Consider the following 127,171-nt stretch of genomic DNA (forward strand, 5'->3'; position numbering starts at 1 on the left):
ACTAAAAGCATCGTGTAGGGAAGACCGGTACTTTGACAGTGGATGCTCTAGACACATGACTGGAGTTAACAAATTTCTAAACACTGAAATCTTACACTAACAGCCATGTGACTTTTGGTAATGGGACAGAAGGAAGGATCCTTGGCATAGGAAACTTGACCAATGATGAATTACCAAAGCTTGACAATGTGCTATGGCTAAGAGATTTAACCTCTAACTTAATTAGTATATGTCAGTTGTGTGAACAAGGGATGGATGCGAACTTCAACAAATTAGAATGTCTGAAAACTAATGAGAAAGGAGAAGTTCTAATGAAAGGTATTAAAACTAAGGAAAATTGCTACTTATGGTTACCACAAAGAAAAAGTCAGACTGGTGAACAAACTGGAATGTTACACACAATGTTGGAACATCAAGTAACTCCTAAGGAACTTGATCTCCTACACGTTGGTAGTGTAGATAATGAGAAAAGTATCTCTGATAGTTGGTTATGTAAGAAAAATAGTCAAGTCTCTTGGTTTTATGAGAAACAATCAAGTGATATTATTGTCAGAATCTTGGAATCCAAGCAACTTGATGAATTAAGGGGTAAATTTGGAATTTGTCCGCATTAGAAGTTGGAGCAGTTAAATAGGTCAGGGCGCGTGGTTCCACATTCATTATTGAATGATACTTAAGGTTTTTTGTCCCAAACCCACCTGAAACCGCCAACAACACGCAATAACTCCTTCCCTATCATTGCTTTCTCTTTCGCTTCTCCCATGTTCAAAAACATACACTTTTTTCCCTCTCACTCATCTCAACTATCCCATTTCTTCATCTTCATCAACCATCACCAACATCACCAAATCATCATGTCTAGCAAAACCTCCTCTCCTGCTCTCAAACAAACCATGGACTCTAAACTTCAAGAAACCAGCGCTTCTGTCCCATGGTTTAAAGGAAGAGATAGATTCTACCTTGGGTCTGTCATGATTCCCCTATTTATAGAGGTGGAGGGCTGCAAAGCCGTTGTAATAGCACACCTGGCGCTGGATGTTACGAAATCGTGGGAAGTGTAACCGCCAGAGAGTTTATTGCGGGAACGTGCAGAGAGACATTGTGGTTCGTTTGAACCGGTCTCGCTCGCTCCGTGCACCCCCCCCTCCTGTGGGGAAGGGGTGTGTTGCAAGTAAGTTTGCCAAGCGTGGTGTTTAAGCTTTGAATTGTATTGGGCCTGAGTAAATGGGCCAAAGATCCTTTTGACCGGTCCAAAACAATTATCACTCTCAAAAGCTAATTAATAAGATGAAATTGTCCAGCCACATAAATACATTTAAGAGTCCGTAAATCTTAGCAATGCAAGACTCTAGTACAATTCAATATCCACCTTCATGTCTAGCATGGTCCTGGGAAATCTTGACAATGTGAGACTCCAATATAACATTAATATTTTGAGAATAAACATTCTTCATTCAAGTGCTAAAGTCTGGAAGATTACAAGCAATAAAACAGTAACGTGGCACCATAATAATGTAATTTTTTTTCTTCTTATAATAAGCTAAAATGCAACTTTTTCCCGTAAAAGGTGCAATATTTATCGATTTTAATGATTTTCTTTCTATGCAGAAAATCTTCATCCACCGTCAAATCTTGGTCCTTTGGTCATCCCCATTTTATGGTTTTAACTTCTTCTATGCCTCCTCCGATGTTAGCGAGTGTCCCCGGGGCACTCTTTAAGACCTTTTAAAATGTAACTTATTTTTTAAAATTAATGTAATCAATGCATTGGAAATTGAAATTTTTGACTCTTTTTATGAAATAATTTCTTCTTTTAAAATGCTTAAAGAGTGCCCGGAGACACTCATTAACAAGACCTTTTCACAAATTATAAAGACGTCAATTTTGGCTCAACATGACAAGCCAACCCAATGAGCCCATTTGTTAGGTTGGGTTGGACTTCTTAGTTATATGATCTAAAACAACTAGGTTATTTTGACTTGGTTAACTAGTTATGACTCTGTATTTGTGTTTTGGGTTATGCTGATAAGTGTCCTTGAGTCACTTATTATGGAATCAAAATATGGTGGTCTTGAATTGAAAGTTGTGTGGTGAATTACTCAAAAGCCTAAAAAAATGTCATTTTTAACATAAAACTTCCTTCTTCGTTTTTTCTCCTTAACAAGTGTCCTAAAAACATTTGATCATGACACTTGTTAGCTTTTTTTCTTGTTTTTTTTAATCAATCTCATCAGTATGGAAAATCAATCATATTTGATATTAGATAGTTGATTAGCTAGTTGATTGAATATAACTTATATATATATATATATATATATATATATATATATATATATATATATATATATATATAGGTTTTGTTAGAAGACACCATTTAGTTTTTATGAAGGTGTCTTTTAACAATTCACACCTCAATGTGTGATTATCCACTTTTTAGTTATAATTTGTTAAAAGACACCTTCATAAAGAGTGTCTTTTAGCAAAATCATATATATATATATATATATATGCAAATTGAGAGAGAAAAAGATAAGATATACGCTTTAAGCTATTAGCGATTTAACTAAATTTATAAAAATGTTATAAGTTGGTCAAAATAAGTTATCTACTTTTGAGAAAATGACGGTTCTCAACCATGTCTTTTTTATTCATGTGAGTTTATAAACTACAAAATATTAACCAACCAATTGAGTTCAATTGTTTAATGAGCTATACCAAAGGACAAATTGTTCAGGACAAATTGTTCAAGAGAGCCTGAATTCGATTTTGGGGTGAAACAATTCTTGGTCAGACATTATCTGAACTCATGATTACAAGAGCCTCTTTTTCTTGGGAATCGAAGGATCAACACCAAAAAAATAAACTACAAACTGTGCATCCATAAATCATAGTTCAACTGGAAAAATGTAAAAAAAAAATAAAAAAAATACTAGGTCGGCCGAATACCATGATTGGGATTAAAACCCTCATTCATTCACTTGTGTGTAAATTTTAATGGTTATTTACTATTCATATGTCTACAAATAAAAATAGCTTATTGTGTTTGTCAAACATATTCTTAAATTTTTTATTTGTTTTAGTCTTTGGACTAAAAATTACTCTCACTTTCCATTCCCTTTTAATTAATGATTTTTTTTTTTTTACAATGATTTAGATTTAACTTAAATTAAAGATTCTTTTTACAAGATAATCCAATCTTTGAAATTATTTATACTAAAAACAACAAAAAAGTTATGGATAGATTATTTTCCTATAAACAACTAAATATATCCATATAAACAAGTTTCATGTTTGACTAAAACTTCTTATATAATTTATTCTTTATTCTAAATATGGATTATGTTAACTTTTAGATTTGCATTGCAAGACCATCATCATGACCAATAACTATTTTCCTTCATACACAACTAAAGAGGAAATTTAGAAAGAATAAAAACAGACCCAACACAAAAGGCATAAAATTAATTTAATTTTTGACCAAAAAAATGACATTAAAATATTAAGACTCTCACACTCATTACAAATACTATTTAGTATAACTTCAACATTTCTCTTCCCTCCTTATAAACCACTTCCCCTTCTTAGCTCATTCACAACTCAAACACCCTTTTTCTTTCTTTCCCAATTCCAAAATCCCAATTCCTCTCTCAAAATTAAAAGTTAAAACCCATCTCTCAAAATCAAATCCCAAATTTCATTCATCATGTTCTAAATTTTAAAATTACAAAATAAAATTTTAAAAAAATAATAATCCCATTTTTCTTTCTTCCCAATTTCTATCCATTTTTTTCACTTCAATATTCCCAATTTCTTTCTCTTTCAATACTTCAATCATTAATCTCTTCGGTTCAATTTCGCAAAATTCTCATCAATGCGACACCGTTTTGTTCTATCACAAAAACCTAGTTTCTAGGGTTCCGAGCAAGAATTAGGGTTCGAGAATTCTCCAATTTCTTCCACGAAGTTTGAATCTTTCTTCAAAACCCATTAAATTGTTTCGACTTTGAATCGATTTGGCATGGTGGGTAACGACGATGCTCGAGCTCCATGCCACCTTTCAAATTCCCGGAAAATGTTTTGGCGTTCAGCTTCATGGTCTTCCGCCCGTTCCGCCGCCACATCAAATCCCTCCGGTGAACCGGAATCGAATTTCACCGATCCGAATTCCGGCGGTGGTGGTGGAGATAATACTAACCGGAGATTTCCTCCACCGCCTTTGACGCCAAGGTCACAGCAGAATTGTAAGGCAAGATCATCATGTCTGCCGCCCCTTCAGCCACTTTCGATTGCTCGCCGAAGTTTGGATGAGTGGCCGAAAGCGAGCTCCGATGATATCGGGGAGTGGCCACAACCACCTATTACTCCTGGTGGGAGAGGTAATGGTAATGGTAATAGCAGTAGTAATAGTAATAGTAGTAATAATAATGGTGAAAGGTTGAAACTTGATTTGTCTACAATTCAGCAGAATAATAATCCTGATAGTAGAAATAACGGTGGACTTGTGAAGAGAGATAAAATTGCTTTTTTTGATAAAGAATGTTCTAAAGTTGCTGAACATGTTTATCTTGGTGGTGATGCTGTTGCTAAAGATAGGGAAATTTTGAAAAGGAATGGGATTACTCATGTTTTGAATTGTGTTGGTTTTGTGTGTCCTGAGTATTTTAAAGGTGATTTTGTGTATAGGACTTTGTGGTTACAAGACAGTCCTAGTGAGGATATTACTAGTATATTGTATGATGTGTTTGATTACTTTGAGGATGTTAGGGAAAAGAATGGGAGGGTGTTTGTTCATTGTTGTCAAGGGGTGTCGAGGTCGACGTCTCTTGTTATTGCTTATCTTATGTGGAGGGAAGGACAGAGTTTTGATGATGCTTTTCAGTTTGTGAAGGCGGCGAGGGGTATTGCTGATCCGAATATGGGTTTCGCTTGTCAGTTGTTACAGTGTCAGAAAAGGGTTCATGCAGTTCCTCTTAGTCCGAGCTCGTTGTTGAGAATGTATAGGATTGCTCCTCACTCGCCGTATGATCCTTTGCATCTTGTTCCGAAGATGTTGACGGATCCGTCTTTGTCTGCTTTGGATTCTAGGGGTGCGTTTATTGTGCACATTCCTTCGGCATTATATGTTTGGATTGGTAAGTATTGTGCGGCTATCATGGAAAGGGATGCTAGAGGGGCTGCGGATCAGATTGTCCGGTATGAGAGAGTGCAAGGATCGATTATCATGATTAAGGAAGGTGAGGAACCACCTTCATTTTGGGATGCTTTTTCGAAGTTTTTGCCTTTGATGGACATGCCTGGGAATAGAGTAGAAAGTTACAAATCAAGTGTTAGAATTTTTCCTGGTGAGAGGAAAGTGGATGCGTTCGATGTTGATTTTGAAGTTTTCAGAAAAGCCATCGTGGGAGGTTTTGTGCCTCCGTTTGCATCATCGGAGAATGATCATGAAACCCATCTTCCTGCACGAGAGAGTAGTTGGAGTGTTTTAAGGCGGAAAAATTCCTGTCCTGATGTGAAGGAGTTTCTCTCAGCCCCTAAGTTATCATTGCCGCGAGTTTATTCAGATTCCATGTTGTGCATTCATGCATCTGCAAATTCATTTCCATCACCGTCAATGTTGTCAACTGACTCATCTTTATCATCTTCCTCTTCACCTCCTTTTGTTTCTCCAGATTCCATTTCTTCTGATTCTAGCAATCACTCAAAGTTGTTGTTAGAATTATCCCCAGATTCTTCTTCTCTCGTTTTTACTCCCGTCCCAGTATCTTCATCTTTGTCTAGCTTCTCTAATTTGTCCCTCTTGTCAAATTATAGTTCTCAACCAGTGTCTAACTGTACAGATATCCATGGTGTCAAGTTATCGCCACATCTATGTTCTCGATCTGCCTCTTTACCATTGAAAAAACCATCAACTTCCATTGCTGAACGCAGAGGTAGTTTATCGAAGTCTTTGAAGTTGCCTCTCATGAATGATAACACAAAAGTAATAGATAAACCATCAACTATTCCTTCCAGTCGGGAACATGGTGTTCTTGCCAGCAGCAAATTTAGCTGTATGCAAGATTCAGACAGTATAGAGTATTTGTTCGAGTCCACTGCTAATGTCAAAAATGGAGGTATGAATTCAATTCAACAGTGTGAACCAGCATCGTGTCCAGACATTGCTGATTGCGTGGGCTGCAATGAATTATCGGTTCTCAGGAACTGTGTTGAACCTTCAGTAGATAGTTTATCTGGAGAAGATTTGAAGTCTGCATCATCAAAGGGAAATTACGAGAGTGGCTCGTCGCAATGTAGTAAGATACAAAGTTTAGTATATCGCTGGCCAAGTTTAGAAAAGATCGAGGCATTTGGTGCAAATCATTTGGGTTCAGAGGCTGCTTTTGCTGTATTCTCTCCAAGCATACACATGCATGCAAGAAACATTTTGTATATTTGGGTAGGGAGTTCTTTCAAACTGGATGCTTCGCAGGTTCGGTTAGATAGTGATAGACGGTCTGATTTGATTGGGGCAGTTGACTGGAACAAAATTGGTTGTGATCTTCTTGCTCAGTTTAATTTGCCGCACAATACAGTCACTAAGGTATGTGATCTGATCTCTCTTTTATCACCTCACACTTTATAACTCCGCACTATAATCAATTTGCATGCCTTTCATATATAATATAAATGGACTGTTCTGATGTTGTATAAATGCACGAAATGGAATTGACTTCATGCTTGTTTTTACCAAAAACGTTGCAGTATTTTCTTTGGCTCCCAAAACAGGAAGTATCTTTTTCCATTTCAGAGTTGGATTGATAATTTAATATAAGACACAGTGAATTCTCAAACTGAACCCTATTTAGCATTAATACTTCGTATTGACGTTGTGTCGACACATGTATCCATTATTTTATATTTTATTTCTCAACTTATCTGTGTTGTGTCAGTGTCGTGAATGGTGTTTTTGTCTGGCTCAGTGCTTCATAGACTAAACCTAATGAAAGTTTGGGTTGAGGTTTACTCAATTTTCATTCACCTTTTAAGATTTTTGGTTGGCCTTCTTTTGGAATGTATTTATCCACAAACCACATTCATTTTTTTACTTTTTAAAGAAAAAACTCAAAAAAAGGTGAAATTGATGATCAGCTTAAATGGTTTTAAAGGTGCTAATTGTAATTCACAATCAGTCTTATTTATTGTTGTAAAGGTTTAGTAAACAAAAGCCCTTCAGCAACCTTTTCTTGTGTTGGCCTTTGTTGATTTATGTTATAATCTTCATTTCATTTTTTCTATTTTCACGGAAGATTGAATTAAGCTTCATGCACTGTGGATTGTTGTGATGTTTTCAATTCTCATACTGATGTTTATTCTCTTCCAAAATAGATTGTTAAAGAGAATGAAGAACCACAAGAGTTCCTTGCTCTGCTGAGTTCATTGTAGCACAAGAGTTACGAGGAGAAACCTGAGTTCAAGTAAATTTCCGTAACCTTTCCTTCATCTGCAGCTGTTTCTATGTATGTCAATTTTGAAGGCTCTAATTTGATTTCCCCTGGGAAAAGAAATCCAGCAAGGTAATGAATCGCATCCTCCTAGGAGTTGCATTATTATTTCTGAGCATTTAATTTATTTATATTGCTTTATTCTGACTAATTTATCATGATAAATTCCTACAGTTTGTATCAACTGTTAATAGCATTTTTACTCATTTAACGTCGTGGTTCATATGTTAAACAATTTAAGACTATTCTTTTTAATGTTTTTCTTTTGTCTTCAAGCCTTTGCTTTAGTGAGTGTTGCATTCTTTTAACTTCATGATTGTGTCTTTTGATACCATGAAAACCATAACAAAGTCTTGGGAGCAAGATTATGCATTTTGCACTTGCAGATGACTCGTGTCCGATAGACTATCAGAACTAACCATTCTGAATACAGTTGCATTAATCTCACCGTTGTTTTTTGTTTTAGATACTCAAATTGGTTTTTAAGTTTGGTATAATACATTAAATCTCTATGGTAAAGGAAAACTTTTTAAAATGTTAAATATTGTTATGATATCTACTCACTTCATCTCATATTTAAGTAGAGTATTAACTGCATTTTTCCTACAACGTCTTCATTTACTATATTTCAGCTATACCAACTATAATTATTCTTTCCACCTACCGGTAAGAATAACTCTTACCGCAATAAAGAGACTTGGTTCAAAAAGTTATGGTTACTTTGTAAATAAAGTAATTAATGATTTTCTTTAGACGTGTGTAAAACTTTTAGGACAAATACTTACCATTTAATGTTTTTATTTTACTAGAATTTCATGTTTCAAGGATCAAAAGATTGTTGCCTATTAAAAAAGGCTTTGTCTAACATGCACAAGTAAAATGGTTTTGCACCATGCACAAATGTCTTTTTCACTATTGGATCAATAATCACATCATATCTCATTTAATTCAAGGGGAATTTATTGATCCAGTTGTGGAAACTAACTTGTGCACAATAGAATTGACCATTACAAAATGTTCATGAAGGATTGAATGTGAATCCTTTTGGATAGTGTTGGAAACTAAGTTTTGTGGGTGTGACCCTTCACTTCACCTCATCTGTTTTGTGTGTATGCATTCAATTGTTTTGTGTGTATGCATTCAATTTTATGCCACTTATGACTTACTATTTTGTATATGTTGGTTGCAGGAGGTTGCCATTTAATGAGTCCATTGTAGCTTGGCTGATGATTCCACAATGCTTTAACATTTTCAACCTAAACATGTATTTTCAACATACTGATTTTTTTAAATATTCTCACGTTATTTATGGAGGAAGAAAAATCTCAGGTCCTTCATTAAAATTTATCGCTTATTTAGAATTTCTGAATTGATAGAATAGCTCGATGTTGTACACGTCCTTCATTTATAAAAATCACATAGCTTTAGTTGTGTACATTGTAAATTACTGAAACATGCTTGTATGATAGACAACTATGCCAATTATTATTTTAGAAATCCCTTGCAATGTTATTTATGTGCAGACTAATAATCTTGGACTGATCCAAAGCCAAAACTGATTTGGTTAAGCTGATGTTTTTTTTTATTCGATGGCTTTTGATGCGTGCTCTCCATTTTCATAATGAAATAGTATATATATATATATATATATATATATATGGGTTTTGCTAGAAGACAGAAGGTGTCCTTTAGCAAGTTATATGGTTGGTACCATTAGGTTATGTGCCAATTATAAGAGTAATTTTTTAGGGTTTAGTCCATTAGGTTTTATAGATGTTTTTTTAAGTAGCCGAACTAGCTCACTATAATTGGTATTGGGGGGAATCAAACTTGAAAGTAACACATTTTAAGGTCTCAAGTCAACACCCAAACAACTTAATTAAGTTAGAATTTAGTCATTAGTATTAAATGTGAGAAATGTATATTAAATGGCATTTCGAGTTTGGATTATGATTGGATTTTGATATGGTTGGTAGTTCTTTAGGATTCATTACATTTTTTGAACAAAGGAAAATTACACTAACCTCCCTTGAGGAATGTTTAAATACAACATACATTAAATAGAGTCACATAAAAGATAAAAAGAAGAAATTGAGTTGTTAAAAGGTAGAGAATTTGATGGTTATGCTCTATATAATTTTATTTTTCAAAGTGATTTCGAACATTTTAGGACTTTGATTAAACATCGGGGTTGGGTTTGTCTGTTGATGAGTCTGACTAGCTTTTTTTTTAGGGGAATTCGTTATGAAGTTGGATACGTAAAATAATTTTCATCTTATGTTACAACTTCAAAAAAAAAAAATGAAATGTGAAAATAATTAAAAACACTTTTTCATAACAAGTAGTTTGAAATAATTTTTCATGAATATTACTTTTGAGAAATAGTTTTTTTTTTAATTAAAAAAAAAATCAATCTTCATTATGATAATAAACTCGAAACAGTTTCTAATTTTTTTTAATATATATTAGACTTCAGATTTACCTTCACAATTAACTTTTTTTGAGGGTTTTGAACAATGTTAATTCAACATTCTTTTTCTTTCAATATATAGGTCAAATTGTACCGATGAGTTTTAAGATAAACACAATTTTCGAAAAATAAAAAATAAAAAGAAACTATATAGTGAAGGCCAATCATTTTACACAAATTCAATGATTTTATTCAGTTATTTTTTTTTAATAAGTTTGATTACATTTTTTGCAGCAGTTTCAGAGAACTATCTGAATTTTTCAGGGAATTTAAATGGCATAATGATGTTGCGTTTGGCAGAATGATGTTGTTGTAGCGATAATATATGCCTATTGTATTGTTGTTAACAGAGGTTGTGGGGACTTGAATTTGATCGTGTTGGCAGTCGATTTATTCACCGTAGTAAGAAACTCATCTCAGGTCTGATGTTTGTCGACTGATATGGTCTTAAATATTCGGTTAATGAATCGTTGGGGTACGGATTGTTTTGGACTCGAAAGAGTTGTTAATGCTTGCTGCTGATGGTGCAAGGGGTTAATGATACATGATTTGTTCTGTGTTGACAGTTGGTTCATTCGTCAAATTATAGACCTAGTTGGTGCTTGCAAACATCGTTTGTTAGTCTTAACTAAGGCTGAATCAAGTGTACTGTTGTTCTTTCTTAGTTCTAATTATGTTAGGGTTGATTCACTTGAATTCACTGGGTCAGGTTTTATGTCATCCCAATTTTATGTACTTTTTTCCTTTTTTTTTTTTTTTTTTTCTTTTTTAACATATATGAGCATTTGACATACGTAAGCTTAGAGTGAAGTGTGAACTTTGTTGGAACGCTCTATATTTTTTACATGTTATTTTGTTCTTGCCTTAAAAAAAATTGAAGTGTGAACCTTAATGTCATTCATAAGGGAGTCGCACAATTTGGATGAGATAAGACACCAATATGTTCAGTAATTCATATAGTATGCATAAAAATTTTATAGAGGATTAAACTTTTAATAATAATATATATTAATAGTTCCCTAAAAAAATATATATTAATAGTTAAATGGGTAGTAATCTTTGGTATTCGTAGGTGCACAATATTTTTTTTTAATTCACAAAAATGTTTTATTTTTAAACATGTATGCAATAATAAAATAAAAAGAAGAAAAATACAAAAGAATATAATAGGATAGATGTATTCCTTAGTATGAATTCATTGTGTTCAGCAGCTTGCACGTATTGTCAGTTGACAACGTTCTAGTATGAATTAAGTACCTCTTAATGTTGATGGTAGTGTATTTCTTGATTCCAACTTGAGAGGTTTTGGTGGTCTTATTTGGGATCATACAGGTTCATCACAAATATGGAAATTTAATCATGGCTGTTAAACAGCTTCTTTGTAGAGATTGGGTGGTTAGTTTACAACATACATTGTGTGAGGGTAACGTTGCAGCTGATTTTCTAGCTAAAAAGGGTAGCTTGTTATTTTGAATGAAGCTCCTCCAGATATAGTCTCTGTCCTCTTAACAGATGCAATAGGTGTTGAGTTTGTTCGACCCTAATATGGATCTTTTTTACCTTCTCTGTTTTTTTTCCTTTTTTTTTTCCTTCCCTTTTGTTACAAAAAAAGAATAGATGTAATTTTTCTCATCTAGCTTACTGTTGATAATTTGTCAGTAAATTAATAATTTAAAAAATTATTTATTTGATATATAATAGATGTATAATACGTCTATACTATATGTAAAGGAAATACATGATTTTGAGTTAGTTTTTTCACTTTCAATTATACTCTTAAGTATATTTGACTATTAGAATGTTATTTTTTTGTGAAGAAATTTGAATGTTATTTTGTTGATGTCATTCAAAAAGATAAAAATTTATATTATATTAGTTAAATTGTTGGTATCATTGAAAAGATAAGTATTGTTTGTTACAATATGAAAGTGAAAAATATGTATTACCTATATCTTTAACTTTAATAAAAAAAAAAACAGAATAATTTTAATCAAAAATTCATAAAATCTATTGGTCACAATTTATACGCATTAGTGAAATAAAAAGAGCGAACATATATGAAGGAGTGCCCGTCCGAACACTACTAAATATAATATGAGTTATATAGTTTACACTCACTTTGTATTTTTAACATATATAATATTTATTCTCATATGACATGCATGACTATAAGAGTCATATTTAATACATAAAATTGTTGGATTGAAATGAATGACTATAAGATTCATATTTCATTCATTAGAATGAAAAAAAAATCAATTGTGTATGAGTTATCTAATATTCAATATTTATTTTTAATTGATAATAATAATCATGTTTTTATTTTTTCTTTAATTAATATTCATAACACTCGGATTTATAAATTAAAAGTAAAACTCTCAATTTAAATTATAAATCAAATTATTGATTATGAGTGTGTAAGTTTGATCCCTAATTTAAATAATATTTGATATATTTTTCTTGCTTGCTAACTTACTTTAGATTATGAGAATCACTTTCCCTAAAGGATTAGAGGGATAAGTTTTTTTATTTCAAATGATTGACAATCCTCATGATTTCATTGGTGGTTTCTAGTTTGGAGTTTGCTATGGGTTTTCTTGTCAAGGGATTGGTATTTGTGTTTTTGGAGCGGTAACTTAAGTTGTTTGTTTGATCTTCAAATTTAGGGTTACCTTGAACATAGGTTCTACTAAGAAAATTGTAGCAGGGATAACTTAACATATTAGTGTATTATTGGTTTGAACATATAAGGAATTTAGTTTATTTTATGGTTTCATGTATTATTTGATGAAAGTAATCTACCTCATTTTTTTCATGTATATCAATTCGAGTATAAGAAATATATTATAATTACTAAATTTGAGATGATTAAGAGTATCCTGGAGGCACTCGTTAACAAGACCCTATTAAATATTGTAATTATTAGTATTTTATTACTACCTCCGTCCCTAATTATAGGGTCCTTTTAAAAAAATAATGGGAATTAAGATAATGAATATTTGTATTAAATATGTTTGTAATTACTATTGTTTTTACAATTTTATCATTTAAGAGAGAGTGTTGGTTTATGTTTTCAACATATTATTTATTGCTGATTGAAGAAAAAGATGTATAATAAATAGGGGCATGTATGTAAAGAAATAATTCATGCAGTTGGAAATAGCAAAGAGGTCTCATAAAAAGGGACGAAAAATTATCAAAAGGGTCTTATATTTAGGGACGGAGGTAGTATGATTTAAGCAGTTTATTGTTTAGGTCATTTTATATAAAAAAAAAAAAATAGTTATTTGAAGAAAAAAAATAGTTGGCAGTGTTATCTTCTGTTGTTTAGATTTATATGTCTACTACTCTTTTTTTTTTTTTTTTAACTTGTTTCTCCGGTTGTTTATGTAGTTCTTAGTGTTGTTATACATTATTAATTAATTTGCCATTTGTTATTTTTTTAAATTTAACTTAATGTTTTTTAACTTCACTTTGATACCCTAAATTCTTTACTCAAGCTTTTTCCTTGTGCATAGACTAATGGCGTGTTTGGACTAGCGGTTAAAACGCCACTGCACGTTTAGTAAGAAGCTTACCTTGAAATATTTTATTATTTAATTATATTCCAATATCATTATTATTATATGGGCAAATATCATAATAATAATTATATCAGTTATTTATCAATTGTGAGTTAATGATCAAATTAAGTAATAAAGCTATTAGATAATTAATTAAATATTTTAATTAGTTGATATGGGGTTAATGAGTGGATGTCCGGATGACCCATTAATGAAATAATGAAAAACCCTAATGACCATCCAATATAAAAGATGTTATGGTCCCCAATACACCGGACAAGACAAGAGAACTTGAGTCATAAAGTCTCTTCTCCCCCATCGGAAGAGAACTTGAGTCATAAAGGTACCGATTTAGGAAGTACCAAATCAGTCGCCGCTAATCCGCTTATGTGTGTTTCAGATCATCTCATCTCTTTGGTTATCATTGTTGATGAGATGACTGTCATCAAAGCTTTATTCAGATATTTCTAATACATACCCTAGTTAATATCCTTGATAAATCAAATAGACATGTTTGATTTATTGGGATAGCTATGTTTAACTATTTTTCCCTTCTATAAATCGTAAATTTTTTGTTGATTGGGGAATTCATCGAGATTGCTTCGATTTGTTCTTTATATACGTGAACCGTTGTTTTAAATTTATGATGTCTTTTGTTTTATATACATCGGCACACACCTTAATTTTTAATGGGATCTGTTTTTTTTTTGTCAAGTAGTTTAGTGATTAGAGAAGATGAATAAATGAAGTGTATGTGGTTCGAACCCCGGCCCCTGCATATATTGTGCATTATACCCCGGCAATTATTTTTACTTTCTTTGATTATTTAATTTGTTATAGCAAATCCAGTTGGTTACCTGCTAATAAAGTTTGAACTAATTAAGAACTTGGATATGGACTGAATATAAATTTTATTCGAGTGTTTTTCAAATTTGCAAATCAAATATATAAGTTTAACTTATTTATAAAGGTTGTTGCACATTGCTATATTTCCTTACTGATAGCATATATAAATGTGTGTCTAACAAATAAGTATTCAGATTTGATTTGTTTTGAAATTGAAATTGATTCAAAAAAATTTGTACTTCAATATTATTTTGAGAAATAGACAAACAAAAACTTAATATATATTGGTTATCATATATTATTTGTAAAATTTGTTGTCTCTTTTGAACGGTGTTTCACAACACATCTCAAAATATTATAAAAGAATTTTGTAGTGCATGATTTAAAAATTTGATTCTTCTAATTTAGGAAAATAATAATTCTAGTTTTGTTTGTTTATAAACATATAAAGTTTGTTTCCTTTATTTAGGAAACATTTATGCTAGAGTCATGTTTTATTTTGTTTAAAGAATCATTAATATATGTGAATCAATTGTAGCATGAATATTTTTGGTGTATATAAGATTCAATTTTCTTTTGATTTGAAATTGAATATTTTGATATATAGCATGATTGTGATGTTTGAGTTTATTGTTATTAAGTTTCTACTATAACTTTTATTTTCTTTTCCTCCAATCATGCATTTTAGACATATTTCATGCTAGTTGCTTTTGTGTAATATTTATAAATGTATTGTCATACACACATTGGTGTGATTTGTGACTTGCATCTTCTTTCAAATTCATGTGAATTTGTCTTCACACTCAAGGATTGCCGAGTGACCTTTTGTTACTTAGTGACATAATGAACTAATTTGGCCTACTTGGTAGTGCCTTGTAAATTTAAGACATTTCCTATTTGACTTGTAAAATTAAGACCATTCCCACTTAAAGGAATGCACAGTTTGTTGCAAAAGTAACATTTGTTGCGTAGATTTGATTCAGTTGGAATTACAAAAGATGTAGTATGTAATTGTTCATGCGAGCTGTTTTAATCAGCTAAAAGGAATGCACAGTTTGGTCGGATAATTACATACCTGCGATTGTAAATATGCGGTAATTATTAAGTTTTTTCATGTGGATAATGAGGATGTCAAAAGACACCAATTATCTGACTAGACTTCTTAAATTTTATCCATGTGGATAATGAGGATGTCAAAAGACACCAATTATCTGACAAGACTTATTACCATATTTGATCATTGCATTGAGATTACCGTTTGCAGTTAATTCTTAGCGGTCAAAAGATTGTGTTTTAATGGTGCTTTAGTATCTTATTTTTTGGTCTTTTAATTTACAACTTGTGATGATAAATATGTGGTAATTCTTAAATTTTTCATGTGAGTAATGAGGATGTCAAAAGGCACCCATTATCTGACAAAACTTATTAAGTTTTTTCATGTGGGTAGGATGTCAAAAGGCAACCATAATCTTACAGGACTTATTACAAATATTTGATCATTGCATTGAGAGTACCGCTTGCAATAAATTTTTAGCAGTCAAAAGATTGTGTTTTAATGGTGCGCTTGATATCTTGTTTTTGTCTTTTAATTTACAAATAAAGATAAATCGTGCATGTCTTATAATTAATTAATTTTGACATGTCGACTAATGTTGAGCGGGTGTAAACTCATTTAAGTATTTAAGAGTTTACATTCATACCTATGATTGTGAACATTTGACAATTATAAGAATTTCTTCTTTGTCAAAGTAAATTGTCATTGTTTGATCAATGTTGTAAAATACCGCTAACAATGGATATTATTATTTAAAGACTTGATATTGATAGTGTACTAGATATTTTTGTAAGTACATTTGACTACTCTTGTTCTCTTTAAGCTAATACAGTTTGTATATATGCTAATTTGAGTTAAATTTTTTAACTCTTACAATTCCAATTTTTAGGATTTAATAATAATAATAATAATAATTTTTATACATCGTAAATGTCACTATTATTTATTTATTTTTGAGCAAGCCACTAATATTTTCTTGACTTATTATTTAACTAACCATTTATTTCATGAGATATTATTTTATTTTATTTTTTGATAAATTATTTCATGAGTTATTGTTTTCCAGCTTATTCCTATGATCCTTCAAGCTTTATCAAATTTCTTCCATTCTTTTTCGTAAAAAAATCCTTGTAGAATAACTTGGCTTTAACTTCTCTTAATAATCCATTTATTTCCTCTATATATGCACGTTGACATGGATGAAATCAAGAGAATTAATTTTGATTGATGTCATTCAATTGTTGAATTAATTCTGATTATTGTAAAAAAATAAAATCAATTATGACTTTAATAAGTACAATAAACATCATTGATCGAAAAAGAATTCACGAAACATTCACATATAACTACAATAAACATTATTTTAATATTAAAAAAAATCAAAGACGTTTTTGGCGGAAAAAACGGCAAGTCTAGTGTTTTTCTTGTTTTTCGTTGTAGCACTGTTCGTGGTAAAGAGCATTTTTCTAGTAAATAATATTAATATAAATTTTTAATATGGTCAAATATGATTCATGTTTTTATTTGTATGTGATTTAATTGTTTTTTAATTAATGATTTAAATCAGCAAAGATATACAGCCTTGATTGATAAAATCGAGTATTATTTGTTTGAATGAAATTTTGATTTCATTACACAATTAAAGTGCTTTTGTTGTTGCTTCTTTTTAAAAAAGAAAATGAAAATCATAACTTTCTTAATTCTTTAATGTAATCCAAAACATTAAAAGAGTGTTGATTATGTTTTCCCATAAAATCACAATGAATTAAATAGTAGTATTAGAATCAATAAATATTAATAATGACAATATAAAGTTTTTGTAAAATAAAAATAAAAATTAAGGTTTGAAGTTTCCTCGACAGTTAACTACCAAAGTTTTCCTTGATAAATGATATTTTAGTATTTTACTAGTGTTTCTCAGCCTTATCAAATGTGTATTCAACAATTCTCAATTCCCTTTGCTTTCAAAAGGTTATTCCCGTAATTCCGGGTTCCCTATAAATCATCAGCTACCTTCCTGCTCCATTCCGAACCCTAGTTACTGCAGCTGCACCACCCCATTCTTCCATTTTCAAGGTTTCTCAATTTCTACATCATTCCATTACTTCAATTTCCTTTTCCTCGCATCAATTTCTAGTTACCAATTCGAAATCCTATTTCTAATGCATTTTATTTTTCTTAACAGGAACTTGTAAGATTTTCAATGGCTCCTCCAAAGGGTGAGTTTTCAGTTTTCGCTACATAATCATTGTTATCATTTATCATTTAGTTGCTAATTTTTTGATGCTGGTAGTTAATTTTTTTTTGTTCTAAAGGTTTTTTTTTTTTTTTTTTTTTTTGTTGCTAATGTTGGGTATTTGGCTCACATGGTTAATGCATAATAGCTTTTGGGATTTAATTGTTTAAATAAATTGATATTGATATATGACTAAGGTCCTGTTTCAATAAACAACTTAATTTGCAGCTTATAGCATAAGCACTTATCATGATAAGCTCATATGTATAAGCTATTTTAATTAAAAAAAGATATAATTAAGTTAAACTGTTTTTCTATAATTTGTTTACACAAGCTATCTTAGAGAAAATTATGATAAGCTGAAATTAGCTTTGAATATGTCATAAGCTGTTTTATTGTTCTTGTTTATTTTTGTAGATAAACTCAAATAAGTCAATCCAAATAGACCCTAATTTATAGAAAATATGACTGTAGTTGTGCCTTTTTTTTTCCTACAATTTCTTCACGAGTTGTGTTTGAATTTTTTCAGCTCTTATCGGTTTATTTTGAGTGCTTTGCTGAGACATTGATTAAACCATAATGGTTGCTTTTTGAGAATTCTGTAGAATTGTATTGGATTGTATAAGTAATGCATTTTTGTATTGTGTTATACACTGTCATGAGTATTGTGTTGCCTTTTAACCATTCATTTATAAGACATTTCTGCACTTAACAAATTTCCGATAAGAATGCATCACCCAATTTCTGCTAGTTTGATTTTCTGGTCTCTAATTGTTTGATTTTGCCCTCTTTGGTTTTGTTTGTAGTTATAACACTAAAGATCTTAAATTATTATGTGATTAATTTAAAGAAAATGGATGTGCCGCTGTGCCCTTTTTGTATAATTTGTGAATGTGAATGAATGAGGAGTGTTACATTTTTTGCTCTGATCAGTTTGTTTGGGGTGTTTTGCTTAGACATTAGCTATAAGCCAAAATGGTTGATTTTCGTGAATTCTGTATAATTGGACTGGATTGTAATCATTGTATAAGTACTGTATTTTGTGTACTGTGTTATACACATTGTGTTGTGTCTCCTCTTAACCACTCATTTATAAGACAGTACTGCACTTAGTCAATGTTCGATAAGAATGTAACACCCAATTTCTGCTAGTTTGATTTTCTGGTCTCAAATTGTATATATTTGATAGATAGGTTAAATTTTGAAAGCTTCGAAGACAATGTTTGATTAGTTGAAATGAGAACCTTTTCTATAATTTTTGTATGAATTAATCGGGTTGCGTTTTATTCCGACCTGTGTTTGGACTTTGGAGTGTTTGCCAAGATACTTGCAATAGTGTGTTGAACTGTGTACTCTAGTACTGGACTATATTGCATAAGTGCTGGCATTATCTTTGTTATATACTACATTGCTAACTGCTAATGGTGTTGTGTCTTGTATTGCACTTTTTAACCAATTTCCGCTTAAAACGTATAACAGACGTGGCTAGTTGTTTTGTTTGGTCTCTAATTTTCTGTACTAGATGACAGTTTTTGATTCATTGAAATGATTTTTTCTTATATAATTATTGTACAGGGGAAAATGCAAAAAAAGCTGATCCCAAAGCTAAGGCCTTGAAGACTGCCAAGGCTGTGAAATCTGGTCAAGTGATTAAGAAGAAAACTAAGAAGATCAGAACAACTGTCACATTCCACCGGCCAAAGACATTGTCGAGGGAAAGGAACCCTAAGTATCCTCGCATTAGTGCAACACCAAGAAACAAGTTGGACCATTATCAAATTCTTAAATTTCCTCTAACTACCGAGTCTGCAATGAAGAAAATCGAAGATAACAACACACTTGTTTTTATTGTCGACCTTCGTGCTGACAAAAAGAAAATTAAAGATGCTGTGAAGAAAATGTATGATATTCAGGCCAAGAAAGTTAACACTTTGATCAGGTAATGGACATGACAATATGTCTAGGTCTGCAAAATATAAATTTTAATTGTTGAACATGTTTCTTGATACATATCCCAACTAAATTTAGAGCAAGAACACTAGTTGCTTTACCTGTTGGTTTTGTTTAGTAGTTACCATATCTATTTACTTGAACCCATAAAGGCAAATCTGTTAAACTATGAAAAGAAGCTAAAAATTGTGTTTTATTGCTTTTCAATTATAATGCTTTAGAAGATCAGTGTTGCATACAGTATAATATTGAACAGATTACCTTTGTATTTGATATACTAACCTCCTTTGTCCTTTCTTCCTCTTTTGCAGGCCTGATGGTACTAAGAAAGCCTATGTTCGGTTGACTCCAGATTATGATGCATTGGATGTTGCCAACAAAATTGGTATCATCTAAGTTGTATTGCTTATTTGAGCAGTGGGAATCCATCACTTTTAAGATAGTTGATAGATATCCTGTGTTAGGACTCCTTTCTCATCCTTATATATTTGCTCAGGTGTATTCAATTTTGGGAATATTTTCATGATATCAGTTTATATTTTGAAATTTATATTTCTCATTGCATTTGCTTTATAATTTAATCACCAATTTAGTATCCAATAAGCTCCAAGTGTTTTTACTAATATATGTTAGTTATTGAACTTGTTTAATAGGAAAATGTTTTATGAGGATAGTAAATAAGAAAGGAAAACAGATCCTATGCCATTTAAATCTTGACTCAATGCACGCTTTTTTATTCTTTTAGTTTGAAAAGCCAGACATAGTCAGGTGCCTACCGTGTTCGCATATTTGGTAGGCACCGTTACATGTCTGGGACATAATACTTGGGAGATGGAGTCTGATGAATATGGGTTTCCATATTGTCTGATTACATCTGTTGAAAAGGTGTTCATCGTTGCCCAGTAATGCTTCATTATTATTTGAGCTACATCTGGACTCCACATTTTTCACAAACACATAGTCACTGATCCCTCTTTTTAACAATAAAAACTGCAAAAGGAGAGGGTATATGTTGGAAACACTCTACTCTATTTGTGTATTTAGGATTTATGGCTAAACTCTTATATGCACACAAACAATATTTAGTTATTACAGGCTGGTATAATGGTGGCTAAATATTTTATCCCAGGGTGATGATGTGATTCATCATGTGATAATAGTAACATTCACCAAGCCAAACTTGTTCTTGGTTTATTTAGAGGGCTAGTCAGGACCACCATTTGGTGGTTAAGGAACGAGTTAACAACCATAATTGAATTGGGTGAAAATTTTATTGATGCTTTTCCTCTCAATGGTTTTTTAGTTCATGTTTGGGTTGTTGCAGTTTTCAGTTCAATTTATTATGGTGTGCCATTGTAATTTTTGCAATAATTGTGTTCGAGCTTCAACAAAATCATACTGTCGCTGTGATTTAGCCAAAACTCATTTTGATTTCAAACACGCATTTAGTTTGGTTTATACCGCGAGGTAATTACAGACTTGGTACATGACTGATGGAACTCTAGTTAGGCTTCTCAGCTCATGGAAAATTTGTTATTTAATAGGATAGCAATAAGAAAGGTAAACACTTGATAAGCCATTCAGCCATGACTCAATGATTGATTTGTTTTCTCTTTTTTTTGGTATAGTTTGAAAAACCAGGCATAGTCAGGTGCCTACCGCGTTTGCAATTTTGGTAGGGACCGTTACATGTTTGGGACATAATACTCGAGAGATGGGGTCTGTTGAATATGGGTTTCCCATTTTGTCTGATAACATCTCTCTTGAAAAGGTGTTCATCGTTGCCCATTAATATACTTCATTATTATTTGAGCTACATCTGGACTCCACATCTTTCACGAATACCTGTCTGTAATGACCCTTCTTTTTAACCTTAAAATTGCTAAAGTAGTGGTTTATGTTTGTTGGAATTTAGCATTTATGAACGTATTCATATATGCAAACACAATATCCAAATGTTTTGTACCCAGGCTATGTGATTCATCACGTAGTAATAACATTCACCAATCCAAGCTTGTTCTATGTCTATTTAGGATATTTATTTGGTGGTTGTTGAAAGAGTTAGCAATCCTTAAGTAGATAGGATGGCAGTTTTCTTAGTGCTTTTCTTATCAACTGTAACTTTAGGCAGGATGTGGTATAATTTTAGTATCAAGTTTTTAGCTTTTGGTTTAGGTTGTCTCGTTTACAGTAATGTTATTTTTTATACCTGCCATTAGTGTATCACTGTAACTAGGCTCGTTCGCAATAATGTTATTTTTTTAAACCTCCCATTAGTATATCACTGCGACTAGGAAATCCTTTATTAGAATAGCAAATATAAAGGGAAAACAGGTCATAAGCCATTCAGTAATGACTGAATGCCTGTTTTTATTCTTAGTTTGAAAAACCAGACATAGTCAGGTGCCTACCGCATATGCAATTTTGGTAGGGACCGTTACATGTCTGGGACATAATACTTGGGAGATGGAGTCTTATGAATATGGGTTTCCCATGTTTGTCTGACAACTTCTCTCGAAAAGGTGTTCATCGTTGCCCGATAATATACTTCATTATTATTTGAGCTACATCTGGACTCCACATCACAAATCCTCTTTCTGTCACCAACCCGTCTTCCTTTTAATCTCATAAATTGCAAAAGTTGAGTTATATTTTTGTTGGACTTGGAAACCATTCTTCACTAGTTGATATTTTTTTTGCCCCCAGGCGATGATATGATTCATGTGATAATTACATTGACCAATACAAGCCCGTTCTGGGTCTATTTAGATAGATGTCTATTCAGGACCTTTATTTAGTGGTCAATGAAAAGTTAACAACAATTAAATTAGTTAGAATGTCATTTATCTTAACTATTTTATGCTCAATTTATATTTAGCTAGGTTTCTACTTTCTTGTCTTTCATGGTTTAAGTCAAATTTTTGTGAGATATTTTACTTTCTTGTCTAGGTTGTGTTCACAGAAATTTTGTTTTGAACATGCCATTCATTTATTATCACTGTGTTGGCTTTTTTACTTAGTGGCGTTTGAACTCCTGCACAAAATGAATGATGCCCTTGAATTTAATAGATAACATGAAAAATAGCATGACTAAGTTTGAATAAGTCACATGAGGAGTGCTAGCAACACGGTCTAATTCTCACTCTCTTATTCGATGAAATCTGTGTCCTGCCATTTTATGTGGGGATCATTTCTAAATTATGTATCCAACATATTTCAATCAATAAAAGAGTATGCGTTAGATAGATTGTCGAAAAGAGTGTAATGAGCACTCCTCTTGGTCACATTAGTTGCATGTTAGTATATATCGTAGTTTTTATAATCAGAAATTTTATAAATCGTAGTTTTTAGAATCAGAAAATTTCTACTAAAGAGGAAGATAGCTCAATATTATCTTTGAGCATTTGTCGTATTCATTCTGAATACATAAATAAATTGTGTCTCTAAAAATGATTAGATACATAAATTATTTGAAATCTAATGACGTAAGAATACCTAATAAGTTGGATTCTTTTTATTGGGTTGAACAATTTTCCTTAAAGATACTTTAAATAGACTTTTGGTCAAAAGTTGTTTTGTAATTTAGTATTTAGAATAAAATATTCATTTTAGTTCCTCACAATTTTCTTTCCTGTCGATTCAATTTTTGATAAAAATAATACTAAATTAGTTCATATATGTGGTGGGAAAGTTAATCCTTCGATGTACTGTGAGTTCTTAGTGTAATATTTAATTAAAAAAACTAGATTCTTGACTCGTGCTGTTGCGCGGATCTCTGGATCAATTCATTATGATTACAATTAACTCAAGCATGAGGAAAAAAAATTATCATTCTAGAATAGTATGGCTCATCTATGAATGCAACAAACATAAATTAAAGTACATTTTGGAAAATTTCCTTGTAAACGACATTAGATGTCACACATCTATCTTTCCCTTCATCAATAACCAATATCTTTAAACGACATCAGATTTCGAGGAAAGACAGGAATTCAAAATGTCTTTTTGGAATATCAGAAGAATCCTTGAGCTCGAAAACAATGGTTCCTCCCATGAGATTAAGCTTGTAGTGGTCTGGTCTGGAAAATATAATCATTTTGTGCAACCATAAACTTTTCAATCACGTATATTGACACCTCCTCAAACTGATCCTTAAACAGAGGCACCAAATTCTTTCTTACATTTGCATGGACTTTTACACCCTAACACAAAACAAATCCAACTCAGTTTGCAATACATCAACCATTTCTTTTCATATAAGCATATATTGCAATTAAAGTCAAAATAATAATTAATAAAGTATATAACAGAACCAAAATTATTTAATATTAAACCTGAATTGGAGTTATTACTAATGTAGTTTCAACACAACAACCCATGGGAAACATTCCAAAGAACCACATGCAATGCCTTAACATGTAAATGTCGTACCCAAAACTACAATCAATCTAATTCTATAGAGGAATCAACAACCTAATATGAATGAACATGTCTAAACACCTAACATGGAATATAAAGTTTCTACCCTGACATTTTACCTTCTAAGTTTTAATATATTACGACTCATTTTTTGTGTTTGGCTTTACATACTCAAAGGAAGAATTAGTTCAAGCAAACATAATTTTCACATGTGTGTTACAGTAGATTAGAGTCAAGACATTACCTGATCATCAAGCAAGATCATATGCATACGACCAACTTCATTAGGATTGAAACGGTCAGGAGTAATCCAAAGATTAATCACCCTAATTTGGATCTGGAAGTCAATCTTTCCACCAACAATGTCTGCAAATTTTGTGTTTTTTGAAGCTTTTCCTACCCATCAAAGAACATGTACGAAGAATTGAAACAATCCATGGAGACAAAAAAGTAGAGAATACAAAAACAAACCTTTGCCTGCCATGGTTAGATTCAACCAACTTTTCTTATGAATTCTAATATGAATTTAAGCTTTTCTGTGATAATGTCCAAACAAAACAATGGTAACATGAATTTATAGTAGTGGCTCAGAGAAAAGTTTCAACACAGAATTACAACGTAATAAATGATGTCTGAAAATTGTAGGTCTCCAGGGTATCTCATAAATTTGGAGGTCAAGTTCAGGGTAAGACAAAATCACATCGACCTCACAACCTGATTCAACAAGTCTACTCATTAATTTGTTAGTTGTGCCTGTCATCCTATCAATGAGCCTATCACTTTGAGCGCACAAAACAGTAACTAATGAGTATAGACATGGCAATGTTGATATCAACCCCTCTTATCACCTTGAGCACAACAAAACTAATTAATGACACAAAGTGTTTGGACAATATGTGTTTGCATTGGTTAAACACAAAAGAACGGCTGCATTTGTTCCTAAGCATTACATGGCTGCTGTAATAGTTAATGAACCATGGGGCTTGCAAATACTTCGTGGGGGCCAGCACAAGATCATTTAATACATGCAGTTGGGTGATTAGGGAAAAATTGCAAGGCGCCAAAACAGGGTTTAGGCAAAAGAGATTAAGCATAATGTGGGCCCTTGCTGCAGTTAGGGTTAAGGATTAACTCATATCAGACTACCTTTGATTTTAAGTAAGTAAGATGAGTCCATATTCTGAATTGGTTCGCAAACAAATTGCGAGTGACAAAAATGAGTCCTTAGTGTAATATTTAATTAAAAAAATCAAATTCAGGTCGTTCCACTGAAGCAGTTGAGTTGAAACTCACTTTCTTGCACCCAAGTCATTCAGACACATTTGGGACCTCCATATGCAGGCGTTGTGACTAATGTTAAGTTGCATATGAAATTGAAATGCTTGTACAACAACCTACATAATATAATCCAACATACTTGAAATTCTGGCACGTTATACTTACGATGTTCTATACGATGTTTCAACACAAGTTATACATAAACAGATGTTGAATGAGATGTTTCGAACACTAAGCTAACATAGGACAAGAAAAATGCAAAGCATAAAGTAAAAGGCACAGTGAGTTTGTTAACCCAGTTCGGTGCAACGTCACCTACTTTGGAGGCTACCAAGTCAGGAAGGAAATCCACTAGTGTAGTCCTTATTCAATAGCTCTCAGCAAAATCCTCGTTTGCACTAATGACCTAGGACTTACCCGTACTAACTTCAACCTAGGAACTCCTAGATCTGAGATCCCATCTCACTCCCTTACAACTGATCACAACCCCTATGATTCTTAAATTACAAACACAATAAAATGAAGTTACCTTCAAACACAAAACAACTAAACACCGTACTTCACAACTTTGGTGCAGTTTTTAAACTACCTAACTCTTTGCTTAAAAACTTCAGAGTAGTGCACAATTTACAACTCAAACTCAGTCCTAAACATGCATCAAGATGATACACGAAAGGGTCACATAAACAGACTCAAAACCCTAGATGATCTATTCTTCAAATGACGACTTGAATACTTCTCTAGGTCTTCCAGTCTTGTTTAAATACTAAAGCAATACGAGTCATTAATCTTGTTGGGCTTCAGAACAATCCTGTGATCCATTTCACGTACAACAAAATCATAAAAGGAAACTCCTAATATGTAGGTACATTATTAGGAACATCCTGATCACCTCCTAACTTTCCTAAGTAGATAACACAATCTTAGGAAATCACAAACCGATCCGATCCTGTGCTAAAAACACGCAGTTTGACCAACAAGAATAAAAGCGTTGATACCTTAAATAAAATAGCGCGTGCGTAAAACAAGGCAGGATGCATGTCAACCGAACCTTGCCAGGATGTTGACACATCGTGTTTAACATCTCACATGAATATTTATTTTAGGCAAAAATGAAGCCAATATACAAATATTCAAGAATGCTAATGAAACAAATCAAAACAGGTGAAAGGTAAAGTGTGTTGAATATAAAATGGATTTGAAAGTTACAAGGTTCAACTTCCATATAGAGAACTATCAAACACGAATTTCATTCGATAAACAAATCACAAAATTAAAAAGCAAAAGAGTTAAACTCCATCCTATAAGTCAGTCTCGGATTTTATGGCAATCTAGTGAAGTAGACGATGATTGTCATTTAGATGCAATTTAACGACCATATAGTTCTTTTTAATTTAAGAACCAATTTGAAAAGAAAAAAAAAAGATACATGTATAATCTAACACATTAAAGGACTGCATAAATAATTCTGATTTTCATTTTCATCTTTTGGAAAGAGTTCTATTTACCTAGGCAGAAGGGTTTGCCATATTATATTCAACCATAACATTGATGAATGGAATCTATGTTAAAGATTGACCAGAATTGCTATTTAGATGCAATTAACTGTTATATATGCAGTATGATTATGTCTTCTAAATAGCAATTCCGAAGTAACAACCATAACTGCAAAGACTCCATTGATGAATAGCTATTAAAACAGATATAAACTCGAAAATGAACATTCTTGCCGATGAAGAGTTTATTATATTTAGTAGTACAAAATAATTGATTGCAATCAAACTTTGAAAAGTTGGAAGGATTCTACTATGGTGTTCAATCTGTCTTTCATCTTTCCCCATCTTCTCTCATTTGCTCCTGTAGTCAAGGTGTAAAACTTACCTGCAACAAAAAAAATTATTTAGAATTTAATCACTTAATGCACTTGAAAGATTAAGAATAAGAATCCAAAACCATACCATTGCCAATGGAGACTGCGCTGAGAGCATGTCGAGTGTAGTTTGGAGCCTGAGCAACGAATTCGAATTGATAATATGCTTTTCCGTCAATCTCACGCTGGCGACACAGAAGTTATGATCAATGTTTGTTATATTCATATATACACAATGCATGTATTATTGTTTTGTCTTATCCCTCAGGTTTTTAAAAGGGGCCTGGATTACCAGAGTTTGGCCAGAAAATAAGTAAAACATGACCAATGACTGTTTTAGCCAAGGTATAAACTCGGGTACTTCAAATCAATTCAACCTTAACTGAAGATCATTAATCACTTGAGCTTAACAACTTGGTAGCAAGATGCACATATTCATTAATTATTACAGGCTATCATCAATTTTTTTGCGGACAAGAGGTGTTAATAACAATGCACATATTCAATAATGTGATTAGGTATCTCAAACTTAGAAAATAAACAACAAAATCAAAGACAATTCTTCAAAAAAAAAATAAAAATACCAAAGACAAGAAGATTAAGCTTTTGGAATGTACTTGCAGTGTGTACGATTTATCAGACTAGGGTTAATCTATTTAGGTCATGCCCTCAGAATGCTCTCAAGGTGGGTATTTATAGCAGTAATTGGGCCTGTTTATTCGCTAACTTAGGCATAAAGTTTCTTGGGCCGAGATAAGCATTGAGGCTTCTAGAAGGTTTTTATGGCGGTGCCTTCATGATGGCCGCCTAAGACTACTTCGGCCCTTATGAAGGGCGCTCATGTTTATTCTGGTCTTTAGGAAGGGCTTTGTGCCCTTTATCCGGGTTTTCCCGGTCCACAAGCCCCCCAAGCACGAGCCTTGGGACAAGGCGAAGTGTTTTACTTTTTGATAGGAGATATGGCTTGCTGTGTATCCTTCCTTGTGAGTATATCTAGGTTGAATCGTCCTTTATAGAGGGCACTACGTCCCCCATCCGGGTTTTCCAGGACCAAGGAACTTCAGTATTTGCTACTTGACAACAGTAAGCAAATTAACAGTTTAACAAAATTCAAAGACTTGTTATTGATATAATACTTTAATCAGATATTGACTACCCTTTCTTTTTGACAATATTTCTAAATTGGAAATATATTCACAAGAAGTTTCTAAATGGTAAATCTCCCTATGAATTTTGGAAGACCAATATGATGACTATCCCCCTCTTACTAAATATCCTCAAGAAGCTAAACAAAATCTGATGTTTTAACCAAAAAATTGAAGTGGATACTCTTCATTATAAACCATATTTCCTACCACTAATTTGTGTATAATATTGCAAACCACTAAGATCCTGTTTGGATAAACACTTACCACATTAATGCTATGTATAAGTTATTTTTATAACAAAAGGTAAAATAAAGTCCAACTCTTTTTATATAAGCTGTAAGCTATTTTCATAAACTATCTTGAAGAGTTTACGAAAATAAGCCAAAAACAACTTATGGACATGCTAGTAGATAAACTCAAACAAAAAAAATCCAAATAGGCCCACCAGTATTCATCTAAACTTTGGTTTTTAAACAAAAATAGCTGTTCGAAGAAGATGAAAATGTTCAAAACCTTGCCAAAATAAGATTGGAATGCAAGACTACATGCCACTCTTGACATTGGTGAAATCCTATCCTTAGTATACTATTTCATTCTTCCAGGACAAAGCCACATATATGGCTGCTGAACAAATAAAAACCAAACCGGCCGGTTCAACAAGTTGAATCATGAATTGGCGCTGTCTACTGTTTGGTTTTTTGAACAGTTCTACTGTGGTTTCGTCTCAGTTCGAGCAGTTTAAAGTAGTTGAACCAAGAACAAACATTCTCACCAATTCGCTGTCTAGTTCGGTTTTTAAATGTTATAATGACATCAAAAACAAGGAGAATCGATATAAGACAACAAACCTCAGTTGCTTGAATTATCTTTGTTTTCTGGTTTGGAGGTGCCAAAACTTTTTTTATCAGAGTTGCAGCAACCTGCAAACAAATTTAAAATAAGATGAAAAACACAACTCTTATTCTCTTTCTAGAATCAATGCAACTCACACTGCTATAAGCCTCTAACCTGTTCAGGGGACCCAAATTCTTTAATATCCTGTTTGCTTGTTGGGATCATTGTTACGCTGACGTTTTCGAGTGGTTCGATAACATCTTTGAACACCTTATCTTGACCTTCAATCACTACTTCCTGCCCACTCCCCATGACAAAAGAAAAACAAAGAGCTAACCTTAACTTCCATTTTAACCTTTTACTGATAAATGATTTAATTATTTATTTATTCCCTACAGATATAACGAACTTTGATTTTAGTCCCTGTGATTTTCTTTTTTTATGCTTTTTACCCCTGCAGTATCAGCAACCATAATTTTTGGTGTCAGTTTTTAGTTCTCTGTTGAAAAAAGCTGATGCGGCCGACGTTGGTCAACACGGCACCTATGACATTGGTTTTCTTAATGACGTGTCATTCACTTGTACTTCTGAATCACCACCACCACCACCCGAGTCACATCTTGCCACGTCACCAAACGTTTACCAACATCGGCTTTTTTTAACATAGAACCAAACATCAGAGACCAAAAATGACGGTTTATGATATTGTACGGGTAAAAATAATACAGGGACTAAAATCAAAGTTTGCTATATTTGTAGAAGAACCTCTTCAACAAGCAATAGATATAAAATTCATACTGAAGCAGACAGTATATAACAATGCTCACCTGCCATCCAAAAGGGTAGACAAACTGATATCCATCTTTCCTATCCACAACTGGCTGAAATCCTGACTTATTATCGGCGGCAACTGAGCCATATCAAGGGAATACTCTCAGGATGTCAGGAATCAGTATTTAGGAAAGACAGCAGGTGGTAAATAACTGCTTAAAATGCAATCTTACAAGAAATTGAGGATTGGTTGAACAGAAAAACTAATGGGGCAGTAGCTGCAATGGCAATCGCTTGGCGCCTTCCTGATATATCTGAAAAGTATCGCAATCAATTCAAAGCAAAATAGATAAATAGATCATTCTCTAATGAAGTTGTTAAAACATGTATGAATTGATAGGTAAACTTATTTATAATTCACAGCGAGTAACATGTAATTCATAGTATCGTTTCTCCAAAAACACAAACAAGGCGTTAGCCGAGATTGTTCATGTGTGGTTTATATGATATTTGCGAGGTGTTAACCGAGATTGTTCGTTATACAGTCAAGTACGAAACGACTATTTGAGTGTATCTGATGACAAAAACACGGAGAAGTGTTTGGAAGAAGTTTTAAAAATAACATATGATATACTCAAGCTATTTTTAGTTTGTTTTAATAAACTCCTTATGGTAGCTTCAAGAAGCTGTTTATGCAATGCTGAAATCCATTTTCCAATTCCTGTCCACCCAAAATTCTATTGAAAACAATTGTTGAGAATACAAATAGTTTTTCAATTTGTACATCTAAACACAAATAATATAATGAATTTGAACATTCATTTTTTTATCAGCAAATGTTTGTGATTAATTTGTTGGGTTGTGATCGAACTTTGGACCTCCTACAAAGAATTCCTTCAGTGTCGAACCTATACCACTGAGCCACTCCTCCGGGGACTGTGAACTTAGAAGAAATGCACTTATTGAACTAATTATCCAAACACCCTAACAACCAACAAAATGAACCATTGCACAATGCATCTTCATAAGGAGTTAATCTGCCTACATTAATGACCATTGATGCAAGCATCTTCAATGCCAAATGCTTATCTTTTGAAAACTCAAGAATCAAAGAACAACAAAAGGAGTCCAATTCTACTTGTAGTACAAGTAAAGTCCCAAAAGATAGCACAGACATGAACACCAGATACGATATTGACACAGATACAAAGACACCGATAATAATTTTAGAAAATGAAAGTTATTGAATATAATATTATAAATTATAATTCACACAAAAATGTAATTGCATGCGTCACTGTCATATATACCAAGTTTTATGTATAGAAGTGCCATATATACTAAGTTTTATGTGTCAATGTCATACACTGACACGTATCAGACACCAGAGACACATTCAATCTAAAGTGACCATGCTGCATAATAATATACTATAACAATAGCTGTAATTCAAGCTCAATAGATAAAATAAAAGAAACCTTGAGAAAGCAACCTGTTGAAGAAGATGAAAGTTCTTGTTCAGCTTTGACAATGAAGGAAATGCCTTCTCTTCTACGAAAAGTACTACTACTACTACTACTACTACCATGCTTCTGCAACACAATCACTATCAGAGGCAGAAAAGAATGAATAAAACAATATATATACAACAAGTTAATGCATGAGAGTACCTGAGGGAAAGAGTTTTGAAAGAGAGTTCTGTGAAGTGTAGGTGAAGTCTGAAGGGATGCCATTGTTGGCTTGGATTTTGCAAAGAAAATGAAACTTGATAGTTATTGTGTTATATTGTTCTATCTATGTGGTTGGAGGACACTCTTCTGAATTTGACTTATCCATTGTGCTAAAAGTGTAACCACAACCTATCCTCTCATGTCCCAATAATATACTCTCTCATTTCTTTCTATACATAGACATCACATTGCAACACTTTTATAAGGTTAAATAAATTTTTGTTTTATATAATTATAGTCAATTTCGTTTTTAATCTTTATAAAAAAATGATATGTTTTAGTCCTTATAATAAATTTTAATAGATAGTATTAGTCTTTAATTTGTTAAATTAAAAAAATAATAATTATGCTTAAATTTTTGAAAGATTTTTTACAGGCTTGTTTAAAATATTATAAAAAGTTTATCCAAAAAAAATTAGCTCAAAATTTAATTTTTAGATCCAAATTTTCATTAATTTTATTTTAAAAATTTCATATTTAATTCAATACATGTTAAAACATTCTAAATTTTTTATAATAGAGTTTCTAATACTATTCTTAAAATGTTTGTAAAAAATCATTGAAAAATTTAAAATTTTAAGCATAATTAAAAAAAAGTGTAAATTAACACCGACCATCCTTAGAAAAAAAACACCGACTAAAATTATGTGCTGATTAATTATATAGAGACCAAAACCTGTCGCTTTTTATTACGAGGACTAGTTTAAATTTTCTATATTTTTTTTAGGCTAATAGAAATATATAAAAGAAAGGAAACAAGAACAAAAAGAGAAGGGGGACATAGACCAAATCCTTCTCAAGCTAAAAAGTTAAGGGCAAAATGCCACACCCAACAAAGAGTAGAAATGAAGAGATAAAAAACAAGAAACCCAAAAGGAAAAGAAAAAGAGCAAGAAAAAAAAACAAACACAAAGCAAGTTCATGAGTCAATCCGGTAACCTACCCTTAGAGCGGGTGTTATGAACATGAAAAACCTTCTTCAAATTCTTTTTGGTGGTTTTAGACACCACTTTGGTGAAAGGCTCTTCTGTAGCAGTAGAGCGGTTCTTCAAATAATTGATATCAGCCTCTATCTCTTCTTCATCAGTATAAACGCGAGGCCCCATATTTGCAACATCATTACCTTTGCAAGCATACTTCCTCAAAATCTCAATGTCATGAGCGACAATGGGATTTAAATTATCATCAACAACAACATTCAATTTTTCCATTGCATCATTCCATGAACCAAACGCATATCAGGATAATCCTCTCTCTGTGGTTCACAATTAGCTGAATTAGAAGATCCAGATCCAAAGACATCATGAATGGCCTTTTTAGAGCGCTCTTCGATAGAAACACTCAATTTCTCATTATTTGAGCACTCATGTCTTCTTGATGCATGATATCAATAGTACTCACAACCTCTCCATCAACAGTTGTTTTCAAAACCTTAGCAGATTCCAAATGTGGATTATTGTCGACACATGTTTCAGTGACATTATTTGTCACACAATTCGTTGGTTCCTCACCCAAATCATCCTTCTAAACAAGAACATATTTTTTCCCAAGCACTTATGCTTCTCATGAGTTATCACTTTCTCTTGGTTTACTTTAACAAGTTTACAATTAGAAAAACTATGACCAGTGTTTCGACAATGCGAACAAAAAAGTGGAAGATTTTCATAATAAACATTAACAAGTAAAACATAACCTTCTCTTTCAACCCACAATTTATGTCGTATTTTAGCAGATAAATCAATGTCAATTAAAACTCTTGGAAAATGACCAAAAGATCTCTCTAGAGGACACTTACTTGTTGCATCATCCAAACACATAGGCGTTCCGAGACAACTAGCAATTGCAGAGAGAATATTAGGACTTCAATATTCTTGAGGCAATTCCAGAAAACGAACCCAGCATTGCGCTGTTGTTGTTTATGATTGTTCGAATTAAAGTCGGGAGACCAAGCAAAAAGTTTGAGAAAACCAGGTTTTAGGCTCCAAATAAGCACTGCACGAACATGATTAACATCCTCAACAAAAGATAAAACAAATTCATAAAAACCTTTTCCTAAAGAAACAATTCCCCATTTACTCAAAGGCTTCTAGAGAGTATTCAACTTAGCATGCAGGTCTTGAATTTTGAGAGGAGGATCTCCTTTAGATAAAATCTTAGCTAACCCTATATTATATATACTGGAAAAAAAATCCAGTTTATTATAAGTGTATTTTGTGTATAATTATTACTAAGCTTTGTTATAGAAGTGTATTCAATATTAACCTTTTATATTAGAATACAAATTAGTAATATGAAAATAATTCATTTCAGTTCTTTTGGATTGACTTTTTCTCTTTTTAAAAATGTCTTCAATTTTCAATACAAATAACACATGTAACAAATAGATAAGAATACGTTTAAATATTAAAAAAATGTAACAAACACGATATATATATTATATATATATATATATATATATATATTAGTTTTGATTTATTTTTTCTTTATCATTTAAAAAATGTAACAAACAGGATAAATATATTTAACTTACTTTTACATTATCCTAATTATATCATTAAACAACTTTTTCTATAATAAAGATTGTTGTTGATGTCGTTAAAAAAAAGAATATAGAATTTTTTTTGTTATATTGTTAAATAATCATGGTTAGTTTGGTTTGTTATAACTAGGAAGCAACAACTCTTAAAAAAATAAAAAATAAAAAACTAGGAAGCAACAAACATTTATATTTTTAGTATTAATCAAAATCAAAATTTCATAAAAAGAAAAACACTGTTCATAATTTTCAAAGCTTGTTAAATAATCATGGTTAGTTTGGTTTGAAATTTATGAACGGTGTTTTTTTTATGAAATTTTTATTTTGATTAAAAGTAAAAATATAAATGTTTTTTGCTTTCAAATTATAACAAATCAAACTAATCATGATTATCTATTTCAATGGTAGTAACAATATAACAAAAAAATAATCTAAATTCTTATTTATTTTAATAATACCAACAACAATCTTTATTATAGAAAAAAGTTGTTTGAGGATATAATTGAGATAATGAAAAAGTAATGATAGATATATTTATCTAGTTTGTTACACTTTTTAAAAGATAAGTGAAAAAACTGAACGTATATATACTCATATCGTGTTTGTTACCTCTCATAAAAATAAAAAATAACTAGTGACTATAATTTTACCTTATGAACTCCCTTAATTTTCGACAATTTTTTCACATCCTTTTGTACTTTGGTGATTTTTTTCAAACTTAAAGAGATTGCTCATTGTTCCTCTATCAATGTGGTTTAATTTTGAAACTCTAACTTAATAAAATGAATATATCAAATTTTTTTTTTCATCGGTCAACCACAATGTCCATCCATCAAAACCCTTCCCATTTCTATATTCTCTTTTACTATCCTCTGTTATTGTCGGTGTTTGATTCTATTTGGTGGTAAAATCAATTGTTGTTGTTTCTCCATTGCGGGAAAAAACTTAATTCAAAGTTGCCAAAACAGAAACAGATACAAGATATATGAAACCAAAATGACTGAAATTAAATTGTATATTTGCAATTGAAAACCTAAACAGACAACCTCTTAGTTTTTTTTTATACATTTATATAAAAGTGATTTTCAGTACAAAACTACCTCCATCTTTTGATACTTATTTTTCCAGCTCTCTAAAAAAAATCAATTTTTTTTAAAAGCTACTCTTAACAACTTTTCATTTGAAGTTGTATTTAGATTTTTTTTTAGATTATAATTTTTTTTTTAAATTGTAACAAACATATGAAATATTCTTTAAAGTTACTTTTTTTTTTTTAAAAAAAAAAATTAATAAAAAACTGTCTCATTAGACCCGCTTGTTATGGATTAAAATATAAATGACTTTTACATTGAAGATTTTATTGATTATCTTTTTTAGAAAATTTATAAAGAAAATCAGAATCTATTTTATGTTATTTATCATAATAAAAATTATCTAAAAAATAATAATTTTGTTTGTTTGGATACAACTATATAAAAGAGATCATTTGTTACGAAAACACCTAAATCTTTTGACAGCTACATTCACTCTAATCTAATAACAATTATTTTTTGTTACAAAAAACAAAAAAGAGTTAATAAAAATACATAGGTATAAATTAATGAGGTATAATTGGTTTTTTTTTTTCTTTCTGATTTGATTTAATTCAAATTTAAATTTAAATTTCGAATAAAATTTAATATCTAATATAACAGAATTTCCCTATTCCTTCTCGGTATTTCTTGCTTTAAATATATATATTTTTTTCTGCCACACTCTATATAAATAGTTCCGACTAATATCAGACAGGTTCTTAAGCTGTGATCAAACTTGCATCAGTGATAGTTCTTCAATATCTTCTTAGGTATGATTTATGAATCTGTTAACCCTACATTCTTTCGTTATAATTTTTTCTTATGTATCAAGTCGATGTTCTATATTTGTTTGAAATTAGTATTTTCAACGTATCCAGTGTTCGTGTTAGAGACCGTGCTTAATAGGTTGTTTTTGTTTAATTTACGTTATGACTATCTAGGTATTCCATTCGGATCTCAAACTCATAGAAAATTGAAATTAGCAAAAGCTTGAGACTTTGAGTTTTGCTTTACAATGCTATTTGTCAGAAATAGTAGTGACATAATTTTATATTTAATTTTTTTTTAATAGTTTTTATCTCTGTAAGATTCATTCTTCTGTTTGAATTTGTAGAATAACAATGACATTAAGTTTATAATGACTGAGTTGGTTGTATGTAAAAATGCTAATGATGTCTTCGATAATAACATATTTAGAATATTGATTATGTGAAGAAAACAATGTTGACTTAGAATATTGATTATGTGAAGAAAACTATGTTGACTTAGGAAAGGAGAAAATGTCGGATATATAAGAGATGAGACCCATGTACCTGATGCCTTAAGGTTTCTGGGGAGCGCCGGAAGTAGCAATGGACTAAAACGTCCATGACACTAATAAGAGGCTTAGACACCACAGCAGCCTGATCCAGGCTAGGATCCCACTCTCGCTCCCCCTACCGAGCTTAACCAGGGCTCTAATACCAGTTTGTTGGGGAGTCCAGAGAGCGTCGGGAGCGGCAATGTGCCAAACGTCCACCCAAAAGCTTAAGCCATTAGGTATATGGGGTCTCCTCTCTTATATATCCAACATTTTCTCCATTTTCAGTCGATGTGGGACTTAACTACTCACACTTGAAACCCAACAAAAGTTACAATTTTCCGGACCAAATCAAGTATTTATGAAAATTTCCTCTTTTTCTCGGCACGTTGGTGTATGATGAAAGTGAGAATTAAATTTTTTAAAATAATTTGTCACCGGTCTGTTTGTGTTGTTGATTTCACCAATTTCACCATTTTGATATTTACTATGTCGGTCAGTGTATCATCGCATGTTTTATGTATCATTTGTAGCCATACTTTTTCTGTATAGATCATGGGAGGCATATTGTCATCTCCAGCAGGCTTACATAAGCTCCAAATCCAAAAACATAACGCGGGCGATGAGAAAGATATGATCAGCAATTTACCTGATGATATTCTGCATTATATTCTTTGTTTTCTCCCTATCCAAGACGTTGTCCGAACTTCCATATTAGCAACAAAGTGGAGGTATTTATGGACCAACGTATCCGTCATTAACTTTGAAATTGGTCATGTTAAGTCATACGATTCAAAGTCGGTGGATTACCTAGATCAAGTGGACAAAATACTTCACAAATCTAATTGCGTAGTAAGAATCTGCGTTAAAACACAAGGAGGTATCGTTGGTGTAGCTAAAGTTAGTACTTTTATATCTTCTGTTGTGAAGCATAAAGTACACGATCTTAAAATTTCCCTAAAATATCTAAAAGGTACGGATGTGTTACCCAATAGGTTCACTGCATCACATACATTAAACAAGCTGCATTTAAAATTTCCTCGCGCTCTAGATATTCCTAGTGGTATTTCTTTTCCTGGTCTGAAAACATTAGTAGTTTCAAAGGTTTACTTCAGAAATGAGAAATCGGTTGAACAACTCTTCTTAGGGTGTCCTGTTCTACAAGAGTTGACCTTGGATAATTGTCATTGGATGAATATAAGGGATATCCATTTTGCAATTTCTACATTAAGGAAGTTGACCATCTATTCATACCGTCGTCATCTAGATTATTATAATCATTCCGGCAAATGTACAATCACAATTGATGTTAAGAATCTTTTATCTCTATGTTGCCAAAGCGATCCAGAAGTAGAGTTTTTCCTTGTTAAACCAACCTCCATAGTTGATGCAGATATAGATCTAGGGTGTTGCACTTTACCAGACAAACATTATTCTGGCCAATGTGCAATTGAGCTATTGAGTGGATTAAGTAGCGTAAAGTCTCTCAGCTTATCAGATGGATCTCTTCAGGTATGTTTGATTTTTTTCTTCCCACCGTTTTCATATTTTTTAATATTGTCTTAGATTTGGTCAATTATTATTTTTGTTTAAGATAATTCCAATTAACAATGTTGCCTTATTTGTGTTTTTTTTTATTTATACTCATTGCATTGTTCTTTATATCATAATGATCAAACTATTTATGCTTTTTGTACTACTAGTATCTTGAGTATTCAAAGGAGACTCTCCATCATCTTCCTTCATTTCAAAATTTGACACATCTGCTTCTGAGGACTAACACTTTCACTAGTGAAGTAGTAACGGGCATTCTTCTAAAGACTCCTAATCTGAAAGCTCTTCATATTCATACGGTACATCTTCAATCATGCTTAACCTCTATTATATATGAACCATGTTTCAAGGATACTCATGTCCATTGACTTGTTTATATTTATTTTTCTGTAGCGATTTGAGTCATTCATGGATCTTGAAGACGACTGGACATTACTTTCAGTGCCTTACTGTTTCGAATATTCTCTCAAATCATTTTGCGTTTCAGATTTTCTTGGACTTGAACAACATATCCAATTTATTAAGTTTGTTTTAAAAAATGCCAGAGTTTTAGAAGAGATCCGGATAGTGTGTTCGAGCGACATATTAACTGATCGAGATAATATCAAAAGCCAGTTGGAAGCTGTAGTCCCCAAAAGCTGTCTCATGACATTTCTGTAGACATTTTTATTATTTTCTTTCTCTGTTAAATTAAATGGCTTCACCTAGTTGGAATGCCAATACTAGTTTATGGAGCATACACATTCTGAATGGATTCAGTTTATATATAGATATTATTGGACAGACTTTATTTTGTTTATCGGAAATTGAATTCTTTAACTTGTGCTTAGTTTCTCTTACTGATCTTGTAATAAACTCAACATGACAAAGACAATTTACTTGCACTCCTTTTGTTAGCAGTGGCAAAAGGTTTGAAGTGAAGCAAGGAACTTTACTTGTATGCTAATGCATTCAAGGAAATAAACCAAGAATCAAGGAAAAATTTCTTCATGAAGTGACCTTGATTGTATTGAATTGTAATCAATAGCGTCGTTTATGCCAAATTGTATCGAATTATAAGGTTCTGTTTGGCAAGGTCAATTTTCAAGTTTATATCAGATAGCTTCTAACTTGTTAGCTTATATGACTAAAATAGACTTGTTTGGTGACAATTTTTCACACGGGCTTAAACCCCTTTTATTCAAGTAGTGTTTGAGCTTATAACTTATTATTTTTTCTGTCAATTTTACTCTTATCATCTTAATTCAAAACAAAATATATATTAATTAGTTTTTTTATTTTTATATTTCATATTTATCAGCTTGTTCAACTGATAATTCAAGTATCATTAACCATTTCATGGTTTTCGTGTAATGGTTTAACCACTAAAAGAGCATTATGTTTGCCGTCATTCAGACTTCCATGGATGTACATATTTGTATTTCTTTTTGCAAGTGCTCAGTAGTATAGGTGTAATTGTCATATCAGTTCAAGTGCAAGCAACATAGTACCTAGAAAGAAAAACAAGAGATTATTTTGAGCATAGTAAAACGACTCCTTGGCTACATACGTGTGGATTTGAGAGGCCACATGCGTGCTTCAGCTGCTGATCGGGTCATCTCTTTAAATGGAAGGTTTAGGAGGGAAAAGGAGGGGAGGGTTCACCTTTCTTTTAAGAAATACCGACACCATAAAATAGTTTTTAACATGATAAATGATCATATTATACTTCATAAACAACATAACTTATTTTAAAAATAAATAAATTATATTGTCTGTAATTTAAAAAAGAAAAGTGAACTCTCCCCTCATTTCTCTTCTTATATTGTCTGAGGAAAGCCACGGAGAAGAACATTGCCTTATTTCCAAATTGGTTTTGTTGAATTGTGTGCTTTATTAGTTTGTCTAGATCATGCAAGGTTGGTGCCTAAAGAAAGGAACTCCAGCCGTGAAAATTGGCGCAATGACCAGTGACATTAGGGAAAATTTTATGTACCATGAATTTTTGTAAATTTTGACACTTAGGATAAAATTATGTGGAGGCTTATGATGTTCCACTTTGACAAATCATTTTTGAAAAGATTCTCAATTGTTTTGATTATCATAGATAGATACTGGTTGACACTATTTTGGTTAAACGTGTGTTCTATGCGTGCGGTTTTGCTTTTGTTCAAGGAAATTTCTGGTTTAAAGGTCAATTTCCGCAAAAATATGCTTACTGGTGTCAATGTTAATGATTCGTGGGAGATGGTCTTAATACTTTATTTTAGCATGATCATTCGGTCGGGGAGTCGCCATTGCGATTCAAATACCGTCGACTTTTTGACTTGGCTGTAAATAAGGATTGTACGGTGGCCGAAATGGAGATAGAGGGTTGGGAAGACGGAGGAGGGGCGTGTGTGTGGCGACGGCGATTGCTAGCATGGGAGGAGGAGAGTGTGAGAGAGTGTTCTTTATTATTACATAACTTTGTTTTACAGGTTAATGCTACCGATAAATTGAGATGGACTCTTGACACTGCTCATGGATATTCGGTGCGAGAGGCCTACCGCTTTATTACTAGTCATGGGGATCACTTGGATAGGAATCTCGTCGACAATGTTTGGCATAGGCACATACCGGTAAAGGTGTCTCTGTTTGTGTGGCGCCTTCTTCACAATCGACTTCCAACTCGAGGCAACTTGTTTAGAAGGAATATAGTTCACGCAACTAATTCATTGTGTGTGTTTGGCTGTGAAGTTAAGGAAACGGCGGGTCACCTATTTTTATCTTGCGGTAATTCTTTTATCTTATGGTCGTTGGTATCGTCTTGGATAAGCTTGTCTTTGTTACATCATAATGATTTACGACAGCACTACCTTCAATTTTGCTCTATGGCGGAATTTCCCTGATGTACACACTCTTATTTTACATGTATATGGTATGCTTGTGTTTGGGTGATATGGAAAGATCGGAACAAACACATCTTCCAAAATGAGGCATCACATTCTCTCGTTCTTTTGGAGAAAATCAAATGCAACTCTTTTTTATGGATGAAAGCAAAGCAGACATCTTTTAACTACTGTTATTATGATTGGTGGACACATCCCCTCTTTTGTATGGGAGTGCACCAGTAATTTATCTTAGCTGTTACTTGATGGTGCCGTTCATTATCTAGCACCTTGTTGTCTGTAAATATTTAGCGGTGTCTCACTTTTTGCACGTCTTGTGCAGGATGTTTCATTTGCATTATTATTATATCTCATTTTAGCTTGTGCAAAAAAAAAAAAAGGATTACCCCATAGTTACCGCCACTCTCTCTCTAAGTTTATATCATTCAAAAAAATAAATACAACAAAATGATGAAATATTTAGAATGATATTTTAAAATAAGCTATTCAAACAAATTTTTTATGGTAAGCTTAATTTTAAAATTTCTGTTAAAAAAATTATGAAAAAAAAAAGCTACACCGTCAAAATATATTTTAAAAAATGATATAATCATCCTTAAGAACAGGGCCGTCCATGTAAAATAGAAGACTCGTCTCTCTTTTTAAAATAGGCCCCTAGTAGAATAAAACGTAATTTTTTTGTGTAGCTAAACTTCATTGAAAAAAATCAGAATCAGAACAACTTCTAAACATGAAAGGAATTAAAAAAAAAATTAAGTGAAAAAGGTGAAATTTATCTAACGGTATCGTTTGAATTTGTCACTCTTCTGTTGTGGAAAAGGGTAAAACGAATGGCTTATGGGAAGAAAAAAAATGATTGTTGCGATTCTTTCAATGAAATAGCTTTTCAAATTGACTGATTAAGTAATTATACAAATTAGGGGTGGTTTGATAGGATCAGAGTTATGTACAAAAGGGAGAAGTAGAGTCTAGAAGAAAAAAAAACTTAAACGTGTACCGAAAAAAGAAAAAGATATAACACATATTTTTTTATTTAAGTGGGAGGTGGGTGTTAGACTTAATTTTTTGTTGGGAAATGCCATATCCTCGAAAGTGAATTCATGGGAAATACGACTATGATGGCGTGTTTTCCACCAAAAAGCTATTTTTTTGTTTTAATTTTTATATTAAAATAATGTTTGAGATAACCACCTTAAGTGCATACCGTGGTTTTCGTGTTTTGCTGCTTCATGGTGAATAATAGCACTGCTGTTTTTTGTTTGAGGCCCGTAGTATTTGAAGGTCCGATCTGATTGAGCACCTTACACTCCTTAAGAAAATGACATAAGCTAACGTCAAAAAAATAAAAATATAATCTCAGATTATTTAAGCTAAACTTAACAAATCCAAAAAAAGATTTACTGTTTTTTGGAGTACAAAAGGCCGAAGCCCAAAAAATCTGTTACATATATTTTCTTCTGCCGTAAACCAACACTCAGAATAAACAACTTTCACGTACGCTTTGATAAAACTTGCGGCAAATTATTGCTTCAATCGTCTCAGGTATATATGAATTACTGCCCTACATTCTTCTGTTATAATTTCTTCTTATGTATGAGTGTCAGTCTCCTATATATTTCTTACGTTAATATTCTCGACGTATCTGCATCGTGTCCGGTGTTTGTGTTAGAGACCGTCTTGATAGATTTTCTTTGTTTATTTTATGTGTTTTATGTTATGACTATCTAGGTATTTCAATCGGATCACAATCTAGTAGCAAAATTGAAATCTTCGTGTTTTGCTTTGCAATGCTATTTGTCTGAGTACTAGTGACATAGTTATATTTAAAAATTTAAATAAATTAAATTAATATGTGTGTATGTGAATCTCTTGACCGGCCCACATGAGAGAAGATCGACACTTAGGTCAATAGATGTTCAGTAGGTAAAAAGAGAAACATGCATGTGTGGATTTGACCCGGTTTCCCCCCTTGTGAGATTAGGGACCAGAGTTTTTATTGTAGGGACAACGGACAAGCAGCCCCCCAAAGACGCTTCAAGCAAAGTGGTCAACATGAGAAAGTGTGCTCTGACGATCAATAAGCTTTTATACCATTTGCGTTTGACACTTCTAACTCCTAGCCCTAGATGTTGTTGATCTTTTTTCAAAGAGTTTAAAGTTCATGCATAACAATGTTGTGTCTTCTAGGTCTATGAATGTAGTTTTTCAAGAGGATTGATTTTGCCATCCTAAAAGAGTTAGGGCTGCAGCTTGCTTGCTTGCCTTTCATTCCTCTGAAATTTTTTATTGTTAATCATAGAGATTTAAACAAGTTTTTTTTTTCTCTAAATTAATAGTTCCTTCCTCACATTCGATTTCCTCGATTAAACACCTAATTTAGTTTATAGGATAGTATCAACTTATAATTCCTATATATGTTATCAATATTATTCAAAATTTACTTCTAATAATAATGACATTAAGTTTATAATGACTGAAATGTATTTAAAAGGATGTCTTTGATAACAGATATAGAATATTGATTAAGTGTGGTGAAGAAGGCTGCTTTGACACAATATTACAATTTTACTGACCAAATCAAGTATTTACTAAAATTATCTCTTTTTCTCGGCACATTGGTCTGTGATTGAGTGAAAATTAAATTTTTAAATAATTTGTCACCAGCCAGTTTGTGTCGTCAATTTCACCGTTTTGATACTATGTCTTCTCTCCCAAGTATGTTTCAGTAAAGATCTGTGTACCATCGCATGTTTTATGTATCAGTAAAGCCATACTTTTGCTTTGTATAATAGGAAACTCTTCTCACTGCTTTTCAATATTTATATATAGGTCATGGCTAGCACAATGTCATCTGCACCAGATTTGCAAAATCTCAAAGTCCATAATGTGGGTGACGGGAAAGATATGATTAGCGACTTACATGGCGATATTCTGCACTATATTCTATCTTTGCTCCCTACCAAAGATGTTATAAGAACTTCCGTATTAGCAACAAAGTGGAGGTATTTATGGACTAACTTATCCGTCTTTGACTTTGAAATTGGTTATGTTGTGTCATATGATTCAAAGTCAAAGCCCGTGGATTACCTCTTCGATCAAGTGGACAAATTACTTCACAAATCTAATTGTGTAGAAAGACTCTGCATTAGTACACAAAGAGTTTTCGTCGGTGTAGGTAAAGTTAGTACTTTTATATCTTCTGTTGTGAAGCACAAAGTACAAGATCTTAAAATTTCCGTAGAATATCTAGAAGGTACGTATGTGTTACCCAATAGGTTCACAGCCTCATATGCATTAAACAAGCTGCATTTAGAATTTCCTTGCACACTACATATTCCTAGTGGTATTTGTTTTCCTGGTCTGAAAACATTAGTAGTTTCAAATGTTATCTTTGGAAATGAGAAGTCGGTTGAACGACTCTTCTTAGGGTGTCCTGTTCTACAAGAGTTGACCTTGGATAATTGTTATTGGATGAATACAAGGGATATCCATTTTGCAATTTCTACATTAAGGAAGTTGACCATCTATTCTGACCATTGTTATCTAGATTATAATAATCATTCCGACAAATGTACAATCACAATTGATGTTGAGAATCTTTTATCTCTATGTTGCACAAGCAATCCAGAAGTAGAGTTTTTCCTTGTTAAACCAACCTCCATAGTTGATGCATATATACATCTTGGGTGTTTTAATCCAAAAGAAACACAAGTTTCAGGTCAACGTGCAATTGAGCTATTGAGTGGACTTAGTAGTGTAAAATCTCTCAAATTATCAGAGGATTTTCTTCAGGTATGTTTTGTTTTTTTCTTCCCACGATTTTCATATTTTTTTAATATTCTCTTGAGATTTGGTCAAAATTGTTTTTGTATAGGATGATTTCAATTGACAATGTTGCCTTAATAATCTGTATGTTTTTTCATTGGATACTTCTTTATATCACAATAATCAAACTATTTATGTTTGTTGTACTAGTGTCTTAAGTTTTCAGAGGATACTATTCAGCTTCTTCCTTCATTTCAAAATTTGACACTTCTGTTTCTGAGGGCTAACACTTTCACTAGTGAAGTAGTAATGGACATTCTCCTAAAGACTCCTAATCTGAAAGCTCTTCATTTTCACGTGGTAAATCTTACATCATGCTTCACTACTATTGCATTGCGTACCATGTTTTGAGGTTAAGAAATACTATAATATTACTTATGTCCATTGACTTGTTCATTAATTTATTTTTATGTAGGGATCTGTGTCATTCATACATCTTGAAGACGACTGGCCATTACTTTCAGTGCCTTGCTGTTTCAAATATTCTCTCAAATCATTTTGCGTTTCAGATTTTCGTGGACTTGAACAACATATCCAATTTATTAATTTTGTTTTAAAAAATGCCAAAGTTTTAGAAGAGATCCGGATAGTGTGTTCGAGTGATATAACAACTTATCTCGATAATATCAGAAGCCAGTTGCAAGCTGTATGCCCCGAAAGCTGTCTCATGACATTTCAGTAGACATTTTTTTTGTTTTCTTTCTTTTTTGTGACAAGGGATTCAAAATATTCATCTAACTTTATTCCCAAATTAAATGGCTTCACCTAGTTAGAATGCCAAGACTAGTTTATTGAGCATAGACGACATTGTGAATGGAATCAGTTTATATATAGATATTATTGCAAATTTTGTTTCCCTGAAGTCGAATTCTTCCATGTAGTGAGATTTTATAGAAAATAAGCTTGAAGTTTGTAGAAGTGTATATTTTTAAGCATGCATATGAAGTGTAGGAAATGTTTGTGTAGTTTGAGAAAAAAATCCATTTGCCATTTAGAGGATAAAGCAAGATAAACTGCTTGTTATCAACATATACTTAAGTGTATTCGTAGTTTAGATTAGATGCTGCTCTTCGGATTCCTTTCCTCCGTCTCCTTTGGCCATCTTGGCATTCTGCAGAGATACCTGAGATCTATTTAAGAGGTTGACTTCTTTAATAAATGTTTTTTCATATGCATCGGTCACGATCAAACAATATTTTTTTTATACGCGTCGGTCGTAATCGAACACTAGATCAAAATATCTTTTTTTTTTTTCTACAAAAACAATGATATTCATTCATTCAAATCGAGAGATTACATCATTCAACACCGCTAAAAACGTAAATGATGAATCTGCGAACAAACTCACAACATCCAAGTTAATAGCATATAACGACATAATGCCTATAAAAATATATGATGAAATTAAAGTGACCAGAATATCCATGACATCCAGATTTGCAATGTTGACGCCCAAATATTTGATTGAATAATCGATCTTTCAAATGTGAATAAAATGACGCAAGAAGATGGGAAAGCAAACAACGCCTCACAAGGCGACGAGCAACAAACCACCACACTTAGATGATGAAATCACAAAAAAAAAAAAAAAAAAAAACCTATATCTATGTGAAAATCACTTATTTAGATTGAATAGATCCAAATATCTTAAATAACATCAAATGGATATATAATGAAAAACTATCCAAAATGTTTACCTATTTGAAAAAAAAAAGGTAATTTTTTTTTTAAGAGGCTAAAAAAAAGGTAATACTAAACAATGAAAAAAAAAGGTAATATTAATGGACTCTTAAAGGTAAAACTATTAATCATCAACCCAAAAAAGTAATACTAAACAATAAATTTTTTAATTTGTTTCCATAGTTTTTTATGGTACATGCTTCCAAAAAATTTAAATTAAGAAAAACAATAATTTGTATACACAAAAGAATCAAAAAAATTTTGTCAAAAAAAAAAAAAGAATCAAAATTTTATGGTAGTTTTTTTTTTTCTTTCTCAAGCATATGACATGGCACCTTTACAACTATAGTCAAGGTCCCCTCAAAAATACTATATCAAAGTCATCAAAGTCATTTTTTCATAGCATACGACCATCATTATTGACCGTGACTTTACCAAAAACACCCCTTTTTCCATCTCTGCATGCATGCCATTCTTAGCGCACTCTCACTATATCATTGTTCTTTTATTTAAATTTAAAACCAAAAAGGCATCAGAATGATAATAAACAAATAAAAATACATCATTGTCCCTTTATTTGTAACTAATAAATATTTAAAGTAAAATTACACACGTATCGTATCATTCAGCTTAATTTCAATTATGTTGTTCAGTATAAATATATCTAACTTTTTGTTTTGATCTTCTAAAAAATTTCTTCTTCTTTTAGTTTATAAATATATTAACTTATATGCAGACTTTATATTTTTTAATGAAATTATGCGTGGGTCAGCGATCTAGTTATAAGAATCACTCCTAAAAAAATTCTAATTTTTTAGGACAAATTTTTACGAAGAAGGAGCAAAATTGGTATATTAATAGAGATAAAAAAACATATTTAACATTTTTATTTCTTTTAAGTCATTTTCATCTTTTAAACTTCAAATCTAAAATTCATATGCAAATCTGAGTAAAATGTTAAAAATTTAAAGATCGAGATATTACAAAATTAGAAAAACTTAAATTTGAAACTTGAAAATCATTTACAAATAGACTAAATGACATTAAAAAAAGAAATAAAGAAAATAAAAAATGATACAATTGTTATTCAAAATTAGATTAAAGGACTACAAGAGTAATTTTTGATATGAATTAAGTACCTCTACCACGAAGATACTTTGTTTTTAGAGAATGTTAAACAGTGCCTCAAGACATTGGTTAAGGAACCAAAATAAGTAACTGTTAATGAACTTGTGCAAAAAAAGTAACTGTTAATGAAAAGTACTGTCAAAAGTGTTTATAGACTTTGTGTTGAAAACTTAGATTGATACTTCCCATCTTCGCAAACAAGGTTATTGGAATGATATATGGAGGCTGCGAGTGTCTCCAAGATTACTACTGATGCGTTTAACAGTCACCGTGTTGATATCATAGAATTTGCCCTGAGTGCACTATTAACAAGACCCTTTGATTCTCAACGATAGACATGTAACAACCGTAAAACCTCAATGATTCGAGAGATTAATTTTCACAGTTGCGTGCGAAAGATATTTTTTTTATTGAAAAGAAAAACAATTTGATATTTAATTAAACTCATTAACTAGGTGACATAAAATGGTTGGTTATGCCATTCAAATACTTTGCCAATTTTTAATCAATTCAAAGAAACATCCATAAAGTATTCTAGACGCCGGCGTTTGACCGTTAAACCTAACAAACCAAAGCCAAAAACCCAAACCCGAAATCAAATTCCACGTTCATTCTCCACCGCACCGTTAACTCTTATCATTTTTGTCTCTCTTCACTTCTCTAACCGTTTCCGAATCTGACCTAGTGCATCGCTGAACGGCGACGACGGTGCCGGCGAAAGCCACCACGACGTCGTTCGCCGGAAAATCAGAAAACCATAACAATCAATATTTAATTAATTATTATCTTCAACAATCCTCACAGAATTTTCATTCGATCTGTGTTGAATTTGAGAATTTTGCATTTGAATTTTGAAGATGATGATAAACAGAGGATTGTTCGGGTGGTCCCCACCGCACGTGCAACCGTTAACGCCGGTATCGGAAGTTTCTGAGCCACCGGAATCTCCGTCGCCGTATGTAGACCCTAACGGTGAAATTTCGGCGACTCAAACGGTGGAGGAAGAGGAAATGGAGGAGGAAGATGAAATGGAGCCGCCGCCAGCTGCGGTTCCGTTTTCGAAGCTTTTTACGTGTGCTGATCGGTTTGATTGGTTTCTTATGGCGGTTGGTTCGGTTGCAGCTGCGGCGCATGGTACTGCGCTTGTTGTTTATTTGCATTATTTTGCTAAGATTATTCATGTGTTAGCAATGGATGATCGGCAGGTGAATTCGCAGGAACGGTTTGATCGGTTTGCCGAGGTTAGTTTTTGATAATTCTTTGCTTAAAACCCTAATTATTGCTTTTGAATTTGAATTATTGTTTTGATTCTTTGTTTTTTTGGTTTGTAAAATGAATTTGGAAATTTTATTCTCGAAATCATGGAATAGTTTGTAAGCACAGCTTATAATTTATTGAATAGCTTATGATTTAAAGAATTTACTAGGGTTGGTCACTGACACGTGTTGGACACTGGATACACCTTCGATCAAAGACACTGACACGGGTTGTCAATTATTGATTTTGTTTATTTGTTTTTGGTTTGTTTAATGATTTGGTGCTGAGATGTAATTCGTACTTGAATTTGGAAATTTGATTCTCAAAATCATGGAATAGCTTGTAAGCACAGCTTATTATTTATAGAACATATAATTTAGAGTTTACTAGGGTCGGACACCGAAACGTGTTGGACACCGGACACGCCTTTGATCATAAGTGTCGCTGATTTAGAGGTTTTTGTTAATGATAGTGTGATTTTGCTCACTTGTAAGCAGACATGGTTTTAAATTGTGGTTGCAGTTGTAGTTACGGTTTGAACCTTTATGATGCGGTAAAATGTGTGAAAATGAGATTGATGGTTGTTAGACATGGTGATGATGATGCTTGTGAGAATAGCTTGTAGATGTAGGTTGTGGTTTCTGATTGTTTGGTTTTTCTCTCTTGGGGGCAGACATGGTTTTAAGTTGCGGTTATGCTTAGCACCTTTATAATGCGGCAGAATGTGGGAAATGCGGGCGCAACTGCGGTTGTGGACTATATTTTGGGGAAGCAATACTTAGGGTTTAACTGTGCATATGAATATGTGTCTTGTATGTTGTTCATGTTGTCCTATATGCAATAGACAACATGTACTGCTAAGGTCTGTTTGGATTGACTTATTTGAGCTTATTTAGTGCCATAAGTACTTGCTACTCTGTTTCAGAGAACCTACGAAAACTTATGACACACTCATAAGCTTTTTTTTTTCTTCCAGATTATCTCCATAAACTCTCCACGATAGCTTATGAGATTTTTATTTTATCTGATATTATAGAAATAGCTTATTCATAAGCACTTATGCTATAAGCCGAAAAATAAGTTGTTGAAAACAAGGCCTTACCCAGTTTTCGGCTTCATGTCTGAACTAAATTGGTCAACATATGGAAACATCAATGCTTAGAAAATCTTCAAGCCAGATTCTCCAACGAGAAGTTCAAGAAATTGTTTAATTCTGCTGATCTTTATCACGACTTTGGCTGCTTTTGAAAACTGATTGTTTTCACTCCCTGCAGTGCACTCTTTTCATTTTCTTTTAGTAATTGCACCTCTTGCATTGAACCAGGGCTGTGTATCTTTTAAGGAATTTCAATACTATCGTCTTCTTTTTACTTGAAATTGAAATACTCTTACTGGGTCTTTTTGCTGTGAGATATGATTATGGGAGTTACTAGCCATTGGGCTTGTTATAAGCCACTCACTACATTTAGCTAGTTTTATTGTGTGAGAGACTAGCCTGGAAAGATTCATACTTGTATTAGCTATATCTACGATTATTGCATTGTAACTGTTAAGGGGAGCCTTGGCGCAGTGGTAAATTTGTTGTAACGTGACTGAAAGGTCACGGGTTCAAGTCCTGGAAACAGCCTCTTGTGTAAAAAACAGGGTAAGATAGCGTACAATACACCAAAATTGTGGGACCCCTTCCTGACCCTGCGTATGCGGGAACTTGCACCGGGCTTCCCTCTATTGCATTGTAACTGTGTCAAGTTTTGAAACACATTCCGTTTGTATTTGCCTTTTGAATTCCTCGAGGAGAGAGAATAAAAATCTCTCAGTGGGCTTTTTTCTGTGTATCTGATTTATCTACTATTTGGGGACCTTTGAAATTGGAGAGTATAAAATGCTTGAATTCAGGGGAACCCTCTTATCCTGCCGCTCTATTTATGATTTGTCTATTTAATTCTTTGTTGATCTATTTTGTTATACATTTTGAAATTTTAGAAGAGGACATTATCAGATGAAAAATGATCCTTAGTCTGCAAAGTATTTAACATGTGAACCAGTGGACTTATGCTAACTTCACTTGTTTTATTCATTTGCAGCTTGCTTTAACCATTGTTTACATTGCAGCGGGAGTTTTTGCTGCTGGTTGGATCGGTAAGTTTAAATATGCATTGAAATTAATCATGAGAAATGCGTTTTATTAGATATTTCATTTAATTCACTTGCCATACTAAGGCTGTATTTTCCCTGTTCTATAGAGGTTTCATGTTGGATTTTGACTGGAGAACGACAAACTGCTGTCATCAGGTCCAAATATGTTCAAGTACTACTAAATCAGGATATGAGTTTTTTCGATACTTATGGGAATAATGGAGACATTGTGAGTCAAGTATTGAGTGATGTGCTGCTTATCCAGTCTGCTCTTAGCGAAAAAGTATGTCTTGGTTCAATGTGTATAAATTTCTCTAGTATGTGAAAATGTTATCTTCTTTACTGGTAATATATCCAGTCGTATATCCCATATAACATGTCTATTTTCTTTTGATGACACAGGTTGGAAATTATATTCACAATATGGCTACATTCTTCAGTGGCCTTGTCATTGGCCTTATCAATTGTTGGCAGATTGCTTTGATAACATTAGCAACAGGTCCTTTTATTGTTGCTGCAGGAGGGATATCAAATATATTCCTCCATAGACTTGCAGAGAATATCCAAGATGCATATGCTGAAGCAGCTAGCATGGCCGAACAGGTGATTTGTTGTTTGAATTTCAAATCTGTTATACATGGATCCAAGTATTTTCCTTTTTTATTTGATTCTCTTACCCTAGAAATTACCCATATTCTTCAGCCAAATATGTCTGATTAACTCTCAAGGTTGTATCTTCCTTGAGAGTCTTTTTGCTTCAGATTTTCTGGCTAGGATAAGTGTTTCACTTTTGTAACTGAATGGAATATCTTTCTTCTGTTAATATGGTTGGTGTAACATCCCAGACTGCTTTCAGCATTGTCGACTGACCCCACAAACCAACACGAGTCTTTTCAGCGTGTTTTGTCCTCACTCGCACACTTACCGAGAAACTTCCCGGTAGGTCACCCATCCCAAAATTGCTCCAAGTCAAGCACGCTTAACTGTGAAGTTCTTATGGAATGAGCTACCGAAAAGAAGATGCATCTTGTTTTCGGTAACTCATTCCATAAGAACTCCACAGTTAAGCGTGCTTGACTTGGAGCAATTTTGGGATGGGTGACCTACCGGAAAGTTTTCCGATAAGCGTGCGAGTGAGGACAAAACACACTGAAAAGACTCGTGTTGGTTTGTGGGGTTAGTCGACAATCCTAAAAGTCGTCTGGGATGTTACAAATGGTATCAGAGCAATAATCCTCGGACAAATGTTTTTGGGTGGGACGATTTTCATGACGCGTGCCTTGATTGATGTGTGCTTGTTTGGTTTATAGTTGGTTTTCTTCATATAAATGATTTCTTGTATGAGTAAGAAAAGAAAGAAAAAAAAAACTATTAGTATTATTATTATAATTATTTTTGATTTATTTATGTGAAAAGAATTATAGGAATGATCCATTTCATAATGAATATTTTAAGTAATGTCTTGGATGAAAATCCGGGGCGTTACAGTTGGGTTAGTATAAAATTTCGTGAGTATGATAAGCCTATTACATAGTTTCAATCTAATGTTGGACTTTGGTTTTATGTTAGGATATAAATAAATATATAAAGCTGTTGTTTCTGTCAGAGTCATCTCTATCTGAATGCATTATTCACTATTAAAGCGTAGACCATATGAATTGCGATACCGGCTTCTGTTTATCCTGCAAGTATTCATTGTAAACTGTCTCAGTCATATTATGTAATAAATTAATATTAAAATATTGAGAAATTAAGGTATACCAATTTTAAATTATTAAAAAATGATTATATTATATGTTTTTAAGATTAAAATAAAAAGGCAGGTGATGAAAATTAATGAATATGAATTTTCATAACTTTTTTTCTTCATAACTCATCATTGAACCTTTTTTAACAAAAAAAATTGTTTCATGGGGATTGTATGAAAGAATGGTGAAGCTTTCTTTATTTGCTGAAGCATTTTAGCGCTGCTGATTCTCAGTGTAGTCCTTATCTTGCAATGCAGGCAATCTCTTATGTAAGGACATTGTATGCATTTACAAATGAAACGGTTGCCAAGTACTCATATGCAACATCACTGCAAGCTACTCTTAGATATGGCATATTAATAAGTCTTGTTCAAGGGCTTGGTCTTGGATTCACGTATGGACTTGCAATATGTTCTTGTGCATTACAACTCTGGGTTGGAAGATTATTGGTTATTCACGGAAAAGCACATGGTGGTGAAATTGTAACAGCTCTTTTTGCTGTAATTCTAAGTGGCCTGTGAGCATCTTTCCCAACTTACGTTTTTTCATTGCTTATTCATTATTTTACTTTAAATAATCTTTGTTACTTCGATTCAGGGGATTGAATCAAGCAGCAACAAATTTCTACTCCTTTGAACAAGGGCGGATTGCTGCTTATAGATTATATGAGATGATAAGCCGATCATCCTCATCTGTTAGTCATGATGGCACTTCCCTTGACTCTGTGCAGGGAAATATAGTGTTTCGGAATGTTTATTTCAGCTATCTGTCTCGTCCTGAAATTCCTATCTTGAGTGGATTTTATCTTACTGTACCTTCTAAGAAAACAGTTGCACTTGTTGGCAGAAATGGCTCTGGGAAAAGTAGTATCATTCCACTCATGGAGCGTTTTTATGATCCTACATTAGGTAATTACTTTCCCTCTGACACTGTATAATTAATCCTTGCTTGATCATTTGCACGTAGAAAAATCCTGTTCTTTTAGATGGTGTGGATGTAGAAAGCATTCAAAGCAGCACTCTACTGATCATTTGCAAATTTTACTTGGTATGCTTATCTTTGTTTCAGGAGAAGTTCTTTTAGATGGTGAAAACATAAAGAATTTGAATTTGGAATGGCTGAGGAGCCAAATAGGACTAGTTACCCAGGAGCCTGCTTTGCTCAGTTTGAGTATAAGAGATAACATTGCTTATGGGAGGGATGTCACCATGGATCAAATCGAAGAGGCTGCTAAAATAGCTCATGCACATACATTTATCAGCTCATTGGAGAAAGGTTATGACACGCAGGTGATGTTTGGTTGGCATGATCATTTGTTTATGGCTTTTGTTTTTGGGGAAGGGAAGTGTATTTTCAGTTGTTTCCATTCAAGTGCATTGACATTTTTATATCCAAAGCTGGTGTTCCTGTCTTCCAGGTTGGCAGGGCAGGTCTGACTTTGACTGAAGAGCAGAAAATAAAACTTTCTATTGCAAGAGCTGTGCTTCTAAATCCATCGATTCTTCTGCTTGATGAAGTCACTGGTGGACTTGATTTTGAGGCTGAGAGGGCTGTTCAGGAGGCTCTGGATCTGCTTATGCTGGGACGCTCAACAATAATAATTGCTCGAAGGCTTAGTCTCATAAAAAATGCTGATTATATAGCTGTTATGGAGGAGGGTCAACTCGTTGAAATGGGTACTCATGACGAATTGTTGAACCTAAATGGCTTATATGCAGAGCTTCTACGATGTGAAGAGGCAGCAAAACTTCCCAAGAGGTAAAAAAATCATACTCCTTCCTTTGCCATGCCATTGTTGTTTGTATTTTGTTCAAAAACAAATACAAGGATGGAGAAAGTGGCAAGACTTAGAATAATAAACTACTAATATTAACAGTCTTTACTGTATTTAAGTACCCACTGGACTTGTATGCTAATCACATATATTTTGTTTTCAATGATCACCTAGAATGCCTGCTCGAAACTTTAAGGAGACTGGAACATTTCAAATTGAGAAGGTTTCTTCAGCAAGCCATAGCTTCAATGAACCACCATCCCCCAGAATGACGAAGTCACCCTCTCTTCAAAGAATTTCTAATGTATCTCATTCGCGGCCTTCAGATGTCATCTTTAACTTTCAAGAATCACCTAACATCGAGAGCCCACCACCTGAGAAGATGCTGGAAAATGGTCAGGCTTTGGATGCAGATGATAAGGAGCCATCAATAAGAAGGCAGGATAGTTTTGAAATGAGACTGCCGGAGTTACCCAAGGTTGATATACAGTCTGTACATCGTCAAATATCAAATGGTTCTGACCCAGAATCCCCCATTTCACCACTTTTAATATCTGATCCTAAAAATGAACGTTCCCATTCACAGACTTTCAGTAGACCACATAGTCATTCTGATGATGCTTCAGTTACAATGAGAGAAGACAGGGAACCACGGAAGCGGAAACCACCATCACTTGGGAAGCTGATCGAGCTTAGTTTTGCCGAGTGGCTTTATGCTGTGTTAGGAAGCATTGGTGCTGCTGCCTTTGGTTCATTCAATCCCCTTCTTGCTTATGTTATTGGCCTTGTGGTGGCAGCTTACTATAGAATTGATGATCAACATCACTTAGAACAGGAGGTAGACAAGTGGTGCTTGATCATTGGCTGCATGGGTATTGTAACAGTTATTGCCAACTTTTTGCAGCATTTCTACTTTGGTATTATGGGAGAGAAAATGACAGAAAGAGTTAGAAGAATGATGTTCTCAGGTGCATAACTCATCCTTTTGCCTTTTTTTTTTTTTTTTTTTTTAATTTTAAAAAATGGGACTTATGAACATTTTATCTGTTTCAATAACATGGCAGCCATGCTACGGAATGAAGTAGGATGGTTTGATGACGAGGAAAATAGTGCTGACAATTTATCCATGAGATTGGCCAACGATGCTACTTTTGCACGAGCTGCTTTTAGCAATCGACTTTCCATATTTATACAGGATGGTGCTGCAGTTATTGTTGGCCTTCTCATTGGTGCTGTGCTGCACTGGCGGTTAGCACTGGTGGCTTTTGCAACCCTTCCAGTTCTTTGTATTTCTGCTGTTGCCCAGGTTTTCACCCACTCCTGGTTTTCCAAATATAACTAACTATTTTCCCTTGCAATGAACAAAAGATACTAGAAGCGTAAGTCGTTGGTGACAACACAAGAATGGCTTCATACCTAACACGTCCCCTTATGTGAGAGACAGTGCCTAAACCCACATTATCATATGTTGAAACTGAATTTGGTATGTAGCAGAATGAGAACGATAGGGATTAGTCTCTAAACCACCTGGTCATAAAGACTTTAACATGAATCGACTATGTTTAAAGCTAAAACTGTTGGGCCAAAACATGAACAGTTTTGGAGCTAACATACCTGATGATTGGATTGAACCTATATTTCTTTGCTGTCATGCCAATGCTGCTTGTGGAAATTTATAACTCTAGCAAAATCCCATGATTTTAAAATTTATTATATAATTCAGTTTATGAATGAAACATAAATGCTGATCCACAATTGTGTGATTTTATTCTGCTGATATCATGTCAATGGCATATCATCATTTCCTTTCATCCAATTCATTATTCATTGTGACAAATAGGTATGATTTTACAGCTAGAATGTTCTCACTTTTGGGATAACAAATAAAAAACCTAGAGATGTCTGGATTGTGTTAAGACTTCGAAATACTTTCAAAAGCAAGGAAAAAAGATTAATTTTTGATTTGTTTTATTTCTAGATCTATTTGTCTCTAAAATTAAGCATAACAAGTTTTCTTGCATGAAAACTCAACACATATTCGGTTGTGATTAACATTGATAATATTGATAATGAAACTGCAATGTATCTTGATGTTTCAGTTAGCTTAATAATGGTTTTATTAGCTTAATTTGGTAGTGTCTATTGTTAATTTTTATGCTTCATGAAATTTGACTTTTGCTATCGATCTCTTTGTAATGTGAAGCATTCTTTATCCATGTAGCGACTCCACAGTGGTTAAAAACTTTGTTTATTACCGTCAGTTTCTATGGAAATATTATGCTACATTAATTAATGATATTGAATTATGACCTCATCCAAATAAAGTTAAACATGCTCTGAGAAAGTGAGTTTCACAACACACAATATAAGTTTTTTTTTCCTTAATTAAATGAATGACTTTGCTAATGATTGCTAAGACCGAGGAAAGTTTAGTTGATTTATTTTAATCTTTTGCCTAAAATATATATTGCAGAAATTGTGGCTAGCTGGATTTTCAAGGGGAATACAGGAAATGCACCGAAAAGCATCTTTGGTTCTTGAAGATGCAGTTAGAAATATATACACTGTTGTTGCATTTTGTGCTGGCAACAAGGTAATGGAGCTCTATAGACTGCAGCTAAAAAAAATATTTAAGCAGAGCTTTCTTCATGGAATGGCAATTGGTTTTGCATTCGGCTTTTCACAATTTCTACTTTTCGCTTGTAATGCCCTTCTACTTTGGTACACTGCAATATGTATTAAAAATGGTTACGTAAATCCATCCACTGCACTGAGGGAGTACATGGTTTTCTCATTTGCTACATTTGCCCTGGTGGAGCCTTTTGGATTGGCTCCTTACATACTTAAACGGCGAAAATCCCTCATATCAGTGTTTGACATTATAGACCGTGAGCCTAAAATTGATCCTGATGACAACACAGCGTTGAAGCCACCCAATGTATATGGAAGCATTGAGTTAAAAAATATTGATTTTAGTTACCCATCTCGTCCTGAGGTGTTGGTATTGAGCAATTTTAGTCTCAAAGTGAATGGGGGCCAAACGGTTGCTGTTGTTGGAGTTTCAGGGTCAGGAAAGAGCACTATCATATCTTTAATAGAGAGATTTTATGATCCCGTTGCCGGACAAGTTTTACTGGATGGGAGGGATTTAAAGCTCTATAACTTGAGATGGTTAAGGAGCCACCTCGGTTTGATTCAGCAGGAACCTATTATCTTCTCAACAACCATAAGGGAAAATATTATATATGCAAGGCATAATGCCAGTGAAGCTGAGATGAAAGAGGCTGCAAGAATAGCAAATGCACATCATTTTATTAGCAGCTTGCCTCACGGTTATGACACACATGTTGGGATGAGAGGTGTTGATTTAACCCCAGGACAGAAACAGAGAATTGCAATTGCAAGGGTAGTGCTGAAAAATGCACCAATCTTATTGTTGGATGAAGCAAGTTCATCAATTGAATCCGAGTCAAGCCGAGTGATACAAGAAGCTCTAGATACACTAGTAATGGGAAACAAGACCACTGTTTTAATAGCGCATAGAGCTGCAATGATGAGGCATGTGGACAATATTGTAGTGCTTAATGGTGGACGGATAGTGGAGGAGGGAAGTCATGATTCGTTGGTGGCAAAAAATGGTCTATATGTCCGATTGATGCAACCTCATTTTGGCAAGGCTATTCGTCAGCATCGGCTTGTATAGTATGGGTGTATGTGACATGAGTGATTGCTACGAATGTTGGTTCATGAACATAGTTTGATTTGCTGTTTTAGACATACCACTGACGGCTTCTTCACCCGAAGGATTTTTCCAAGAATATCTGGTGGAAATGGTAATGATTGTGCTTGCATTAGCACTCGGCATTGGTAGGCATAGGAGAGATACAGTAGGATGAATAGATAGGTAGGGTTTCTGTACAAAAGATTTTTTCGATTTGGCTGGATTCTTTTGGAGGCGACTGGGGGTGTTTTCCATCCACGGTATTCATTTGTTTCTCAATATAGGGTGGATTCAAACGCTAATTCTGCTGAGGTGGTTCCTTCTCTGAACTTCTTTTTCACTCTCCCTAACCCATGCATCGGTAAACTTATTCATTACTGTGGTTTTGTTTTTTCAACTTGTGATAATTGTAGAAAATTCTGATCGAAGAGCTGTAATCTTTGTAAATATATAGTCACAGTTTAGAAGGCATAACCTATTCTGCTTGAATCCGAAGTGTTTCTTCGTATATAATGGATGCAAATTTTCATGTTGTATTCTGCCAAAAATTGTCAACTGCATTTTATAACGCTTAATTTGGTTTAAACTTCCGGTTAAAAAATTGGATGACTGTATCAATAGCAGCGCGTATAATTTACCAGATACGGTGGATAATCTCGTTCACTTGCCAAATGAATCTGTGCGCAAATTTCATTGTTCATAACATTGTTTGTGTAGAAGTGTAACATTTTTAAAAGTAAGGAGCTTAGCATGCATTTATATTTTTGGCCTAAATATTTTTAAAACATCAATAGAAATGTATCCAATTAAAACATGGGTCTTGTTAACGAGTGCTCCCGGGGCACTCCTAAATTTAGCAACTATTCTTTTAAAAAGTCAACTATTATAATTTCCAATTCATTCATTACACAACTTTTCATTAAAAACTTACTTTTTAAAGTGCTTAAAGAGTGTCCCGGGAGAACTCGTTAACATTTTCCTTAAAACATTAATTCTTCTGAAAAAAAAAAAAAAAAAGTTAGTTGCCAAAACATTAAAATAAAATTGAAATAAAAACTTATTTTTGATTAAAAATTCAAGGGGTAAGATAACTCACTAAAACATATCTTAACCATGAAGGATCAAGTCTAGTGGAAGGGGTTAGATCCTAAAATGTGACAAATTAAGGTTCAAACCCCACTTGGAGGTGGTGCTCAATAATATCTCGAATAGGATTACTTCTTGTGCAAGAAACATATTAGAAACCAAAAAGTAAAAAAGAAAACCATCTTGTGCAAGAAACCCACTTGAAGGATATTATTGATACATTGATGATTAATATGAAAGTATATGTGATTAGCAATCATGATTTACTTTTCTAACACTCGTATACAAAATGTCTCCTTACTCATGTCACAACACAATTTATAATATATATCACACTCATTCCATTGCATCGCCACTATATTATTTTGAAACTAAAATGCATTAAAAATAAACTTGGTCAGTTCTGTTTGTCCTCAAATGTTAAGGCTACCCGTTACTTTCGGTGAAAATATTACACTATCATAATCAACCAATGGTTTTTACTGTGATCTCCAATTTCACCTACAGCTACATCAATTCACAGCCACATACATGTCAAAACTATGACCAAGTAGCTCACTCACTTCACTAGCTGCATGCATAGCTTGCACATATAATTGAAACCTATACAGTCTCACACAGTGACCGTTTCCTTGGCCGTTTATTTTGGTATTTAAACACTAAACAAAGCTCTTATAGTGTCCCCTTAATTTCAACCAAATTATAAAAAGAAATATAATCAAGAAACACATAAATAAGAATCTGATCTTCTCTTTTTATCTGTTTCTATAAGTTTCGATTCTTGAACTAATTAATAATAATAATGGCAATCCATAGAATTGCAATTGGATCTCCTGGAGAGGCTGGTCAACCTGATGCAATTAGAGCTGCATTTGCTGAATTTTTCTCCATGCTTATTTTTGTTTTTGCTGGTCAAGGATCTGGCATGGCTTACAGTGAGAGCTCTACATACTCACTTAAATCTTTTTACAAGCTTTTCTTAATTTGCTTCATCCATTCTATTTACGTTTTTAATAAAAGATTGACTTGATGTACATTTAGGTAGAATCGACATTTCAGATTGTAGGCGATTTCGAGTGTCTAACATGTGTTGGTGTTTGAAGCTCACATATGTGTTTATATTGAATCACTTTCATTCTCAAATTATTACCGGTGTCTATGTCATTGTCTGTGTTACTGCTTCATAAATGGACATGTCACCTATTTACAATTTTGTTTTCCACCATAAACATTTACTTATTACCTATGTTCCGGATCCGGTTCCTCTAAACTAAACAATTCACTTTAGAGTGTAAAATGAGTAGTATCAAACCATTAAGTAACAAACTAAGGAAGATATCGTAGGCAAGTCATGACAAATCACGAGTTTGTTACAAATCACGAGTCATGGCAATTCACTTTGCGTCTTCTGTTTTTCTTTTTGTAAAAAATAAAATTGGAGAATGGAGATTTTATTATTAATTATAATGACACTAAATGATTATTATAAAAACACCTTTAAGGATATTTGAACTCCTTTCCTTAAGGTTACAAGGTCAAAATTTTACCATTGAGTTCGCGCCTAACGTACTCCGTAACTTTTATGCTAAAGTTTTGAAAACTATATGGTTCAAGAGTTTTTTTTTTTCATCCATTTTGATGCATTATGATGCTAGTAAAATGAATGATTGTTGGTTATTTTGGCAGGCAAACTTACCAATAATGGCCCTGCAACACCTGCTGGCCTCATAGCTGCATCACTATCTCATGCATTTGGACTATTTGTTGCCGTTTCTGTTGGAGCAAACATATCTGGTGGACATGTGAACCCTGCAGTCACATTTGGTGCCTTCATTGGAGGAAACATTACACTTTTGAGAAGTATTTTATATTGGATTGCACAGTTACTTGGTTCAGTTGTTGCTTGTATTCTTCTCAAGTCTGCTACTGGTGGAATGGTAACCATTAATCTTTACCTTTAAACACTATTACTTACAGTACCCTCTATGCACCACCGACACAGACATAAATATCGAACACAACACTGACAGTGACACTGATGATAACTTAACAAATATAAGTGATCAAATGTTACCAACTACATATGTCAGTGACACTAATTACATGTGTTGAGCTTTAAATTTTGGTGGTAAAATAACTGGACCATTCCGGCCTCTAGGCTTGACCGGGTTTGACCTAGCCCTGTATATTTTAGACTGAGCTGAACCACCAAATATGTGACCAAATGAAACTATGAGCTTGCTTGACTCGGTCCATCTTTTAGTTTAGCTTCTAGACTAAGGTTGGTCAGGTCGACGGACCAATTGACTGCGTGTTTGACATCAGACACGTCTTTAATCTAAAATATCGATTTTATGGGATTGATGTTTGAACTTTTTTCTTGTTTCAAAATGAATGATGTTTTAACTTTTTTATTCTTCTAAATTAATGATGTTTAAAGAATTTAAGGTCGAACCAATGTTTTTTTTTCCCTGACCAACCTTTGGTTGGGAAAAATACATTCAAATCTCTAATGCAAATTATGATACATATCAAATGACTATTTTAATATGCATGCACCAACCTTAAACATCAATAGGTATTGAAGAAGACACAAACACATAACCATCAATAATATTTCGAAAAATGAAAATAATTAAATGTAATTACATGTGTGTGTCAGATACCGACAAATATCAAACACCTGATATGCTTTCAATTTGAAGTGTCAGTAATAAATAGATTTATAGTAACCTTGTGCACTCATGATTTTTAATTTTTTTTTGTTTTTGTAATTTGAACATTGCAGGAGACATCAGCATTTGCATTATCCTCAGATATATCAGTATGGAATGCACTTCTTTTTGAAATTGTGATGACATTTGGATTGGTATACACAGTTTATGCAACAGCAGTAGATCCAAAAAAAGGGAATATAGGAATTATTGCTCCAATTGCAATTGGTGTTATTGTTGGTGCAAATATCTTAGCTGGTGGAGCATTTGATGGTGCATCCATGAATCCAGCTGTGTCATTTGGGCCTGCTGTTGTTAGTTGGACATGGACTCATCATTGGGTCTATTGGGTCGGCCCATTTATTGGTGCAGCATTTGCTGCTATTATCTATGATAATATCTTCATTGGTGATGATGGTCATGAACCCCTCTCAAACAGTGATTTCTAGAAGGAAAATGCTAGGGTTTACGAAAACAACGTTGACGAAAGAATGCGAATAAATCTGATCCGTCGATTATCAACTGCAATGTGCGCGGTTTCTGCTAGATCAAAATTACTGCGATTTCGCCTTTCCGAAGAATTACACATAGTGTTTCATGTGTTTCGTAGGTTAAATCTATCGTACTAAGTAGCATTCCTCTTTTTAGAATATATATTGATTTTAATTATTGTATGGTTTTTTTCTCCACACTGTGGAGGGAATAAACTGTTGAAGATTTTTCAACTCCTTTAGATATTGTTAGGAATTAAAAAGATTTAGATTTAAAAAGCATGGATTTTTGTTAATAATTTGCAGCATTTGGCATTCTATTTATAGTTCAACATTCACCATTTGAAGAGAAGATTTAACTCTTCATATCAAGTCATCATAAAGTGATTCAAATGCAAAGGTGCATGGATTCATGAATACACATATGTAAGCATGGCCATGCACAATTGTATTAGAGTCCCACATTTATAAGGTTTCTGCATTATCGGATGTATATATGTAGTTGGACACCTTCATTTTAATTAGTTTTTGAGATGAAATCCAAACATATTTTATATTACTTTTTATTTATCATTCTCATGGTATTTTATTTGATTCTATAATTTTAGAAACCTCTCACAATATTTTCCTTTTTCTTCAAAAATATTACAAATGTACGCAATGAAATTCATCACACTATTCTTAGGTTTGCCGTGTGACTATAAGCTATAAAATATACATAGATCACCTCACACACTCTAAAGTCATGAGCAAAAATTCAGCCATTAAACCGTAAAAATATGAATTGCATTCTACAACAAATAAATTCAAAAAGGAATACTAATTAGTAATTCTCAAACTTCTTTCCTTCCATCACTATACCTTTACTTTGACATTTAGCATATACTATATTTCTAGAACATGGCACAAATAAGCTTTCTAAGGAATAATAATAATAAGGCTAAATACCTCTTTTCGTCCATGTAATATTAGCGAATTTCGGTTTTAATCCCTGTAAAAAAAAAAAGATTTAGATTATGTCCATGTAATTTCAAATTCTTACACTTTTGGTCCATCCTTTCATCACGTCAGCAAAATCTGCATCATGTCACGTAAAATGAGGGACTAAAAGTAGATGAATCTGAAATTAAAGGACCAAAAGTGGGAGGAATATGAAATTACAGGGACATAATTTATGCAGATTTTGCTGACGTGATGAAAGGAGAGACCAAAAGTGGAAGAATCTTAAATTACAGGGACAAAATCTTTTTTTTTTTACAGAGACTAAAACCGAAATTCGTTAATATTACAGGGACGAAAAGAGGTATTTACCATAATAATAATAATAATAATAATAATAATAATAATAATAAAAGACTCGTCAATAGTCTATGTGGAATGAGTCCATCATCTCTATCTACAAGCTTTGCATCAATTCAAATCAAATAAATTTTAACAATCCTCAACCAATCGAAACATCTTTAGGTAAATTTTTTGACAATAATTCATAATTCTTAACATGGCAAATTAGCCAATTTCACAAGCTACTTATTTAAAAGCCACCGACTGCATTATTTCATGGTTCCACATTTGACCAAACATTACTTGTTGCCACAATAAATGCATTTTAATAGCCTCCAACATCGATTTTATTTATTTTGCTCACTATATATGGTTGGAAATAAGTTAGTTTGAGCTATTTACTTCAAAAATAAAAAATGTTAGTTCGAGCTATATTTTGTTATAGGTTTTATTCAGCATGAATGTGATCTTTATGAAACTTTAATAGACTACTTCCATAAACATTTTTAAATAAGTAATATCGCCTATTATTTAATTAGATTAAAGAAGCATGGCCAATGTTGTTTTTAAATATATTTTTAAATCAATTTATATCAGTTAAAATACAAATTGCATAATCTTTATTCAATTGGTGAATATTTTTGACAATATTGTTTTTGTAAATGACAAATCGAATTGTCAATGGTTGACTCTTTGTAGGAAGTGTGAGCAAGACAAAGACAACATTGCCAATTTCAATTCTCCTTCACAGACTAATTGACTTTGTAGTTTCCCTAATTATAAATCATGCAAGTCCTACATGACCTGCATTTAATTATTATTATTATTATTATTATTATTATTATTCTTTTTTGAGGGGAATTATTATTATTATCAATTGAATATCCCAAATGATAATTGTAGATACTAATTCCTCGAATATTGAAAAGTTATATGGACCACATAGTCTTTTCTTGTTTTAACATTATTTCATTTTTAGAGTTATATTAGGACTTGAAATACGGATGTCATTATATAATCTTAGTTGATTAAAAAAAGGCATGAAAACCATATTGAAACAGCAGATTCCATGGAAAAAGAGAATACATCAAAGGATTTGTTTAGCAATTTACCAAAAGAAATTATTGGGCGCATAGTTTCTTTTCTACCAAATGAATCATCAATGGAAACCATCCTCATATCTACAAGGTGGAGAGACTTATGGAATGAAACTATTGTTAGATATGGAACAAAAGAAGAAATCACTAGTGTTGTTACTAAATTTCTTACAAGTTTTGATGATTTGGATCCCTTAAAGCATCCAAGAAAGCTTCAATTCCACTATGAAGATAAAGTACTATTAGCTACTATTGCAAATAATAGTAAGCTTCTACTAGATTTCTCTCCTTTGAAGAAAGAGTTCATTGAAAATATTCAAATGCATTTTGAGCTTCATTTCAAGCTCAATAACCAACAAAAGATAAGCTACAAATCTTTTACTTGCAATATTTTCTCACTCAAATCTCTCTATTTGAAATCAATAAGCTATTTGACTAGTGAGGTAGCTTCATCCATTATTTCAAGTTTGGATCATCTTGAGAATTTGGTAATCATTTCATGTAATGGATTGCAATCTTTGAGCATTGACTCCAATTTTGAGCTTCACAAGTTAACTATCTTGGATTGCTTACAATTGAAATATCTTCACCTTAAAACTTCTAAACTCAAATCATTTCAATTTAGAGGACCTCTTCCTTGGATTTTGCCTGAATTTCATTTCAACCTTAGTGATGCAATGCTTGATTTTAGATTAGGACCAAGCTGTGGTAACTTTAAGACTAAGGATTTTGATGCAACTTTATTGACTATAAAGAACTCTCAAGTTCTTACACTTTGCAGATGGACTTTTGAGGTATGCTAGCTCACTATTGCAAAATTTTACTTCTTTTTTTTTTTTTTTTTTTTTATATTGAGAAATTGTAACATGATTAATTTGAGTCTAGTATGACTTCTAGTAAAAAATTCTCACCTAGATTATATTACTCGATCAAAACTATGGACCGAGTTTTTGTGCGGTCATTGAAATTTAACATTGGTACAATCAGCCAGTGGTATTGGTTTGAGATTTGGTAGTGTGTTGCTCCTCAAGATCTCATATTCAATTCTCCCTAATGTCAATTTGAGTGGGCTAATTTAGTTTCTTCAAAAAACATTCGTGCAATCACTCATTTAGCCACCTTTTGATTTGTTTCTCTCACACTTTTCGTCCCAGATTCCTTGCTGTAGAAAATATCACGTAGTAACACCCGATAATTGTTTCTGATTAATTAGTAGATTAATTTTAAATAATCTCATACATTAATATTGGAGATTAGATGGTTGAGATATGTAATCTATTTTTAGATTAAATTATATGGTTGAGAGTTTTATTTTAAATAGATAGATAGAGATGGTTGAGAAAAAATATTTTCATTCCAAAAGCTTGTAGTAAATTTTTCATCTTTTTATTTTTTTATTTTTTTATTTTTTTTTATGAAGAATGTAACGTTTTAGTTAAATCCCACAAGGTTTTACTTTGCAGGAACTAATATGGCCATCAATTTGTCCTCCATATGGATGCTTTAATTTCTATAACTTGAGAGAGTTATGGTGGATTGATAACTATAAAGATGAATATTGCATGGATGCCTTATTCTCCTTCTTGAAATTATGTCCTTCCTTGGAGCAACTTTTTGTTACCGTATGTTTCCTTTCTTGGGGAGTAATTGTAGCTCTTGTTATTATATACTCCCTTCGATCCTATTTATAAGAGAAATTTATGTCAATAAAAGTTGATGTAGCTGGTAAAAAAATTGGACTAGATACATCAACTTTTGTTGACCCAAATGTCTCATATAAATAGGACCAGAGGGAGTATATATATATATATTAATACAATTTTGTTGATTACATTTTTTTTTATTCTTTGTTTCACTAATTGAGGTGCAGATTGATGCTAAAAGTTATTCAACTGGAAGGTCCGTTTCATGGTTCATGCAAGCAACTAAATGCACAAAATTAGAACATGTAAATTTGATAAAGTTTATGGGATTTACAAGTCGAAAAGATGAAATTTCATTGGCAAAATGTTTAATTCATCTAATCAAGGGAAAACTTCCAAAGATAAACATATCAGATGGGAGTTGCTTGGACGAGTTTTTGAAGTGATTATTCACATCAACCACATTAAACTCAGACTTTCTTCAAGTAGCAAAGAAAGGAGAATAATAAATAATAAATTTCTCACGGATGTAAGCAAGATATTACAAATGAATTATCCAGTTATATTTTTTTTCTTCCATTTTTTATATTTTTATTTCTATTTGATTTGATCAATTTTGTGGAGAAGCAGAGCAAGTGATGTAATCTAATCATTTTTCTTACAATATAGTCTTATCGTTTTGATCCAAAATGTACAAGAAATCTTATTAAGAATGCTCGGTGCAAAAGTTTGTCTATAATGTTGGTTTGAGATTTTGGAGTGTATTTTTCTCAAGACCCTAAATTCGATTTCCACGATGCCAATTTTGGTAGGCTAATTCATACATAGCAAAACTATGGCTTTAAATGGGGCTCTTGAAGGAAAATCGTATAACAAAATATAATATAGGTTGCGGATAAAATAAAATAATTTCCCTTTCAATGGATCCTTATGAGTGAACATGATCCGGGATCAAAGTATTACATCTTGTAGTGCAGTTCCTTTGATGTCAAATTCAATGCATGATTATTTCCTAAAATGAATAAATTCAATGGATGATCACAAGCACCGCTTGATTGGGAGGACCACTGCTCAGATGAACAAATTCCTTCGATCATAGTGCTAGTTGCTTATGAATGAAGACTTAGAGAGATACATGCGATTTTAGGGTTTCTCAATTGTGGAATTTGGTTAAGTGTTATCTTGCTTTAGCAAAAGAATTCTATTTATAGAACCACTTGTGTGTTCAAAACTAGTAGTGATCTTATAGTTGAGATTTATTATTTGTTCAGTTCAATATTGTGCCCTTAGACATTTCTCTTGCTATGTAGGAGGGAAAATTTCATCTAGGTCACCCATGTCTTTCAAAATGATTCATAAAGTATCCAGCTTTATAGTCTTCCTGGAAGACATTTGTACGACAACAAAGTACCTGACTGCTGCATCTAGGGAACACAATGGTTTTAGAAGAAAGGATGAAATGCATCACTTATCACTATGAGAATAACTTATAATTTTTACGTAATGTTCCATATAGCATTCTCATGGCGGGTCAATCTAATAAAAATATTACTTATAATTTTATATCTATGTGAAGACTTGATAAGTTTTTATACATGATTCGTAAGATATGATCATCAGTGTATCCACATAATAATCAATGTACTTTAATGCTATCCTACTTCACACTAAATCTTGACTACAAATGTTTTAAAAATAATGTCCTTATATTTAATAGAATATAATGATTAAGTCGTACTTAATATTCCATTTAAACGAAATAGCTATTATAAAGACTTTATTATTTAAAAACATAAACATTAATAAAGAAACGTCTAAATAATGGGAGCTCCTAATATGGTCATCAATTTTAAAGTTTCACCTATGGTCCTCTCTAATTGACCTTCTACATCAGGTTTCACTTCTTTTTTTTTTGTCCATGGCCCCATACAAGGTAATTACATTTATGCACTTCTGTATAATCTCTAGGCTAAGAATCATTTTCCTCCTCTCTCCATTTCTCTTTGTTAATCGCTACAGGCTCCTTCCTTCTTCCTCTATCTCATCTTCACCTTCACCCCTCCATTTAAACCATAAATTTCTCCTGGAGCAATTATCTTGGTTCGTTGGTCAATTCACATCCAAGATTCCAACCCCTTCTTGCTGTGATAAACAAAAATGTGCTGAAATGTTAATTTTGTTTCTATGAAAAATATGTGGTATAAAAGTGAGATTTAGATTTTTGTAAAAAAAAAAAAAAGGTGAGATTAGAGAAATTGTAAGCCTATGTGACTACCCATTGAGAGTACATTTTTCACGAGGGAAATTAGTTCCCTTAAAGACAAATCGCCCAAGCCCTATATTTAAATGTTGTATTTCAAAATCATTTTCACGGTGAATTATAAACTGTATTGTCACTGGAAAGAAAAAAAAGGTGATAAACCAAAACAAGATAAGATCCAATATGAGTCCCATTTGCTTGTCCATTAGATTTTTTATTTTTGACTGGATGCTCATTACTAGTTGGTGTAGAAGGAATCAGGTTGTATATTAACTTTAGAAAAAGAAGAAGGAATCTAGCTCAAATGATTTTCTACCTAGATACTTGGTTTTATATAGAGGGGTGCATAAGTAATCTTTGTGACTGCACTTTAAAAACGATTTTTTTTGTTGGGTGGGGTCATGAAACAATTCTTGTTTTAAACCTGCTATGGAAGGTCATTTAGAGAGGATCATTGATGAACCCTTAAAATTGGGGACCATATTAGGGGCTCCCCTAAATAATTAATAAATAATTATTCGATACAAACATCAAGTTCTAATAAAATTATTGATCTTTAGGTCTTACACCAACATCCCCTCAGATCGATGATAGGATTGAACCCCTGAGATCTTTAGACAAGATACTAGATTTTCAATAAAAAAATAAAAAAATTGTTCAAAAAAAGATTTTCAAAAAATAAAATCTAATCAAGAATAAGCAGGATCATTTTATGGTTCTTTATCTTTTTCTACGCTTCTTCTTTTTCTTTGATTTTTTTTTCTACCCGTTCCGGTCATATTTTATTTATTTTCTCTGAGTTTACGTTGTATTTTTTTTTCTTTGGTATAGTAGTCTAGTAGTTAGAGCTTACACAATTAAATTTGGAGAAGTAGAGTGTCTGAGATTCGAAACCCGACCCCTGCATAAATTATGCAATGTTCATACCAACTGAGTTAAGCTTCACGTTTACGTTGTTTTTTTTTTTTTTTTTTTTTTGGTACAAAAGAGGGCAAAGTCCAAGTTTACGTTGTTTCTTCCTTGTAAGTTCAATGACGAAGACAACAACATTTCCACGAGAGAACCAAATATAAAAAAAAAACAAAATAAAATATTATTAAAAACTAATATATTAAATTTAATTTAAAATAAAAAAATCATAATAATTTAATTTAGAAGGAAAAAAAAATCACTGTGTGACGAATGATATGGTTGAGAATTGTATATTCTGAATTTAGTAACGGAAGATGATAATAATTTTTTATGTAAACTTCCCTTGCCCGAGAAGATCAAAGGGGCGGTCTTTGATCTGAATAGGGATGGTGCTTGGATCCGGACGGTTTTGGTGGATTTTTTTACAAGCATTTTTGGAATATTGTGGGTGAGGATGTTCTCCATTCGGTCCAAGACTTCTTCAGAACGGGGTGCTGCTGCCTAATTTAAATTCAAATATTCTTATTCTTATTCTGAATCTACCAGGTGTTGATTCTTTGGGTGATTTTAGGCCGATTACTTTGGCAAATTTTCAGTTTAAAATTGTTACTAAAATTTTAGCTGACATGTTAGCTCATATTGCCATGCAGAATGTTTCGGTTAATCAACGAGGTTTTCTTCGAGATCGACAAATTTTTTAGTGTGTGATTATTGCTTCTAAAGCCATCAACCTTTTAGATCGTAAATGCTTTGGAGGTAATTTGGCCTCAAAAGTTGATATTAAAAAGGCTTTTGACACTTTAGATTGAAATTTTCTTCGTCTTGTGCTTCAACAGTTTGGACTTCATTTGAGGTTTATTAATTGGATTATGGAAATTCTTCACTCTGCCCGTATATCTATTTTGGTGAATGGCAAAGCCATTTGTTTTTTCCTTGCTCCCATGGAGTTCGACAGGGTGACCCGCTCTCCCCTTTGTTATTTTGTCTTTCGTGTAGAAGTGCTTTGCCGTGGCATATCTTTGGCTCTTTCGACTGGTCATTTAAGTCCCATGAATTATTGTGAGGTATGAATTTTTCTACTCATGTGTTGTATGCGGATGACATTCTCATATATTTCAAGGGTTAGAAGCGAAATGTTAGGTGCTTGCTTCATATTTTTCAGTTTTATTCTTAAGCTTCAGGGCAGTTGATTAATTTTTCTAAGAGCAAGTTTTATACGGGTTCCATATCTCGTGCCCACGTGAATTCTCTTTCTAACTTGTTGGGGCTTTTGCTGGTACAATTCCCTTCCAATATCTTGGTTGCCCCCATTTTTAAGGATAAACCACGAAGTATTTATTTTCAGGCTATTGCTGATTGGATTAAGGTGAAATTAGCTACTTGGAAAGGGTGGCTTCTCTCTATTATTGGCAGGGTTCAACTTGTCAAACCTATTCTTCATGGCATGTTGGTGTATTCTTTTCCTGTATCAATGGCCTGTTTCTTTGCTTAAGATGACGGATTGTCAGATTAAAAACTTTATCTGGAGTGGGGACATTAATTATCAGAAAGTTTGTACGGTTTTTTGGAGAAAAGTTTGCCTTCCTTGGGATGCAGGCGGACTTGACCTCAAGTCTACCCGTTCTATTAATGACTCCAAACCTTTCTTGTAATGTCATAGTCCACATTTTGGGATGATTTGAATTTTATAATCTGAACTCTTTCTTGTTTGAATTCAAATTATATAATCTGAACCAGTCCTAGACTGTGTTAAAGCTCGTGTTTTGGAAGGGTTCAGAACACAAAAAATTAAAAAGTGTAAAACAACATAATAAAACACACTCAAATGATCATGGATCAGTGAAAGTTAAATCATCATATAGTATATCCATTCAAGCCCTGATTTCATCGTAGGTCATGTCTCGAATAAAACTTTCTCAATATCTTTGAAAGGTCCGATCAATGAAGTGTCCAACTCAATAGGTAGTTTAGAACTTTACTGAAAAAAATACAGAGAACATGATTCTTACATCATCGTTGTTAAACCAAGATGGGTTTTAGAACAATATCTCTAAGTTTTTGATGATAACAATGTATAGAAGAACAACTGGGTACTCAAAATTTTGTTCAAGTATGTAGGACCATATAATTAAAATCTGGCTAAGAAGTCAATGTTTTGGCCCTGAAAATCAATGTTTTGGACACAAAAGATGAATTATGATACCCAAGAGAAGCTATGATGACAAATCTCTGATTTGAAGATAGTCAACCAAAAATCCAAATCTCTAATCAAGTATTCATCAAGTTTGTATACGAAGCTCTGATCTGAAGGATCAAGTCAATGTTAATGCTCTGATGAACATTTGACCAAGACTAACTTTTGTTTTTTTGAAGAAATATCACTCTCCATGTGTCAGGAGTACTTTATTTCTTGGTGAATTAAAAGAAGACACATGTGCAACAACATATAAGTCTTTAGAAAAGAAAATGTTTTGCAACGGGTAATTTCAAAAGAAGCAAAGGAATTTTGAAATACCTTTCAACGAAAAACACCAAAAATAGAAATGGATTTTGAATATGAAGAAACATCTCAAAGAAGCTTGATGTGCTGCCAATTATTCAAACAATTAACGCTTTATTCAAATCCCCTATAAAAATACCTTGAGCGTTTGAAGAAAAATAATAACAATCTCAATCAATTGTGTCAAAACTCAGATCAAATCTTAGCGCAAAAACACTTATAAAAATTCTTACAAACTTCTATCGTAGAACACCTTAAGGCTTTGTTTGGGAGTTTGGAGGGGAAGGGAGGGGAGGGCTTTGGGGGGTTGGAAATATATAGAAAAATGGACAAAAAAATTCACATTTTTTGAAAGAATAATTTTTTAGAGAATGATAAACTAATACTTATGATTAATATACATTTAATTTTAAGAATATCATAATAACATAGATTGGATTTGAAAAATTCATATAAACCTTCCATAACCCCCAAAACCGTCCCCCAATACAATTTTTGAAGCCCCCTAAATGAGGGGGATTTTTTATTATTAGGAAAAAATTAACCTCCAAAGCTCTCTCCTCCCAATGTCTTCTATTTCTTCCACTTGCTCATTCTATTTTTTCCAAAACCCTCCCCTCCCCTCCCCTCCAAACTCCCAAACAAAGCCTAAGGGCCCGTTTGGTGCACAAGATAAGAAGATATGATATGATAACACAATTATAACCTACTTAAAATCGTTGTTTGATGCATCAATAGAAAAGGATAAAATAAACCTATTACTTATCTCATCCTATTGCTTCTTTGTAATTGTAATCCTCAGTTTTTAGTGGGTTAAGAAAATTTTGCATCTTTTCATTTTCTCCAACCCTTCAACATCAGTTGTATCTCCCCTCTCTTAAATAACCATTATCTTTCTCACATCTACAAAAATCCAACATATAAAAATTGAATAACAGGGTAGCACTCTCTGCTTCCACTAACCAATGAATTTTAGAACCCTAGAAATTGAATTCATGTGCTTAAAATCGGTTGATTTGTATTGAATTAATTTAGGCTTATTATTAACATTTTTTCTCATTAATTGAAAAACTATTGAATATAACCTCATTGGCAAGAAATACTAGTAATTTACTATTATAACCTCATTGGCAGATAATATGTATCACGTATAAGGGATAAAAAGTGTATCACGTATAATACTGATTTTTAAATTTTTAAGTTATTTTTTCACTTATATTATGTATGATTAAAAAATGTAGTATGCATCTAATTCTACAAACAATATATATAAAAATCGAAGTCCATCAAAATAAATAAATTAATTACATAGTTATTAGCGGAAATTAGTTACACTTGTGATGATCGTTGTTCGTAATTAGTTTTTTTTTTTAAAATAAATTAAACTTTGAAAAATGACAATTATGCACATGAAATTAAGAAGATAATGAGTTTTAATAAGGATTATTATGAAATTTTGGTGGACTTTAATTTTTATAGATTGTTATTGTTGTTAGTAGAAGTATATGCTAGTATATTTGTATCAGTTATGACTTCGCCCGTGTATAAAAATAATTATTAGTACAAGTAGATGTTAGTAGATTTGTATTAGTAACGACTTCGCCCGTGTATAATAATAATTTTTAAAGTTAACAGCGACAACTTGTTTCGTATATAATAAATCTTTTAAAGTTAACACATAAAATTAAGAAGACAGTGAATTTTAATAAGGACGGTTATGAAATTTTGAAGGACTTCGATTATATATATATATATAGTCAGGATCCGTTGACACCAGGTGTCAACGGATTCGTTGACACCAAATCTCAACCATTCATTTAAATTGATCTAAAGGTTCACATTTATTCATTTACAAATCTCACATGATCTCTCGTTCCTTGATTGTACATAACTAATCCTCTCTCTGGTATCTTTTATTGCTGAAATCAGTGGCCATATCCTTTTCATCCTATGATGATCACTTCCTCAATCACAATGCAGATTCTTTGACTTTGATTGTGTGGTGCAATACAAAAAACTAGTTTATCAAGTAAGATTCAATTGGTGTCAACGAATTTATTTTTATTTAGAAACACTTGTTCTTTGTTATTGTAAAGACGTGTTCCAGGATAGTAATCAATTAACCATTAACATGAAATTGTATATGTTGTCTATGGAGTTTGTGGAAGAAAGCTTTCTTTTCTTCTCTGATATAATTGTTTTAAAAACTAATCCTATCAAAGATGAGGTTTTTTAGAAACATATTATATATACTATCAAACTTTGGTCTGTCCTGTTGCCTTCCACAAAGCAGCCTTCCACAAAGCAATAGAACTATTTAGGGCACATAAATTGGGGAAAAATCAAAATTGGGTAAAAGAAAAAAATCAAATACCAACTTATAGTGAGGAAACAAACAGGGATAATTGAATTGAAGCTTGATTTCATAATAAAATTTTCACGCAAGACTATCGTCAATTTATTCATGGAGGAAGAGCACCAACCTCGACAATGAACAAGAGAGAGCAAAAGCATATACAAAATTATCAGTTTTAACCCAGATCAACGAGAAGATTCAGTAAGCTTATTAAGGTAATTGGATTTTTTCAGTTGTGGATGATGATAATCGTATACACGACAGAAAAGGTGAATTGGTTTAAAAACTATTATGACCTTTTGATCAAATAAATTAGATGGTTAAGATTTGGTGTTAACGAATCCGTTGACACGGATCCTGTCTCATATATATATATATAGTAGAAGTAGATGTTAGTAAATTTGTATCGGTCCCCCATAAAAAAAGTAGGTATTAGTGACGACTTCGCCTATGTATAATAATAATTTTTAAAGTTAATAATGACAACTTGTTTCGTGTATAATAAATATTTTATAATATATTCTCTCAAAAAAATATTTTATAATATATATAAGTGATGACATGTCACATGGTTAATAATTATTTTAAAATTTATATGAGCGACAACTTGTTTATTATGTTATAATTTTTTTAATGTGTACTCAATAATAACATGTATCACGTATGATATTGATATTTTTAATTTTTAAGTTAATTTTTCACTTATATTATAATTAAAAAATAGAGAATACATGTTTTAGCGATTTTTTCCTCGCGAACTCATCACTACTCGTTTCTATAAATATAGAGAAACTAATTTATTAGTTTTTTAAAAAACTAATTACAGAAAATGGTCATGTATAACTAATTTCCACTGATAACTGTAGACTAATTTATTTATTTTGCTGGACTTCGTTTTTTAGATATTGTTAGAAGAAGTACAAGTTAGTAGATTTGTATCAGTGATAATTTCGCTATAATAATAATTATTAAAATTTTCTTTTAAGTTAACAATAACAACTTGTTTCTTGTATAGTAAATATTTTTTAATGGATATAAATATATATAAGTGATGACATGTCATATGGTTAATAATTATCTTAAAATTCATATCGGCTACAACTTGTCTCTTTGTGTTATAATTATTTTGAATTTGAACTCAAGGATAACAAATGCCGTGCATAAATTTTTTTTTTTTAAGTTAATTTTTCACTTACGTTATGGTTTGAAAAAAAAAAGAAGAATAATGTTTTTTTGAAGGAAGGAGAATAATATTTAATAATATATATCAGTGTATCTCTTGTCTCGTGTATAATAATTATTTTATAATATATATCAGTGATGACAAATCATATGTTCAATACTTATGTCTTCGTGAGCTTAGCTCAGTTGGTTTGAACAATGCATAATATATGCAAGGTCCGGGGTTCAAACCTCGACCACTACCAAAATATGTACAATACTTATTTTAAAATTTATATCAACATGTCTTGTTTATAATATTTTTTAAAAAATTTTGCGCAGTAATAACTTTGTTTCGTTTACACCAATTATTTTAAAATTCTAAAGTGATGACCTGACCTTGTATAATATATTTGGTTACTCTTTTTTAAAACTTGTCTCTTAAACTATTTATACCTCGTTTGTTACTGCCTCACTTCAAATCTATACATCACTCTTTTTCTACTACTCTCTTTGGTATATTGTACGTATCAAATGATCAATGTTTTATCGTTATTTTTAAGTAACAGTGAAATTTATTTACCTTATGTTTTTATGAATATAAAAAAAATTAAATTTTAATATTCATTAATTAATGTAACAACACGTCTTTAGATCTTGTAAAAAAACACGTCGTTATATATATATATATATATATATATATATATATATATATGTGTGTGTGTAAAATAATATTTATTAAACTATATTTTTAGAGGTTAAATAAACTACTACTATTTTTTTTATTATTTGATAAGGAAATTATTATTATTATCATTTTTTTTAAAGAAATTGTTTTTATTTTTATTTTTATTTTTATTTTTATTATGTTACACTAATTTTGCAATAAAAAAAGTCTATACCCCTTTACCCCTTTCTATCTAGGACAAACCATATTCATTTCAAAGTTAATTTTCTCTCTCTTCACCAAAGAAAATCTGGAAAACTCTCTCATTCTCAAACAAACCCTAGCCGGTGGTCGTTACATTGCTCCACCATCTTCATCCTCTCCTTTTCATCTGTAATTATACTAAAAGGAGCGGCGAAATATCAATTGAAGAAGTTAACCTTTCACTGCATAATAGCAATGGCAGAGAAACCCCAACCGGTTCGTGTATTATACTGCCAAGTTTGCAGTTTACCTCCTGAATATTGCGAATTCGGCGGATCCGATTTTGAGAAATGTAAACCCTGGTTGATCCAAAACGTACCTGATTTATATCCCAATCTTCTTAACGGTATCATCTTATTCTTCTTAATTTCATTTATCCTATTTATTAATTATTATAATTATAATTATAATTATAATTATTCTTGTTGATTTTGTGTAGAGGCGAATGAGAAAGAAGTTGGTAAAGTTGCTGATAAGTTACAAGGAACTGGTATTTCTTCTGCTGCTGCTTCTAGTGCTGGTGGTGCTGCTTCATCTGGTTTGTTTTTTTTATTTATTTTTGTAATTGAATTGTTGATGATGAATAACGGTTGAAATGCATGGAATTGTGGTAAATAGTGTTCAAATTTGTGGTTAATTAAGTTTCAATTGATGGTTAAGGAATTATCCAATCTTCATATACCTATTAACAACACTGCGTTAACCATTTGATAAGTTGTCAAATTTTGTTGTCTCAAATTGATTTTCGGGTAACACTTGGGTGACATTAGCCAATCACAATGCCACAATGCTTGTGAAAGAGAGAGAAACACAAACATTGTGGCATTGTGATTGGCCAATGTCACCCAGGTATTCTCCTTGATTTTCAAATAGCATTTCTGATTTTTTTTTTTTTTTTTTTTTTTGTGGTTGTGACCTGAATGTTGTCTCTCTCTTTTTTTTATTGTAACGTGTTGCTTGCCTATTGGTTATTATTCAATTCCCTATTTTGATATTTTAGCAGCGAAGCCGGAGGAGGTCAAGCGTCTTCCAGGTGGGAAGGTAAAGAAAAAGGTATGTTTTGGAAGTCTTGAACGCAATCTTCATTTGATGTTAAATGTACAATTACCATCATTTGATTGATGTGATCAGATGCGGTGTTTTCTTTTCAGGACAAGCAAGAGGTTATTATTGAGAAGGTCGTACGTAACAAACGGAAATCTATCACCACCGTGAAAGGCTTAGAACTTTTCGGTGAGTTGTATTTTGCTTTCTTAGTTTTTTTGGATATCCAATGATGATATGTAGAATAGAATGACACTAGAGAATTGAAAAAAATAGAATTTGTATTCCATTATTTAAAAATGAAATGGAATGGTAGGAGATTATTAACACTAAGTGTTTTCATCCCATATTTAGATATTGATATTTATTTTTTTATTTGGGAGAAGAGAGGATCAAGGTATTAGATGCAATTAAAATTGATTCTACGAGGTTCTACCAAAATATCAGACACTAATCTCATTCCATTTTTTTATTATATCTCTTTATCTACATTGCACGAGTCTAGATATGATGCTGGAGTACTTTTTCCAAAAAAACTAGGGTATGGGTATGGTAATATAAATAAGAAACTAAATTTTAGAGGAAAAAGAACTTGAATTGAATTGGTACTGAATTGCTATTCTGTCACTTGAAACTGAAATTAGGGGAGGGACCTTTACATAGCAAAAAAACTGGGTAATTTGTATAGCAGGAAATAGGAAAAGGATCCATAAGGTAATAGAGAAACTATCAACATTTTTTTTACTCAAAAGCATCAACATTATCGACAAATGAATGCGGAAAACCTTTTTTATTTTTTATACAATGTTTTTGCATTTATTGTGCTGCGGGTACAGGTTTGTACATACCCAAACAGCATCCTATTGTTCTCAAAAGTACTCAGTTTTTTTTTTTCATTTCGAAAAATATTTTTGGAATGTACCGGATACGTATCCAGAAGTACCCAATGCGTACTGGGCACAACTACTTGCCCGTCACGTATGTGGCTTTAATTTTGGTGTACGTTTTTCCTTGACTTTTAATTAATGCGAACATGTTCTTGAGTTATCATTACATACATGTTGGTATTTAACTCAACACTTTTATTGCATTTCAGGTGTCAAGCTCAGTGATGCTTCAAAGAAACTCGGGAAAAAGTTCGCTACAGGAGCCTCAGTTGTCAAGGTTTTTTGGCTTATACATAATGGACATGTGTAGCTGCTTAATAGTTCGATATAATCACTTATACTATTTTTTTTATTGGTGTCAGGGCCCAACTGAGAAAGAGCAAATTGATGTACAAGGGGATATATCTTATGACGTCGTGGAATTCATTACAGATACATGGCCTGACGTGAGTGTTATTCTTTTTCAGTAATACAATTTCTGTTCTAATTTGCATATTCATTTGTGGAAGAGATACTGGTGGATTTTTATTTGGGTTATAAAATTTCATCTAGAAAAACTTGTTATTTAAATAGGCAATCTGTCTTTGACACCAGCCTAAGGGATTTATGAAACACTTCATTAACCTAGGATATAACTGCTGAAAGAAGCCATTAAAACATTATGATTACAAAAATAATCATAAAAAATATTACCCACCACAAGAAACACATCTAACGGTCACGCGTAGACCAGTGTTGTCCATCACAAAAAATAACGGTTTGTTCAAATTCTGCCTAGGAAAATGGCCGCTGTTTAAAACACTAGCGTAGACAAAGATACCAGTATAATCTAATTACTAGTAAGTCTAGGAAAATATAGATCGATAAGTAAAGGAGGTGGTGAGGTTGTGTTCTATCTTCCATGGTTTATTTCTAATTGATATGAGAAGGTAGTTCTTCAGCAGGTTGAGGCTAATCTCCCTACTTTATTTATATTATGCACGTCATGCCACTGATTCTTAATAAGTGCAACTAGTGTTTTTATCCCGAGACTATAGAATTTATATATGATTTGGAAATCTTCCTTCTGCAGGTTCCAGAAAGAGCAATTTTCTTTATAGAAGATGGGAAAAAGGTTCCAGCTGCTTGATTTTGACTATTTATAAAAAAAAAACACTCTGGACTGGTGACTAGAAAAGAATCAGTTATTTTGCTGGATTTTGAAAGGAATGGCTGATAAACTTGGTATTTAATGTTTAAACACTACTTTTAGCCATTAAACATATATTACATCATGGTCCAATGTGTATTTTCAGTTAAATTATGTTCAATGAAGTAATGAACTGTGTGCGTATAGAAGCAAAAGAATGAAAATGGTTTATTTGCTTCAATTTGTACTAGCATAGTAGCATTTATTAATCTTTTAAGTTAGTTAAGGGTGCTCAAGAGTTTTGTGTGAAGAAAAGTTCTACATTCATAAAATGCCAAGAGTTTTGGGCATTTTGAAAACAATGTAACATTTTCATAATTAAAAAATGAGACTAGAAATAGAAAATGTTTTTGGCTTTCATAATTAATCTTCATTTTTAGAGTATTCTGGTATCTAGGTTTGAATATAGAACCAGAATTTATTAAAGGTATTTCATTAAGTCAATTTTTTAAGCTGTTTCATTTATAATTAGTTTTTAAAAAATGGTATGAGGAAAGGGGAGTTTGGATATCTCATGAAAAATGAACTGAGATATCGTATGCTGATGAGGCTGTCTCTGCTTTTATATTAACTAAGGTATGTAAAGACATCACTATAGGGAGAATGGTCCTAATTAGGTTGGCACTATGAACTCTACCAATCATTTGCATCACACCTTATGAATAATATTCAAGATAAAAATTCAAAAACAAAGTGTGGGGACAAATGCCAAACCCCACACAAGGGAGAAAGAGGAATCCAATCAACACTGTTAACCAATTTTGGGATAGAAGAATCCATTTCTGGGATCATCTGTCTTACATTTCATCTCTCTTGCATTTCAACCAATTTTGGGATAGAGGAATCCAATCAACCCTTGTAATCGGACGATCTATTATTATAGGATGAAATATCAACTGAGAAAAACTTAAGGATGGATGATTCTTGAGTAGAGAAAATCATGGTCTCTTTAGAGAGTTTCCCAATAGAGATGGTAAATGGATGGTATCTTTAGAGCATTTCTCTATTTTTAATATGCCAAATGATATAGAAAATGTGAACAATCGCTACCATAATGATCTCCTGAACACGAGGACTCTGACCATGGTTACAAAGCTCAGTTAATGCTCAAATGCTACTTATATTCTAGGAGGCCAAGCTAGGACCAATGATAACTAGCGAGGTTGCAACACAGAACAGATGGTCCATAGTTTTAATGTGATATACAACAACAATTGTGTCCCTTTGCATACCAAATATGTTATGTCATCTTCCTCATCAACTCATATCCTGAGCACGCTTAAGTCACAATCAGTCGTGCCTTTCAAGAGTACTTGAATGAGATGGTTGGTAGAGAGTTTTGTCATCCACTACTGTCTTATCCGGTTCGAGAGATTAGTTTATGTAATTGTGTGTAGAGAATACCCAACTTATACCAACGTCAAAATTGTGTCTTCCACTAGAACATGAACTAGAACCATCCTCTTATCATTTCTTATTTCTCTTAGTTGAAATAACTAATTTTTTTATGTGTTCATATTTAGCAAAAACCTTCCACATAGCACTTGAACTGAAATCATGTGGAATCACATTGAAATTGTAAGTCACCATACCAGTGTTGTCCTCAACACTGCTCCTCCCATTACCAGCAACATCCATTCGTCCTCTGTGCCATTTCTACTGTGATTTTCTCTAACCCCCTAACCTTCACCCACTTGCCACTTACCATTTTTTTAGGTACCCTATACATATGTTTTTTTAGTGGTTAATTTGATAGGGGAAGAAAAATTCTGCTAGCAGTGAGGATTAGATCCTAGACCTCCTTCAGAATACTCTTTTAACGTTTCAACTCATACCACCATTTTATTCCAAACTAAGTGTGAACCCTAGTTAGAGGATACTCATATATTTACTTGTTGCATGTGATATACACTATTCTACTTGGTGTGAACCCTTATTAGAGGAACCCATATAAATATTCTTGTTGCACATGATGTACCCCTAGCATTACTCTTTAGTCGAATGATCAAATCGAATTCATGAACAACAATGATCCCTTTCCCTATCTGCTCAATTTGAAACTCCCTCATGTGCCCCTCCCTTCTCACACCTTCTCTCATTACTTTCTCATTCGTTTTTATTTTTATTTTTTTTTTTTTTTTTTTTTTTTTATAATTTAGAATATGTAACTGTTGTAGTAACCATAACCAAAAAATTAAATAAATAGCGACTGTTGATTAAGTTAAAACAATTCAATTACATTCTTTAAACATACTTTACGTAAGATGAATACATTAAATTTATTAGAATTTGATTGTCGCAAAACTTTTATGCTTATGTTTATATCACTGAAGGCCTTTGAATAATAAAATAAAAATGTGGCAGCCTCTTAAGTTTTCTTCAAGGTTACAACCTCTTAATGAGAAACTTCATTTTCAATGGTTTGTTAGAAATTGGAAATGGAAGAGAGAGTTCTGCCGTATTAGTTTTCCTTTTCTGTGACATTTATCAACCAACAAAGAAATTTTTTGTGTTCAACAATGATGTATCATTTTATTTTTGTGTCAAAGAGGTCGCACATGTCCTTGGTATTGAAGATACCGGGACAAGTTTAGCATACTCCTGCAACAAAATTTCCTTAGTTTCTCTTTGACTTAAAAAGAGAATTCAATTTGCCAAAATAAAAAAAGAAGCTAAGAGAATTTCGTTGCAGGAGAGTATGCTAAAGTAGTCCCAATATCTTCAATACCAAAGACATGCGCGACCTCTTTGACACAAGAGTAAAATGATATATCATTTGTTGAACACAACATTTTTTTGTTGGTTGATAATTGTTACAGAAAAGGGAAAATAATAAGACAAAACTCCCTCTTCCATCTCCAATTTCTAACAAACCATTGAAAATGAAGTTTCTCATTAGAGTTTTTTTTTTCAAAATTTAAGTTTTTTGTCAGGGCCACAAGAGTTTGTAAGCTTGAAAAAAGCTTAAGAGGCTGCCACGTTTTTGTATCCTAGAAAACATAAAGTATTTATTATTTTTCTATACCTCGATTAGTGTATGTTTTCTCAAGGTTTGTCTGGCGAGTCATTACAACTAGATGAAAATAGGGGGTGGGAGACCATGTCAAGATTGACAGACGGTACCATTTAATTTGGGAAAGGAGAATTCTTTCCCACCATGAAAAAGTTGATCATGTCCATTAGATTAAATGAGGAACATATTTCTATCATACTCTCTCAACCACTAAATTATTTTTTTATACTATCTTTTACACTCTCTCTTTCATGTCCCCACAGACTCATACCACCACCACTAAATCACAAATTCAACAATCACTTTGACCACCACTGCACCACCACACACCACCATGGTTGCTGTCGGAAAACTTGTTAGCGTACCATTTTCAAGGATCAAACAAATTTAGTGTGAGAACATGAAAGAGAGAGGGTGGAAGATATTGTAAAAAATAATTTAGTGTTGAGAGAATATGATAAGAATGTGTTCCTCATTTAATCTAATGAACATGATCAACTTTCCCATGGTGGGAAAGAACTCTCCTTTCCCAAATTAAATGGCATCTTGGCAGACTGTTTCACGAGTGCAAGAGCAATGCAGTTATATATTGTAGACTTCATATACTCCTTGCATTTGGTGTGAACTCACTAAAAAATAATTAACTTGTAAACTCTTAATTTAAGACACCATTGAAACATACAAAGCCATCCAATTAAACCTGAACTAAAAATTTAAATTCAAAAAGAATTGCGTTTCTTACCATTTTTATTAACAAGCGTTGGTATTGAGTATCTTGATTGGAATTCATGGATAAATAACATAATATAATATGTACTAGCTATTACCACACATTTTATAAACTTTTTTCATAACTCAATACGGACACAGTTATATTGTTAGAATTAGTATGCAACTTTTGAGCGTTTCTAAAAAGATATTTAAGGAAATCAACGTATGTAACCGATGAGTCCATGGAAAATATGAAAACTATTATTCAAACATCTATGATTCCTCATTCAAAAAACCTATAAACAGAAAGTACTATAAGTATTCCATATGAGTAAATCCTATCTTAGGAATCCTATTTTTATTATTTTGAATCACCTATTCTCTTTCCAACAAATCTTGTGCCCCAAACAGGTTCTTCATCACTACACTCCATCTTTCCCAATTGCGTGCTTCAAGAATTGGAAGATGAGTGTTGAAACTACTGCTACCATTCATGGTTACTCCTTTAGTGTTTCTACCTTGATAATTGCGTGATTGAAGATCTCTTTCACCCTTAGAACGAAACTAAGGCTCATGATGCCAATTTATTAGCGCAACTTCGATGCTTGTTTCACAAGCTAGGGTTTTTCTAGGGTTTTGATTTTATTGAATTTGAGAGAATAAGAAGAATGTAGAAGAATGATGATATTAGAATTATGAAGAATGTGATTTCATTAGGTGTGAATCACACAATACAATTGCTTGAGAAACAAGTCATCTCCAAAACCCTAATAACCTAATGCTAAAATCTAGCAAAAAATGTAACTAACTTCATAACAAACAAAACTAACTTGATTACTATGTGATCTTAACCAAACAAACTTGATTAAGTCACAAATCACTTATTCTAACTTGAATTAACAAACTAACATTATCATCACTTGAGAGTGAGACTTCATTAGGTACTTGTCTCCTGCCAACACAACAAATGAAATGATTGTCATGTTCAAGTAAAATTCCTTCATTTTTAATCATGTGTGACTAGCAAATAGCAATAACCGATTCCTGTTTTTTATTCTCCTAGAAAAAATTACTTGAGTTTCTTAACAGGTTTTATTGCTTTAAAAGACAAAAATTTTAAAGTAGATAAACATGGCAATACATATATATTGAAAGTGTAGAAGAACGATTTAAATAATTCCTAAAAGAAGCCAGCTTTGTGTTTAGAGTAGGGAAACACCACTCATATAAAAAACTTAGTATTAATAATTGTCGTGATCTCACTCTATTGCCCTAAAAAATTTATCTCACTATTTTTATTTATTAATAATAATAATAATTAATTATTCATTGACCTTTTTTTTCCCTTTTCTTATCATATATATTATTTTTAGAAACTCGGTATCCGATTAGTAATATTTACTAAACTGAGGGATTAATTGCAAAATTTGCTAGACTGGACCTTTGTATGACTGTATATATGATTTGGATGATGGTGAATCTATTTTCCCAATTATCTCTCTTACTCTATGTTTTTTTTAATAGACTAAATAGATATGTATTAAAGCATTTAAAAATAAATAGATATGTATTAAACGAAATAGAGTATAAGAGATATTCAAACAACTGAGATGAACCATGGGGAGGAAATGTGACAAATCCCAAAAGATGACACTCCAGAAGAAGCCAACAGATACCTTTTGGAGCAAACATGAGGAATGATCCATATACATAAGCTACTTTCAATATATATATATATATATATATATATAGGTCGAGTTTGCCCTCCATGAGGATCATGCATATAAAATCAATTGGAGGGAAAAAATTTATTAAAAAATATTGGTCATTTTATAACTGTCCTTAAGGGTATTGAAACTCAAAACCTTGAGATTACAAGCTTAAACACTTCAACTGTGGAAACAATTCTTCACTTAATCGGAACTATTTTGAAGAAATCTTATTGAATAGTGAACAAGTTTGACTTTGAAATGTTTTTGATCAAGTGATGATATCATTTCTCCTATGGTGTGATTATTGCCCTTAAAAGATGTTTCTAGTATTTTAATGCTAGAACTCATTCTCATTGACATTGGTAGAAACACTAACTAGAGGCATAATAATTTACTTAATTTCTATGATTTGGTAAAAAATATCTTAAATTTAAGGACAAAGGTAGTACTTTTGAATTGGTTCAATAAAATTTGATTCAAAAAATCTACTTTTAAAATCAGTTTTACAGTAAAAAGTTATTTGAAAAGTGTCTTTGAAGGACTACAAATGTGTTTTAACTCCACTTTTTAGTCGGTTACAAGACAATCGATTTTAAAAATTACTTTTTAAGTTTGTAAGTTTTTTACTGATTTAAAAGGTCACACTTGGTAAGTCTTGATAAATAGAATCATCTGTAGAACCAACTTAAAAAGTCTTCTAGAACTGACTGTATAATTAATCACTTATACATCAATTAGACATTATTTTAATCATCATATAGAACTTCACCTTACTAAAAAAATAATAGTCCAATGAAAAAAAAATTGACTAAAAATAGTCCTATGAAATGTTCTCTTTGTTTCATTAAAACTTCTTATCTGCAAACTTACACTATAAATGACTATAGCTTAAAAGAAATATTTTCGTCGTAGATAAATGTTATCATCACTTGAGAGTGAGACTTCATTAGGTACCTGTATCATGCGAACACAACAATTGAAATGATTGTCATGTTCTATTTCATGTTGTTAGTAGAAGTTGGAAGTGTCATGGCTTCCATAGGTCCTCAAAGAGATCCGTCCCTGAGTAGGGGTTGAGCCCGGGCGCGTGCCCAAGCTAGCTGGGTGGTAAATCCGTCCCTGGCTGATTGGATTAAGGTGAAATTAGCTACTTGGAAAGGGTTGCTTCTCTCTAGTATTGGCAGGGTTCAACTTGTCAAACCTATTCTTCATGGCATGTTGGTGTATTCTTTTCGTGTGTATCAATGGCCTATTTCTTTGCTTAAGATGATGGACTGTTGGCTTAAAAACTTTATCTGGAGTGGGGGCATTAATTATCGTAAAGTTTGCCTTCCTTGGGATGCAGGCGGACTTGACCTCAAGTCTACCCATTCTATTAATGACTCCAAACCTTTCTTGTAATGTCATAGTCCACATTTTGGGATGATTTGAATTTTATAATCTGAACTCTTTCTTGTTTGAATTCAAATTATATAATCTGAACCAGTCCCAGATTGTGTTAAAGCTCGTATTTTGGCAGAGTTCAAAACACAAAAAATTAAAAAGTGTAAAACACCATAATAAAACACACACAAATGATCATGGATCAGTGAAAGTTAAATCATCATATAGTATATCCATTCAAGCCCTGATTTCATTGTAGGTCATGTCTCGAATAAAACTTTTTCAATATCTTCGAAAGGTTTGATCAATGAAGTCTCCAACTCAATAGGTACTTTAGAACTTTACTGAAAAAATACAGAGAACATGGTTCTTACATCATCGTTGTTGAACCAAGATGGGTTTTAGAACAATATCTCTAAGGTTTTGATGATAACAATGTATAGAAGAACAACTGGGTACTCAAAATTTTGTTCAAGTATGTAGGACCATATAATTAAAATCTTGCTCAGAAGTCAACATTTTGGACACAAAAGATGAATTCTGATACCCAAGAGAAGCTATGATGACAAATCTCTGATTTGAAGACAGTCAACAAAAAATCCAAATCTCTAATCAAGTATTCATCAAGTTTGTAGACGAAGCTCTAATATGAAGAATCAAGTCTGATCTGAAGAATCAAGTCAATGTCAATGCTCTGATGAACATTTGACCAAGACTAACTTTTGTTTCTTTTGAAGAAATGTCACTTTCCATGTGTCAGGAGTACTTTATTTCTTGGTGAATTAAAAGAAGACACATGTGCAGCAACATATAAGTCTTTAGAAAAAAAAAAGTTTTGCAACGGGTAATTTCAAAAGAAGCAAAGGAATTTTGAAATACGTTTCAACGAAAAACACCAAAAATAGAAATGAATTTTGAATCTGAAGAAACATCTCAAAGAAGCTTGATGTGCTGCCAATTATTCAAACAAACGCTTTATTCAAATCTCCTATAAAAATAGCTTGAGCGTTTGAAGAAAAATAATAACAATCTCAATCAACTGTGTCAAAACTCAGATCAAATCTTAGCGCAAAAACACTTATAAAAATTCTTATAAAATTTCTTACAAACTTCTATCGTAGAACACCTTAAGGGCCCATTTGGTGCACAAGATAAGAAAATATGATATGATAACACAATTTTAACCTACTTAAGTCCATTGTTTGATGCATCAGTAGGAAAGGATAAAATAAACCTATTACTTATCCTTTCCTATTGCTTCTTTGTAATTTTAATCCTGAATTTTTAGTGGGTTAAGAAAATTTTGCATCTTTTCATTTTCTCCAACGCCTCAACATCAGTTGTATCTCCCCTCTCTTAAATAAACATTATCTTTCTCACATCTACAAAAATCCAACATATAAAAATTGAATAACAGGGTAGCACTCTCCGCTTCCACTAATCAATGAATTTTAGAACCCTAGAAATTGAATTCATGTGCTTAAAATCAATTGATTTTTATTGAATTAATTTAGGCTTACTATTAACATTTTTTTCTTTGTAATTGAAAAACTATTGAATATAACCTCATTGGCAGGAAACACTAATAATTTATAAATATAACTTCATTGGCAGTTAACTGTTGATGGATTTTAACTGGCAGCAGTTAACTACCAATGAATATTTAAATCTTTTTTTGATGTGTTTCAGCCTTATTAGAAGTGTAAACAGCAATTTTTCAGTTCTGTTTAACAAAATGCATTTGATTATATATCTGTGAGCCCTAACTTATATATTAAATTTTGGGTCATATTTTATGACATGTCATGAGACTTCTAATTCACATACAAATCTAGTCATATTGAACTTCGAGACTCGTCTCATGCATATCCTTAGATTTGAAAAACCAATGTGAAACCTAATGAAGCATAAGGTCAGCTTGAGACCAAACTAGTTAGACCAAACTACTACTGGAGATTTTGCAAACTAACCTACCTACTTGTAATTTGTTCTCATTCTAGTCCTAGCTACTACTATTCATTGATTAAGCATGGTTATTTATTTCTCATCCTAAGCCTTACTTTCTATTTAGCATGGTTATTTCCCATCCTAAGCCTTAGTCTATAAGACAAATGTATATTACATATGATGATGAGAAAAGTTTCACTCAACTAGCATGAATCATGATGAATGCAATGCAAGTCAAAGCCGAAACCAATTACAACCTTTCCAGGATAAACCACAGAACTTCATTCTAGCATGTTTATAAAAAATATAAACTCTTGAAAAATAATAGTAAATTAAGAAACCAGAGATAATTTATGTAGAGCTGGAGTTCAAACTCTGGATTTCTTACTTCTCCACACATAATGTGTGTGAATCTAACCACTAAACTACTTAACAAAAAAAAAATTAAGAAACATGAAAGAAAATGTACATGAAGCGTAAGTTTAGTTGTAAAATGACAATTAGCGTTATCGTTACTAATAATAATTTCTTCTTTTCTCAAAAAAAAATTGATTTCTTCTTCTCTAATTTTTTTTGGCAGTGTTTCTTCTCTAATTTTCTTAAAAGAATATACAGAAATTAATAATATTTTAATCAGAATCACAATTTTTTGGTAATAAGAATATCCCATGTAAAATAAAAAAAGAATATCACAATTACCTCAACGTAATTAACATGTGCTTGATTTTTTTTTTTAGCAAATTAACGTGTGTTTCATTGAATAAAAAAGTTTGGAACAATTTTAAAGTCTATATTCTAGATCTCAGGTAGCCGACATAATTAAATAATCACACTCAGTTTCTTATTTTCTATTTGACTAAAAATGTTCAGTGAGTCATGAAATTGATATAATAGTTCCCACACATATATTGTTTCCATTTGATTTTTTGTATCTTATAAAAAAGTTACAAAAATGCCAAAAAAAAGCTTTTTTTCTTCAATTTGGCATTTGCTTATGCTGGGTCCAGTAGCATACTTTTATATTAATGAAACTTGTCAACCAAATTAGTTAGTCTCAAATTGGACTTGACTTAACTTAACATGGAAGTTGCTATTGAAAAACTTTGACAGTTAATTAATTACTGAGGTTGATGGATATATGGTGGTGGCGATAATGATGCTGATTGGGATCACAAAAGTCTACTTTAATTAGCTACGTAATCATACATAAAATAGATTATTTTTTCTTATTAACCAAGTAAACTTTGTCAAACTATACATTAGATGAGTTAAGATTGTATACTAATCCCTTGGTTAGCTGGACAATTAAAGAAGACACTTTTTTTCTTTCTATATAACTTCTTGTATCCACCTGACCTAGTTAATGTAATACTCCCTCGTCTTAAAACTAGGATTTAATCAACTGTTTTACACATGTCTATATATTTTGATTTTTAATATTTTAAATTATATATTATTGAGCATTATAAAAATTCGGTAATTTGAAAATATAATAGAGATAAATTCAACAACATCTTATATATTATTATTTATCTTTTTCTAATGATAAAAAATTATGAACAAAATATTTTATATATACTACATATAAATTAAATAGATGATTTTGGGCTACCTTTTTCACATTCAATTATACCTTTAAACAAAATTTTTTATATTAATATTATATTGTTTGTGTTATTTAAAAAGGTAAAAATATTATATTATTGTTGTCAATCAAAAAGATAAACATCGCCTTTAAGATTTGTTACTTTTTTTTTTTTACAAAAAATTTGTTATTTGAAAGTCGTAAATATTTATATTTATAATTTTAATCAAAATTTCATTTAATACACCATTAACGCAATAAAAATAGCAAAAAAACACATGTATAAACAAAGGACATAAACATAGTCAAGCTAAACATTTTTTTAGATGAAAGAAGTAACTTGTAGTGGCATAAGTCGGTTGTCGCAATCGCCCGTGGGAACTGAAAATGTTATCCACATAAATTCTAACTAGTTGGACGATTCCATCGTGTGTATTGTATGTGGCCATCATCATAGAATCTCAAGTTTTTTCTCTTATATTTTCTAAATTGTTACCGTCACTTATGGCGTAAACAAATGAAGGCACTAGTGTAAAATACACCCATCGATCATAAATATAATATAGGATTAAATATTTAATTGGTCCCTTAATTTGATTTCAAGTATCGGTTTAATCTTATAAGTAATAAAATATCTGTTTAAGTTCCATAACTTTATTTAAAGTTCGGTTTGATCTTTCTGTTAATTTAATTCAAAAGATATTATGAAGTGATCATCTAAATGAGTGTCATATAACACCTTGGACGTGAGGATATATATTTTGGAAACTAAAAGGAAAACTTGAATTATTGTGCTAATGTTCTACCTTTTATGACAGCTATTAACATACCACCATATCGGTGAAGAAGGAGTCAACCAAAGTGAGGTTCTCCTTCGATTTCGTCGAGAACAAGCTGTAAAAACTCATCTTGTATCTGCAAATTTTCATGCGGCAGCATAAGTAGATAACATTAGGGCGTTCAAAACCAAACCAATTCAATAGAAAAATCTCAAATTGAACAAATCCAATCTGAAACCACAAAAAACCACATTTAGTTTGGATATATTCCGATCATTTTCTTACTCAATCCTATGGTTTGATTCGATTTACAGGTTTTATTTTATCAACCGAACTGACCCGCAACATAAGAAAAACATTAATTAAACATAGGTTTAATTGAACACTTGATCCCTTAATTAATTTTTTGCTTTCATTTTAACTTTTTAACTTGATTTTAATGTTAAAAACAAAAAATTGAATTATCTCGACAAAAACCACACAATCCGATCCAACCCAAACCGCATTGGTTTGGTTCAAATTTTATTTTAAAAATCAAATGAACCAAATCAAACCACATATTTTTTTTTTATTTTGCGGTTTGAATGACTTTTAGTCTCAAAACCGAGTCAAACCGCACTTCAAACACTCCAAGAGAACGCGAATAGCATTTGATTGCTTGTCTTTCCACTAATAATAATAATAAAAAAATGAAAAGAAAACCAAACGTAATATTTATGAAAACAAAATAAGAGAATATCAAATATTGAAATCAAAGACACTTTATTTAGAGGGAAACCAAGAAACACTTGTGAAGCACATGCAGTTGGTTGCAATTTATATGGTCCACCCCCTTTAGGCATATTCAACTAACTCTTTTTTATTTTTCTTTCAAAAAAAAAAAAAAACTAACTCTTTTTTTTTTTGTCTAGGGCATACTCAACTAACTCTATCTACCAACAAATGTATATTTGTTTTATTTTACTTTTTGAAATTTAAATCTATTTTGTTGACTTGATCCGAATCTCATTTCTGGAAAGAGAACCACTCACTCAATGAGTTCTTATTAACAAGTACATCAACTTAAGAAATAGAGCTTTACACAATATAAGTTTAGAAAAATTTAATTACAAAGCATAGTGAAATGAATCATAAGAAAAATATACACCATTATTGATTTCAAAGGATATATATGGAATCTGAAATAATTATTATGGCTAGTCTACGTGAATGAAATCAATGTTCCACTTTGCAGATAGTATTTTCCTCTACAGAAATACAATTTCATGTTGGTTACTCTCTCATTGTATTGTATTTAAGGACGTGAAAAGCAAATAATGGACTAAAATTAAAGTGAATAGAATTTATTAAAGGTTTAAACTTGAAAGATCGTAATTGTATATAGACTAAAACTTATTTAAACAAAAAAAAAATTATTATAATTTCTAGATTGCCAGCGTCTACAATGTATTGTCCTTTTTTGTTAACTATATTATTGGTCGGCAATGCATTTTTTCCTACAAAAAATTTGGAAAAATTAATCATGTAAAAATTTCTAGACGACACTTTCATTGGAAAAATATCTATAGCTTTTCTACTTGGTAAATAAATTTCTTTAGATTTTATCACTTACTAGGGAGAAAAGAAATCAAGTCAATGCATTTCATCCATTTCATATTTTTTTGTTGTGCAAGATCATGTATCACATACGTATCATTTATCATGTAAAAAAATAAAATCTAATTGAACATATTTACATCTTGACCAAACTTCAAATTACCAACACCTTTTTTAGGGACATTAGAAGATCAAGACCAAATAAATCTTTAAACAAATTTAAAGGAAATGAAAATTGATAGGTCTTTTTTTTTTTGGGTACTAACTTGCTTGGTTTCTTCGATATATGACGGCGTTCTAACTAATTCTATATATTCCAAAGAAATTAATGAACGAAATTTCATTGAGTATGATTATATAAAAGTATACATAAGTATAGACTATATTTCATGAAGGAAAAAAACTATAGACTAAAATAAAAAGGATATAATTTATCTATGATACACTAACTAACTCTCAAATCAAATAATGAAGTATTCAAAACATTCAATGAAAATAATCAATCAAATTAGCAGTTGCCTTTCCAATCTTCAGAAACTCCATATCATTCTCAAAGGGAGTCAAATTCAAATCCAAATCCAAAACCAAAACTCTCTTGTTTCTAGCTTTCATCTTTTGTGAAGAATCGATACTACTATCACCACCACCACCACTGCTACAACTCATAGTATTATTAGAATTGTGCATGTTTTTATTTCCGTTCATATTTGCAGCTCTATGTCTCCTCATGTGGCCACCTAAAGCTTGTCCTATTGCAAACTCCAATCCACAAATAGAACACTCATGTGTTTTAGGCTTTGGGGGTGTATGTAGCAATTGACCATCAATATTTTCTCCCATCAACCTTGGTTTCTTGTGACTTGCCCTATGACCACCTAGGGCTTGAAATGAAGGAAATTGTCTATTACATGTTTTACATTCAAACACACGATTGTTTGAAGTGGTAGATGAATATGTGGCTTCAAATTGATCACTTCCACGAGAAAGTAACATCAAACAATTTGCCATGGTTATGCTATCAACCTCTCTTGCCCTCTTCATAGCACAAGAAACTATATGTATATGCGAAGAATGCAACAAAAACTAAATTTAGATGTTATAAGGTGTGAAAATGGTTGTGGAAGTTTGAAAGGGAATATTGAAACTCTAGGAGAATTAGAAAGGTGGTATTTATAAAGGGTTGATATAGCTTGTGAGTGTTGAACACTTTTGCTTATAGTTGACAATTTGAGATAAGAATATGTATGGGTACACGTAGGTTTGCTTGTGACTTACTCTAATTTGACATACTCTAGAATACACTCTTTGGGGTTGGTTTATCTTTTAAAACTAAAATTAATTGCATTGAAAATTAATCACCCCTAGAAGAAAAAAAAGTGTGGACTTTTTACAAGAATTAATTTATAGAGTATATTATCCATATGGTGTGGTAGATACTTAGGTTTATTGTTAATAAAAAAACTAAGGTTTTTAAGCATATGGTTAACACTTCAATTTTAACTTGCATATATGAAAAATATTTGTTAGAAAATTTCAATTTCTCAAAGGATTTCAATTGTCATATTGCATTAATTCACATAATTGTGTGTGATGTATCATAGACGGGGTGCGTATAAAAAAGTATATATCGAAAGACGTCTACATTTTAAATGAACATCAGTTACCATGAATGATTAGTCTCATTGATTACGCACGATATATAGATTGGTTTACAAACGAAAAAGAAATGTGAAATATTTTAGAAATATTAAATAATGTAGCACTATGGTGAAATGATATATAGAATTTTTCTATTAAAAATTATGCTATCAATTTGTAGTAGTATTAAAATACTCATTTAAAATGTGTCAATGAAAAGGTTGTTACTAGCTAGTATTGCTTGTGGGGACAATTAAACTTAAATCACTATTGTGTGACTTAGATTTCTTGTGAAATAAGCTAGTGTGACTACTAGCTGCAGCAATAAAAGCAATTAATTGAATTATTTGAACCAAGGGGAACTTACTTAGGAGTTGTTTGGTGTGAAAGGAAGCGTGTGGGGAAACGTAAGCATGACAATTTGCTTAGCCAAACAAGGCAGAACAAGTCGCAGCTAGAGGCATGTATAGTATGTTTTGGGCGGCGGTACTAGTTAGAATTTTGTTTGATTAATGTTCAAACTTTGGTACAATTTAAATAAGGGTGCTGATCGGTACCTCAGGGCACTGGTTAAGTATACCATAAAAGAGAATTATTACCATAAAAGAAAACTGTTTTTGACTTTATTATAAATTAATTACACAATTTCAATGCATTAATTACTGTAAAATTTCCTTTTTTATATCCTTAATCAGTGTCCCAGAGACACCGGTTAACATTTCCCTTTAAATAAACTATATAATTTTCAAATAAAATGCAAGGATCATGTTCAAGGATGTGTTTGTTAATTGAACGGTATGAAAAAGGAAGCAGCAGAGGACTTGAGTTGGAAGATGGTTTAGAATAATCTGACCAGTATGTGAAGCTGACTTCTAAAACATCTAGAAACCATGTGTTAATGTTGAATATAATGAAGAATATATAAATTAAATTAACATAAAAATAAATTATCCAGAAAATGATAGTTTCGTAGGTTAAATATATTTATGTTTCAATGATATTTTTTTGACTTTTAATCTCAAAATAATATTTTTTTTCAGCAGTCCATATAATACAAAATCAAAATAAATTTGAGCATTATCAAGAAGCTATACAACTTTGCAGCTACCGTGATAGAAATCTATGCAAAAAATAAATTCAAAATTCTGTCTATTGATCTGGCTTTTTTTTTTTTTTTTTTTTTGAGGGAAAGTCTAGCTTCTTGTTATTTTGGGTTTTTTGAATTTTTTTATAAATCAAATTATTTTCAAACACAATTTCGTTAAAATTCAATAATTTTTGTTTTTTTTAACAAACTAAAATGAGATATATATTAATAACAAGGTGTGAATCATCCCACACAAGGTGTGTTGAGATTGAAACCCACAGAAGTTACAAAGTCACCGATGCCATAAAAACGAAGGCATCAAAGAATGAAAAAACGAACCCAAATTACACGTGGACACCCATGCAAGGAAGCGGATGTTTCCCCCAATCATGATAGCTATAATGAAAAAATACCTATTTAGATTTCAGCCATAAGGAAGAGTTGAGCTTCACCTTGTCTTCAAGAATGGAAGGATCAAACACCGTGTTGTTAAAGATAATATTATTCATTTCCTTTCAGATGATCCAAACGAAAGCAAACCAAACAACTTTAAAGTATTTGTGAGCCAATCTCGGCATGCCCGCTATATTTTAAAATTGGATACAATGGTCTCGAAGCACACCTGGAGCGCCGACGAAACTCCTAACCAATTAAGCACATGATACCAAACACTGGTCGATATCCTGCAACCTAAGAAAAGATGACTAGCCGTTTCGGAAGTGCCACAATCATCTACACACATAATATCACTAGATGGAATTATGCTCCTTCGCAACAAGTTGCCTTTAGTATGTAATCTATTACGAAGGAGGCGCCACACAAAAAGAGACACCTTGGAGGGAATAAATTTGTGCCAAACATCGTCAACAAGATTCCTATCCACCATACTATTAGACATAGTAAAAAAGCGATAGTAAAAAGCAACCACCTCCAACTGTCATTAACATTGTCCTGCAAAACAAAATTATGTAACAGAGAAGAACGCTCTCTCACACTCTCCTCCTCCCATGCTAACAACCGCCGTCTCCACACCCACGCCCCTCCCCCATCCGACCATCCTAACCTCCACATATCCACCACCGTTATATCATGGTGCACGACCAACATGAATAAGCGGGGGAATTTGTACCGTAACGGAATTCCCCCAACCTTCAATAATTTTTGTTAAACGCTATTCATCCCTTTAACATCGTAATCTATCTTATCAAATAGACCAACAAATACAATAAATTTATTTCATAATTTCCCCTTTTATAAGTTAGTTTTTAAAATATCACAATAATTATAATTTGATTGATTAAAATTATTCTCTTTATCTTCTACTAAAAAATATTTCAAATCTTTTTTTCACATGTGTTTCTCTCTTCTTTCATTTTTCTTTTCTTCTTAAATTCTCTCATCTTCATTTTGGAAGTTAATTCTTTTACTAACATAATAAGGGTCTATATATGAACCAATTTAAGAAATCCATATTAGAAAGACCACGTACCTTACTATTATTACGTACGTGGTCATATAGATTAAGTGTAACATATATGGAGCAATAAAATCCTATATGGTAGTCTGATGTGGACCACCATTAAGTAAGGGGTCTTCTTTTTTACTCCATCCTAATCTACAAGGTTTATTGGATTTTGATGATAAATTTTTATCTTGATCTTCCAATATATAATTTGTGGTATTATGTAGACACGTTGGACCTTAACACAACTTTGTGATATTAATAACAAATTTGGCTTTAACAACTGTTATACCTTTTTTTTTTTTTTTTTTTTTATCAATTTTCTAGAGGGCATTTAATAAAGCAAAATGTAATCTTTAATTTGCAATCTACTGTATGCTTTCTGGGCATTTAATAATGCTTTCTGGGTCTCTTAGATGAATACTTCATATAGTTTCTATCTCAGCCGAAAGATATGTGAAAACTTGTCATATTTGTAGGCACACCTGCTTTTTTGGTTTATGTTGTTAGTACATGAATTATGTGAATTTGTTTGCATATTTATTCTTTTTATTTATAGCGATTTTGGATTTTTATTGCACTGATGTATCCTATTAATTTGAATAAATATAATTAATTTTGGTAAAAACTATCTCTATTTTAAGAACGAAAGAAAGTTTCCTGTGAGTTTAGTTCAGTTGGTAGGGATATTGCATATTATGTATAGGGCCGGAGTTCGAACTCCGGACATTCCACTTCTCCACAATTTAATTGTGTGAGCTCTAGTCACTAGGCTCCTTGACAGAAAAAAGAAAGTTCCGCCAAAAATGAAAGAACGTTTTTTTAATGTCTTAAAAACCTGGTCGAATATTTAATTTAAAACAAAAAAAAATTCTCAACGACATCTCATGTAACACAAGTGTATTTTTTTTTTAGAAAGGATGTAACACAAGTGTATTCTTCGTTAATAAAGAGGGTCAAGCTCTTTATCATTTTATTTTTTGTTAAAATACAATTTAACACATTGATATAGTATGACACATTTAACACGAATATTTTATGATATATGAAATTTACTTGGTGATTATGGTGAACGATTTTAAGGATAAAGTGATAAGAGTAGTTTCACCGTCTCAAGTTAAATTTCTAGCTGAGTACATGTACATCCAATAAATACTAACAAAATATTGACAGCTTCAAATAAAAACATGAGTACCCTAAGCAACAGTATGTAGATCTTGAACGTCGTGGTGGTTGCTTGGCTTGAATGGCTTCCACCACCAAACCCCTTAATGGGGTTTTAGTCACCGACGCCGTCGTGACTCGTTTTGTTTCATCGGAGTTGGTCGTCGCTCTGGTAATCTCTGTGTCTTTGTTTCGTCTTGGTGGGTCACTGGTGGTGTAGTGGGTTGTCATATCGTCTTGAAGTCGACGTTCTGTTTGGGTTCTGCTGTCTGTTTCGGCGCCAGATTTATGTTGGTGGGTTGTATCGCAGCTTGCCTACATTGATTCGGAAGGGTTGTGTTTATGTTGTTCGAACGGTTGTTTTGTTTGTACCTTCGTCACCAGCTGTTGATCTGTTTCATTGTTTTTCAAGCTTTTTGGTATGTTTTTTTTATCAGAGATTGGGGCGGTTTTGGTTCTTGAGTTGTGGTTGGTTTCGTAAACCCGAAAGGGTTTGTTGGTTCTTTTAACCCGAAACGGTATGGTTGGTGAAGAACGCGTCGACCCATATCTTGGTTCAATACGTGTTGGTGACTGGTTGTGTTTGGTTCCTGGTCTCTTTGATTCTCTGATGCTTCAGATATGTTGAGATCTGTATGTCTCAAGGCGTCAGATGTGACTCCCCTTCGGTACCAGTTCGTTTAAGTCATGTCGGACTGTTATGCTCGAAAGAACTTCATACTTGCTGATCTGTTCAAGGAGTTGGTACGTGGATCCGAATTCCATGTTAGCGGTCAATCCATTCGTCAGTCTGAACCCTAATTGCTCTCCACAAATGTCACTCTTTTTTTTTTTTTTTTGTAACTTTGGTTTCGAAACGAGTGTTTGTTTGTTAGGATTGATTAGGGTAGATTTGATTTATAACGATGTATTTCTATTTGGATTGTACGTGGGTCAAGGTCAAATGTCCAGTCTCTGTACCTCTTTGTTTTCTTTTTAATATATTTTTTCCTTTTGTCTAAAAAAAAATGAGTACCCTAAACAAGTCTACCTCATATCAATTTTTATCTCTCAACCAAAAGATATGTGATTAACCCAAAAATAAAAGGTTTAATACTTTTTTATTGGACCTAATTTTTGGGCTTAAACCCAACTTTACCTTAATATTGAGTCAAAATGAATCAACTACATTAAACTAAATATAAAACAAATATATAATTTCTTTTTATAGATAAATATAAATTTTTGTTTACTCATTATTTTTTTACTAAACTTTTGTTTACTATATTTCAAGGAAAATTATAATAGTAAACAAAATATAGTAAACAAAAATTATATATGCCATCCCTAAAAACATTATGATATTTCTAATTTTATTTTGAAGAGGATATGTTTCTGTTTTTAATATTATAATAGGTTATCTATGAGAGAGATGTTTTTTAAGCTTCAAACATTGCTCTTCTGCACCCCAAAACTACCTTAACAACTTCAATTGCATTTTTCTATTAAAGCTGTTAAAATGGACCAGGTCCATCGAAACGACATGTTGGCCCTCTATTTTAGGGTGGGCTGAGCTATTAAAAAACCACAAATAACGACCCTATGTTTTTAGGCCGACCCATTGGGCTTGTATTTTACATGGGCTAACCTGGTCTGGGTTATTGGGCTTGCAACCCGTCCCTTCAAAAATACTAAAAAAAATAAATAGTTTTTAAAATATTTTTATTATGTAAGATTGAATTATTTTATTTGTAAAATTGAATTTTATTATTTTCAAGGTTCACTTTGTGAGTTGTGATAAAGACTCTATTTTTGCGTTAATTCTTTGGTGCTACTTCCCGTACAAATGTTTTTTTTTTTTTTTTGAAGAAGTTAAAATGAAATATATTATAAATACAAAATGTTTTTCCTACCACAAGTGTGCAAAGGAAAAACACTAAAATTTGTACAATAGTTACAAACTGGGAAAAGAAAAAACAACAAAAAGCAACGAAAGAAAATAACAACTAAGTGTAGCCCAACATAGTGAAGGGACTAAGCCACCAACCATGGTAATTGAAAGAGAGAATTGAAGAAATTTCTCCTTCAACCACGAAAAGGAAAGAGACTTTATTTTGTCCACTATTCGCATAATCAAGCATTCTTTGACCTTGAAAAGGAAAGAGACTTCCCTTAAGGATGTTGATTTAATAGATGTTTTATATATCATTTAATTAAGTTTACAAAGATATGTGTTTTATTTGATGGATAATAATTTTTGTAATATGTTTTTTTTTTAAAAAAAGTGATATGTAACTTTATTGTTCGTTGCATCTATTTTTCGAAGAAAAAAGAAACAAAATAATACATTTTGAAAGGCCGGGCTAACCCATCAGACCGTGTAGCCCACTATTAATTGAGATGAGCTCAATTTCGATAGCTCATAAATCAAGTGGACCGACCTACTCCAAACTAAAGCAGGCTAGACCGGACCTGTCCATTTGACATCTCTAATTTCCCAACTGCACTTAAGTGCAATTCAACACTTCCGACCGTTATGAAAGTTTTAAATAAAACTATTATTTTACATCTCTTCCACCACGAAGCTGATGATGGTATTGAGAAACACAACACAAGGGAAACATGAGTATTCTACTGCAATAATAGCATATATAAAAAATGTTAGAGGAATATTTTCAAAGTATTTTTAAAGATTTCACTAGTCTTTTTAAGAATATAAAACCTTCATTTATTCTCAAATTCTATTTAAAAGTTTATATTGGATGATGGCCTTTTACAAAGTCAGTGGACCCATAAATTCAAGGCCTTGAATAGGAAAACACATCAAATTATAATTACTGTATATTTAATAAACTTGATGATTGCATAAATCAATTAAACCATATAATAAATTCTTCTTTTTACTTAGCATGCACTCGCCCGATATACTTTGTTAACTGATTTAACAAAATTGAACATGTGCAGAAGAATTGAACTTCACTTGTGGGGGGATATTTCATCACGTGCATAATAAGGAAATAGAGAGTGGTAAATGTAATAGCTTGCATAGCAAGTAATAAACTTGTTAGTTAGTTAGTTAATGAAGTTGTAATCCTATGCAATAAGATCATGTACAGTTAGCTAAGTTCATACAAAGCTTGCTCTGACTTTAAACAAGACCCCCACAAATGAACGGTGGAATTACAATAAATGAGAATTACATTGTTCATTCTATTTTTCTTCTCTCATAATAACATTTGCCTCTATTTGACCAAGATAACCTATTAATTATTGTTTGAAATGGAAGCACTTCTTCATAAAAAATTGTCTGCAAATATTTATCATTTCTTTCAATTTCGAAGTTCGTTTTCGGTTGAACCGCCATTGGAAGCTCATAATATTGAGAAAACTGGAATTTTATAGATTTCTTTTGCTGGCAAAAACTAATACAACAATGGAATTGTCATATCTGCAATCTACATTGCTCTTTAAACTTTAAAGAGCTAAGTGTTTAACAAATTTACCAATCATGGCAATTTTCAGTTGTATGTGTGATATGATGCACACACAACTCGATTGGTTTAACTATTTTGGGTTAGAACTCGAGTTTGTTGATGTGAATTATTTCGTGCGGTGCGATGGTGGAAGATAGTCACATAAGAGGAGGTGAATAAGGGTGGTTGAAGATAGTGTACAAAACTAATAATATTTAATGTTCAGAGTCTATGATAATTTAATGTTCCTTAATTGATCTAATGGTTAAAAACAACTTTTTCATGGTGAAAAACTATTTACCTTGCTAAATGTCAAATGATCACATTAAGACTGGTGACTTTTTATCCGAATTCGAATACTCTTTTTGTTCTTGAACAACTGTCTTTTACTAGGGTTTGGCATAAATTTTATGATTTTTCACAATAAAAAGTAAGGAAAATAATTTGTGTCCATACATAATCATCACATTGGGACATTAAAAAAATAATAATTACATGACAACTTTCACTTTATTATATTGTGTTTCACATGTCATATTCTTTTCCCTCATCAAGTACGTGCATGTACCCAAAAAAATTGACCATTCAAGAATGTGGTGCAAGCGATCTGTTGTCGAAACACGTTAAAGTGGGGGTGGCCCAATTATAATACACTGTTAAAGACATGTGAATGTGATGCTTTTCCTGGTACGTAAAATACTTCCTTAGATTCATATATAAGGAATAGTTTAAGTTGATGTATTTAATTTAAAATATTAACTAATTAATTACATTTATTTTTGTTAGTTCAAATTTTACTTATATCAATCAGAAGGAGTATTAATTCTACATGTTCATAAAAAAAAATTATACTGTTTCCGTAAACTTAACTTAGTTAATAGAGACAATGTATAATATACACTGGAACACCCCACTTCTCCACATTTAAAATGTGAGCATCAGTTACTAGGCTGGTTATTATTATTTAGAAAATGCTTGTTCCTAGTTAGGAATAGCCAACCCACGAAAACCACGACAAGCATATCTGAGTAGTTCTTATAGCAAATTAGAAATTAAAATGCTGTTTTCTAGACTTTGAGGTCATGCATGATGTCCACAAATACTAGACAATCACTTATTGTCTTAGGCAGTTACAAGTTAGTACGTAAAAAATTTCTTATACCATTTTCATTCCGGTGAAATCGTTTCATTTCTCATTGTCAACTTAAAGAATGCCAACTCTTGTGACGTCCCGTCGTCATATGATTATACCTTGCTATGAGATTGAAACAATTCTTAACGCTGAATCTGTTGAAACTCCATTTATTACAACGGTTTGTTATATTGTCCCGGTCAAAGAGGTGGCTATTGTGGCCGCCAAAATGGTCTCGAATTTTGAGCATCACATCTAGTAGGAGTGTTTGTGGTGCTGTTAATTTGGTTCGGTTTTGAGGTTAAAAGTCCGTCGAACTGCAAGATACAAAAGTATGTGGTTGGTTTGGTTCTGTTGAATTTTAAAATAAAATCCGGATCAAACCAAACCAAACCAATGCGGTTTGGATTTGATCGGTTGGTGCAGTTTTTTTTAGACAATATATTTTTTTTCAACATTAAAATCAAATTATAAAGATAAAACACAACATATTTTCAGCAATGTTATAAATTTCATCCAACATTACAGTTTTATTTTGACCAAATAATGTTCCCAACTACGTAGACCAAATTAAAACGTGGAAAAAAAGTAATCCAACTTTGTAAGAAATTAAAAAGATTAAATTTTTTATCATTCCCTAAGAGTTCAAGTAACACATAAATACATTGTTTTTAAAAGAAACATTAAAGAAGAAACTTAACAATAGAAAAAATATGTCTTTTTATTAAAGTTTTCATTGAGTTTCTATGAGTATTGGTCTATGTATGTGATATATATTTAATTAAGTGTTTTTCTTATATTGTGGTTTGGTTTGGTTTGGTTCGGTTGGTAAAATCAAAACCGCAAATCAGATCAAACCATGCAGTTGAGTAAAAAAATGATCCGAATAAATCCGAATCAAACACGATTTTTTGTGGTTTCAGTTTAAATTGGTTCGATTTGCGATTTTTCTATTGGATTGATTCAGTTTTGAACACCCTAACATCCCGTAAATGATCAAACAAAGTTTATTTAGTGCTACTTATCGAAATACTCATTTGTCCTTGAACTACTTTATTTTATGATTTTGCATAAATTTTAAGATTTTTCACAATAAAATATCAGGAAAATATAACATAATTTGTACCGGACATAATAATCATATGAGCAATGTTTTTTTTTTGGTTACTCATATGAGCAATGTTTCATATAACATTCTCTCTTCCCTCATCAAGTACGTGGGGTAGCCACATCATATGCCTTCACGTGCATGGATTTGAAACACCATTTGGACTTATATATAATCAGGCTGTACCTGTCCTTGGGTTGGAGGCATGACCGTTTCGGACATAAAAAATTTAAGGTCATCAAGATTATTATTTTAGTTAGCATTATGTAGATATATTTTCTTTTTTTACTTGTTTTGATTTATTTTAATGAAAAATATTTTTAAATAACCTTAATTTTGAATGAATTTTTTCGAATAAAAAATAAGAGGAACTTTTATTGATTGGTTTAAAGAAAAAATAAAAATCATAGGACACATTATAGTGGGCATGGCCCAATTGTAAGACTTTGTTGAAGACATGTGATCCTTTTCCAGCTCAATTCCACAGTGATTGCCAAAGGTGAAAGTACAAATAATTGCTTTCACAATTAATGATGTTGAATATTTCAAATTCAATGCATGAATAAAAAAACAACTACAGTTTCGTGGCTCTTGCATGACCATGCAACTACTGTTGCTTTAAATTCGTGGCTTCTATATTTGAGTACACATTCCTGTAGGCTTTTTGGAGGGTTGTGCATTATATGATTCCTACTTATCCTTATTCATTCACATCAATTATTGAGCTCAGTTTGTGTTTGATTGAGTAAGTGATCTTTGCACATGATTAGAGTTAAAGCTCGTATAGTTTTATGTCTTTTGGTAATATAATCTCATAACTAGAAAAAAAAATTAATTAAAGAAAAGAGTAGTGCAATTAATATCATATATGGAGTATATTGATAGCACAATTATATTTTTATTACGGATCGAGGAGTATTCATTATGTATGAATACCGAACTGATAACATTATTTTAAGGAAATAAAGTAGTCATACAAAGACTCAATTATACTCCTTTTATTTACTTGCTGGTAGGCTTCACTTGCAAGGTGCTAAAGGAGCACCACAAAGGCATTTATTATGCTCAAACACATTCTTGTTAAACTTCTTCAACCCAGCAGGAATTGCACCACAGAGCTGGTTAAAGCTAACATTAAACTGCGAAAGAGATTGTAGGTTGCCGAGTGACGCCGGAATAGTGCCGGATAACTTGTTGTTAGACAAATCAACCTCCTTTAGGCGCTTCAACTTGCCTAGAAAGGAGGGGATTGGCCCACTAAGGCTGTTGGAACCAAGGTCTAGATTTTGTAGTCTTTGGAGTTTGCTAAAAGAGTTAGGGATTGGCCCAGTTACTTTCGGCATTTCGGCCAATGAGAGCATGCTAAGATAAGGGAGGTTGCCAAACTCCGCTGGAAGCGTACCGGAAAGACCCCAGCCACGGCTGATGGTGACGACGGTGACTCGGCCAGGATAAGGTCTGCCGCAACCGACGAAGCTCCAGTCACAACATTCGGTGTTGTTGTCCCAGTCGTCGAGGCGGCCTTTGGGACCACCGAAATGGTCTCTGATTTTGAGGAGGGCGGCTTTGTCGTCGGCGTTGCAGAAGAAGTCATCACTTGCGTTTGATTTGGAGAAGTAGATGGAAGAAAGGAAGAGAAGTGTTAAGTGGAGTAGGAGAAACATGTTTGGAGAAGTCTTCATCTTAATTTTGGAGTTTTCCTTAAGTTTAATAAATAAGAAGAGGTGGTTTGAGTTTGGGTTGAGACTTGAGTGTGTACTCACGTTTGGGTGACAAGAAAGATTTTCAGAGTGTACCTATTTATAGAATTGGAAAAAGATAGGTAAACACCCTTTTTCATACACCTCTTATATACACCTTCATGTGTTATGGGTATTTTAGTAATTTTATATCATATCATCATCCTTTTTTATCTCTTCTTTCAATGTTTTTGCCACGTGTCACAAATGTGTGTGGGTGTAAAAGGGTGTATGCCATCTAAGGTGGTTTATGTATAAGAGCTCGAATTGGAAAAAGATAGGTAAACACCCTTTTTCATACACCTCTTATATACACCTTCATGTGTTATGGGTATTTTAGTAATTTTATATCATATCATCATCCTTTTTTATCTCTTCTTTCAATGTTTTTGCCACGTGTCACAAATGTGTGTGGGTGTAAAAGGGTGTATGCCATCTAAGGTGGTTTATGTATAAGAGCTCGAATTGGAAAAAGATAGGTAAACACCCTTTTTCATACACCTCTTATATACACCTTCATGTGTTATGGGTATTTTAGTAATTTTATATCATATCATCATCCTTTTTTATCTCTTCTTTCAATGTTTTTGCCACGTGTCACAAATGTGTGTGGGTGTAAAAGGGTGTATGCCATCTAAGGTGGTTTATGTATAAGAGCTCGAATTGGAAAAAGATAGGTAAACACCCTTTTTCATACACCTCTTATATACACCTTCATGTGTTATGGGTATTTTAGTAATTTTATATCATATCATCATCCTTTTTTATCTCTTCTTTCAATGTTTTTGCCACGTGTCACAAATGTGTGTGGGTGTAAAAGGGTGTATGCCATCTAAGGTGGTTTATGTATAAGAGCTCGAATTGGAAAAAGATAGGTAAACACCCTTTTTCATACACCTCTTATATACACCTTCATGTGTTATGGGTATTTTAGTAATTTTATATCATATCATCATCCTTTTTTATCTCTTCTTTCAATGTTTTTGCCACGTGTCACAAATGTGTGTGGGTGTAAAAGGGTGTATGCCATCTAAGGTGGTTTATGTATAAGAGCTCGAATTGGAAAAAGATAGGTAAACACCCTTTTTCATACACCTCTTATATACACCTTCATGTGTTATGGGTATTTTAGTAATTTTATATCATATCATCATCCTTTTTTATCTCTTCTTTCAATGTTTTTGCCACGTGTCACAAATGTGTGTGGGTGTAAAAGGGTGTATGCCATCTAAGGTGGTTTATGTATAAGAGCTCGAATTGGAAAAAGATAGGTAAACACCCTTTTTCATACACCTCTTATATACACCTTCATGTGTTATGGGTATTTTAGTAATTTTATATCATATCATCATCCTTTTTTATCTCTTCTTTCAATGTTTTTGCCACGTGTCACAAATGTGTGTGGGTGTAAAAGGGTGTATGCCATCTAAGGTGGTTTATGTATAAGAGCTCGAATTGGAAAAAGATAGGTAAACACCCTTTTTCATACACCTCTTATATACACCTTCATGTGTTATGGGTATTTTAGTAATTTTATATCATATCATCATCCTTTTTTATCTCTTCTTTCAATGTTTTTGCCACGTGTCACAAATGTGTGTGGGTGTAAAAGGGTGTATGCCATCTAAGGTGGTTTATGTATAAGAGCTCGAATTGGAAAAAGATAGGTAAACACCCTTTTTCATACACCTCTTATATACACCTTCATGTGTTATGGGTATTTTAGTAATTTTATATCATATCATCATCCTTTTTTATCTCTTCTTTCAATGTTTTTGCCACGTGTCACAAATGTGTGTGGGTGTAAAAGGGTGTATGCCATCTAAGGTGGTTTATGTATAAGAGCTCTATAGAATTTGTATCCGAATGTATAGTTGTTTTAGTAAAAGTGGCTATAATATATTTTTCGTTTTCAAAAAAAAAAAAAAAGAAAAGGAAAAAAGGCAATAATAATGAATATGAGTTATGACCCTTTGAGATATCTATGATATTATTTTAGAAAAAGCAATTATATTTACGCACCTTTTATTTTTTAAAAAATCTTGTAGTTGCTATCAACTAAATTTCCTTTCCCTCAAAAAAAAAAAAAAAAATCAACTCAATTTCGTTTAATGGAAAAACAATAAAGTCACGTGTTTCCCCTTAAAAACAATAAAGTGATTCATATACAACAACTCAAAGCACTCACGTCCACTTCACTGGCGGCGTTTACGGTAGGAGAGCGCAATAGGTCCCCTACCGTAGAAGATCATATAAAAGGGCTTTTTTTTTTTTTTTTTTTTTTACAATTAAATCGACATGTGTTTGTTGGTGGTTGGCACAATAGATACTAGTGTTGTATTTTTTATTTTTTTTTAGAAATGATGCATCATCCGGTCACTATTATAAGCAAAAATCTACATTTTAGATTCATTCATTAAATGATGTATGCGGTTTATAATACAGACTACATACATCATTTAATGAATGTATCTAAAACGTTGATTTTTGCTTATAATAGTGGCCAGATAGTGTATTTGTACAACCACTTTATGATAACTTTTTGACAACCTTCTCTCTCATACTCACGTTATACTCTTATTCTGACTCTTTCTTTTTCTCGCTCCATTATTTTTACTAATGAAAAGAGAGAGAAAAGAAGTTGTTTGTCTCAAATGGATGTTCAAATATCACTATTTTTTTTTAGGGAGTTACCTTCATGTTAGTTGTATTTATGTAATGAGAAATAATATTTAAACAACTATTTTTTGATAATTATTGTGACAATTTTCTCTTTCATGTTTACATTAATTTTTTATTTTCTCTCTCTCTCTCTCTCTATTGTTTTTGTGTCAATACCTCATTTTCTTTATAAAACTTTGGTTGTCTCAAAAGTTGTCATATAAATGGATGTTCAAATAACACAACTCTTAAATAATTCTAGAGTCAATTTTGTGATTTCCTTCTTAAATAAAATAATATTTTTCCACCTAGAGTATATAGACAATATTTTCCAACTCGTTCAACAATAAGACATTAATATAATGACTTTATATAATGAGTGGTAGTTGAAAATATATTAACGTTTTTACTGTAGATTGAATGTGAGTTTTTTTTTTTTTTACATGATTGAATATTATTAGGTTTTTTAACAATATATTATATTAGCAATGACAGAGTAATCTCCTTAGCACAAAATGTATAAAGGAAACCACATATAATTACAAGCTGTCAATTCAAGAATACACAAAAAGGTTAATCGATATCCAAGCACCTAAACGGGTTCAACCACGAGCCATAAACAAAATTGACCTTATTAACTTTAAGCCACAATAACAATAAATACTTTACTTTTTCTAATAACTGTGGAATTGTATTTTCTAAATTTGTAAACAATACTTTTTCTAATAACAATAAGTATACCATTGTGTTCGTTCCACACAATCCAAATATTATTAGTTGAATGGTTAATAGAGAGGAAGGTTGAATAAGTTTTTAGTCCCAACTCCCAATAAATATACCGAATATTATTTTTAGTCTTTAGAAGAAAAAAATTGACATGTTGGGTCATATAATTTTTCCAACAATGTCAAAAACACCCTTTATTAAATGTGATTCCAAAATCAATTGAATTTTTTAAATCATTCTATATGTTTAAAGAATAGAATTCTAGTGAATCACATTATCTGAAATCTCAGCTATTCAAAAGCTTCATCCTATATTCAATGATTGATATCTATTTTAAAAAAAAAAAAATCTCATTTAAAAAAAAAAAAAAAAAAAAAAAACAAGTCTCCTACGGTAGGAGACCTAAGGAGGTCACCTACCGTAGCCTTGGTCCACTTCACCGTATATAACTCAAGTTAGGATCATTTTTTTGGTAGTTACAATGTAATCAGGCAAAAGAAAAGAAAAAAGTGAGAAGAGATAAAATTAAGTTCCAAATTTATCTCCTAGGATAAGAGATTTTATGTCCTGAGATGTATATGTTTTTCTTCTTTCCCTCTTCTTCTCTTCTCTCAATGCCGCGTCTCGAACCGAATTCCTCTAAGTTGTACGACAAACTTTACAACCTTGTGACATCTTAGAAGATAAACAGTTAAGATTATCTCTATTTAAACTCTTATTCATTTATATTGTTTAATGAGATAAAAATACAATAAAATTTAAAAATAATTAATGATGATCAATTCAACTTACAATTCCATCCAAATGTGATCTTTTATTATATTGCATAAATTTTAAGATTTTTTTCCCTTAAGTAGGGTTGCCAAATTACATATCCACGTGCATGTCTTAAATAATGAGTTGTGCTTTTCTGGTCCCTCAATTGCTTATCATGATGAAAAGTGTCCCTTACCTCCATGCCGTAAATGATGATTGTGCTTTTTTTTTTTTTTCCTTCAAATATGGTGTAACTCTTTATAATGAAAAATGTCATTCGAAAATTATCTACCAACGATATATTTTTTTTTTTTAAAAGTTCTACCGAAGAACTTAAAACTATTAAGAATGTATTTTGAAAATTATCTACGGAATGATTTTAGCAGTATTTTTTTTTTCTTTTACTGAAAACACGTGATTGTGAGCGTGGCCAGTTAAAATATATTTTCTTGAAGACATGTGATCTTTTTCCTGCTCAATTCCACGCAATTTTCCACTCTTAATTGTGAAAAGTGAAAGTACAATTCTAAAAATATTAATGTATAGTGTCCTTTTCAATGATAGTGTTGATAAGTGCATCTCTTATAAAGTTATATAATACTCCCTCCGTCCCTATATATAAGACCCTTTTGCCAAAATCACGGGAATTAAGATAGTAGATATTTGTATTAAAGTTGTTTGTAATCACTATTGTTTTTACAATTTTATCCTTTAGGAAAGAAGGTTAGTTATGTTTTCAACATGTTATTTATTGTTGATTGAAGAAAAAGATGTATAATAAATAGGGGCATGTATGTAAAGAAATAATTAATGTAGTTGGAAATAACAAAGGGGTCTTATAAAAAGGGATAAAAAAAATTCTCAAAAGAATCTTATAATTAAGGACGGAGGGAGTACTACTTTTTCTTTTCCTTAACTTGAAATGTGTTGTAAATGCTTCCCCTCACTATAGTGCTTTTCAGTTTCACACCGCACTGTTTATCAAATTTAACTTTCATCAAAGTATTCCTTCAAAGATTTCCTTGTTTGCGTGGCGTCTGCTTCATAATAGATTACCTACTAAAGACAATTTGGTTCGCAAGAGTAGTCTACCTCCCACTGACATAGCGTGTTTAGCTGGGTGTGGTACACCTGAATCAGTTCATCATCTTTTTTTAGGATGTGAGTTATCTGACAGTGTGTGGTAGAATGTCCGGATATGGCTTGGCATAGATTTTGTTGCTTCCAATAATATTAGCTAGTCATCACTTTGTTCAGTTTTCTTTTATTGCGGGCATGTCGAGATCTGCGTTTATCTTCTTCAAGGTTATTTGGCTCGCTTATGTTTGAGTTATATGGAAGGAGCGAAATAATAGAGTTTTTACCAATACAGCTTCTAATCCATCAACTCTAATTGAGCAGGTTAAAGTAAATTCTTTTTTATGGTTAAGATCAAAACATGTGACTTTTATTTATATGAATGGTGGAAACACCCTCTCTTGTGTATGGGTGTCCACTTGTAATCATTTTTGTTTTGGTTCTTGGCGGTGCCTCTAATTATTTGGCATCACAGATTTTGTAAATTGGTTTGGGGATGTCATATTTGCACTCCTTATGCAGGGTGATCTGCCTGATTTATTCCATCTCATATTTGCTTGTTAAAAAAAAACTTTCATCACAATCCATTAAATCTAAATGGGTAATATTATTTAGAAAAGGCAGCTTTTAAATTTTAAATGGTTGTTTTTGAATTTCAAATTATAATGCAATAATAAAAAATTTAAAATTGCAACTTCAAATTCAAATTATAAATAAATGTTCGGGAGAAATTCAAGTTAAATCATATTCAATAATTTTAAATTCAAATATGTTAGATAATTGAAATAATTTGATTTAAATCTAAGTGGTATAAATAGGAAAAATATAAAATCAAATCAAATAAATATTTTATCTTGGTAAAAATTAATATATATGTTATCTTGGTTAATTTTATATAAGAAAAACCAACTTTAAATTTAAAATCAAAATTTAAAATTAATTTATAATTTTCAATTCTATATTATTAGTTTTAACTTTTTTTTTTGTGTGGTGGCTGTGGTTTGTACCCCGAACCTTGCATATTTTTTTTATGCATTGTCCATGCCAACTGAGCTAAGCTCACGAGGACATTATTATTTGTTTTAACTAAATACATATAAAAATACTAAATACATAAAAAAATTCAAAATACAATAAAAAATAAAATATTTTTGATCAAATTTATATAAGTATTGGTAAAGATGAATTTTAATGTAAACCCGATCTTGAATTTTTTTCTTCTCAATTTAATATGGAGATGAAGATTATGTGTTTATTTTATGGTAAAAGATAAGATAACGATGATGATGTAGAATGGAGTTTTGGATTTTATTTTTCTGGATTGAAGGGTTTAAGGATAGAAAGATACGAAGATTAAGATCAAGGTATGAATATGGATACCAAGAATAATTTATTTTTGGATTTGGACCCACCACACCAACAATTAATAGTCAGATCATCACCCTTTAATATATTTAGATACAAAAGGGTAACAATGCAAAGAGTTTAAGTACATATATGAAATGAAAAAACTTTAAATGACCAATGTATTATAAATCTAAAACATAAATGACTTTGGTGTTATTTCACCTAAGTTTAAATTATAAGTGGATGTAAGATACAAAATGAGTCAGATATCTGCTGAAGATAAATTATAGGTCAATGTGATTATAATTCATATTACAAGTCAATGCAGCAGTCACATTGAATCAAATATTTCATTTGTTTCAAAATGCATGTCACAGTCAACCAGTTCACATATGTCAATGAACAAGTGTGTATTCATTTTTGTAACTTAATTTTAACCGTTGGATATTGTTTTGCCATATATTACACATCCATGAAAATAAATGAGGTAAATGGAGCATACATGAACTCAATGCACAGTTGTAGTTTTCTGCGAGTTGAAATCACTCCACTACTACAGAAATCACATTTCACATCAGTGGAAATTGACATTTCACATCGGGTCCCAGCCGATGTGACTAAAGGTGAGGTTAAATGTCTAGAACTTTTCACTTCGGGTACATATCCGATGTGATAGATGCCTATCCACATCTGGTTAACTTACACCCGATGTGAATTTTGTAAAATTATCTACAAACTAGGGTTTTCACATCAGGTCTAACCTAACCATTGATGAGAAATACGTTTAATTCATATCGGCGATTTTCCCACCCGATGTGAGATCTATCTCAATTAAAAAATAAATATGGTCTTTTCTTTTTTGGTTGTTATGCCAAATAGGCTAGAGTACATAAGGAATTTTTTAAGGCCACATTATTCAATAAAAAAAAACATACAATATATAATCAATGATCCTATTTTGATTGATATATATTCAATATCAAGACACAAATCTTAATAAAAGATTTTAGTTCATCGTACCACCAAAGCTTCATACACACTAAGTTTACATATACAAAATTATCACTATTAACAGTTCACAAATTGTAAATACTTATTAAATTTCTACCATCAATATCCAAATTGTGACGCGCGATACCAAGTTAGTATGCATAAAGTATAGGGTATAGCCGCGGCAGTAATGCATGAGGGCCAACATCCAATAATTCTGGCCTCTGCAAAAATATATTCACAAGCTGAAATAAAGTTAAAGTATATTACAACACAAGTTAACTAGTACTAGTATTTTACATCATTTTTTAACACAAATGACATTTCATATATTTATGTAGCTACAGGAATTAAAAGTATGTATTTGGGTATTCATCAAATATAATTAAAATGTCAACCTCGAATCGAAGTATGCATTTGTAATAGTATGTAGCTAAGTACAAAGCTTGAGTTAGCATAAATTAAATTAACTAATGTATTTGGACATTTTTCTAATAAACTTTCTATGTTTCTTGACAGAAAATCCAAATTAAACTCCATTACTCTTTGTTGAGTTTCACCCTTCATGATTGCGTATTATTTGTGCAGTTGCAAGAGTAGTTAAATTTAGCTAGAGGACTTCCAATAAATTAAATGAATTCCACGAGGTATTTGGAAGACCAAATGTTGTCTTAAGGGATTTGGTCAAAATACACAATGCATGCAATTGGTGGTTGGAGTTTATAGTGAGTAACACAACACAAACATAAGTGTATTTCATAGAAATTTGTGAGCAACAATTAAATTGTGTTTTCTAATTACTAGTGGTTCTTCTACATATGGTTTGCGAGATTTTTCTTTTAATAATTCAGCAAGTAATGAAATTTTAGGTGAAGCTAGTTTTTTATTTTAGGCGAGGGTTCATGAGATGGTGAGTGATTCTACTTCATGGCAGACCACACCAAAACTGCACCCAGAAACCACCAACAAAGGAAGAAAATATGCCAACACTTTTTTTACCATCTTGAACAATCTAATCACATGAATAAACTAGGGGACTAGTGGTAATGATTATACTTCACCCACAAAGAAGAAAATAAGCCAACACTTTTTTCCGTTTTGAGAAGTCTATCTCTCATTATCTCATTAATTAGCATATATTTAAATTGAAGAAACTGATTTTTTATTGATGGTAGTATATGACAAAAACAATAGGATGCGCATAAAGGACAAAATGAACTGAACATCAAATATCTCAACATCAAACTATTTGTTCTGCTAGCTAGACAAGATATATAATGTTATCTTGTTGAGAATCAAGTTAGTAATTACCTCAATTTTTTTGAGATCAGCTTCTAGAGCTACCTTTTTGCTATCTTCCCAATCAGCAATGGAAGAGATGTGATTGAGAATTTAGTTTGTTCAAAAAACAATTGAGAATTTAGATAATAGTAAAATACAAAGATGTATTTAAAAAAAAAAACATCAAAACAACAATGAAGATTTGTAAAAATATTTATTCCATATTTTTCCTATAAGCAATAAGCAACCCAATGCCGGACAACACTACACGACCAAAACTAGACAGCACCATAAAACCACCTACTGCCCAACCAAATACACAATGCAAAACACAACCTACCGTCTCATGCAAAGCTACCAACCCAGCATATCCATGTATGTATCCAATGAAAAAAGTCAATCATCAACAAAATGAAAACATATTTAACTATTCTCAAGAAAGATGGTCGACATAGATAAGGAATGTGATCATACACTCAAACAATAACGCATAAGACTGACACCATATTAATTACGAGTGCTAATAAGGTACTAAACTATAACCATTTCTGAATTAAAATTATTAACTTCCTCTTAAATAATTGTATGACTAACACAATTACCTCTTAATAACAAAGTAAAATCATAATGGAAAATTCAAAGCCAGAAAAATGCTTATTTCGTCTTTCAAATGAACATAAGGAAGTATGTGATACTTAAAACAATAGACCAACCATCCCAAGTATGATACTTTTCAAATTTATTTTCACATTACCAGAGATTGGGACAAAAGGTACGTACAAACCCATTGCACTTGCTGGATGGACTAGAACCCGGACCACTACACCAAATCACAAAACTGAAGGAAGAATAAACACCCAACATCATGCTGCTAACACAGTAACAAACCAGCCCACAAAAAGAAGCAGAAAGCAGACCCTAATACCCCCACCCCCAACAAAACAAAGCCGCTGCAAAAAAATCAGGGAACCAAACAGAACCCCTGCTGCCCCTCAAAAACCAGTTCACACCTCACTAGGTGAGAAGCCATTTGTGAAGGCAACAAGACACAATAAAAAACCAAATATAATAACAGAATCAAAATCAAAAGTTAAGTTCAGAGTGCATCAGTCAAAACAGAATGTATACTCTCATTTAAAAAAAGTAATTGCAACGAAAGTAAACCACTACACATACTACATATTATTATCGACTTCAAAACAAAGATTAACCATATAACTACATTAAGATAGGACATATCAATCAACATCAACAATCACCGCCAATTGAGGTTCATGAACTAGCCCAACATCAACAATAATCACTAAGTGATGTTCCCTAAAAATTTCAAATTTAAATTTCAGCGCATAACAAAAATCGCTACCTCAAAAATCACTACAAATTCATTAGGTAACAAGTAAACGAAAGTCAAGCAATCAGAAACCAAACAAAAAACAAAAACCTCAGCACGGTGAGAACTTACGAGCTTACGGCGACAAGAACAATAGCAAGCGAGGACGACAATTTCCAATAGAGAACACCAATTCTGATATCTTCAAAGCTATGGGTTCACGAATCGGGGATGTTCGTGAATCACCACTTCCAACTGAGAACGAAAATATCCAACTGAGAACGAATCGGAGTGTTAATAGTATTCGTGAATGAGAGCTTAGTGTCAAAACAAATTGGGACCAAAACGAGTTCAAATGGTTCGAGAACTTACGGTGAATGTCGAATTTCGGAATCATGGTGGCCAATCCATTTAGAAATCGAGAAGTATAGTGAATGAGAATGATTTGGGTTCGAGAACAGATTGAATTAGGATTCGAGATTGAAGAGTTAGGGTTCAAGATTGAGTTTAAACAATTTCGAAACTGGTTGATTTAGTGAGTGAGATTTAGGGTTTGTGTGAAGAGGGAAAGAGAAGAAACGCTATCTGGAGAAAAAGAAGAAATGTGATCTGAAGAAAGAGAAAAGGGAAAGTTAAATTAAAAGTGTGATAGATTTCCCCTCATGTATTATATCTGCTGATGTCAAAATTCATTAATAATTATTTTCCCTTTCAGGTATTTCTCAACTGATGAGAAAACCCTTGTCAGAGTTCACTTTAATTGCAAAAATGCCACCGTGTTGCTTTTGCCATCAAGTAATTGGTCCACTGATGTGAAATCTCTGATGTTAAATGTCTTTTTTTTTTTCTCTAGTAATGCTCTTTGCTCTTTTTCCAAGCTTGATCGTTGGAAAAAGCTCACTTTTCATCTCTTAGACTCTAAGTAATCATATGTTATAAATTGAGATCCTTTCACATTTTTTTATTCATTCAGAAATCTAACGGTTCAAGGCAAGGGTCAAGCATTAGAGTCCAAGACAAATGATCTCCATCTTCCTATTGTTCTCTCTGGGTTTGGGAATAGATTTGGAGATAAGGTTCATGGTGAATTGATTTTGGGATTTGGCGTTTTTTTTAATTTGAATTGATTTTGAGATCTATGACTTTGAGTGTTTTTTTGTGATATTTTATATTCATTCATGTGTTTATTTTTTTTATTTTTTTGTAAAAATAAATGAGTTTCTAGTTAAACGGTTAAAACCGGTTTTTTAATTAAGTTTGGTTAGCTGAACTGTTTTATTTTTACGTTCAGGTCATAAACCATTTAATATAGTTTGATTGTTTTATAGTTCAGTGCAGTTCAGTTTGGATATATATGGTTCAGTTAACCATATTTTTTCACACTCCTAGTTTGAATTATCATATCAATATATATAATGGTGTAAATTGTACCCAGTTTGAATTATCATCAATGTCAATTGACACTGTTTCTATGCTGTTATGTTTGTGTGTCTGCAAAATGTTATGTTATGCCAAGATTATTTGGAGTTAAAAGTGTTATGATTACCTTTCATGGTGTCATCAACTTGTCAGATTTTTATTGCGTGGCCTTTTCATTTTAAACTTTTTTAGGAATTGTATAGGATACCTTGTATGCAAGTATTGAAATGTTGAAGGTTTAATCTATATGTTCGTGAGTTTGTTCTCCTTTGTCCTTGATTACGTTGATTCTATCTGATATCTAATTATGGATTCATAATTGTATACTTACCTATGCTTTTTTGTTGTTTTAGGGGTTTTGAAATTTTCTATAGTTCCCTTTTGCTTCGTTTGTGCTCGTACTTCATAATTCGCATAAATTTAGGAAATTTGTAGAATATGCTTATTGAAAACAAGGGAAATGGAAATGACTTAGATTCAATGTGTGAGGTTCTCTTATTCTTCTTCCTTGCAAGGTATGATTGTGTTGCATATGAGGTGTTTGATAATTTGACTCAATGAAATTTATCAATGTATTGCCACTGCCACGTGAGTTTCTCCTTAGGATAATTGATTTCAATTTGTGTACAGTGATCTTTATATTATATCAAAATTAATATTAATAAGAATTTGAGAATGAATCAATTGTTTGTGTTCTATTGATTGATCTACCTAGTCTTCACTATTCTTAGTAACATTTATGCAACATAATTTGTTGCAAATCCAACCAAAATTGTTAGCTATAGATTGGCTACAAATTAGCTTCCAATTAGTAACATTTAAGTAACAGAATTTGCTGCAATTGCAACTAAAACTGTTATCTATAGATTAGCTACAAATTTGATACAAATTAGCTACCAAATGAGTAACAAATATTAAGTGTCGGAAGAAATACTCTCAAGTGTTACTGAAATCATTTAGTAACACGGGCTTTACCTAACATTCATCAAATGTTACAAGATCTAAATAGTAACATTTGTTTTTGATTTAGTTACAATTTAGAAGTGTTACTAAATCTCATTTATGTTGAAGTAAATTTATCGTTGCTTCTTTCCACGTAAAATGGGTGGGACAATAGATAATTTAATGCTCCTTAAACAATCCGGAAAACATTCGATAACATTTGATAAAAAGTTTAAAGTGAATTTTTTTTTGTTTATATTTGTTCATTCAACACATTTCAACATTAAAAAACAACTTATTATCATGAAAGTTATCAATTATTTCCATTTTTAAATATTTAACAAATTACATAAAGAATAGTTAGCAAGACCCTATGTTAATTTCCAATACATTTTCACTTTTTGTTAACACATTTTCGAGTTGCTTCTTTCCAAGTAAAATGGATGGGACCATGACTAATTTAATGCTTCTTAAACAGTTTCATGGAACACTTGATAACATTCTTCAATGCTATTACGACATTTGAAAAAAGGTTTAGAGTGAAAATTTTATCTTCAGATTTGTGTATTTAAGACATTGAAACATCAAAAAACAATTTTCTCTACATAAAAGTTCTCAATTATTTTTATTTTTAAATCCTCAACAAATGTTCTTAAAACAATTGTAAGCTAGACTGTATGTTAATTTACAAAGTTTGATCACACGTTTTCTATTTATATCAACACTCTTTATTGTTGATTCTTTACGAGTAAAAATGGGTGAGACGATTGCTAGCTAATTTAATGCTCTTTAAACAGTGTCCTCATGACATTGGATATCATTTCTTAGTGCCCTTGATAACAATTTTTAAATGAAAATTTTATCTTGAGATTTATGTATTCAACGAGTTAAGATCTTCTCCATCATTTCTATTTGGAGAGATAAAAACACTTAAAAAATAAAAAAAATAATTAATGAGAGTGTGACACACTCAATGGTGTAAAGATCCTCTCCATTTATAAAAATAAATGGAAGATGCAATTTAGAGAGAGATAGAGACATAAGATAGATAGTGAGTCCTACCATTAAGTGGGTGCCACCATCTTTAATTACTTTTTATTTTTGGGTCTTGTTAACAAGTGATAATTACAAGTCACAAAAAGAAAGTTTCCACAAAAAGAAAGTTTGTTTTGAAAATACAAGTCAAACAAATATAAAAGTGATAATTACACAATTTCTAAGGTAAAAACTTCTAATTTTAGATGCTTAAACAATGCCCTAAGGGTATTTGTTAACATTTTTCTTTATTTTTTTGTATCTTTATCTTTTCAAATGATAGAAATGGAGATGATGATAAATGAAGAGGATCTTAACTCTAATCAAAGGTAAGATCCACAACCTTTTTATGTGTATATCTCTTAATGAATGAATATTCAACACATTGAAATATAAAAAAGTAGCCTATTTTGGTTAGTAGCTGTACTTAAATTCAAAAATATTCTCTGATCATTTCTTTGCTTTCGTATATTTTAAAAGAATCGCAAGATTAAACATAAAACAAACGAGTTAAAACATAGTGATTCATTATGACTTTGTGATATGCATGACACGAATACTTTATGAAGTATTGCATATTCATTCACGGATAATTTAAAACATAATACAATAACAAATATTACACACTTAAAACAATACTTAATTTTAGATAAGTAGAAAAACTGTTGTCGTTAGCTATTACAAACCATTATTAAACGATGTAGATCTTTAAACAGTATTTCCAAAATTTATTATACCATTTTCATTCGGCGTGAACTCGTTTCAATCCAAAATTTACTATACAAGTTTTGCTACTATTTACCATGTATTTTAATCTTAGATATAAAAATGTGGCTAAAATTATTATTTGGGGAAATTTAGAAAATTTGAAAAAAAAAAACATCATTATTATGTCATATAGATATTGATTTAAGAATTATATTTTTATTACTGATGCATGCAGTGCAGTATTCTTTGTGTATGAATACCGAACATATAACATTATTTTAAGGAAATAAAATGGTCACATAATGACTCATTTATACTTCTTTGATTTACTTGGTGCTAGCTAGGCCTCCCTTGCAAGGTGCTAAAGGAGCATCACAAAGGCATTTATTATGCTCAAACGAACTCTTTGCAAACTTGCTCAACCCAGTAGGGATCGCACCACAGAGCTGGTTAAAGCTAACATTGAACTGCGAAAGAGACTGTAGGTTGTCGAGCGACGCCGGAATAGCACCGGATAACTTGTTGTTGGACAAATCAACCTCTTGGAGGCGCTTCAACTTGCCCAGAAATTCAGGGATTGGCCCACTAAGGCTGTTGGAGCCAAGGTCGAGATTTTCTAGTCTTTTGAGTTTGCTGAAAGAGTTAGGGATTGGCCCAGTTACTTTCGGCATTTCGGCCAATGAGAGCATGCTAAGATAAGGGAGGTCGCCAAACTCCGCTGGAAGTGTACCGGAAAGACCCCAGCCACGGCCGATGGTGACGCCGGTGACTCGGCCAGGATAAGGTCTGCCGCAACCTACGAAGTTCCAGTCACAACATTCAGTGTTGTTGTCCCAGTCGTCAAGACGGCCGTTAGGGCCGCCAAAATGGTCTCTGATTTTGAGGAGGGCGGCTTTGTCGTCGGCGTTGCAGAAGAAGTCATCACTTGCGTTTGATTTGGAGAAGTAGATGGAAGAAAGGAAGAAGAGTGTTAGGCTGAGTAGCATAAACATGTTTGGAGGAGTCTTCATCTTATATTTGAACAAATAAGAAGAGATGGTTTGAGCTTGGGTTGAGATGACAAGTATGATTTTCAGACAAGCTATTTATAGAAAATTGAATGTACACTAAAACAATAATTAATTTAGGATATGGATTTATTTCGGATCAGTTCAATCCACATGGGTCATATATTTTTAGGGTAAGGATCATATCTTTACCGTTTCTTTAAACTTCATGGAAAATGTGTGAAATATAGATAAAAATAAATAATAAGTAGTTGGGTCTTACCATTAAATAGATTCCACCACTATTAATTATTTATATTTTTTTTTAAGCTTCATTATATTTTTATCTTTTCGAATAGAAAAATTGAGATGATACTAAATTAAAAGAATTTTAACTCGTATTTTTAATGATTCTTCTATCGAATGTATTCGAATACTCTTTGAAAAGAAATAAATTAGAGAAATACTAACAAATGCCCATAAGATACTTGTTAGCCTATTATTTAATAAAGCATTAGATAGAAGAACCCTTAAAAATACTAGTTAGAATTCTTTTTATTTTACTTTATACAACTAGAAATTTTACATGATTGTTTAAGGGTTCCACCAATTTTACTTTATACAACTAGTTGTTTAAGTTTGAGAATTAATAAATGGAATGGTATTTGTACAATCAATTCTAAACAATTTTTGTGACAACTATTTTTTCTCTCTTCTTATTGAATAAAAATAATAGAGAGAGAATTGTTCCAAAAATTGTCAAAAAGTGGTTGTACAAATATCATTCCTCAATTAAAAAATCAAAGATTCCTACCATATTATATAATAAAGCCGCCCATTCTTGTCGTTTCTGATTATAAAGCAAATGATGTAATAAGCAAATGATATAAAGGAGGAAGCTATGTTAATTGGAAATGTATCTAGAGTACGTCCCTCCTATAATTAATTATAATAAGTAAAAATTCATTTTTTAATTTGTTATCGTCTATATAATTGATCATATATACAATTGATTGAACGAACCTAAAAATATATTTTTGCTTATAATAGTAATTGAATAGAGTACTTAATAAAAACTTTAAAATGGAAATTTAACCTAAAAGTTTGTGTATGAAACATATTAAAACATTAAAGAGTAAGCTTTTCTACATTAGAATTATCGATCGTTTCTATTTTTGAATTCTTAACAAATATCCTAAGAGCATTTGTTAAAAAAATTTATTTTAATTTAATCACACATTTTCAATTTTTAGTGTTGCTTCTTTTCATGTAAAACTGGTGGTACCATGGCTAATTTAGTGTTCCTTAAACAATCAAGAAGGCATTAGATAGTAATTTCTAGTGTTCTTAAGACATTTGATAAAAAGTTTAAAATAGAAATCTTATCTTTAAATTTATGTATTCAACATATTTAAACATAAAATATATTTTTTTTTTTTTAACATAAAACGCTATAGTTAATAAAATCCTATGTTGATTTACAAAACGTTTTCAATTTTAATTAACACGCTTTAGTGTTGCTTCTTTCCAAAGTAAAATGAATAGGACCATGATTAATTTCATACGCTTTTAGGACACCAGATAACATTTTCTAATGTCATTAAGCACTTGATAAGAAGTTTAAACTAAAAATTATACATTGAAATTTGTGTATTCTAAACATTGAAACATCAAACAAAAAAGTTTTCTACACAAAAGTAATCAATTATTCTATTTTTAAATATTTTACCAATGCTCTTATGAAATTATACCCTATGTTAATTTTCAAATTATGATCACATGTTTTCCATATTTTTCTTAACACTCTTAATTGTTAATTCTTACCAATTAAAATGGGTGGGACCAGAGACAATTCTTAGCATATTATTTAATAAAACATTTGATAGAAGAACCCCGAAAAACACTAGTTAGAATTCTTTTTATTTTACTTTATACAACAAGAAATTTTACATGATTGTTTAAGGGTTCCACCAATTTTACTTTATACAATTAGTTGTCTAAGTTTGAGAATTAAAAAATCAAAGATTCCTACCATATTATTTAATAAAGCCGCCCATTCTTGTCGTTTCTGATTATAAAACAAATGATGTAATAAGCAAATTATTATTAAGGAGGAAGCTATGTTAATTGGAAATGTATTTAGAGTGCATCCCTTCTATCATTAATTATAATAAGTAAAAATTCAATTTTTAAATTTATTATTGTCTATATAATTGATCATATACATAATTGATTGAACGAATCTAAAAATAAATTTTTGTTTATAACAGTGATTGGATGGAGTATTTACTAAAAAATTTAAAATGGAAATTTAACCTTAAAATTTGTGTATGAAACATATTAAAACATTAAAGAGTAAGCTTTTCTACGTTAGAATTACCGATCGTTTCTATTTTTAAATTCTTAACAAATATCTAAAGAGCACTTGTTAAAGAACTTTATGTTGATTTAATCACACATTTTCAATTTTTAGTGTTGCTTCTTTTCATGTAAAACTGGTGGGACCATAGCTAATTTAGTGTTCCTTAAACAATCAAGAAAGCATTAGATAGTAATTTCTAGTGTTCTTAAGATATTTGATAAAAAGTTTAAAATAAAAATCTTATCTTTAAATTTGTGTATTCAAAACACTTAAACATAAAATATATATATATATTTTTTACACAAAACGCTATAGTTAATAAAACACTGTTGATTTACAAAACGTTTTCAATTTTAATTAACACGCTTTAGTGTTGCTTTTTTCCAAAGTAAAATGAATAGGAACATGACTAATTTCATGCGCTTAGGGCATCAGATAACAGTTTCTAATGTCATTAAGCATTTGATAAGAAGTTTAAACTAAAAATTGAGATTTGTGTATTCTAAACATTGAAACATTAAACAAAAAAAATTTCTACACAAAAGTAATCAATTATTTCTATTTTTAAATATTTAACCAATGCTCTTATGACATTTTTAAGCTATACCCTATGTTAATTTTCAAATTATGATCACATGTTTTCCATTTTTCTTAACACTCTTAATTGTTAATTCTTACCAAGTAAAATGGGTGGGACCATGGTGCCTTGTGTAATATCACGTTCAATAATATTTTTAAGACCCTTGTGTTATCCGAAATGATCTGTCAACGTACGTGGGATGCTATCTCACTAGATTGGTGATAACAATGATAATTAAAACAAAATTAGAGATTGCATAATAAGAATAATAGTAATTGAAATCAATAAACTTAGTCCAAAATTTCAAACGCAATGAATCACGAGTACTTGACGAATACAATGAATAATTCTTGAATGAAAACTTCAAAATCATAATTTTAAACTAACTTAAATTGCTTAGCAATTTAATTAGGGCTTAAAGATAATAAAAGAGTACTAGAAAATTGGATGCTCCTAAACTAAGTACAAGTGGGAAATTATAGGGAAGAACAATAAAAACAAAAATAGAAACTCATTAAACCTATTAAAATCATCACTACGTCAAATACATAGCTACTCAATTAAGTAGCAAAATGAATTGAAGTCTATTCGATTGAGTAAATCTGATCTCTTAAGATTTTCAAGTCTTGGATAGCTGCTCGATCGAGTATAGTATAAAAAATTACTTTTACTCGATCGAATAGCCTTTGAAAATGGAATACCCCGTATATCAGAGTCTCCTAGTCTGCTATAAAGGAACTATCTTTCCCTCGGATTATGTCCTAAAAGACGCATAAAAACAATAAAGCAAACAAACAATACAAAAACAAAGAAAACAACACAAAAGCACTCTAAAAATAAGACAAAATAAGGAAGGTGTATTAGATTAGGATTTTAAAGAACAATTTTTGTTTAAAAAAGTCTTGAGGATTTTAAAAGACTTTGCAAGATTTTGATGACTTTGATGATTTTAAAAGACTATTAAGGATTTCAATGGATTTAATTCATAAGATTTTAAAGGATTTGAAATGATTTTATGGATTTCAAGGGATTTCATCAGATTTTATGAATTTTAAGAAATAATTGAAAAAAAATATCATAACACACTTTTTTTCACAAAATCTCAATAAAGACTCTTTTATTTATTTTATTTTATTTTTTACGGGAGAGCTAGAGCTAGAGAGAGAGAGAGTGAAGGAATCAGAGAGAGAGAGAGAGGTTTTTTACGGGAGAGCTAGAGAGAGAGAGAGAGAGAGAGAGAGAGAGAGAGAGAGAGAGAAGGAAGGGGAGAGAGAGAGAGAGGAGAGGAAAAGAGAGAAGGGAGGAGAGAGAGGGAGAGATAGTATTATCTTAAAAGAAAAAACAATCCTAAGAAATCTCATGTTTTCATGAAAGATTTTTTCATGCTAAAATTTCACTAGAAAATCCCACAAAATCCATCAAAATCTGATTTATTAAACAATCCTTCGAAATTTGAATGATTTTGAATACCACTAGACTTTTTTTAAGTGATTAAGAGTCTTGATTGAATACCACAAGACTTTTTTTAAATCTGATCTCTTAAGATTTTCAAGTCTTGGATAGCTGCTCGATCGAGTATAGTATAAAAAATTAATTTTACTCGATCGAATAGCCTTTGAAAATGGAATACCCCGCATATCAGAGTCTCCTAGTCTGCTATAAAGGAACTATCTTTCCCTCGGATTATGTCCTAAAAGACGCATAAAAACAATAAAGCAAACAAACAATACAAAAACAAAGAAAACAACACAAAAGCACTCTAAAAATAAGACAAAATAAGGAAGGTGTATTGGATTAGGATTTTAAAGAACAATTTTTGTTTAAAAAAGTCTTGAGGATTTTAAAAGACTTTGCAAGATTTTGATGACTTTGATGATTTTAAAAGACTATTAATGATTTCAATGGATTTAATTCATAAGATTTTAAAGGATTTGAAATGATTTTATGGATTTCAAGGGATTTCATCAGATTTTATGAATTTTAAGAAATAATTGAAAAAAATATCATAATACACTCTTTTTCACAAAATCTCAATAAAAACTCTTTTATTTATTTTATTTTATTTTTTACGGGAGAGCTAGAGCTAGAGCTAGAGAGAGAGTGAAGGAATCAGAGAGAGAGAGAGAGGTTTTTTTACGGGAGAGCTAGAGAGAGAGAGAGAGAGAGAGGAGAGGAAAAGAGAGAGTAAGAGAGAAGGGAGGAGAGAGAGGGAGAGATAGTAAAATCTTAAAAGAAAAAAACAATCCTAAGAAATCTCATGTTTTCATGAAAGACTTTTTCATGCTAAAATTTCACTAGAAAATCCCACAAAATCCATCAAAATCTGATTTATTAAACAATCATTCGAAATTTGAATGATTTTGAATACCACTAGATTTTTTTTAAGTGATTAAGAGTCTTGATTGAATACCACAAGACTTTTTTTAAATGACAAATAATATTGATTGAATAACACAAGACTTTTTTTAAATTGGAAAGAGTCTTTGATTGAATACCACAAGAATTTTTCATGATAAAAAAGTCTTTTAAAATCTTTTACAATCATGATCCAATACAACCCAAGGTTAGAGTAAAACAAAAACCAAAAGCAACCTAAAGTTCATATAAATTTCTTTGTAGTAAATGATCACACGATTTATTTTGAGTGTCTCCTTATCCAAACACTCCTTTTGTCCTTGAACAACGGTCTTTTTATCATTTTGTATAAATTTTAAGATTTTTCACATAAAGATAACAATACATGACAAGTTAGGAAATATGCAAATTGTGTTTCATATAATTAGGAAATATAGCATATTCTTTAGCACATTGTGATTCCCGCGATCTTTATACAGCGGTGGATCCCTAAGGGTGGTGGAAGGGGCGATAATCAAGGGCACCATTCGCTAGAAGGATCAAAATTATTATTTCTAATGATTATATGCTTGAAACTTTGATTATAAATGAATCTTTTGTAAAATAAAATATAAGAAAAATAACATTTAAAAATTAAACGGACACAATTATATTGATTTGCTTGGAGCATTAAACATTTTAAGACCGACAGTCTATATATAATTAGGTTGCACATGTCCATAAATGTTGAGTTTGAAAAGTTGTTTTCTATCCCGTCAATCACTCTTTATGTTGAAAAATATCATTTAAAAATTATCTATTCAAAGAGTTTTTTTTTGTGGTGGTCGGGGTTTGAACTCAAAACTTTACATATATTATATATTGTCCATATCAACTGAGTTAGGTTCACGAGGAATCTGTCCAAATTATTATATCTAATAACAATGTCTTTTGAGAAACGATTTTGGCAATTTATAGAGACAAAAAAGCACATATCTTTAATGATCGCCTGAACATATTATATTGGAGGTGGCCAATTATAAGATATTGTTGAAGACATTAGATTCTTTTCCTGCTCAATTCCCACTCATAATTCCACTGTAATTGTCAAAAGTTAAAGCACATCTCTTAAATATTAATTCTACGTGCTCAATTTAAATATTAATTCTACGTGCTCAATTCTACTGTAATTGTCAAAAGTGAAATAAAGTAAAAGAATGGTGGTATCCATGAACTATCTTAACCCAATCTATAAATTGCTTATTTTTATTGGTTAGTGGATAAATTACCCACCATTTTTCAAAGGTAATCAAGAAAAAACTTAT

General features: G+C 31.9%; 12 protein-coding genes across 16 annotated transcripts; 8 read left to right on the forward strand and 4 right to left on the reverse strand.

Annotated features, from left to right (window-relative positions):
• The first annotated feature begins 3,538 nt into the window (after positions 1-3,538).
• LOC25497703 (protein-tyrosine-phosphatase MKP1) lies at positions 3,539-8,997 on the forward strand. The gene is made up of 3 exons (XM_013592403.3): positions 3,539-6,580; positions 7,366-7,553; positions 8,671-8,997. The coding sequence occupies exons 1-2, from the start codon at positions 4,019-4,021 to the stop codon at positions 7,420-7,422; spliced, it is 2,619 nt and encodes an 872-aa protein (XP_013447857.1). The 5' UTR covers positions 3,539-4,018; the 3' UTR covers positions 7,423-7,553; positions 8,671-8,997.
• Positions 8,998-17,350: 8,353 nt separating this feature from the next.
• On the forward strand, positions 17,351-20,152 carry LOC25497704 (60S ribosomal protein L23a-2). Its single transcript, XM_013592404.3, has 4 exons — positions 17,351-17,490; positions 17,600-17,633; positions 19,226-19,589; positions 19,912-20,152. Exons 2-4 carry the CDS (start codon positions 17,618-17,620, stop codon positions 19,994-19,996), a joined length of 465 nt encoding a protein of 154 aa, XP_013447858.1. The 5' UTR covers positions 17,351-17,490; positions 17,600-17,617; the 3' UTR covers positions 19,997-20,152.
• Positions 20,153-26,827: 6,675 nt separating this feature from the next.
• On the reverse strand, positions 26,828-31,802 carry LOC25497707 (psbP-like protein 1, chloroplastic). 2 transcript variants are annotated; one of them, XM_013592408.3, is made up of 8 exons: positions 31,591-31,802; positions 31,413-31,512; positions 30,154-30,225; positions 29,977-30,059; positions 29,324-29,446; positions 29,164-29,235; positions 27,256-27,352; positions 26,828-27,178 (listed from the first exon to the last, which is right to left on the reverse strand). In XM_013592408.3, exons 1-8 carry the CDS (start codon positions 31,651-31,653, stop codon positions 27,075-27,077), a joined length of 714 nt encoding a protein of 237 aa, XP_013447862.1. In that variant the 5' UTR covers positions 31,654-31,802; the 3' UTR covers positions 26,828-27,074. The 2 variants fall into 2 exon arrangements, with proteins under 2 accessions (XP_013447862.1, XP_013447861.1); XM_013592407.3 differs by having other exon boundaries at positions 30,154-30,234; positions 31,591-31,801.
• A 5,216-nt stretch (positions 31,803-37,018) lies between these two features.
• On the forward strand, positions 37,019-40,909 carry LOC120576948 (F-box/LRR-repeat protein At4g14103). Its single transcript, XM_039827814.1, has 6 exons — positions 37,019-38,071; positions 38,263-38,412; positions 38,507-38,564; positions 40,200-40,342; positions 40,573-40,713; positions 40,832-40,909. Exons 1-6 carry the CDS (start codon positions 37,115-37,117, stop codon positions 40,907-40,909), a joined length of 1,527 nt encoding a protein of 508 aa, XP_039683748.1. The 5' UTR covers positions 37,019-37,114.
• A 2,918-nt stretch (positions 40,910-43,827) lies between these two features.
• On the forward strand, positions 43,828-45,490 carry LOC120576949 (F-box/LRR-repeat protein At3g26922). Its single transcript, XM_039827815.1, has 3 exons — positions 43,828-44,775; positions 44,959-45,108; positions 45,224-45,490. Exons 1-3 carry the CDS (start codon positions 43,828-43,830, stop codon positions 45,488-45,490), a joined length of 1,365 nt encoding a protein of 454 aa, XP_039683749.1.
• A 2,606-nt stretch (positions 45,491-48,096) lies between these two features.
• LOC25497711 (ABC transporter B family member 6) lies at positions 48,097-58,800 on the forward strand. Of its 2 annotated transcripts, XM_013592413.3 has the most exons (12): positions 48,097-48,857; positions 50,958-51,012; positions 51,117-51,292; positions 51,412-51,612; positions 53,015-53,274; positions 53,355-53,665; positions 53,826-54,046; positions 54,175-54,515; positions 54,706-55,009; positions 55,118-55,499; positions 55,596-55,837; positions 57,005-58,800. In XM_013592413.3, exons 1-12 carry the CDS (start codon positions 48,474-48,476, stop codon positions 58,232-58,234), a joined length of 4,107 nt encoding a protein of 1,368 aa, XP_013447867.1. In that variant the 5' UTR covers positions 48,097-48,473; the 3' UTR covers positions 58,235-58,800. The 2 variants fall into 2 exon arrangements, with proteins under 2 accessions (XP_013447867.1, XP_013447866.1); XM_013592412.3 differs by having other exon boundaries at positions 48,098-48,857; positions 54,706-55,499.
• An 821-nt stretch (positions 58,801-59,621) lies between these two features.
• On the forward strand, positions 59,622-62,733 carry LOC25497712 (aquaporin TIP1-3). The gene is made up of 3 exons (XM_013592414.3): positions 59,622-60,273; positions 61,025-61,275; positions 62,127-62,733. Exons 1-3 carry the CDS (start codon positions 60,141-60,143, stop codon positions 62,499-62,501), a joined length of 759 nt encoding a protein of 252 aa, XP_013447868.1. The 5' UTR covers positions 59,622-60,140; the 3' UTR covers positions 62,502-62,733.
• A 2,077-nt stretch (positions 62,734-64,810) lies between these two features.
• LOC25497713 (F-box protein At2g39490) lies at positions 64,811-67,278 on the forward strand. Of its 2 annotated transcripts, none has more exons than XR_003006882.2 (3): positions 64,811-65,715; positions 66,371-66,543; positions 66,792-67,278. XR_003006882.2 is itself a non-coding variant. In XM_024770198.2 (3 exons), the coding sequence occupies exons 1-3, from the start codon at positions 64,894-64,896 to the stop codon at positions 67,008-67,010; spliced, it is 1,200 nt and encodes a 399-aa protein (XP_024625966.1). In that variant the 5' UTR covers positions 64,811-64,893; the 3' UTR covers positions 67,011-67,278. The 2 variants fall into 2 exon arrangements, 1 of the variants encoding a protein (XP_024625966.1); XM_024770198.2 differs by having other exon boundaries at positions 66,385-66,543.
• Positions 67,279-76,671: 9,393 nt separating this feature from the next.
• On the forward strand, positions 76,672-79,985 carry LOC11445852 (translation machinery-associated protein 22). 2 transcript variants are annotated; one of them, XM_003621752.4, is made up of 7 exons: positions 76,672-77,030; positions 77,124-77,222; positions 77,685-77,737; positions 77,836-77,917; positions 78,825-78,892; positions 78,978-79,061; positions 79,688-79,985. In XM_003621752.4, exons 1-7 carry the CDS (start codon positions 76,880-76,882, stop codon positions 79,742-79,744), a joined length of 594 nt encoding a protein of 197 aa, XP_003621800.1. In that variant the 5' UTR covers positions 76,672-76,879; the 3' UTR covers positions 79,745-79,985. The 2 variants fall into 2 exon arrangements, with proteins under 2 accessions (XP_003621800.1, XP_024625195.1); XM_024769427.2 differs by having other exon boundaries at positions 77,688-77,737.
• Positions 79,986-92,855: 12,870 nt separating this feature from the next.
• LOC11443839 (zinc finger protein ZAT11) lies at positions 92,856-93,691 on the reverse strand. The gene has a single exon (XM_003621753.3). The coding sequence runs from the start codon at positions 93,569-93,571 to the stop codon at positions 93,017-93,019; it is 555 nt and encodes a 184-aa protein (XP_003621801.1). The 5' UTR covers positions 93,572-93,691; the 3' UTR covers positions 92,856-93,016.
• Positions 93,692-104,592: 10,901 nt separating this feature from the next.
• Positions 104,593-105,255, reverse strand: LOC11443840 (polygalacturonase inhibitor). Its single transcript, XM_003621755.3, has one exon. It carries the CDS (start codon positions 105,253-105,255, stop codon positions 104,593-104,595), a length of 663 nt encoding a protein of 220 aa, XP_003621803.1.
• Positions 105,256-119,910: 14,655 nt separating this feature from the next.
• On the reverse strand, positions 119,911-120,255 carry LOC11438852 (probable leucine-rich repeat receptor-like protein kinase IMK3). Its single transcript, XM_003621759.4, has one exon. It carries the CDS (start codon positions 120,253-120,255, stop codon positions 119,911-119,913), a length of 345 nt encoding a protein of 114 aa, XP_003621807.2.
• Between the last annotated feature and the right edge of the window lie 6,916 nt (positions 120,256-127,171).

Source organism: Medicago truncatula, chromosome 7, assembly GCF_003473485.1.
Source record: "Medicago truncatula cultivar Jemalong A17 chromosome 7, MtrunA17r5.0-ANR, whole genome shotgun sequence".
Lineage (NCBI taxonomy): Eukaryota > Viridiplantae > Streptophyta > Magnoliopsida > Fabales > Fabaceae > Medicago > Medicago truncatula.

Excerpts from the sequence above, each read along its gene's own strand:
- LOC25497703 (XM_013592403.3), top strand. The coding sequence starts at position 4,019 with ATGGTGGGTAACGACGATGCTCGAGCTCCATGCCACCTTTCAAATTCC. Across the intron at positions 6,581-7,365 it reads CGCACAATACAGTCACTAAG|ATTGTTAAAGAGAATGAAGA; the intron begins GTATGTGATCTG and ends CTTCCAAAATAG.
- LOC25497704 (XM_013592404.3), top strand. Across the intron at positions 19,590-19,911 it reads AAAGTTAACACTTTGATCAG|GCCTGATGGTACTAAGAAAG; the intron begins GTAATGGACATG and ends CCTCTTTTGCAG.
- LOC25497707 (XM_013592407.3), bottom strand. The coding sequence starts at position 31,653 with ATGGCATCCCTTCAGACTTCACCTACACTTCACAGAACTCTCTTTCAA. Across the intron at positions 30,235-31,412 it reads ACTTTCATCTTCTTCAACAG|ATATATCAGGAAGGCGCCAA; the intron begins GTTGCTTTCTCA and ends GATACTTTTCAG. Across the intron at positions 27,353-29,163 it reads AGATAATTCAAGCAACTGAG|CGTGAGATTGACGGAAAAGC; the intron begins GTTTGTTGTCTT and ends CTGTGTCGCCAG.
- LOC120576948 (XM_039827814.1), top strand. The coding sequence starts at position 37,115 with ATGGGAGGCATATTGTCATCTCCAGCAGGCTTACATAAGCTCCAAATC. Across the intron at positions 38,072-38,262 it reads TATCAGATGGATCTCTTCAG|TATCTTGAGTATTCAAAGGA; the intron begins GTATGTTTGATT and ends TTGTACTACTAG. Across the intron at positions 40,714-40,831 it reads TTTGGCATAGGCACATACCG|TTAAGGAAACGGCGGGTCAC; the intron begins GTAAAGGTGTCT and ends TTGGCTGTGAAG.
- LOC120576949 (XM_039827815.1), top strand. The coding sequence starts at position 43,828 with ATGTCATCTGCACCAGATTTGCAAAATCTCAAAGTCCATAATGTGGGT. Across the intron at positions 44,776-44,958 it reads TATCAGAGGATTTTCTTCAG|TGTCTTAAGTTTTCAGAGGA; the intron begins GTATGTTTTGTT and ends TTGTTGTACTAG. Across the intron at positions 45,109-45,223 it reads AAGCTCTTCATTTTCACGTG|GGATCTGTGTCATTCATACA; the intron begins GTAAATCTTACA and ends ATTTTTATGTAG.
- LOC25497711 (XM_013592412.3), top strand. The coding sequence starts at position 48,474 with ATGATGATAAACAGAGGATTGTTCGGGTGGTCCCCACCGCACGTGCAA. Across the intron at positions 55,500-55,595 it reads TAGAAGAATGATGTTCTCAG|CCATGCTACGGAATGAAGTA; the intron begins GTGCATAACTCA and ends ATAACATGGCAG. Across the intron at positions 55,838-57,004 it reads GTATTTCTGCTGTTGCCCAG|AAATTGTGGCTAGCTGGATT; the intron begins GTTTTCACCCAC and ends TATATATTGCAG.
- LOC25497712 (XM_013592414.3), top strand. The coding sequence starts at position 60,141 with ATGGCAATCCATAGAATTGCAATTGGATCTCCTGGAGAGGCTGGTCAA. Across the intron at positions 60,274-61,024 it reads AGGATCTGGCATGGCTTACA|GCAAACTTACCAATAATGGC; the intron begins GTGAGAGCTCTA and ends TTATTTTGGCAG. Across the intron at positions 61,276-62,126 it reads AGTCTGCTACTGGTGGAATG|GAGACATCAGCATTTGCATT; the intron begins GTAACCATTAAT and ends TGAACATTGCAG.
- LOC25497713 (XM_024770198.2), top strand. The coding sequence starts at position 64,894 with ATGGAAAAAGAGAATACATCAAAGGATTTGTTTAGCAATTTACCAAAA. Across the intron at positions 65,716-66,384 it reads TTTGCAGATGGACTTTTGAG|GAACTAATATGGCCATCAAT; the intron begins GTATGCTAGCTC and ends TTTACTTTGCAG. Across the intron at positions 66,544-66,791 it reads TGGAGCAACTTTTTGTTACC|ATTGATGCTAAAAGTTATTC; the intron begins GTATGTTTCCTT and ends ATTGAGGTGCAG.
- LOC11445852 (XM_003621752.4), top strand. The coding sequence starts at position 76,880 with ATGGCAGAGAAACCCCAACCGGTTCGTGTATTATACTGCCAAGTTTGC. Across the intron at positions 77,738-77,835 it reads GTGGGAAGGTAAAGAAAAAG|GACAAGCAAGAGGTTATTAT; the intron begins GTATGTTTTGGA and ends TTTTCTTTTCAG. Across the intron at positions 77,918-78,824 it reads GAAAGGCTTAGAACTTTTCG|GTGTCAAGCTCAGTGATGCT; the intron begins GTGAGTTGTATT and ends ATTGCATTTCAG.
- LOC11443839 (XM_003621753.3), bottom strand. The coding sequence starts at position 93,571 with ATGAAGAGGGCAAGAGAGGTTGATAGCATAACCATGGCAAATTGTTTG.
- LOC11443840 (XM_003621755.3), bottom strand. The coding sequence starts at position 105,255 with ATGAAGACTTCTCCAAACATGTTTCTCCTACTCCACTTAACACTTCTC.
- LOC11438852 (XM_003621759.4), bottom strand. The coding sequence starts at position 120,255 with ATGCCGAAAGTAACTGGGCCAATCCCTAACTCTTTCAGCAAACTCAAA.